Raw genomic sequence first — 144,179 nt, 5'->3', positions numbered from 1 at the left:
TTACCACTAAAATCTGTTTTGCTGTTCAAGGAGATAGGAGTTCACAGTCATTTACAAACCATAGGCTTTTTTTACATGTACCACTGGCAGTGATTTGGTTTTGCAATATTTTTTATTTGCTTTGCACCTTAGCAACAAATCCCAAATGGGAAAACGTTTGGTAAAACTGAAAGGAGCGTCAATTTAGTCTCGTAATAAGCACTATCAAGGTGATTTTAAGCACCATACTCATACATGCACATGCTTATCTCAAGCTGAGTGTAGACAAATCAATCTAAATACTACCTAAATCACCACTAAAAATACTGCTACTTGACATTTAGAGTATGTTACTTTCATGCCAAGTCTGCTTTAGCACAAGGAGAATGTGTATTTGGTTTCTCCCCCAGATTTCCGGCTTCACTTTTGACTAACAGACCAATAAATAGTCTGGTACATCTGCGCAAATTCCAAATAAGTGAGGCTTTCAGCTAATTTTAGCAATATTTTGTGACTTTTTTAGGTCTGGTGTCTCAATGGTTGCACAGTTGCATTTTTTCTGAACTAAAAGATATCACTATGGGATTTCCACAGTTAACAGCTTACATTAAAACAAGATTATATTACAAGACTCCTGAAATACTGTTTATAAATATGAAAAAGATGCAGTAAGTTTGAATTAAATTGCATACATTTTCAACTCAGAAAATTGTTGGACACTGGTAGAAAATATTCACTCACAAGGCAGAAGGGACAGAAAAGGAACACATACATGTAAGGAAAGGTCTTAAAATATGGGTTATCCCAACTGGATCTTCATCAAGTCAGGGAAAATATGCACTGAAAAGAAGGTCAGACGCCAACTAGGGAGAAACAGGATGACAAACGGAACAACAAAGTCATCCCTTATGTAACAGGTTTGCGGACAAATTTTCTCGAAACGCGACATCCAAGTGTACTTCTGTCATGAACTAGCTGTGTGGAGGCAGATGAGGACCCAAACGCAAAACTCACAGAGACAGGAACTGAACTCAAAATCACTGCTTTATTGCAGGCCTTACAACGAAACAGAACTAAACTGGTAATGCTAACAGAAGACCGAGGGAACACAGAAAGACACACAGGTTCGGGGAGGAGACATTGACGACACGACACCGAACTGAGGGAGACATGCACATAAATACACAGAGGGTTAACGAGAGAAGTGGGAGCACACAGGAAACACAGCTGACACAGATAATCATAACAAGACACGGCAGGAGTAACACAACACTGACGGGAGACTGTCAAAGTAAAACAGGAAGTACACAGAGGTGCAGACAGGAGGAGAGAGAGAGACAGGAGAGCACAGGCATAGCGGGCTGGGGAAACATGGAATAAAACACAAGGAGGGGAGATGAGGGCTCACAGATACACAGAGGGACACACAGGGGGTAAAAGTCACAAGGGGAAATCAAATAAGAAACAACTTAACAGAGCAACCCAGGAACCATGGCCTAAATAAAGAACAAAATACATGAAAACTAAGAATGCTGGGCCAACATGGCCCAGGATCATGACAACTTCTGACCCTGCTACACCCTCAGACAAAAAACTAGTTCATCCCAAGGACAAAACTTCCAAACACAAGCTAAGCAGCAAAGTTTATGCTGAGCAATACAGCGAGGAGTGCTCTATCCTCTACACCTGAGGAACCAAACAGCCACTCCATAAATGCATGGCACAACATAAAAGAGCCACCTTGATAGAACAAAACTCAGCGATACATCTGCACCTAAAGGATAAAGTTTAAACTTTCAAGGATGACAGTGTTCACATTTTGGAACGAGCATTAAGAGAGCTCTTCTAAGTCAACTGTGAATGACCATCATTGAACAGAGGTGGTGGCATGCAACAACAACATGAGATCCCTTCCCAGGCTTCTCAACTCCCACTCACATCTTCCATGAGGTGACCTCAATAGGTCACATGATAGGGTATAGCAAGGTCTCATTCATTTGAAACCTCTGTTTTGTTTTGTTTTTCACTACTTGGCTCATTTGATGGTTCACATGATTAATAGCGGGTCAGCAACCACTTCCTAAAGGACAACCCCCACTAGGGTTTAAATACCTGGAACTGTCCACCTGCCCAGTCACCTTCTTTTCAAGCTCTAAAGACTTTCATGACTGGATGACTGAGGCCACGTCCACACGTACACAGGTATTTTTGAAAACGGAGATTTTCTGTTTTCATTTTTTTTTTTAAAATCCTGTCCACACTTAAACGCCAAAAACGAAGGAAAAGGCTGCTAGGAACATGCTAAAGCAACAGGTGGCGATATATATTCCTAACCGTGTAGAAATGTTGGCCAATCAGAAGTCTAGAAGCCTGGGTGGGAAAGACTAAACAAAGATGGCCCATAAAAGCATAACTGAGTCCTATGTGTGGAGGAACAGTAACTGTGTGTGTATGTGTAAGCATTTAAACACTGCAGAGAGTAAAATTAACAGTAACAATATTTTGTCTAAGTCCGCCATTGTAGAAATTGTGACGTCAAAAAAGGCGCACACCTTTGACGCTGCATTTTCTCCTTTTCCTGGTCCACATGTAAACGCAAAAACTGAGTTTTTGAAAATCTCCACCCTGGCAGGAGTTTTTAAAAATTTCCGCTTTCAGTGACCGAAAATGTTGTTTACGTGCGGACGAAAGGTGCGAATGCATAGGAAAATCTTTGTTTTCGAAAATACCCGTGTACGTGTGGATGTAGCCTGAGAACCTACCTACAAAGATACTCGGACTTCCTTGCACCTCTACTTCTGAAACTAAAGATATGTGCTTGTCATCAAGGATGTGGGTGGTACTGTACCTCCCATTTATATCAGCTGTGAACATCAGAGTGAATTCAAACAGCATCACTTCACTCAGGGAAACACCAGGCTTCAAACGAAAAGAAACAAACTCAGCTATAAGGCGCGGTTTGCCCTGTGCATGTCCATCACATTCTGACAGGTATTTCAAACTGTCTCTTCCTCTTTGTGAAAGCTTATTCAGGATTTCTTCCTTTGTGTAATAAACAATTTAGCAGGATATAATAGATGCATCTGCAACTGACACAAAGGATTTGGTCTCTTTGAAGCATGGTTAGTTGGCTCATCGTGCTTTGAAGACTCATATCAAAGCGCTAATCGGCATGCTTTACAGTTGATAAATGCTGTTAATTGCCTTTGAAAATTCTAATGCTCATGTTTATTGAGGAATTTATGAATGAATGAAAATTAAAAAGTGACTTTTACATTCAAGTGTAGATGTCATTTCCTCTGCTTCTCTAGAAATTGTGTAAAGATAATCTAATCAGCGTTTTTGTTGTCTGAGCGATAAAGCAGTCCTCATTAGCTGCAGTGCAACACCCACCACCTGAATCAGTGGATGACACCAAGTCATGGAATGCTTACTCCCAAAGGGTTATGTAGCTGCATCACAACTAAATTGCTTGCAGTAACTATCACATTAACTTCCAAATTATTTAAACACTAACATTTAAAAATGATTCATCGTACAGAGATTTAAACAATCTTAACATTTTGACGGATTATTTAATACGTTTTCTGATAGCTTTATTATCCATCTTTCTAAAAATGATGTCTTATTATAATCACAACTTATCAATTCTAGTGTAGGTACCACAGAAAACTATGATAAACTATGTATAAATTGAAATTTACTTGATTAGTTGCATTTACATTATATCTAATGATTCGATATTTAAATATATATATTTCAGTTGCATTTCCTGCAAAATTATTGCTTTATGTTTATTTTTTACACCAACACTTTTGCACCAGTCAAACACAGATTCTACATGTTTTAGCCTGACGCCATCCCTACAGGGCTGCAGATCAGTGGCCCTGAAGTGAACACTTTGGGTCACAATCATACTTTCAGTTCAACTCCAAAGAGCAACGCTTACCTGATGACTTTGTGTTAGGCTTAGATTTAAAGCTGTTTGATAAGCAGTTTGCAGAACTAATAAGAGCGGAACAGCTTTGTTAACAGTAGTCTTGGGAGGGGCAACATTCAGCTCGTATTTCATCAGGCCTCTGATTGCAGGGATTAATTAACTCTGCAGTTGCTGCATGTGTCTCGGAAGAGTGTTTCCATTCTGATGTGGGAATTCTTGATGCAGATTTACTGTAGTCTAATTGGTTTTGGCAAGATTACATAGATTTTTTTTTTTAACTTACGTAGAAAGACGAAACATGCTGAAGTAGGACACACTCCATGAAATTGCCCCATATGATTTGTGAACCTGCCATTCATGTTACATTTCACTAAAGAAAGTAAATAAACAATGCTTTAACCCACAACGCTTAGCAATGTAGCAAGGAGATAATAATTGCCTGCTGCACATCAGTCACACCCCCCGCATTCCCTATAAATTTTATATTTACAACCAAAAAGAATATAAGAACCAAAATACATCCACAAGCATTAGTGTAGCCCATCATAAAATGCTATACAAATAAACACATTATTATGTTTCAGTAAGACATCATAGTGAGACTCTACTGCTGTTTTGCTCCTTTTCTGTGTTCTTTATTGCAACATGGGAGATTTCTCTTCTGCCAAATGTGAAATAAAATGAATGTAAATAAACTGAGTTGATAACATTAAAATAACACTAGTTATCTTTGGCTTTGGACTGGTCTTGGGTAATGTAGCTCAGGAGGTAGAGTAGGTCTTCTACTAGTTCGATGGTTAGTGAATTGTTCCCTGGCTGCTCCAGTCTGCATGCATAAGCATCCTGGGCAAGATACTGAACTCCAAATTGCTCTGTGCATGTGAATGAGTTAATAAGCCATGTTGTGTAGAGTGCTCAAGTAGAGAAGAACTGGCAACCTGTCCTGAACTACTGAGATAGGTAAGTACGAAAGGTGTTTGCTTGCTTCATGTTTTGCTTTTTAATTGCATCACCTATAACTGCAAAGAGGTTTAGGGAATAGTGCAGGCGCATTGATGGATGTATGCTAGCTTGCACTAGCGCAAGGTTTATATGCAATAATGTTTCCAAGAAATACAGGCTTGTTATGTGGTTGTAAATATCCTCAATATCCTATCCTTGTGTTGTGAACAAAACATCAATGTTTTATGTTTTAGCAGGAGGTGCCATACAGTTACATTTACACTGTTATGGTCTTCTTTTGGGTTTTGTTGGGGGGTGTTCTTCTTTTCTTCTTATTGTTTTAATGCAGCAGTGCTGTTTGTTTGTGACAATCTGCATACATTTTTTTCAATTTATTTATTTTTGACTGAGTATTATTTCTAAAATTCCGATTAATGAACCCACAGATCATTTCTGTTCAGAGCTGATTGATTTCATCAGGGTACGTATATATATTTCGAACAGATAAAAGTTACCAGTAAGAGAAGTGCTAGTTCCAGTTGATGTAAAGTCATTTTAATAAAAACAGACACTGCTAGCTAAATGAGCCTGTTAGTGTGACCTGCATGTTTTTGACATTCATCATTTGTTAAACTGTGGCTCCATTAGTACCATGCTTACTATGCATATGAAACGGACCAACCCAGCAGAAAGTAAAAGAAAAACACGTTTTTCTGGGTGCAGTGCAGTGTTCTCTGAACAACATTTAATCTGCAGTTGTAATTATAGTCTTTTAAACAGTGTTTTGTTTTCCTACAATGGATAAATAGTTAAAAACTGAACTCTCTCTGGATTCATATTCATCTTTTCAGCAGCACCTGTAGCTACACGCCCACACCAACAGCCTCTTTTGTTTTATGCTTTATTTCTTTTTCTTTTTTTCTTCCATAGTGCTATTTCTGGTTTGAATGCCCACTACAGGAGGTTGTGCTTGCCAACAGAGGATATCGTCACACTTTTTATCTTGACCTCAGGTCCACTTTTGTCATGGTTTTCACACTTTCTCTCTCCTAGCATGAACCTGGGGGTACAGAAATGGTAAAATGTTCAAACCTGCCAAAATATCTAAAGGGATAAGGGGTAAAGAGGTCATGTAGTTTCATGTAACCGCAAAAAAGTTTGGCTGCCCAGTGGAAGGACATATCTGGCAGTATATGTCTGCGCCTTGGCCAGTGTGCAGACAGGACTGAGTGGTCCTCCCTCGGGGCTGCCACTCTCTGCCTGCCAAGAGGATGAGGCACACTGTTGAGGTCTCTCTACACAGCAGCACCCCTGGGACCTGAGTGTATGGGTGTCATGTGAGCAGTGAGCACCCACACCAGGTTTGGTTTACTCTTTTAGATATATTCCAACAGAGGCTTTAATGAGTTTCAGTTTTATCAGGCACAAAGAAATGAATTTTCCTTTCAACAATCTTCCTCCTGCCATTTCAAAGAAACCAGGAAATAAATCCTTTCAACCAGTTTGAAAGGTTGACAAAACCTGAATGTCTAGCATATATTCCTGCGATATGAGTTTCTGCAGTGTTTACCAAATAAATATTTTTATTACCACATTTTTAATGCCAGTATTATTTCATCTTTGTCAAAAGAATGAGGTTTATATTAATCAAATATACTATGTGTTTGTAAGAGTTTTTCAGTACTTTTCAACACTAATCTTATCAATGTAATTGATTATCTTGATCTGGAGCTCACATAGTAACATTAACCCCAAAAAATAGCTAATTTTAACTTTTGGTTCAAAAGGGCTTCCCTTGTATTAAGAATCATTTACTTTTTAGCAGGTTTGACTAGATTTTGACTAGAGGACAGAGCAGTGTTTGCAATAGGCCTGAATTAAAGAGGACTGGGCTGCCAGGTTCATGAATAACTTATCGTGACAGCAACAGAAAGCGAGAAAAATGCATTTCATGATCTGCACATGTAGTGAGAAAAACCCAAACTGCAACCTGTTGCACTTTTATTAAAGAGCAAAGTCATTCAAATCTACTACAAAATTGCTCTATAAGAATAGATCTGAAAAATAAAGCCAGTCAGTCCCTGGAGCCCCATCCTGTCTTCACCTAGGGCCCAATTAGAGGAGTTGTAGTGACAGTGAAGTGAAGCATTACTGGCCTGAGCCAGCCAGAGAGATCTGGACTCTTGTTTATCTCTTATTTCAATTGTAGAAACCACATTAGAATTCTTCTTGGCATGCTATTAATAAGTGCCAAAACAACGTAAGCCGCATGGCCAATATATGTTCAATTAGGATTACCCAGAGACACAATTCATTGAGAGTGTGGAGTTCAAGTCTTTGTGGAGCTTGTCAAACTGCACAAACTTCCATCCAGCTTTAAAGGGTTCGGATTTGCAATTAACTAAAGCAACAGCGAGGAGAACAATGCACCTACCCAGCCACCCCCGCCCCAAAGCCTTTCCATTATTTTAACAAGCACAACAACATATTGTATGCTAATAGATTTCGTCCCAGTCCTCTAGAGCTCACCCTGCCTGTTGTCAGTCTTGTTGATTAACAGGAACACAATTAGAATTTCAGGCTCCTGTTTAGCATTAGTATTCTTGATATACAGCTTAGTGCAGCTACACGGTGCTCTAAGGTGTCACCCACATCCTTTACCTGGCTATTTCATCCTCTGGAGGTGTATTTATTTGACCTCAGATGAGTATCATTCTTAACCCCTTTATTGTGTTAATTTGAGTGATTGCATCTCAAACAAAGCCCTAGCCCTTCCAAGCACATGTTAATTCTAATATACAATACTGTACGTGGAAAAATTGAAGAAGATGCTACTGTAATATGACTTTTACTGAGCAGGCTAATTCAAGGCACAGTTTTAGTACAAAAACAAACTGTTATAACATCCTTAAAAAAAGGTCTGGGGGAAAAAAGTATTACTAACATTTTTAAACATAAAAAACACATCATGCGGTCTTGTAAAACAAAGTTAATTAGAGCTCCATGCATCCATTCATTTTCTTTCACTTATCCATTTCAAGGTATCAGCAGGTGGGTGCCCATTGCAGATGTCATAAAGCAAGTGTTAGGGTACACCCTGGACAGGTCACCAGTCTAATACAGAAAGACAGACAGTCATCATGTTCACGTGAAAACCAAATTTGAATCATCAGTTAACCTAAGAACGCAGCTCAATGGATTGTGGGACACCCACACAAGCACAAGGGCAACATGCAAACTCCACACTGAAAGACAGCCAGTGGATTCAAACCCAGCACAGTGCTTATCTATCAAAAAGAAAAAAGAATGAGGAAAAAATTAGATAAACTCTTTTCTGATAAGTTAAAAATTTGATATTTAGAAACTGTCCTACAGTTCACTGGAAAAAACTGTCAGCCATGGCAGTCTGCTGTAGTTCTTGTGGTCTAATTTGTGGTGGAATTCATGAACTTTTCTAAAGGATTCCCCCTTGTTAAGGCACTACAAGCCATTTTCATCCATCCCCACACACATTAATGCAGTGCTTTATTCTGTGCACTTTAAGCACTCTCACATCCACACCAATGCCTTAACTTAATCTAACATGTATCTCTTTTTACTAGAGGAAACTGAAGCACTCAGATAAAGCCAAGGAGGGAGAGAGCTTACCACTGCATAATCCTGCTGACCATTATGATACTGCTATAAGCCTCAAATTTAATAAGTGTTTACTAAACTATGACAATCCCCTGTCACACACACCTCAAAACTGGTTGGCAGCAACCAGTTGTCAACCACCAGTTTGGGGGAAAACTAGATGAATGCAAGTGGTTCCTGGCAGTGACTCTGAACTTGATTGTTAACGGCCCATTCATAACCAATGAGACTGAATACGCAGGACTCGGGAGATCAGATTTAGTGAGTTTATTTACAGTGCTAGTGAAAAAGTAGCTATTTATAAAACCGTCATGAAGGGACAAATCCACAGTCTCTATTTACAAAGCCCTTGACAAGAAAGGCCCATTGGTCCATTAATAATAATGGATTGCATTTATATAGCGCTTTTCGAGACCCTCAAAGGGCTTTACAATTCCACTATTCATTCACTCTCACATTCACACACTGGTGGAGGCAAGCTACAGTTGTAACCACAGCTGCCCTGGGGCAGGCTGACAGAAGCGAGGCTGCCATATCGTGCCATCGGCCCCTCTGGCCATCACCAGTAGGCGGAGGGTGAAGTGTCTCGCCCAAGGACACAACGACCGAGACTGTCCAAGCCAGGGCTCGAACTGGCAACCTTCCGATTACAAGACAAACTGTCAACTCTTGAGCCACGATCGCAGCATTAGCGCTGCAAGGGTTTCTCCACAAAAGACAGAAACGGGTAAAATGATTGTGGCAAGTAAAACTGTTGCACTAACATGTTTAGTTCAACACCCAGGCGACAACTGAAGGTTTGCTCCCAGCATAAGTAGTGGCAAACTGATCGGCAAATGACAAACATGTGAGCTTGATTGCTTTAGGTCAGGGGTCTGCAACCTTTAACACCCAAAGAGCCACTTGGACCCAGTTTCCACGCAAAAGAAAACACTGGGAGCCGCAAATACTTTTTGAAATCTAAAATGAAGATAACACTGTATATATTGTTTGTTTTTTTTACCTTTATGCTTTGTGTGAACAACTAAAGTAAGTAAAGTTTATTTATTAAGTGCTTTTCACAGACAGGCAGTCACAAAGTGCTGTACACAAATATTAAAATAAACAATACAATCAATAGACATTATACACAATGTAAAAGATCAAATGTAAATAATGTAAAGAATATAAAATATGTAGATCAACAAAAGGCTTGTTTGAAGAGAATAGTTTTTAACTGCATTTTAAAAGAATCCACAGAGCAACTAAGGTGTATTGCTTATGAAATCCATGAAGTGCTACAGAGAAAATTACATTTTATTCATGTAAATAACACATTTTGAACTCTTAAAGAAATATAAAAAAGGAAAGACACCCAGCTGAACTAAAATGATCCATGTAGCAAACAAAACTGCTGTGAGCCGCCACCCTTATATCGCCTCTGGGCTTTTAGAGCCTTGACCTGACTTTTAAAAAATAATTGAAAAAAAGCACTATGCTGCTAAAAAAAATAGATATTTCAAAATTCTGCTTAAATATGTATTTTACCTGGTTAATGTGTGTGGCGGGGCGTGGTCTGCAGCACCGCTGCAGGGGAGGCGGACGCACCTGAGCGGCACCCGCAATCACGCCTCGCTGCCTTAAAGTCTGTGCTTACTCTGCTGTTGAAAAGCTACAGCCGGCTGTATGCGTACAGCAACCGTGTGTGAAAAGCGATCAATAAAGAGATGCTGAAAAGCATGTTCATGCAAACATCGTCGGGTCTGCCATGATATGTTTACAATAAGACTTATGGTCCCAAACCTCTGCGCACAGCGTCTGCAAATCGGGGCTTTCATCTTTACGCAGGACTGTAAGCTGCCATCTGTGAGGCATGAGCGGTGTTTGTTTTTAACATAGTTCATGGTGGAGAATAGCTGCCGACATAATGTGGATCCGAAGATCCATAATTGGCCTACCTGGGGTTGAAAGTCTCGATAAATGCATGGCGTTTCGGCAGGTATACCAGCTTCCGCGAGTGTGACGCTTATTTTGAGCAATGCAAAAATAATAAGATATAATTTTATTTTTATATTTTAAAATCACAATAATCTTCCAATTTAGAACTACAAGTTAAAAAAAGAACTAAACACAAATAAAATACACTTCAGCTAAATACTTATAATTTATTTTCCCAAACCACCCGGAGCCGCAAAATAAAGACTAAAGAGCCGCTCCGGAGCCGCGGGTTGCCGTCCCCTGCTTTAGGTGTACTGGAGAGGAGGGTGGGAATCTCAGAAGAATCCCACCCCTTCAAGGCAACACACACACAAAAACACACACAAACATCCACACACTCATATTCAGAGAGAGGAGAAAAAGCAGCCAAAGATCCACAGGAGACTGGAAGACCATGAAGTGTCAGTAATCACCAGTCACTAGAGAAAAGTGTATTCTGTGACCAGCTGAACAGTGTTTGCTGGAGGATGCTTGCTGTCAATCAGCAACATCCAGTAACCACAAATTTTTGATGCTGCACTGAAAACCCACTTGCTTTGGTCATTAATATTTAGTCTTAGTCACCCAGCAAATACTCACCAAGTGGTAATGCAACTGTATGCTCAGCCTTAACTGGAAACAGTTGGCCTTCAATGTAAAAGTTGCAACTTTTGAAATGTTGGTTGCAACCCTAAGGAACAACTTTGCCTTTCCTTAGGGCTTCCTTGAACATTCTTAATTTCCAATTTGCATTGCATTTTGTCAGATTTCACTACGATAAATAAAGTAAATCACAGGCAACCATCACATTCTGCTAGCAACCAACCAACTGTAGCCTTTGTGATCAGTTTTAACTAGGAACAGCCCATAACCTCCAACAACTATTCACCAGCAAATCTGGGAATACAGTTTCTCTTTTTTTTTTACCTTTGTTGTTATACAGATATTTCATTACAATACTACGTGGCATATTTATGTAGTGTTTGTGTCTGATGAAAATAAGAAAAAACACACAGACAGACAGACAGACAGATAGATAGATAGATAGATAGATAGATAGATAGAAGCTGTGCTACCATGTGTGAGACGTTCCTCTGTAGCTCCTCACATCAATATTTATGTCAGCCTTGAAACCTTCAATACCAGTAAGATTCTAATCAAGAACTCTTTGAAGTTGTTAACAGAATAAAAATTCCTCTACAGAGGATTCACTGTTTTCTCCTCCATTTTATATCACTGAAATTGTTTTTTGTTTGTTTTTTGCTTTTTTACTAATGCTGTTCCAGATCAGAATTTACTGTATGAACGTGTAGCATGATTGTTCAAATAAAAGCTTGTTGCAAATGAGACATTAGCTGTTGTTAGTCATATTAGTTGTAATTCAGTAGATCCTGCTTCTATCCCCACTCCTCCACAGACATCCCACACAGTTATCAGGCTCTATGAATAATATATTCAGAGCACTCTACCAGTATGATAATATGTTCAAGGGACCTGCCAGTTAATGATACACTTGTGATTCTGTGTATGAAAGGTTTACAGACACTGAAAAGTACACCATCTGGTAGTCTGAAATTTTACTTTTCGGTTCTTGAATCCTGAGTCCATGAATCCAGCTACATGTTTTGCTTAAGAACAACAAGACACATGTAATGTATGTTGTACATGTTTAACATTGATGTGTTTACTAACACCAAGGTTAGTTACAGTAGATACCATTTTATACACATTTTAGAATAGCAATTAACTCTTCCTCCACACCCATGGAACAGAAGGACAATTATGGTTGCATATTGTGCAGCTGTTTGTTTGCCTATAGGGCACTATTCTCAAGAAATACACAGTCAAATTATCACCTAGATAATGTGTTTGGTTTATGGAGCTTAGTATGTGATTTTATTTCATTTTCCGCTGGTGATGTTACTATGCTTGAAGCCTAAGAAAACTGAACCAGTGACCAAAATATTGACGTATCATCACCATTTGAGCTGTTATGGCATTAAGTGGTCAATATTTTATAATAAGGCATCAGATAACTATGTGTGGACAAGAGATTCAGTTGAATCTCAAAGAGAAAAATCAATCAACAATGCAGAGTAGTTTAAGTATTTTGTTCTGTTGTTATTTATTTATTTATTTATGTATTGGATTAATTCTTAACATAGTCACCAAATTTGACAAGCAAGAACAGATAGCTGCTCTGATGAACTACTTGTAAACTACCTGCACTGACTTGTGACATCACCAGCTTGATATCACAAGTTCAGTGTCCAGTGAAAAGTGTCACTTCATGTACATGTTTAATACTTGCCTAGACACAACCACTATGGTGTGCATCATTTTTAGTTTGGCTAAACAAAATGGCAAACTATTTATGGATGTTACATTTTGTGATCTGTCACGAAATACATACGTGAAAGGGAAGTAATAACAAAAGCAAACATTAGCAGATGTCTAAATACAAAATCCACTTGACAGGAATCCAAAGAAGTCTCAGCTATAGAAAAATACATGGATAGCAAACAGTCTGAAAATGTACAAAGAAGAAGACAGCATGATACATATACAAGACACGTTTTAACCAACATGTCATAGATGTAAGTAAGAAAGTAAAGTTTATTCATTAAGCACTTTTGGTGGACAGGCAGTCACAAAGCGCTGTACACGGAGGTTAAAATAAACACAACGTTAAAGAGGGAGACACAGGTGAGCAAGACACAGGTGAAAACAGTCAAGCCACAGCAGCAAATCACATTAAAAGAACTCACACGTGAGAGCATCAGGAAATCAGTTAGAAGGCAAAAACAGGAAGTAAATATGAAAGGCAACACACAAAGAAAAGCAAGAACCAAAGTAAAGCTGGACGAAAACCAGGTTTTCTGCAACTAATTTTGAGTTTGACAGTCTTGTCCCGCTCCACCTGAACCAGCTGACAGATGCTTTGATTAATTTTGTCATTCTTGAAGTCGCTGTCAAACCTCAGAGCAGAGTGAATTAATCTGTTTTCTTCTTACAAACACTGAAATCCCAGTTAGACATTCGTTTGGTGTGTTTTGTACTTAACGTGATTGTTTTATATTGAATCAGTAGTTAGTGCAAGGTTAGAAACAGCAATTACATCAGATTTATTATAAGCGAAGAATAAACTCTATTAACTCTGTGACTCTGGGCAGTAGGGAAGCTGTCAGGCTGCCTGCCAGTTTCCTTGAACTGGACACATTTATGTTACTGTAGCAATAAATGTTTAAATCACGCTTTAGACACATAATGCACTCATCTGTGATATCTCATTTACTGTGTTGCAATCAGTAGCAGTGGTGGAAAAATGTTTGTCACAGTTGGAATCTTGGAGATGTTGTGAATCAAAGTAAAAATGACTTTAAGATTGTAAGATCTGGGTTAAATGTGCTTTAAAGTGTTTTTTAAGATACCTCCTGCAGACAGTCTGACTGTGTTCTGAACATCTCTGGTTAAATTTTGTTTCAGATTCAGGCAACAGAAATAAGCATGTCAAACCTTTTCCAAGGTTTAGAACCTAAAATTTAAAGTAGCTCATTTTTCACTGAAAATCACCTAAATCAGCCTCAGTGGGTCTAAGAAGAACCAGACCAACCCAAAGGTAGTTTATCGTGGCTCCATAAGCAAACCATATCTGACATAACTGAGGGAGGATTCAGGGTCACCTGATCCAGCCCGAACTATAAGCTTTATCAAAAATCAAAGTTTTAAGTCATATCTTAAAAGTAGAGAAGGTATGTGTCTTCTAAATCCAAACTGGGAGCTGGTTTCACAGAGGAGGGAAAACTGAAGGCGCAACCTCCAATTCTACTTATACTATTGGGCTGATGCAGTTCTATGAGGTTAAGATGGGGCCTGAATTTTCAAGATGTCACGTGTCAGGAGAATGATTTTAAATTTAAACTGTGAATTTAACAGTTAATAAAAGAAGCCAATATGGGGGAATTTATTATATAATGTTATACAATAAGATTATGCAGTAACTCTGTGTAATGGCTGTAATAGATTATAAAGTGAGAAAAATATAAGAATAGTTTTTCTATGAATCTTATCAAACTTTAATGGCAGAAATAATACAATCTTCTAAAAAAGATTTTTACAGCTCGTAAGTGTTTTATGTCTTTACTGAATTTTTTCAAAAACTGGTGCAAAAATTGTGTTGGTTTTTCATTTTATGTAATAAAAAACAGACTTGAGAGCAGATCTGCCCAGAGTTTATTGATGTCTGAGTTACTGCATCTCTGGTCCATCAGTGAACTGTGGCCGATCTGTTTCTCCACATTTTTATTTTAAGTCACCTAAATTTTGGTCCTGTCAGGTTACACCTGAATAATTTGATTTAAAACTTAAGATTCCAAAAAGTATGTGTGGATAAATTATAACCACACATGACAACAGAGTGGTCCAAGGTAATTAAAATCAATATTTTCTCTCATCCTGTTTTTTTTTTTTCTTTAAGATAAACCCACACTGACACACATACATATCGTTCAGTCCACTGGATTAAAATGGAAAGTCTGCTTTTTATTTAGCCATTGCTATGGTGAATTGTGCTATCAAAGCTTTATTGGTGATTGCGCGTATTGATGCGTATGTTTAACTCATGGTGAACATACTCAGAGTTGATTGGACTTATTTTTAAAGCCACAGTTTATTGAAGATGCTTCCAGGAACAGGGCCTTGTTCTTTTCAATGTGGCAGAAAATGTTTCTGCTCTTTCCCGGTGAAAGAACAGCAGCAATACATATATAATTTTATCATTATAAAACGTGGCCAGATTTAGTATTAATGTGATTGCCTTAATTGGAACTGGATACTTTTAATCTTACATTTTGGTTTTAAATTATATTAAATTATAGCACTTCACCTTTTCTTTCGGTTGCATTAAAAGAAACAAGATGCCAATGAAACCAAAAAATATGAGCTTTACATCAAAATGACGTCCAAACTGACAATTCATGGAAAGTGCAAGGCTGGCATTTTGGTTTGTTGAGCTTAAATGCATTGGTGTTGACATTTTGGTAAATTCTTGCTCCTTTCAGACTTACATTGATGTCAGTGAAACTATATATTTCAAACGGATCTCTTTGATTTACCATCAGTTTTCTCTCTGCCTGAGATTTCAACCTTGTAAATTTTAATCTTTTGATTTACCAAGCCAAGAACCACTTTGTCTTAAAGCTCAAAGTTGCTGCTTCTATCTTTAATGAGCCAAGTTCATCCCAATTATGTAAACATCAGAAGACACTCACAAAGCAGTGAGCTTTATGCAGATTAAAGGAAATGAGATGATCTTGACAGACTTGTATTCCAATGTTTATCCGATTACATTTTAAAGGGTCCTAATACTCTGAAGCCTTTTTTTTGGTGGGTTTTTTGTTCCTTGTTTTTTATGTCTCGCAATGCCAGCATCTTCGTTTTTATCCTGATAAAGTTAGTGTTCATTAAACAACAGTTTGATATTATGCACTCCTGAGAGACATATTTTCACAGTCTTATAAGCTGCTTTTTTTTTTCCTGTTTAAGCAACTCCACTTTCTATGTCATGTGAAACTTTAAAAAGCAGCTAGGTTGAACTTTTTTACTTTTGCTAGATGGCACAGAAAATCTAGTGATTTAAAACTAATTAGTGCATTTTAATTAATGTACAACACTGGTTAATTGTTGTCCACAAAGTAACACATCCACCCTACACTCAATGGCAGCATCTCTCTCTTCCTCTGTGACAGGAAGTCTGGCATATAACCATACAACCACCCATACAACCACACACGGCACAGAGTGGAAGAGAGAAGGCTTTTGTCTCACAACCGTTGCTAACACTTGCCAGATTCAACAAACTAATGTGTGTACGCAATATAATCCACTACACAATTCACGCCAAAGTAAAAATACAATTATTGAAGAATTTGATTAAGAATTAAGGATTTGATTTGGATGTTTGTAAATAAAATGAATTAAATAAAATGAACATTTTCACTTTTCGACTGATGTTTTTGCTTTGGTGTAACTGAGGACAACAATTAGAAACAAGTAACATCCTTAGTGTGTGTGTGTGTGTGCGTGTGTGTGCATGTGTGTGTGTGTGTTCATTATCATTATTATTCAACTTCATTAATGTGTTAATTAGATTGACTGGCTGCCTGGGTGGCTTTCACCAATTCCCCATTTTCCCCACGAGTTTCTGCTTCCTCACTGCAAATAGTTAACCTCATTCACTTTAACCTTGTTCCCTTAAGGGCCACCATGGGGAGTCAAACTAATGAAGCCATTTTATTTATAGAACCTGCTTGTTTTTAGTGCCAGTGTTTCGAAAAAGTATTGTAAGAAAACCCGATAAAGTCTTTTTATAATTTGTCATACCCCTCATTTCAAATCTGCATTGATGTATTACACTGCTGTGCTATGGTCTAATTTGCAGTGCCATATTCAGGTAAAAAATGTGAATGTCAGTAGGACAAAGACAAAATATAACATAAAATCTATTTACACAGAATAAGTCACATTAATGACTGATTACCTAATTACATTATGCAGAACTAACCAGCATCCCTCAAGTGCTGTCATTTTTTTTGCCTTTTACTGTGGACCGCTGTAAGACATATTACTAACTATGTTTTCTTTTCTTTTTTCTTTTTTTTGAGTAACTACTTTTGTACTTTCAAGCATTTTCTGTGACAAAATACATTGTTTAGATTTTTACAAAGCACTCTTTTTCCCCTCCTCTGGTCTCCACAGGAATTTCTCTCCGCAAGTAATCTTTTCTGGACATCTTAACATCCGTACATTCAATTCAATCAATACTTTCCATTTGGACAATGAATAGATTTACGTAATTGAACCTCTGGGGTCTGCCAGTATACCATTCAGTCAAGTAAATGGTTCAACAGCTCACTGATAGCACTAATTTTGTTCCACTGAGCTGAAAACAGTGAAAACTGCAATATAATGACTAGAATAGTGTTCAGAGAATATACAGACATACAGTGTAGCACTCACAGATGTTACACTGTGTACACACAGTAAGCACTAAAGCCAGCTGAAGGAATCCTCTGATGTCGCATTATCCTTTGATAAGCCTCTCAAAGACTCTGTAACATCTCTGACAAATCATGTGCAATTTCAGGAAGAAGATGGCATTTTTTGAGGGGGGGGGGGGGGGGGGGGTGGTTCTGTCATTTTAGCAAACAACATGAACTCTGGTAGTTCTACCTGCATAACAGATACTTGTATGATACAAACTTAATTCAGTATTGCATTTTTCTCACAAAAGAAACAGACGTCACAGTTTCCTTTGCACCTGCAGCTGATGCTTTCCTTCCAATAGCTCTGCACTGCTTGCCTAAATGCAGCAATTAGATGAAGTCATTTACGCCCTAGGGCTCTTTAGCAGGCAAGACTTCTCTTATCTGAATACATTTGTATTTCTGAATTGCATGTTAAAGTGTCATAAAAAGTGAGGAAATGTATTTGTGTGTATTTAAGCACGTTTCTGTCTGTAAAAGACATCTTAGGCTATCTGATGTTTTGTCATCATCACAGATTAATCCACAATTACAAAAATCTTGAGGAAAAAGTGACATAGGTGTGTTGTTACTTATTCTCAGAGGGATGGAACAGACTCCAATTCTGAAATGATATTTTCAAGCAAGCGTCTAACTTTGATGTTGCAGTTTTACAGAACTGCCACACTCAGTCTGAATAGTTTGCGGTGCATGAATCCCATCAAAAATTACAGAAACATGACAGGAAGCAGCCTCAAGAGATTACTGTAGATTTTCAGTCCAGTCGAGAATGCCTGAAATACATTTTTCTACTCACAGAGCGTGGAGTTGTTCAGCTTTCATGTAAACTAAAAGGAATTTCGAAATTAAGCATTTCTTTAGAGAAGCAAAGGTAAAATGTAAATTAACAGTTAAATGTCACACAACAGGTGGTTCCTTTTTCATCCAGCTCCACCTGCGTTTGTCATTGATTCAGTGCAAAACAATGATGTTGAATAATTATGACATTTTAGCAAAACGTCCACAGGACTGTGAAAGCACTACCCCACCCACAGTAACACTAAACAAAACAACAGAACATATATTCATTTCACTACCTAATATAAGACACATTTCTTCTTATACTTCTTTAAGACTTTAGGCTTTATCCCTGCCCTTTAGGTTTTTTTTCCAGTTCTGTAAAGTGCAGCAAACTCAGGAATTACTGATCTGCTCCCAGTAACAGGATGAACACTATATCAAAACAATAATTTGCAATACTTGTGATGCTTACATCCTTGCTTGACCGTTTGAATCTCCGATCTGATTAAAAGGCGACGAGCCTTTCTTAACACATTTGCACAACCTACTTTTATTCATGCAGATGTCATGCCTGTCTTCAGAGGTGCATATGAGATGTGCTTGATTTCAACTAACTGCTCCATGTCACATGTACTGAAAGCATGAAGCCAGCAATTATTACCTTTTAGAGACTGTACATTGGAAGATATTCCTTCATAGTTGTGATCCATCTCACTAACTACCCCCCATTTTCAAAGTCAGGGTGGTTTCATCACCAATCATCACCATATTCCCACACTAAGCTGCAATGTAACAATAAGGTGATATTCACTTAATATTTAAAGCAATTCAACCCAGTACAAATACGTTTATGTGTTACTATAATACACAAATCTCTAATTGTGTGCCTCGAGGTCCTACTACACCAACAGGAGTAAAGAAACCAAAATTAGCACCTGAAGGTTCTCATCCAAATCGAATATTATCGACAACAGCATCTAATTTATGCAGGTTATATTATGCTATCATCATGTTGCCTAGCAACCACCTATGAATGGGTGTTTTAGGGTTTATGAACCTACAATACCTTTATAAAAACTACCTATCATTTTAATTCCCAGGCAATAACATGCAATTTGTGTCTTCAAAACTTGAATGCATCCATGCATGATATTTTATGATGTCATCATGATATTTAGCAACCACCTAATAATGGGCTAAAATCACAGATCAAAGTTTTCAGATCATCTATCAGTTTTGAAAAAAACGTAAAAAGGCTCAAGAACAAACCCCAACATAGAAAAGAACTACGATTCATTTGAATCCTAACAAAGTAAAATTAAATGCCCTTTATTTGTGATGGTAAGCATAACTGTAAAAGAAATACGTTCAATAAGAAGTTCAATAAGGAGAGATCATTTGAAAGGACAGGACCCCACAGAGTCTAGATGCTGGTGGTGGTGAAGATGATTGAGGCCTTGGTGGAACACTGAGTGATTTGGGTCAGGTGCAAATGGGGAGGAGGTGACTGATGGGCTCAAAGATTGTCTCATAGAAAGTGTGTGAGAACATGATTTGACTAAAGAAATAGTGTTTGAGATTGACAGTGTGGGAAAGTTGTAGTGATGAACAAACTAGCAGCCTGACACCCAGAAAAGCAGGCAGATGAGTGATTTAGATCTTCCTTATTAAACAATATGTAATACATCTATTTTTTGCCGCTTAACGGAGAAAATAGATAGGGTCATGGGGTGGGCTGGAGCCTATCTCATCTGTCACAGGACAAGAGACAGGTCAGTTGAACAGTAGAGGTGGGAATCACCATACATCCCACGATACGATATTATCACAATACTTAACGCACGATACGATATTATTGCAATTTTTAAAATATTTTGCGATATTCAGATTCTGTACATAAAGGTAAACTTTATCAATATTCATTTTATCTAATAACAAAGTCTCACACTCAGTCTTTCTCTCATTTCAGTTAGTTTTATTGTTGACAAACTGAACGGTTTGTATTACAGTCTAGTCCAACTTAACTGAATGCAACCATCTGGTACAATTATAGCTATTCTGAACTATGCAATTTATCAAAACTATGCAGCCCCTTCAGCAACTGAAGAATTTGAAAGTAAATTAAAACAAAATATAATTTTACATTAAATAAAAAAGTTTTAAACTTAATTAAAATAAAACATGTCTTAAATTAAAATGAGTAAACTGTCATGTTTATTGCTGCCAAAAAAAAAGTTAAACACATTTGGACAGTGAAGGAATGTCAGGATTCTTGTTCAGAAAAAGGATCAACATGCTCTGAAGTCAGAGCACAAAAACCTTTTTTGTAACAAAATATCGATTTCTGCTGTCCCTGTATCGATACATTGGGGGAAAAAATATTGATATATTGTTTGATATTATAATATCAAACAATATATCAATATTTTTTTTCCCCACCCCTATTGAAAAGGTTGTCAATCTGTCACAGGGCTAGCACAGAGAGACAGACAACTATTCACACTCACATTCAGACTTATTCAGGATTGCCAATTAACCTATCTCCATGCTTGTCTTTGGATTATGGGAGGAAACCAGAGTACAGGGAGAGATCCCACGCAGACACGGGGAGAACATCCAGCCAGATGGTGTTTCTTCATGCTGTGAAGACATGGCTAATCACCACTGTGCCACCCTGTTTTTTGTTAGTACATTTTTAAAGCTCTTCTGACAGCATATATTGACCAAGCAACTTTAACCAATTTGTTTTCTAAATGGAAGTTGAGTGGAAAATAGCACAGAAAGTCAAAATATATTCTCCTAATATTCAATCAAACTAGAAGCATTACAATTGCATTCATGAAGCCAAATGAACGGTGGTGCAGTGGTTAGCACTGTTGTCTCACTGAAAGAAGGTGCAGTTTCACTCCACCATCTGGCCAGGTGTGTGTCTGTGTGAAGTTTGCATGTTCTCACTGTGTTTGCGTGGGATCTTCCTGGGGTACTCTGGCTTCCTCCCACTGTCGGTGGGACCAATTAGTTAGTTGGTGATTCTAAATTTTCCATAGGTGTGAATGGTTGTCTGTCTGTGACCATAATAAGAATAAGCGGAAGAGAATGGAAGGATGGAAGAAAAATTAATAAACAGTTTTATCGTTCATGAATTGCCATTAATCTACAGTATATGGAACCTGCTACTTCTATTTCCTAGAACTTATTTTAATTTATGTATTTATTTAGCTCATAGAGCAAAGTTTGAACCCCAGGTAAGGTATTAAATCAAAACAATTTTACCAGCTTTAGTGTAGCAGAGAATTTGGCTCCCCTGTTAATGGCCCTAATTAAGGAGCCGTAATTAATAATACAACGTCTTAAAAAAAACAACAGAAGTGGTGGATGTTACTGAAGCTTTAGTGCCATTACAATGTAACTGCGTTATTAAGTGTTTTTAAAGAAACTTGAATACTATCAGTCAGTTATGAAAAAGTTCTACATAAATATTCTTTACAGAATACTGTTTGTTGTTGATAATAAATGATATAACGTCTATTTCCCAACTGTGATTCTCCAATAAATATGAAAAGGGAAGTTTTAAACCTTTTTGTTAAACAGCAAATGTTTTATTAAAAGGACCTTTTTTATATTTTTCATTTTAGAATATGAAATAGTATGTGTCTGATATGGTTGGATAATACACTGGGGAATGTTTCGCACCCTAACAAGCATGAATTACTGGGCCAGTAGCGTAAATTAATAAAAGGAATGTTTATCTTCCACAGGACATGTGTTGCTTAAATTTAACCACATAATCTTTCTCAAATTTGATACAAAATGCACACAAAACTGCTGCAGGTCACACAGTTTCAGTTAGCTCATTAATTTCGTGGTAATTATGAAAACAAATCCTTCGGGCTGTGTTCTCTGTATTCTCCAACTGTAAAAAAGAAAAAAAATATTATTTAGTCGTACACTTTTTATTTCTTAAATTCGCTATATTTCATCACATTGTACATATTTACATTTTTAAAAAAAACACTTGTGAGAAACCACAAGACAGACTATTCTAACAGTGAAACAAGAAAAAATCAAACTAATCAACTGTTGTGTGTCAGATGACTGTTATCATTGTTTTTGCATTTCAAATTTTATGGATGAAAGCATTCAATTCTAAAACATCTCAGGGAAATCCAGCCATAACCAACTTTAAGATGAGAGGAAAATAATCTTTACACATTAGTCTAAATTCTGAGTCTCTCTCTGGGTTATTTTCACCGCAGAAGAATGCTGATTTAATGTGAAGGGGTGTATATTCATTTCAGGGCACAGCAACAAAGCAACAAATGGAACAATTTTCTGGCATCGCTGACTCCGCTGTGAGATGCCAATGATGAAAGCATAAAGATGGCTTCATTCAACAGAACTTCACAAAATTGCATTAACATACTGAACATTCAACCGCCCTCTACCCACTTTGTTAGGTGTATGCCACTAATGCAAGGTTAGTTCCGTTTTTTTCTTTTAATTCTTCATGGCATACATTCAGTGAGGTGTCGAAAACACGCCTCACATATTTTGGTCCTTGCTGACATGATAGCGTCATGCAGTTGTTGCAGATTTATCAGCTGCATATCGATGATGTGAATCTCCCATTGCAACACATCCCAAAGGTATAAGATCTGGTGACCGTGGAGGACATTTGAGTACAGTGAACTTTTGTCATGTTAAAGAAAGCGGCTTTTTGTCCTGCTGGAAGCAGCAAAAAGAAAAATGATCATAAAATGATGGATATGGTCAGCAACAATACTGGGGTCACTTGATACTTAGGGGCTGAAGAGTTCTAAGAATATATCCCTACAACATTATACTCCCTCTACAAGCATGAATGGTTGGTAAAAGGCAGGATGAACGCATGCTTTCATGTTTTTTATACCAAATTCTGACCCCACCTTGCAAATGTCACAATAGAAATCAAGACCCATTAAACCCGACAACATTTTTGCTGCTTAATTTTGTTGAGCTTCTGCAAATTGTAGCCTCAGTTTCCTGTTTTCCCCTTAATTTATTTATTTTTTGGTCTTCAGCTGCTGTGCTGTACATATTTTAGTGATATCACCTCAATGAATGGCCTCAGTCTGGTCATTCTCCTCTCACCTCTGGTATTAGCGAGGCATTTTTGCCTGCAGAACTGCCACTCGCTGGATATTTTCTCTTTTTCAGACCATTCCCTGTAAACCCTAGAACCCTACACCCTAGCTCCTTAAATAGTGAGACAAGACCAACTGGCAACATGTCTACAGCGGGTTCCTGCCTTGTAATTGGCTGATGAGATATTCCTATATATACAAGCAACTGAACAGGTTCACCTAGTAAAGTAACTGTTGAGTGTACATTTGAACATTTTGTTTTATATTTTAAGATCTTCTTTTCCTCCACTGCTCTCCTTTATTTATTTATTGCTGTTACTTAACAAAACAGTTTTTTTATGCCTTTTAACTATATTTCAAACATCTATTGATTTTATCATTAGGCTACACCACACTACATGCAGTAGTTGCCGGTTCGAGCCCCAGCTCGGACAGTCTCGGCCGTTGTGTCCTTGGGCAAGACACTTCACCCGTTGCCTACTGGTGGTGGTCAGAGGGCCCGGTGGCGCCAGTGTCCGGCAGCCTCGCCTCTGTCAGTGCGCCCCAGGGTGGCTGTGGCTACAATGTAGCTTGCCATCACCAGTGTGTGAATGGGTGGATGACTGGATGTAAAGCGCTTTGGGGTCCTTAGGGACTAGTAAAGCGCTATACAAATACAGGCCATTTACCATTTACCATGTGGCCCATCTAGCTGCTAACAGTGAGCCTCGGGAGGGAGCAAATGTCAAATTCCTCACTTTTTGGGGGAATAGCTCTGGAGTTTAAACTTTCATAACAACTGGACACTTCACCTGCCTGAACCCTTTTCCTTCTTTTGTAGGAAATTGTCTTTCACTTAAGTGTTTTTGGTTAATGCCAATATATTCATGTCTTTTATGCCCTCAACATAAAAATAATATCAGTTAACAAAACAGCTAAAACTGGTAACTGTTACATTCCTTGCCACCTGCTGTTTTTGACAACTTTAGGGAGGTTTAGTCAGCTATGATGGCTAAACCTCCTTCCTTATTTGGAAAGAAACCTAAATGTCTGTACTGCTATTTTATTACATGGGAGGATCTGGGGAAATGTATAATACCACGTTTTTTCCTTCCCTGACTCAGTGGCTGGCCTGAGTCAGGGACTCTAGGTCTACATGGTATTACAAGAACACTTTCACATCTCGTATTAGCAGGTTTTTTTCTCATTATTTGTTTATATGACATAAATTAACAGATGTTATGTAAATTAATTGTCATCTGTGTTATTTCTGTACACACTTTACCAGATTTAATTAGTTGCAGGCCTGTATTGTAGCCGTTGTCATTACAGATTAATCTGCTGATTATTGTCTCCATAAATTAATTCAGTCTATACCAGGGGTGGGCAATTCCAGGCCCCGAGGGCTGGTGTCCTGCAGGTTTTAGATCTCACCTTGGGTCAACACACCTGAATCACATGATTAGTTCGTTACCAGGCCTCGGGAGAACTGCAGGAGCTAATTTAGCCATGGTTCAAGGACACATCTAAAACCTGCAGGGACACCGGCCCTCGAGGCCTGGAGTTGCCCACCCCTGGTCTATACCCTATCAGAGGATGGTGAAAAATTATTTTCCAGGGTCTAAGCTGATATACTGCAGGCAATAAGCATTTTTTTTTAATTGTATATCAAATATTCCAATAAAACATTCAGTACACTGGGATGAGAGGGTTGGGGTGTGGTCCCTGTTTAAGTAGACATAAACACTAATGTGTCTCACACAATTTGCTAAGTGCAGTGTTATAACAGTTATCAAAAATATATAGCTATAAATAGCCATTTATTTATTTACCACGTGTGTTTGCAGCTGCCACTAAAAAAAGTAGAGTATGGCGTTGTGTGCTAAGACAATTTTGAGTATGGCGTTGTGTGCTAAGACAATTTTGTTAACATTAAAAGAATGGCAAAAAGAATAAAGAAATTTCATATTCTCCGCTTTTTATTGGAAATGAATTCTGCTAAGATACAGCAGTATGGTGTCGGAGCATGTCAGGCAGCAAAACGGTACAGTGGTTAGAAGGTTCTACAAATGTACTCTGTCTTCTTCCCACAGTCTCACTAAGTATGTTAAATGGTGATTCTAAATTGGCTGTAGGTGTGAATGGTTGTTTGTCTGTTCTATGTTAGTTCTGCAATAAACTGGAGACATGTCCAGTGTGTACATAAAACCATCTGTCCTTTTGTACACTTTCATCTTGGCAACTGTATAATAGGAGGGATTAACCACAGTATATGTGTAAAATGCCACCAAAAGGGATTATGCTGTTTTATTGATTAAACTATTATGTAAGGTTCTGTATATGGATTACGCGTCCCTAGCTTATGTTTGGTCACGTATGTTTTTCGAGGATTATCGAAGTATTTGTGGGCTGACACATAGAAACGGACAGCCTTGTGCCTCGTGTCTGTGGAGTGTTTAGCATTACACAGTATATTGGACATGTAGCATCCCCGGTTGAAAAGATGGTCTCTCAAACTGATGGTTCACAATCCTTTTATTAAACAGCCGTGTATGTGAACACACCGTAAGAGCTACAACATACAGAATAAAAGACTATTAGTAAATCAAACAGTGTGTTACCTTTAACCTTTGACTTATTCATTAATCACAAATTAATTCTCTTTACCTTACATAACAAATAACACTAAAACTTGTAAATTATTGCATATAACAGGGAAATCGTTGCATCGCTGCCTAAACATGACGAGGTACGTTAGCACCCTCTAGTGGGTGAAAACTTAGCCTTTATGCTTAGTAGCGGTCAGCAGCTATATGCTCCGTAAAACAACAAAATACATATCTACAGGACAAACTTTGTTACAAACCTTGTTCCCTCATCAACCAGGTGCTAAGAAACTGCTTTCAACTCAGTGTTGCACCTTAATAGCCGTTCTTTTTCCCATTCCCGTCCATTAACCATAAAGCACACCTTCTCTCTGTGCATTAAAACTCGCGCTTCTGCTATATGGTTTATGCCACTTAATTTACGGCACCTTGTCGCTCCGTGACTTTCAAAATAAAAGCATCCGTTCCAACAATATAATAGTCACTCATAACTTTTACAAAACACTTTACAAAATATTAATGAGGTCATTTACACTCCCACCAAATCATTAAGAGCTTAACTGGGAATTAACTGAAGCGATAATGATTTCCTAATGAAGAAATGACCCGTAATCATTAAACTGTATGATAACACATAGTTCCATTGACAAGAGGGAGCCTTAAACCTTAGAATGTAGTTAAACAGTCTCTAATAGCAAAACCAGTTTCTGCACTAGGCGTTCCACTATAGAACGTTTACTAGAACATTGTCCCTTCTCAGTCTTCCTTTCTCCGAAGCAAATCCTTACTTTTCTTACAAGTCCGTCTTTGTCAGTTACTGTGTCCATTACACGTGCTAATCTCCATTCATTGCGGGGTAGATCGTCCATCTTCTCCATGACAACATCTCCAACTTTCAAGTTTCTCCTTGGAGTGTGCCATTTCTGTCTTGTTGCGATGTTGGATAGATACTCCCTTTTCCAACGTGACCAAAACTGTTCTGATAGGTACTGCACCTGCCGCCACCTTTTACGTGCGTAAATATCCTCTTTGATGAATGTGCCTGGAGGGGGCAGGGATATCTTTGGCTTCATAGTAAGCAGGTGATTTGGCGTCAAGGGCTCTGGGCTGCTTGGGTCACTTAGGTTGTCCACCGTTAGAGGCCTGCTGTTGACAATCGCCATTGCCTCATAAACGAATGTCCTTAACGATGCGTCATCCATTCTGCCAGATGAAAGTGAAACTGTGGAGCGCAGAATGTTTCGAACTGTCCTGATTTGTCTTTCCCATACACCTCCTGTATGGCTTGAATGAGGAGTGTGCATTTTGAAGTCACACTGCTTCTCTGCAAGAAATGTGGTAATGCGGTTGGAGTCCACTTGTTTTAAAGCTTCTTGTAGCTCATTTTTAGCTCCGACAAAGTTGCTTCCTTGATCACATCTAATCTCACTGACTGTTCCTCTTATGGCTATAAAACAGCGGAGCGCATTGATAAAGGTGTCTGTAGTCATTGTCACGGTCTGTGGGGCAGACCGTGGGGATGAGGGGAATGAGGACCCAAGATGCAGGACTTTGTGATGAAGGCAGTGCGTTTATTTACAGTGGTGTAAATAGTTCACAGAATAAACCCATGTTTTCCCCTTGACTTCCGTGTCGTGTCTTCACCCACAAGTTCGTGCTCCGTGCTCTTCGCTCCAGTGTGTCCCCGCACCCCGTGCTCGCTGCTCTTGTCTTCCCTGCTCCTTCCTGGAGAAAAATAACAAAGAAGCAACTTGTCAGGACACTCGACTACCGCGGGCATGTACTCACTGGACTTGGTACTAATGACACTAACGTGGAGTCAAACTCAATAATCCAGCGTCGGTGGAAGCTCCATCACTCTTCTAAATAGCTCCACCGACGAGCCCAGATGAGGAGCAGGTGTGCGGCAAGGACTTCAGGTGTGGCCAGCCCTCAAGTCAGGCCACGCCCCCCAGGGCTGAAGGTGCCTGTAACTTGGCCCCAGAAGACAGGCAACACAGCCACCTGCCTACATACAGATGGGCACAGGGGCAGTGCAGACAACACACCAAATAATAATGATAACGATAATGATAACAACAATAACAGCAATAATCCTAGTCTCCACTGCCCACGGACCCCGAGTCCCCAGAGCCGGGTCCATGACAGTCATGTTGTCCAACATTTCTATGTGCACTGCTCTGCAGCAAAGGCATGTAAAAAGAAGTCCATAACGCTTGTGCTCATCCCGAGCTTGTTTGGTTAGAAAAGGACCAAAACAGTCCATTCCACAGAATGTAAATGGTGGAGATGGCTCTAAGCGCTGCCTTGGGAGATCAGACATCTTTTGTTCCTCTGTGCCTCTTCTGAGTTTGCGACACTTCACACATTGGTGTATAAAATTTGCCACGGCCTTGTTGATGCCTGGAATCCAAAATCCATTCACTCTGACCTCATTGATTGTAAACCCTTTCCCTTGGTGCTGCACCTTACTGTGGAAATGATCTATTATTAGTTGAGTGACATGGTGACCTTTTGGAACTATCACTGGGTGTTTCAGTATGGAGGAGAATGAAGCATCTTTAAGTCTTCCTCCCACCTTAAGGAGTCCATCAGTATCAAGAAAAGTGTCCATTTGAAACAGTTTACTTTGTGTGGAAGTGGTTTCCCGTTCCTTAGCAACCTTATCTCCTCTGCATATTCACTTGCTTGTGTGTCCTTTAGAATAACACATCGTGCATTTTGTCTTTCTTGTACTGTACTGTGGCCTGTTGTTTTGTCTCCCTTGGCACAGCGAATGAGTCGAGCTATGGCTTGGGTGGCTTTGTACCATGAGGAAAACTTTGTTAACTTGTCTGATAAACCTTTTTTCTCTGTTTTGAGCGTGTTCAGTGCCTGTACCTTCTTAACCTCTGGGTCTCCAAGTGGTATGTTCATGTCGATGTCTGCAGGTGGAGGTATTTCCTTTTCCCATAGAAACTGTGGCCCTTTGAACCAGTCGGATATGATGAGCTCTCTTGCACCTGAACCTCTAGAGGCAATGTCTGCAGGATTTTCCTCAGAAGGGACATATCTCCACTGCTGGGGAGAGCTGTTGAGCCTTATCCTCTGAACTCTATTGGAGACAAATGTGTGAAAACGTCTTACATCATTATTAATGTAGCCTAAAACTACCTTAGAGTCCGTCCAGAAATACTCCTCTATCTGTGTCAATCCAAGCTCATCTTTTAACATGTTACTTACAGTAATGGAGACAACAGCAGCGGTCAGTTCGAGTCTTGGTATTGTTGTTACCTTGATGGGAGCAACTCTGGTCTTTGCTGTGACTAAAGCACAATGCACTTTATCATCTTTGTTTACATGTCTTAAGTACGAACACTGACCATAGCCGTATGAACTTGCATCAGAAAAGTGATGCAACTCTGTTTTTACAATCGGGCCAAAGTCTTTAGGGACATAACAGCGTGGTATTACGATTTTCTCCAAGTTCTTCAAGTCACTGTTCCAGTTATCCCACATTGGCCTTAATTCGCTTGGAAGGGGATCATCCCAGCCTGTGCCTTGTTTGCATGTCTCTTGAAGCACTCTTTTGCCTGTTAGTACAAAAGGAGAGATGAATCCTAATGGGTCGTAAAGGGATGCAACCATAGAGAGGATGCCACGCCTTGTAGCAGGTTGAACATTGGGGCGAAAACGAAACCTGAGTGTGTCTGAGCCAATGTGCCAGTGAATGCCTAGTGCTCTTTCAAGTTTAGAGTCATTAAACGCCAGGTCACATGCTTGCTGTGGGGAGGCACGTTCAGATGCTGGAATGCTTTCTAACACAGTTTTGTCATTACTTACAAACTTGTGTAGTCTGAGGCCACCTGACGCACAGAGTGTCTGAGCCTCCTGAGCGAGCTGTATTGCTTCTTTGACACTTGGAGTGCTCGTCACACCATCGTCCACGTAGAAATCCTTCATTATAAATTGAGATGCAAGAGGAAACTGTGTCTCGTTTTCTTTAGCAAGATGCTTTAATCCATAATTTGCACACCCTGGCGAGAACGTAGCACCGAAAATGTGCACCTTCATCCGAAACTCTTGGGGCTCAGTGTTCATTGCGCCATTTTCCCACCATAAAAATCTTAAATAATCTCTGTCTGCTTCATACACGTGAAATTGGTGGAACATTTTTTCAATGTCACATAATAAAGCAACTTGATGCCTTCTAAACCTGATGAGAACACCATTAAGGCTATTCAGCAAATCTGGGCCTGACAGCAAATGATCATTAAGACTGGTACCTCTGTATTTTGCGGAGGCGTCAAACACTACTCTGAGTTGTCTGGTTTTTGGGGTGATATATCCCGTGGTGAGGAATATACCATCTTTCTCCTTCTTTAGCTTCATTCTGCACTTCCTCTGCATCACCCCTTTCCAATATTTCACTCATAAACTTTATATACTGTTCCTTGTACCTTTGGTCTTTTGACAGTTTGGTTTTGAGGCTTTGAAGTCGCACAGTGGCCATTTGCTTATTGTCTGGTAGGAGGGGTCTCTCCTTAAATGGAAGTGGCATTTCATAATGTCCTTCAGTGTTTTTGTAAATGCCTTCCTTTAACATGTTGAGAAAGAGAATGTCATCTTGAGACACTGACTTGTTATCCTTGTCGTTATCCTTAAAGTCAGACTCAAGGACCTTGATTACATCAGCTGGAGTCACTAGGGGAAGCTCTTTAACTGCAACTCTGTGACACACAGTAGACATGCTAGAAGAGTCACCATAAGATGATGTCGGACCTACAATACTCCAGCCCAATGCTGTGCGAACTGCATAGGGTTCGTTCTCACCTCCTAAGATTACCTGCTTTGGAGCTAATGCCTTAGAGCAACTGTAGCCAATTAAGAGGCCGACTTCACATTCTAGCTGTGGAGGAATCTCGTTCCTTATTTCCTTGAGATGATTCCACCGCCTTGCCGTTTCACAGGTAGGAATGTGAGAGCGGTTAACTGGTATACATTCTTTAGTGTAAGCAGGAGGGAGTTCAATCATTTCTGAGGAGTTATAGCCTCTTACCTTGAGACCTGAGATGCGTTCGCTTGGCACAACAACATCCTTACCAAGCAGTGTAGTGAGCTTCAACCTTATTGGGGTAGCCTTAGCTTGGAGGTTATTAGACACATCTTGGTCAATGAACACGGTGTCACTTTGCGTGTCTAGGAGGGCATAAACAAGCCTTTCTGTACCTGGATGTTGCTCTGAAGAAACCCATACTGGTACAATCATGGAGGTGCTCACGCACTGTTCACTGGCTTCTGCAGTCAGAGACAGGGTGGTTGCAGCCTGTTCTGTGCTGATCTGAGTTTGTGGCTGGTTTGAGGCTGATTTATCATTGTTATAGTTGAAGTCATGCAGACAGGTAGGATGTTTTTTCTTACACACTTCACATACAAGTCTGTAATTACAGTTCTTTGCGCTGTGTCCGGGTTTGAGACAACCATAACAGAGTTTTTTTCTCCTTTATATATTTCCTTCGTTCTTCAAGCAATATTCCGTTGAACTGTGGGCAACTGTGAAGTTTATGTCCGTTGTTTTGACAGAACATGCATGGGGCCTTAACATTTGGACCTTTATTTTCAGTCTCAGTTATCGCCTGGGTGTGGAGAACACTAGAAGTGGGCCTTTTGTCCTTTTGGCAGCCCTTACCAGTGTCTGTGGTGAAGTTTGCAGAGTGGAGAGCCTGAACTGATGTAATTGGGTTGCACATGATCTCTGCTTCAGAAGACATGAACTTGGCAAAGTCCTTTAAACCTGGAAACTTCCCACTTTCTTTCATGAACTGAGTGCCTGACGATTCACCTTGCAGCTGCCCAGTTTGGTAACTTTTGAACGAGTTTTTGGTTCTCCTCGCAATCGTTGAGAATGCTTAAGCCTTCAATGTGGGGCATGGCCTCGTGACATGTTTGAATGAAATCAGCAAATGCCCTGAATCCTGTGGAGTCATTTGTTTGGATCTTTGGCCATTTTGCCAGTCTTTCTCTGAAAGCTCTCTGTACCACAAATGGATGTCCATACCTGTGGTTGAGACGCTCCCATGCATCTCTGTATGCTTCACTGTCGTTTCTATAGAAGATGCCATCAAGCGTTTGTCGAGCTGGACCTCCTATGTATTTCTTTAAGTAGTGCAGTTTGTCAGCAGGTGAGATGTTCCTTTTATCAATGAGAGCAGTAAAGGAAGCTTTCCACTCAATGAATTGTATTGGGTCACCTGTGAACGTAGAGGGCTCTGGCACTGGCAGTCTGTTCAATGCAACACTATCCTGTACTGCTTGTGCTAAGTAGAGGACATCTGTTTGTGGAAGTGAGGTAGACACTACATTGTTGTCAGGGACTTTACTGAGATTAGAAACTGTGGGGGCTTTCTGAGCAGTGTTTCTATAGTCAACATCAGAGGCACTGATTTCACTCTTTATCTCAGTGTCATAGGTCCTTAGTCTAGCTCGTGCAGCCTTTAACACCTTTTCAGCCTTCAGTTTCTCTAGCTCACGCCTTTGAGATTCGAGCTCCTTCTTTGCCTTTCTTCTAAAAGCTGAATCTTTTCCTTTTGTTTTTCCTCCTCTAATAACACCTCATACTCTGCTTCTTTGGCTGCTAACTCTGCTGCAGCCTCTGCTCTCTTAACAGCTACTACTGACATTGCAGAGTATGACTTACTGGCAGAAGAGTTTTTACTTGAGTGCGTGCCTGAGGAACTGTAAATGGACTGAGCATAGTCTGGCTCAAGAAGCTCACGGAGACGTATCTTTACCTTGTCCCTATCATAGTCATCTATGCCTGAGAGTCTTTCATGAGCAATCTTGATAATGTCTCTGGTGACTGCTTCACATGCGTCTATGAGTCACCTTGTGCCACTCGAAGGAGTAATGTTTTCTCTAATTTCCATATACAACTTTATGACAGTCTCTTTTTCATTCTCTAAGATGTCCATGAGTGAAGCAATTTGATTGTCTGTTAAGTCTCCTTTTAATTGCTCTCGTGTTTTACGTACTTGTTTTTTCCATTCATCATAAACTTTGAGAAGCCGTTTTTCTTTCTTGTGGGCCTCCTCCTCCTGATATGCTTGCATTTTTTCAGTAGGCCTCCTTCGACGAACAGAGTGTGGAGGCTCCTCTTCCTCATTGGCCTTGGGATCCTCCGCAAACTCTGTCTCTTCTTCAGATGCTTCCATGCTGAGGACGGGGCAATTTAGTTGACCATCAGATCCCAGAAGACCTTGTGTGGAGCTGTGGAACTGGGACCTCGATGCTGAGCGTGGGATGAAGCTCTTCTCAGCTGGGGTCAAGCTCTTACTGTAGCATCCCCGGTTGAAAAGATGGTCTCTCAAACTGATGGTTCACAATCCTTTTATTAAACAGCCGTGTATGTGAACACACCGTAAGAGCTACAACATACAGAATAAAAGACTATTAGTAAATCAAACAGTGTGTTACCTTTAACCTTTTGACTTATTCATTAATCACAAATTAATTCTCTTTACCTTACATAACAAATAACACTAAAACTTGTAAATTATTGCATATAACAGGGAAATCGTTGCATCGCTGCCTAAACATGACGAGGTACGTTAGCACCCTCTAGTGGGTGAAAACTTAGCCTTTATGCTTAGTAGCGGTCAGCAGCTATATGCTCCGTAAAACAACAAAATACATATCTACAGGACAAACTTTGTTACAAACCTTGTTCCCTCATCAACCAGGTGCTAAGAAACTGCTTTCAACTCAGTGTTGCACCTTAATAGCCGTTCTTTTTCCCATTCCCGTCCATTAACCATAAAGCACACCTTCTCTCTGTGCATTAAAACTCGCGCTTCTGCTATATGGTTTACGCCACTTGATTTACGGCACCTTGTCGCTCCGTGACTTTCAAAATAAAAGCATCCGTTCCAACAATATAATAGTCACTCATAACTTTTACAAAACACTTTACAAAATATTAATGAGGTCATTTACAGGACAGTCTTTGGCACACGAAGTCTATGTGCAAGTCAAGTAACTAAAAAGTGGTGTGATACAACAGTCCCTGAGTTCAACATGGAAAAGTGAGTGCACTATTGCAGTACTCAAACATGTTCCTCTATTTTTTGACCAACACATTTTGGAATCTGGCCACAACCCATAGCACACTGGTAATATGATGAAGATTTGCTATATATTATGTTTGCAGCGTCAAAGGTCAATTCTAAGGTTTTATGTTTCAAGACAAAATTTTAAAAGATCCTCTGGGACATTACTGCTCTTAAAATTAAACACAACCTCAGATTAACAACAAAATGTGACATGTTACACTATGCCAATATTTATTTAATAAATAAAAATACATCAAAATGTAGATGCAATGTGTGGAAAAACAAGAGGGTGAGTAGCACTAGGTACTGCTAATGAAATAAATTTAATTAGCTGGTGATCAAGTTTTGGCAGTTTGCTGAGATGGAGCATTCATGTGTGTGTTAGCACAATGCCGAAGAGGAAAAGCATCAGCAATGATCTTAAAGAGGCTATTGTTGCTACCCGTCAATCTGAAAAGCGCTGTAAGGCCATGTCCAAACAATTTGAAGCCCATCTTTCTACCGTGAGAAAGATTATTCACAAGTCTAAAACATTCTATTTTCCCAAGAGTGGAATCCCCAGCAAATTCACCCCAAGATCAGACTGTGCAATGCAAAGAATCTAAGCGCTACATTTCAAACTCTACAGGTCTCAGTTAGCATGATAAATATTAAAGTTCATGACAGTACAATTAGAAAAAGACTGAACAAATATAGCTTATTTGGAAGGGGTGCAAGGAGAAAACCTCTTCTCTCTAAACATAATATGGCAGCATGACTTAGGTTTGCAAAATTGCATCTGAACAAACCACGAGACTTTTTGAATAATGTCCTTTGAACGGATGAAATTGTTTTGCACCCACAGATAAAAAACTGATCATTGTCAGACAGAAAACGATTACTTTAAGTTATTGCTGCTAAAGGTGGTTCCACAAGCTATTGAAGCATGGGGTGTCCTTAGTTTTTCCACACAGTGCTTCTGCATGTTGGCTTAGTTTTTGTTAAAGAAATCATGACCTGGTATAATACGTCATGTGGTGTTGTTCTTCTGAAGATGAGTTGAAATCATTTTAAAACCCTTTAAGGACCAGATCATCTTTTTTAATAATGTCCTGATATGTAAAACCTTCTATTTCACATGATTATGGCTTGGAGCCATTGATATACAAGATGAATCTATAAATGAAGGAATGTTTTCTAGGAATAGTTTTGGTGATTTGCAGTGCAAAAGTGTGTGAGAGGTATTCTATTCTATTTTGCATTTATTTTGCATCATTTAGAATTGTAAAGCAGATTAGACTGTAATGATTAGACATTATTCACCAAAATAAATAGTATGAAAGCTATCAAAACAGTCGATATTGTTATAAAGAAAGTGCCACCTTGGTCACACTCTGTAATTGAAAGGGGCGCCTCAGAAAGTACATACGTCCCCGAAGAAGGAGGGGTGACTGGAAACTGGCTGTAAACCGCTGGGCAGTTGACTGTCAGCTGGCTTGGTGTAGTTGTAGCTTTATATGATCCAAATGTGCAAATGGGGTTTTTAGGACAGCATCCTTTTAATCCACTTAAGAATTAATCTGCAGGTTGCTGCAAGACCTAAAATCATAAACAACTTAAGAGCAGCAACCTTTTAAAGTTTTTTATTGAGCAGCAGAGTGCCATGTCAGCTCTAAAAGATGATGTAGTGTATTAGAAACCTGTTGTAGAGCTCACATGCAGCTCACAGCTTTTGAAGTTTGCACTGTGTTAACTCAAAGAAAGTTTAAGTTTGGTTTTTCCTTTCCCATCTTTTTTGATTTTCACATAGAATATACAGTAACTAAAAAGTATATAGTAACCGTTTAACAATAAAAGTACAGAGGTTTTGTGCAAAAACATATTTGTAAATTTCTTCTTATTGCAAACATAAATCTCTACTACTGCTGGATTTGGTGTAAGACAAAATTCTGAGTCTGCTACAACCAAAGGAGCCAGTAAGTCCACCAGCAGACTCTAGTTTTTATATTCAGAGATAACATGGCCATTACCCTTACTGTAATGACTGTACATGGCAGCTCACTCAAATTTATTTCTGTAATATGAGAATCGCCACCTCCTCAGGTCATAAACCCTCGCAAATATCATATAAAGGAGGAGGAGAGTTACTATTTGGTTAACAGTCATATAATAAGACAATTCCGCTGCAGATGAGTTACAGGTTTCATAACTTCACTGAACAAGCTGGAAAACTGCAATCCCCAGTGGCTGATAATGACGCTATGTGTTTTTGTCTTGCGACACGTCTTGCAACATGAAAGTATACTTCTCAAACACCACAAAATTTGAACCAAAATAATAATGCAGTTGAACAAGATTATTGCCTCCATTAACTGTTATCATCCAGTCATGAGCAGCGTCACAAAGTCTAAGATACTCAAGATTTGATGGAGCAGATCTGGCAAGCAGTGTGTTCAAACAGTGGTTCATTTACACGTGTGATAATACTAAATAATATAAGTTCAATGGCCATGTTTTGGTCTCTATTAACTCATCAGAGAAATATGCGGCTCTTTAGGAGGTAATTGCTCTGTTTTGTTTACCAGCTAGTTGCAAACTTTGTCTTTCTGACATTTCTTGCTGGACAGGTAGCGAAAGTTGATTTCTGAAGTGTTTTTGTTCAAAACAACTGTTTACTGGTTCCAAAAGGTCAGGGAATTAGGCACAAAATAAAAATAAATAGTAAAAAGCTTGGAAAATGAATTCAATAAGGTCAGTCAGGGCATAAATAATTGTGAGTAAACCACTAGAAGCATTAATAAACATTTGTGATTAGAGCACTTTTAAGCGTGAAATTGAAATGTTAATGAAAGCAATAATGACACACGCACTGCTTTCAGTTCAACATGCTGGACCTGCAGTCACCTGCTAATGTAACCCACATGTAGATGTTTTAAACAAGTTTCACTTGCTGAGCGTCAGCGCTAAAGATACATAAAAGTGCCTGACTGTTGGCCTGAATTAGTTGTGTGCCGGGGGCTGTGCCCAAAGAACTTCTGCAATCAGTCAGTCAGGAGGGGAAAAGTACGAATACCGTGAATGAAGGAAAAATTGAGTAAAGTCCATGAAATTTAAATGTTTCATGCTACATATGATACAAAAATCTTTCCTTTATTTTTTCATCTATTAAATATTAACATGAATGTAAATATTCAGTTATCAATATGCCCAAAGAACCTGGAATAATGCATATAATTCATAAAAAAACGTACTACCATAAAATATCAGTGAATATTGCTGTTTCATTTTGTTTTTTTGTTTTTGTTTGTCTATTACTTTCACACAAAAATGATTTTCTCAGTAAATACTAATAACCGTCTTCCCTAAAACAGTAGCAGAAATGCCTTCAGGGCAGATTACCACCTTCTCGCAAGGTTTAGAAATACAATTAAAGTTATGAACAAAATTACTCAGCCAAAGTAGATTTGTTTTTGTCTCCTCCAGTTTAAGAACAACCGTCCGATGATAAGTTACTCATCCATTTTCACTGCGATTGCACATCCAGTTCCATGATAGAGAATAAGCTCATTTTAGTTTTGTCATGGATAATGTCACCTGATTTTATGCTGCTGAATCACAACAAAACAGCGATCAAAGTATCCACATAAATCATCACTGACAGGGCATTTAAAAACAAATATGCATTAAAATTTCAGATGCAAACTCATACAGTGCCTTGGCTGTGCGCAGATGTAAGCTTGGCAACAGCACACCCACATCTGGCACCAGATCATCAGTTGCATCTCTGTCTTCTTCTTCTATCAGTATATTGATTAATAGTGACATTTTATTTATTTATTTATTTATTTATTTATTTATTTATTTATTTGTTTGTTTATTTATTTCATGTAAACAATGTAAACAATAAGCAGCAGAATACAAAACCAGATGGACAGCAGTATGGTGCGTGCGTAACTTCCCTGGCAGTCAGTTTGGATCAGTTTTACCTTTCAGCTACATGACTCACAAATGGATGAACACACAGAATCAGGATATCATCGAACACAGAGACAAATTTCCTGCTTCTTGGAAACACGCAAAACATTGGCCAGGAATAATCAGCGAGTATGCTCTGCCATTTCTTTCACAATTCACACTGAATGACCTGGAAACATGCTGGTGTTCTTCTCTCCGACGAATAACAATAATATCTACCTATAGTCCATTTGAGAAGGAGCAGCTATTTCCATGTTTAGTGCTGCAGTTGTTTGTCTGTAACACTGGAAATGAACCGATAAGACAATAGAACTTTTTTGTCATCGAGAGCAAAATGCAACAATCCAGCTCAGTCTCCCCGAGAAATGACTCTATAGTCATAAGATTCAGCAGTGATATTATGTCATTTTCAGCCCTGGTGGCGGCGTATCAGTCGTTCAGTTCACCGCTGTGTTTCAGACTGAAATGTCCCATCAGCTGTTGGAGGGATTACTGTGAAATTTTGTGAAAATAAGGCTCCATCAAGAAAAGAGTGTCTTCTAGCAAAAATGTTGGACCAAGCTAAACTTTTGCTGCAGTGCGATTTCTCATGCTGAGCCTCTAGAGATAAATTTCCTGTCTGAGTACTGTGCTTTTTCTTTAAATTCTTTAGATGCATTAATATATTACTTAAAACAAACATTGTCTATGTTTTTCATTGCCTTATAGGTCACACAAGGCTAGTCAATAATAGGTCAATGACCCCCAACAACCACAGGTTATTTGGGAAAAATCTATGTATGTAATATGCGTATTCCCTGACTGGGTGGCAGGTGGATTCTGAAGATTGTGGTAGTCACTAGGTGAAACTAATCATAAAGAGGTTTAATATATTGCACCAAAACCTCCTTGCGCTTGATTTGGACACTAGCAGGTTGTTGTGGTCACCCATTATTTGCATAGAAGATACCAATTTGTGCAATACACTCTTTGTCAGAATACACATTTTTAACTAGCAACCAGTGGTTCCCATAAACTGGTCTCTAGACCTGTATGACTAATGGGGGATTTATACTTCTGAGTTTAATCTATACATAGGTATGTCACAACCTCAAACTCTACCCTAAACCCCTACCCTGATGTGCAGCTTCCAGGAGGTGATACTACACATCACATCAGCACTGCAATTTGCCTGTTCTGTGCTTTTAATACCTCCTATGCATTTCTGGTTACTTTTTTGTGCCAATTTTTATCAGTGAGAGAGCCTGAACATAAGGGAAAATAAAAATAGCCTCAATAGAAGGACTCGCAGCTGTCAGCTAATACCTGTAAGGAGATTGCTGAAACAGAATGGACGCGAGGGAATGTACAAAGAAGTGGAAAAACTGGGCAAATTTGTTTGCTTACAAAAAAAAAAAAAGAAAGAAAGAAATCACCACAACAAAGAGTGGGAACTCTAAAAAAAAAAAAGGTGCATCATTTTACTTGTGGCTATTGTGGCTGGCACCACATTAAAAACGTGGAGCAAAAAAGATAAAACACCAAGCAAAAGCATGAGTGCTGGTAATGACATCAGCCACTTACAAAGCTTAGATCTTAGGCTCTACAAATATTTACTACAGAAGTCTAAATCAGCCACAAGGCTTTACTAGTGACCTTAAACAACATGTGTCTCCCATTTACATGGGTGTTTTCCATCTGCTTTGTCTTGGTACATACTTTATCTTACTTCAGTCATAACCAAATGGTTCTGTCTTGTTCTTAATCACAAACTTGGAGTTGTAATGAGCACTTTTTTCCCTAATCAGCGTACAACTGATTGCCACCCCTCTTACAGCAGCTGAAATGCCCTCCATATGAAACAAAACTCTTTCATATGGAGGGCACTGTACTGTAATGGCTTTTTGAAACAACAATGTTAAAACAATCTGTTGTTGTTTGTCGTTTCGTTCCAGTGATCCGTGACTCATGCTGGCAGCTGGCGCAGGTGTGTATGTATATGTGCGTGTGGGCCTTGTGCGGTGAGCACAGTGATACAGTTCATGTGTGTAAATGTACTCAAGAAATGGGGAGAAAAAGTTGAATTGAAGATGAACATTGTGTTTTCACGTTTTCTATTTTATGTCTTTATTTATGCAGGGAATGTGAAGAAGAATTGCCTAAAAACGCTCCAGGGCATTAAATAGTGCCACTCTCCAGGCAGCGTGTTGCACAAAATGAATACAGCAGTGTAATATGTGCAGTCATATGCATCTATCAAAAACGTTAGAAATGGCAAATAACTTAGCATTTTACTTGAAAACAGTGCATCACATAGACTATTGCAAGGTGTAATGAATTCATCCGTCATAAGACACAACGACAACCACACGCACAAAAGCAAAAATGTCGGCACATCAAAACTTTCGGTTAAAACACTAGCAGGTAAGTTGACTTGCCCTTTAACCTGGTGTGAAGAGGACTTTTCTGGTTACTGTGAAGAAGGGACCAAAATAATGAATTTACTGAATCGATGAAGGCCTTGATAGTTTAAAGTAAATTTGCCAGAGAATGCTTGGATGAGCATGATGTCATAAAGTTTCATTTGGAGTGAAAAGCTGTTCAAAGTAGTCACCCTATGTTTTGGAGTCCTGCTGGCACAGGTTCACTCATGCTGTGTGGTTTCTGTCATCTCCTGAAGCTTTTGTGGTTTAATTGCCATTCTGTCATAGTTAATGACGATTTCCTCATTCGCTGGCCTGGTTCGTTGCGGGTCTGATTGCTTCTTCCTTAGCAATTCAGAGATGTCTTCGGTTAGACAAATTACAGTTTTCTTGAGGTAAATTCTTACTTACATTGTTTTGGTGCTCTTTTGTGCTCTTGATTTCGTGACATTTTGTCCTGGTTTAACTTACTATTGCAATGAGTTTGTTTCAAAATACTTTGGAAATATGCAGCTCTTCTGACATTTGTGTTTCCTATAACAATATTCACAATGCTTCTATTGTTCTAAAAAAAAAAAGTTTATGACATAATATTTTAGATTTCAGATTTCATACAATGAGAGGACACTCAGGCCATAAATGTATGCTTTACAGAACTGAAGGCTGGTTTTGACCTGCTGGACCTTACTATGATTCTGGCAGTTTCAGAAATCATCTTGGTTTATAAAGAACAGGAAGTCCACTTCTCATCTAATGAGCATTTCCATATAGAATACCTTATGTTGTTTCATCATGTCTCTTATAGTCTCTGCTGAGACGATATAATTACCACTGCAGAAGATGTTTGCCTGCTGTTGCAGTTTCACGGGGTGCATTTTCAACACCAAAGTGGTCCCCCAGGGTCTTGTCAGTTCATGTGATTGTCATTTGCTTATGGTGATCCTGACACAACAGAGGGAGCAGGCTGAGGGGAGATGGATGCACCATTTATTAGAAGTTGCAAAAATGCATAACTTTTGGCTACTTTCTCCATCGCAAGTTGTGATTTTCAAAAGTCCAGAGATGAAAATGTTCAGGTGTTAAAACTATAAAGAACATAGTTAAAGCAAGTCTGGAGCTCAAGCTGATTGAGCTGCCAATTTTGTCTGTTGCTATTAGCTGTGTTTTCCTGAATTAAATGTGAAGCAACTGTGGCATTATTGACTGAGAAGTCCCATTTCAACACTCAGCAGTGGAAGAATTGTGTTATCACCATGACTGCAAGCTACATAAACTTTCACTCTCCAGTAATAATGCTTTAGATTAATCAGGCAAATCGTGTTGTTGTGTGTGTTTCATCAACACACAGCAAGCCAATACTTGGTCCTTTCCAGGAATAAACAGCCACACAGTTTTTTCTTCTTTTCACATCGTGAATGAGGAATTGAATTGGGCTTTAGTGGAGTTCTCAACAATGTACCATAAATTGAGGCTGTGGGCTCCAGAGCATTCTAGCTTCCTCATTCCAGCAGTAATTGGTCACAAGTGATGAAAATCAGAGCTAAAATGTTCCTAAAACAGACAATCAGTCAACAAAAAAACCTGAAAATTCACAAATATGTGAAACTAAAAGGTTTAACTGTCCTTGCTCTGTGGAAATATAAATTATATAAAAGATTATCTATTATGAATTAATGTTTTAAATACATCCTTATGATACTTAATTTTAAATGTTATAAATCTTATAATAACTTTTTTTTTAACATCTGAAATCATCTCTAGCCATAACTGGATTATCAACAGGCCTAACAAACACAGGCCTAGGAGCCCAAAGAGTGAGAAGTTTGGGGGGCAATCTGCAAAACCATCGACTTTCATACTGATTTATCCTCTTCGTTCTTGGGGCCTTTAATTTAGCCAGCTGATATTCAGGCCAAGACTTCCTGTTACACATTGCTCTTACGCAGGAAGTATGGCAGGCATTTCAACTGCCTGTGGCCCATGTTCTTTGGCACGACATCCTCCCATGCCACTAGATGTGAAATTAAAACTAGTGATGTGTGATACCACTGATTTCCTTTCCGATCCAATACCAAGTAATATTCAGGGTGGCATCGACAATACTGATCCGATACCGATACTTTGTACAAAAACGTATTTTATTTATTGTATCTCAAATTATAGCGTCATAATGATTACAGGACATCAGATTACTTGTTCTTATCACTTAATAATGCAGAGTTCATCATATAGTAGTTGTGCGCTATTTGAACACCTTGCCTGCCTGCAGCACTAAAGGACTGCATGAGAGACGTCTGTCTCGCCCTAGCAGCACCTGTCCCTGTCCTCCTCTTCAGTTCGCCTCAACATACGCTTGTCATATTCTGTGATATGATTTACTCTGAGGCGTATGACAAGGTTAGTGATGTTGTTCTGAACATGCAGAAAATCAAGCCAAAAAGAAAAACCACTGGTATTAAAAGTCATATTTTTAAAGACGACTAGCATTTTACTGTAATGTTGTTTGGATCTGCTGGGTCAGTAACCAGAAAGCCTGTCAAAAGGCAATATTAATAGTTATTATACCCTTCCATTATATGAACAATCAATATTATGGATGTTTTTCTACAACTTGCTGCTATGATTAACTCACTATATTAGGACTCATGGGCTTGTTTCACTTCCAACCGCAATCAGTGTCTTTTCTCTTTGTTAATGGTCACATGATCCTGAATCGTATTTTAGCGGCAGAAACATTTACTGCTTTGCTGACATGCTGAATCTGGATTATGTGATAAATTTCTCATGCCTGCTTTAAAAATGGAAAAACACCATTGTCGAGTATTTCTTTTTAGTCAGTCAATGGACAATTTATTGCAAAAGGAAGAATTAATGCAGAGCTATTTTAGTCATCTCTCTTCATTAAAAAGAAAGTTCACTACAATTCAGTTTTGAAACATGCTATTCCCTTGACTTTCAGAGTGACCTAACTTCATAATGATCCAGTTCTTATGAGTGAGTTTGGATTACTCTTCTGTCTTACAGCTCAAGCAGCAGAGCCACGAATCTCATGAGGACTGTTAAGCTGCTGCATTGGTAGTGATTGTCAGTTAATGACTGTATCCTGAGAGGCTGATATGAAGCCTAGTGGTCAGAAACATTTTGTCATTTTCATACAACTACAATATTTAAAAAAAAACAAACAAACTATAATTTCCATGCATATATTGCTGCATCTAAAAGCATGCAAAGATTTAAAGATTAATTAGTACACACAGTTATTATAAGACTTATTTACCAGCAGAGCAAATGCATTAGACTTTTCAGCAATATTACAAGCTTAAATATCAGTGCTGAGGTCTCCAGCAGTGTGCCATCAAGTCTTTTGCAGCAAACTGACAATAAACCTGCACTGATCATTTATCCAACCAGACAGACACAGGGGCTTTCTCAGCAGAGGTTAAAATTTTGCTTCATTAGTCATTCTTTTTTTTTCATTAATTCACATTCAAATTGCATCTCCTGTTGAGAAAAACATCCAATTGTTCAACATCAACAAAATGCACCAATTTCTTTTTTTTTTTTCTTTTTGTATGACATAGTCGATTTAACACGAACATGTTTTAAAAGAAAAGCAACCAAAGATACTGCCCTGGTTTTCAACTAAGCTGCTGCATTTTGTGTGGATTTGACTCAAACAACAGTGTCCAACGATACTGGTGGTGTTAGTATCTGAATATATTTTACTGCCTGATTCGTAAGCTCTGAGTTGCTGGTGTGCTGTAATGGATGAAAATTGATGCTTCATCCGGGATGCATCCAGAAGAAAGACTAGCATGCTAGAATTGTATTGAGTCTTCTACCATGGTTCCCTCAGGTAAGGCCAGGAAGGGGTCGCCATCGATCATGTTTGCAGACTACATCTTTAGTGAAAGTAGAGAACATGTGGAAGATAGTCTGGAGTGGTGGGTGTGTGCACTGGAAACAATACACAGAATACACCGATCAGGTATAACATTTTGACCGACAAAAAGGAGTAAATAACATTGATTATCTTTTCATCATGGCACCTGTTAGAGGACAGTATAGAAAATTTTGCCCTCAAAGATTTTGTGCTACAAGCGAAAAATGGGACTGCATAGCCTCAGACCAGTCAGGGTGCCCACGCTGACCTCTGTCCAGTGCCAAAAGCACCAACAATTGACGCATCTGAAAGTGGCCTGTCTGATGAGTCATATTTTCTTTTAGTCACATGGATAGCAAGGTACGTGTGTGTCACTTACCTTAGGGACACCTCGCATAAGAATGCACTATGGGAAGAAGGTAAGCCAGTGGAAACAGTGTGATGCTTTGGACAATGTCCTGGTAGCAAACCAATTTCAAAATGTCAAGATGGAGATGGCAAACAACTTGAGGTTTTATAATGACTAATAACTTATAAGCTGAGTAATTAACAGGTGATGCAATGGTGATTAGGTTTGTCATTTAGACTGTCTCGATTTGAAATAAACACCATGAGACTTTGGACACCCATGTTGCACACAGGAAAAATTTGCCTTCTATTGTATGATTAAAGTTGTGAAAGAGTGCAACTCTGGCCACTGTGATTTCTCTCCATTATTATCTCCAACCAGAAAGTGACGGTGGCAAATAGTTGGTTTTCATATTTCATCTGGCAAAAAAGCAACAGCCTGTATTGATGCTAAAAGGGTAAAACAGTGCTGAGAAAATAAACTGTGGGTAATAACACAAAAGTTTCATTTATTTATTTATTTTTAGGTATTTTCTGATTAATAATAAGTCTAAAAAATACACTTAAAAGAGATTGTGGTGCATTCTTTTTATTGCAGCTTGCTGTGGAAACTTTCCAGTCAGCAATGCAATGAGGTTGATCGACTGACAAACTCATTTTGCCATCTCTAGAGCTTTGACAATTGGATGGGAAAATATTTTCATCCAGCAGCAACGGTGTTTTCTTCAACTTATACAGGCTGTGTTTAATATTCAAAGATACGGCTGAGCACCTCATCCGAAAAAATATAAACTGATTATGAATATAATGCAGATATTCTGATGCAGCACATGTAATGGCCACAGTATCACAGCAGGCCACTGATATGAATAATTAATCAGATCCCTCTCTTAAAAAGCAGTACATAAACTAAAACTCAAGAAAAGGCGGTGAGAGCAGAGCTCTACGCCGACTGCACAAACCAGCCAAATAAAAGAACAGGAAATTGTATCAGAGAGAGTTTGTTGTTCATCATGCTTTTAGTCCAACTCAGAACATTTTCTGCAAGAGATAGGATACCTTCATCCAACCAAGGTTATTTATGAGATGGAAATCTACTTTGAAGGAAGTCCTGGCCAAACTGCAGCACAATTACATTATATAAAGCTAAGGAATCAGCACAATCATAAAGAATAATCACAACAAAAGCAACAAAATAACAAAAAACTATATATTAAGTCTCCATTTACATAAGTCTCCATTTACAAATTGCTAAGACAGACAGACAGACAGATAGAGATAGACATGTATGTATATATGTGTGTGTGTGTACACACACGTAAATGTGTGCTGGGTTTTGGCAAATGGCAGTATTTAAGTAATTTCCCCTACAGATCAATAAAGTATTCTGATTCTGATAAATATGGAGAGAGGGAGGGAGAGAGAGAGATTGGATACTATAAATGAATCACAATTGATAACACAAAAGGTTCTTGCATGTTTTGCTGCTGTGCGTCTGGGAGCCTCTATTTATTTGGGAGGCAAAAGGATGGCAAAAAAGAGACAAGGACAAAGTGACCTGTGTAGTTATTATGTTGATGAGAGATCATATCATTTTGGCTGCTTTGACAATGGTGATTTTTCACTATTAGGTTCCATTAGTTTTAGTTTAAGACTTTATCAAGGAAATTACCCAGCATAATTTTCCATCACAGCACGAGATATTGTAGTTTTGGCAGTTACACAGCCTCCCCAACAAGAGTTGTTAAAGATTTATGCTGTGGAAGTGCAAGAAAAGTCACATTAAAGGTGAAACACCTTTTATATTTCTGAGATAGAGGCTTGAGGTCAAATTTAATAATAAGCTTGGTAATAAATATGACAAAAAGACATCTATATTCATTTAAGAACAAAACTCACATTTGTTTCGAATAGAAATATTTCTTTCAACATACAGGAAGGGCTACTTAATGCTATTTTCCTAAATCTATAGCACTATTGTGAGGAAACAGAGGAGAGAGGACTCAAAAGCAAGATGCTGGCAACAGACTGCAAAAGTAAGATGAAATCATTTTATTCAGACTAAGAAGGTTGACAAACAAATCCAAAAAATAGGTATCACCAAAAAAAGGAAAAAACAGGAGGAATCTTAGGTAGCAGAAAACTGAGGAGCTCAACAGAAACTTTGACAATGCACAACACGAAGACTTCTACTACTTATACACAAAGGGCTGCTTAAACAACAGGAGACATGTGGGGAATGACAACAGCTGAACACAATTAACACAGGTGAGAACAATCAGGGAGTCAGGGGAGATAGAGACAGGAAGCAAAGCCAACAGAGGGCATGAAAGAAAACTAACCTTCAAAGTAAAATAGGAAGCGTCCCAAAAGACACATTTTAGATAATAAGACAAAAGTGAGAACAGATGAAGGGAACACTGGAGGAACAGATGGGGAAAAGTAACAAAGTCATGAAAAAAGTACAGAACGCAAAACCAAAGCTCATCACTGGAACAACCATGAGCTAAAAAGCCTTATAAACTAAAAAGCCTTATAAACTAAAAAGCCGATTTGCCAGAAGAGAAGGCAAAGGAATGTTTTGTGGGGTTTTTGTTCATGAAGACATTGGTTAAGAGTCCCAGATATTTAACCCTTAGTGGGGTTTTCCCCACAAAGGATCTGTGAAGGTGAAATGTCTTCACATGTGTGACTGGGTGAATAAAACAAGCAGAAGGTCATTTGATTGCTCATGTTATGCTAAGTGATTAAGATGCAGACATATTATAACTCAATATGTCTCTTAATGTTAACACGATTAACATGATTACCTTTTAAGAGTCATAAATATGTAGTTATAATAACTCTGTTGTGGTGATGGAGGGCAGGCGATGTATCTTGCCTTGTTTTCTCCAGAGTTCAGAATTATACCTTACAAACCTCCAATTCAGACAAATTAACATCATCTATCTTGTGCTGTACTAGTTCTTGGCAAACAACAGAGATATAGAAAAAAAAAAATACAAGCACAAAATTTGATTGAGTCACCCAATCAAATTTTGCTTTGAAAATGGGAAATAGGAGTTTATTGAAATATGTGCAAACGTGAATGGAAATAAAGTAATATAAGGCAAGAATGCAGTATGTACAATTCTGATGAGGTTTGAAGATCCTAAGAAAGACTGGAGATCCACTGCTCAAGACCATTAAGGAAAAAAAGGAACACCTGGCTCCTTGGAAGCAAAACATAAAGACATTAGGAGTGATCTGAGACTTTTACACAGTAAATATCTTTAAAACTGTGAAGTTCGTAATGATAACATCTGATACATATTGCTTTAACTGTGTAGGAAGATTGAATAAATGACTCAGACTCCAGGTGTGCAATAAAGTATAACACAGGCAATGATGCATAAGGTTGTGCCCCAAAAATCCATACTGCATAATGACACTGAATCCCTACCACAGAAATAACAAAATAAAGAATATTCAAAAGAGACATCATGCCTACTAAATACAGTAGATTCGAGTGCAGTCGATACAGAATATTCTCCCACACAAAGCGGATGGAAGAGCTCCAACTGAAGAAGACATAAAACACTGTGGGTGGTGGTGAAACACCTCAAAAAGAAGTCGTGCAAAAACAAAAACAAAAAAGTAACTGAAGTTTTGTAGACAGTATTTTGATGTTTAATTCTCAGTTGCTTTGCAAAGTTGGCGTTTGAGTCACGTTCAACATAGTTTGACAGTAAAAATGCTGAGGAGCACTAATATTTTGTTAAAGTGTGCATAATCAGTCTCTACAATAACAGTCTCTACACTGTGAGGGAGCATAAAGTACAGGGAATAGAATTAGTATGAACTTGAAACTAAGCATCAGTCTTCTTAAACTCATGTGCACAGACGGTAAAAAAAAAAAAAAGTCACTCAGCTGCCCTTTCCCCATACTCTTCTTTTCCAGTTTAATCTTATTCCATTCCAACTCAACTCAGCAACCTAAGCCAAACCTAGTAAAACTACTATGATGCCCCCAGGAAAAGAGGCGCACAGCAACAAGCCCAAAACACCAGAGGGATGTTTTTCTTTCCTTTTCCTGAACTCTTGCTCTTCCTTTCCTCTTTCATTTCCCCCAACCAAAGGACATAGCAAGAGAGGTTCATTCATTTACCAGCGAGCTGAGGAAAATGGATGATAGAGCAATTCTGAAACAAAATCAGAACAATAAAATGGGAAACAAAAGGATTGCTCATCCCGCAGGGGTAGGCGAGTCTTGTCACAATTGGAGAAGTTTTCGAAACGTCTCCTGCTGAGCCTCTCCTGCACCTGAAAAGAAATGAAAAGAGGAGGACGGCAGCAAAAGATTATTTTCATGAAATAAAGCCCATACAGCAAAAGATGAAGCCACCATATGGCGAAGCAGTGGGAATAGGTTGTAACTGTGCTGAAGGACGGGGACAGATATGGAGAGTTAATGGGACTCAGCTGCTGCTCGTTGCCTCATCAGGCCACCCCTCACCTCTCTCCGCCTCCTGACCAACAACCTGACGCGACCTTGGTTGCCACATGCATCCATCTTTTAGGGAACTTATTTCTTTGGTAGTTTTCATACCGATTGAATCAATGTAGTATTCTTGAATATTAGTTTTTTCAAACATGTCAAATGGAGAAATAAGCTAACGTGAGCCATCTTTCCCTTGTTGTTTCTCAAAGCACTCATATGGAGATGAGGGTTTCATTAGCAGCCTCCTATACAGTTCACTTCAAAGCCTTTTTTGCAAGTTCCTGTGGCATTAAGGCAAAACAAGAAACATCCCACAACATCTACTGTAAACACATAAAATTCCCTCTTAATTCCCAGCTGATTATTTTCTCTGGAGACAAACACTGGATTAAAATCTGTGGGATACTGCAGAAAAGCATATGCACCAAATAGTTAAAAAGAAAAGAAAAGTGAGTCAAACATAAATAATGGCCTGGATTTTAGCTTCTGTATCCGTGTATCACTGATGCAATGTTTATTCTCATAGCTTATTGTATCTCAACACTGATACTGATGCACTGTCCTGGAATTGGATAGTGCTTCAAGTTAACACAAGATCATTGCAAATTATATGAATATTTAAATTCACAGCTTGAATCAACCAAATGCAGTATCTATAACAACTATAATTCAGTCTTCTTGCATAACAATGAGGACATGTTTTTCCTCTACATTCATCAACCTCCTGCTGCTCTCCTCTCTGAGAGAATGTTAGATGCCTTGCCAAAAGTTATCTTCCTTCTCCTGCTGATAGAATGACAACTCCCCCAATAGGTGAAGTTTTGCACCTTCCAGAAATGAGACAAGTCGACCATAACAACCAGTAGAGCACTGCTGGAGCCGGCAGACACCTCATCGGACCTGTTTTTCATCCTGCTTGAGAAAAACAAAACCCAACACAGCGCCTCTGGTTGTACAACCAGCTCTCAGTACAGCGCTGACATGAACCCAAGGGGCGCTCACTGTACAACCACGTGAAGTCCTGCCTTCAGCATCTCTAGAAAAATTAATGAGCATGCCCACTCCAGAAGATCCCCTTGCTTCATCTCTCACTTACTAAGTAATCCAGTGGGCTTATAGTCATTACCTGAGTTGCTAAATGGATGAACTTTACTTCAAAGGCTCAGATTTGATAAACATTCTTCATTTATATAACTACCGCTAAGCAGACTTACATAAGCTTTAACACAATGGGAATATTGCCCGATCTACTGAAACATTTTTCAGCATTAAATGAAACAATATTCACCAGCTGCGAGAAAATGTGTATCTGCAAGCAACAAAGCGTGGTGTAATAAATCTGTTCAAAGCAGCTCCTCTTATATTTCATAAGCTGGAATTAAAATAAATTAAGTGCCTCTGTCTGGTCACAGTTACATGAAGTAAGATGTCATACAATTTGCCATTGCACCATCTGTCTTTAACCCAGTCTTCAATCCCAGTTGTATTTTCTCATTTGTCTGCTCACCAGCAAGCAGACTGGCTACAAGATCCCCAGAAGATAGATCCGCACCTGTCCCATGGTAAGTTAATTAAATGGAAAAGAAAACAACATTTAAACTTGGATTTCATAATTCTGTTGTTTATGGATAGTAGCTACTTACAATCTTAATTCCAAAAAGCTGTTATGCTGTCTGAAACATAGATTAAATGTGTTAATCATACGTTAAAATATGTTAATAAAATATGAATAAGGTAACTAGCAACACAAGGGTGGAAAAGTAAGTGGCACTAAAAAGAAACAGCTCGAAGAACATTTTGCAACTAATTAGGTTAACTGGCAATTGGTTGGTAACATGACTGGGTATAAAAATAGAATCATAGAGAGGCAGAGGTTCACCGATCAGCACAAAAAACTGCGTCTATAACTTGGAAAACAATTTCAGAACACAAAACAAGACTTTGAATATCTCATCATATATAGTAAACAATATCATAAAAAGATTCTGAGAATCTGGAGAAATCTCTGAGTGCAAGGGACAAGGCCAAAAATAAATATTAGATGCCTTCAGGTGGGACTACATTAAAGACAGGCATGGGCTGAGGAACATTTTAGGGAAAAAATATAAGTGCCACATTCCTCTGACAAAACAGAAGAGGGACCATCTAGACTGTTATCGGTGCTGCATCTCTGTTGGTATAGGGGTGCATTAGTGCCTATTGGCAACCCCCGCATGTTGAAAGGCACTATCAGTATGTACTGGTCTTAGGGTAACGGATGCTTTCATCCAGATGAGATTTTTTTCATCAAAGGCCTTGGGTATTTCACCAAGACAATGCTAAAATGCATACTGCATATATTACAACAGTGTAGCTTCATAGTAGAAGAGTCCAGGTTCTAAACTGGCCTGCCTGTAGTCCAGACCTTTCACCAGCTGGAAGCATTTGATACAGCATGAAATGAAAAATACAACAAAGAAGATCTAGGACTCTTTAGCTGCTAGAGTCCTATATGAGATAAGAATGAGACAACATTCTCCTCCCAAAAGTCCAGAAACAGATCTTTTCAGTTCTCAGGCATTTGTGGAGTGTTGTTAAAAGAAAAGAGGATGGTACTCTGTGGTAAAGATGGCACTGACCCAACTTTTTAAAGACATGTTCTTGCCATCAAATTCAAAATTAACTTTTTGTTCTTTAAATGGTTCATTTTTTCAGTGTAAGCATTTGAATTTCATATGTTCAATGCTCAGTGCTCTATGTTCAATCAGATTTTGTTTACATTTTCACAGCAGCTTTTCTTTCTTTTGTTGCATATTCTAAAACAATGTTGATTCAGCATAAGGATTCTGCAGCAAAAATTATTTGTTTCTAAAATAGTTAAAATAAAGTATATTTGTGTAGCCTGTGTTCCAATAATCAGTGGTCCAACAACACTCAGAGTAGTGGACTGAGGATTTTATGACTATGTCCCCACATCAGATCTGGCCACAGATATTTCCTGTGACATTTCTTCCAATTGAAAAGAAAAAAAAAAAACTAAAGTTGATATTTCTGTATAAATAATTACCTAAACCTACCTGAGTTTAGCACATGCAATGAAATTAAAATAAAAGAACTCAACTGAACCAAAGAAAATATTGCACTTAGCCATATATTTGTTTAAGACATTAACTGTTTTTACAGAGGGGAGAAGGAAAATAAATATGTGGATCCTGAGGATATGCAATAAAACTGCAAGAGAAATAAGAATCTGGTGGTCTCAGTCAGTAGAATAACAATCAGGCATGAGTGTGTGCACTGGTTTTATTCAAAGAACCAGGATCTATGAAAGTCTGATCCTCACGATACATATTTGAAGTGAATTATTATCATGAACAAAAGAAGATTTATGAGTTCTTGAGGGGAAACAAAACGCAATGTGCTGATCATGACTCAAATTCACAGTCAGACACACTGTGTGCAAATGATTGAAATTCAAAAACAGTATTAACCTCTACAGAACCAACAAAGATTGCTCCAAGAGCAAGACATGTGATAGCCCTGAAAGTCAAAAAGGTAATTTCTAATAAATCCTATCTAACACTGGCCACTGTCCATGCTCACAAGTCCACCATCAGGAGAACACTGAACAACAATGGCGTCCTTGGCATGGCTGCAAGGAGAAATCGAGCACTCCTCAAAAAGAACACTGCTGCCTATCTACAAATTGCTAATCACGAGGACAAGCCAGAAGGCTGCTGAAACAATGTTTGTGGGTGGATGAAGCCAAAATTAAAGTTTTATTTTTAAAATGAAAAGCACTGTGTTTGGATAAAGGAAAACATTGCATACCAGTGGTATTACTGTGTCCCAGCAATGAAACATGGTGGTGTGAGTATCATGGTTTCAGTGGTATTTTTGCATCTTATAACAGAACTAAGCTTAATTTTAAGTGAAAATGGATTATGCAGCATGACAAAGAGCACACATTGTACCAAATACTTGCCAAAGAAGAATGAAGCCGTTTTGGATTTTTCTCCAACATTGGTCTGGAAATCCACCAACATTCCCAATATCATAATAAATTTACTCCTGAAAAAATCATATTCACTTGACTACATTTCAAGGATCCGGGCAGAATGCTGATTTAAAACTGATTTAAGACTAGGATCATTCAGGAAAAGACATTTGTTCAATATTAAATAAATCACAATTACTATTTAAAAGAGCAATGATTGATATTGTTTTTCAGTTAAATGAATATTAACACTGCCAAGAGATGTGAGATATTTCTTGGGTTTGAGTATACCAGAGATCTTCTACAGTGGGATTTGGAAATCAGGGAAGAAAGAGAGGATTTACAGTCTAATGCAACATTCTGAGTCATATTTCAACTATGTGACCTTTAGTCAACAGATATTCCAGCGATGTACCTGATCGAACTAGTCTGGTCTTTGATGTTTGTTATTTTGACTTTTCATGCCAGAGTTAAAAGTCCTATATTTCTTTTATAATTTAATATGTGTTAAATATATATTTTATATGTTATTTTTAGAACCATTATTAACCTCCTATTTTAGAAAAACTGAAAGGTTTTAAATGATACAAAGCGATTAGACATGGAGGAGGGCTTCACAAAGAAAAATCAAATCATATGTACTCTTTAGCTGATTCATGGGGAACTTGGTGTTAAGATCTAACCATTTCAAATGCTTGAAGTGTTTGCAAAGACTGATAAGTCGTGTTCAGTCTTCAAAAGATAGCTGACGGTAATAATGAAGCATTATTATTCCAGAGCTCCAGTGGGTTTAAATCTAAACGTCAAAGGGCGTATTTTTTTAAGAGCAGCCATTTTTTTTTACATAATGTTTCATTAGCTCAGACCTCTCAGAGTAAATGTTGCAGTTATCAGTTTACAGAGTGCTGCCTATAAAAAGCAGTAAGTGCAACAGTAGTGCAGACATTATGTTAGAGGGAGATATGGACATTATGTAATATTCAAAGCATAAACACAATTGGCATATTGTAGTAATAATGTTGATCAAGCACAGACAAACAACCAAGACAGAATAGCAAGGCACTTTGATAACTAGTAGGGGGGAAAAAATTAAACGCATAAAAGGTGTAATCATATAAGGAGCCAAATGAAGACATGAAAGCTGAAAGTGGGAATCTTAACAAGGAAGCTGACAACAGAACAGACACAGACTAATGGAGAAAAGGTAATCAGACACAACAAAGGTGGAAAAAAGTTGGGAAGTAAAAACAAAGAAGCCAAATGGGGGACTAATCTTCGAAGTAAAACAAGAAGTAAACTGAAAGGGAGACCAAGGGTGCAGTCAGATGATTAAATTTGCAGAGGGACACTACTGACCGAGTGAAGTGACCTGGAAAAATTTCTCTGACAGTCATAATTGTTTGATTTCTCTAAATAATAAGGAAGGATCCCTCATTGGAACAGATTAAAGGTTAACTACAAACAATACAGTGCTGTGAAGAAATCTGCTTCTTATCAAGGAATGATCTTGCATTATAGAAGCTCTCTAAATCAATATTATGAGCTACATTAACTGATCAAAGTGGTTTTACGTTTTGCTATAGTTCAGTTGGCATTAGTCATGTCCATTCCTGTATTTTCAGTCTCTAGGATTATCATAAAGTGAACTTTGCTGTGCTTGAGAGCCACCATCTACCGGAACCAAATTCCCTGTATGTGTCTGCACATATACTTGGCCAATAAACACGATTCTGATTCTGATTGGGTCATCTTGGATAGGTGATGGAGGGGAGCAGGGAATTTTATTTTGTGCATAGAAATCTTCAACAAAAAGGTGGAAAGGGGTTACCCTGGATCAGTCTCCAGCACAAAATATTTCATTTCAAAAATGAATACATTTCATTTTTTTAGGCAATACTTTACTTTTTCTGCAATTTGCAATTTCATTTTTTGTAAGTTCATCGGACATTCTAGTTTCAAAAGGACAGACATTCATCATCACATTGTTAAGAAGTCTAGTGCAAGTGCAGTCAGATTGTCCACATACTTCACATTTCCTAAGCTCTTATAAATTCTGTTCCCCACCTTTTCATGACATTTTCCACTGAGGTCAAGGAAAAGTGATTAGGAGAAGGATTTAGGAGGTCAGTTTTCTGGACTATATGTCTGTACTCCATCATTAAATTCACCTACAAAACCAGCAAGACAAAGACAGTGGGAACATAAAAATGGCAAACACCCTCAAATACACAAGGAAAGAGGAAGAAAAAAGATAAGAACTGAAAACACAAACAACAGCTCATTAATAGGACCGTGACAACAATATTTGATCACCATCTTCTCCTTCTCTGCACTCTTTTATCACACATTAGTTTACTAACCCAGTGTGACAAATCACCGGAAACCATCCGCACTTGCAAAAATCTTAACACAAAGTTAGTTCAAAGTTTTTATCTCTCGGTTTCCCTTTTCCGCTCTGCCCCGTAAATGTCAGTAGATATGGGGTTACAAATGTACACCGTGCTTTGTTTATCCTCTGTCTCTTTAACCCTCGCACCACATCCAACCTTCACCCCGTTTGCAATAATGTTCCTGACATTTTTCTGCAGGACTGCTGCAGCCCCCGATGAGCAAAGATCAAGATTGTCCACTGATATGCGTCCTTTTGTATAACAATGCCAGGGAAACAGACACAAAACACCTGTAAGTTTTTGTGTTTTGTTTTGTTTTTTTACGGTTGTCTGAGAGGCAATGAAGCACTATAAAAATGATGTCTGAAGAGAATATTTTCCCTCCCACGTATTCTTAGAAACACGCTTGTTTACCAGAAAATTTCCATTATATTAAATGGCTTGCCATCATGAACTAAAAGAGTTTCCAGTAAAAAAAAAAGAGTTGCGGTCTTCATACAGCCCTAAGATTTCAGATTCTTTTTTTCCCCCCTGTGAAGATGGTATGAAATTATCATCATAATAGTATTCATTACTTTACGTCAGTGAATGCCTGCTTGGCTCAGTCTGCTAACATTCAGGGACAGGCACTGGGAATGATGAATGTTGTCAGACGAGCAATTCATTTTGGCAACTCAGGTCAGCCAAGGGAATGAAAGGCACGATGGTTAGAAAAGATATTTCCATTTCTTTAATTTCCTGCCAATTTGAGAGTTCCACTGTGTTAATATTAGAGGCAATGTTTGTTTTTATTAGTGGGACAGAGCAAAATTCAAAAAGGAGGTCTTTTTTCCAGAAAGATTCAGAGTTTTTTTAAACCGTTTTTCCCAAAAAAAATCTGTTTGGTAAGAGATCAACTCTCCTTTCAAATCATTTGAGGGCTTTTCTAATTGGCGGTCCTCTGGTGGCATTCTTTTGCCACCAGAGTAAATAATGTCAGATTACACAGGAAGAGGCTTTAAATGTATTTATTATTCATGTGAACACATTTTTATTTATAATGTAAGAAAGGTAAGAAATTTCAAATTAATTCCTGATTAGGATGACACTGAATAGCTGTTAATTATATTCTTCTGCCTTTTCAACAAAATCTCAGCAACTTGTCAGTAGTACTTTTACTTCTTGTCTTATAGTCAAGGTAAAAAGCATAAATTATAAGGTTTACATATCAAGACATAATAAAATAAATATCTGGTCTTTAGTAGGTCTTAAATACAACCTGAGATTAAAAATAAAACATGTATTATACAGATTCATTATTTAATAAAAACTAAACCAAAACACAGAAGAAGTATGTAAAAAACTTAGTAGACCCTTATTGCTTCCGTGGGAATTAATAGGGTTAGTAGCAGCCAGGTGGTAATTATTAAAAGAAGTTGATTAATTGATCATGAGCAAGTGTCTGTAAATCAGACATTTTGCCAGTTTGCAGGTCTGGACTATTCAGGTGTGTATTATTACAATACCAAGGAGGAAATACATCAGCAGTGATCTGAAAGAAGCGCTTGTTGCATCCTGTCAATCTGGGAAGGGTTATAAGGCCATTTCCAAACAATTTGAAGCCTATTGCTTCTACAGTGAGAAAGATTATTCACAGGTGCAAAACATTCCAGACAGATGCTAATCTTTCCAGGAGTGGACACCCCAGCAAATTCACCCCAAGGTCAGAGCATGCAATTCTTAAAGAAATTGCAAAAAAAACCTTGAGCTACATCTAAGACTCTACAAGCCTCAGATAGCATGCTAAATGTTAGAGTCCATGACAGTACAATTAGGAAGACTTGGCAAGTGTTTCTTGTTTGCCAGGAGAAACCCACTTCTATCTAAAAAGCACATGGCAACATGACAAAGGTTTGCAAAGTTGCATCTAAACAAACCACAAGACTACTTGAACAATGTCCTTTGGACAGATGAGACCAACATGAAGATATATGGACCTAATGCACAGCATCACATTTAGATAAAAACCAAACACAAACACAAACACAAAGTATAGGCAAAAAAAAAAAAATACTTTGTGCCACCTGTCAAGCACAGTGGTCAAGGGATGAGGATTTAGGCTTGTTTTGCAGCCATATGAACTAGGCACATTGTACTGACCATGAACTCCTCTGTATACTAAAGTAAACAGGATAATAATCCCAATCACACCAGAAATCTACAATAGATGCTGCTAAAGGACGTTGAAATGTAATTTTTCACACATTCTGCATTTTGGCTTTGTTTTTGTTAAATAATATGTCGTGTTTTGGAGTTCATCTGAGATTAAATGCTCCAGATTTTGAGACCTGCTAAGGATAGAATACTTTTTATGAACAGTAAAGTTCATATAATCCTATGCAGCAATAACAAACCAAAGCAGTTAAAACTGGTGTTACGTGGCAGATTGCAAAGGTAATTACCACATCTCAGCAGACAGATCTGAATATCAAAATTTGTGGCTTTCTGTTTTCCTCTCTTCATTTACTATTATTTACAACGATACCTGCAGCTGTCCAGGGAAGAATGAATTAGCCTGTGAATGAATCATCATTTATCCTGAGCCGAAACACTCGAGTCCAATGGAATTTACATAAATCCCACAGTAATTCTGAAATAATTTAAATCTAAATAGCAAAGGGTTGAATAATCAACAAGTAATGAGAAGTAAAATTGGTCATCTGTTCACATCTTGCACGATCAGCTTCGTCAACAGGCATGGCTGCTCCCGTTCATTCTAAGCAATCATCTTTAGGGGTCAGTCTCCCTTCTATGCAGTTAATTTTACCAAGAGGCATGAATGTTTCAGTTCACACTGTATTACTCATCACTCCTGAGACAGAAGGGCCAGATAGCAGCCATATTAATTTATTCATGTGAGCAATCTCTTTCTTTGGTGCATAAATGCAAATTTGAGCTTGATTAGGATTTTAATTTTCTTTTTATGGCAGGATCAGACTTGGAAAAAAAACAATTTAGGACTAAACTGATTTCAAAACAAGAACAGCTTGTGAGTCATTTATTATATTGTATTTTCATAAGGAATAAAATATTTTCAATTACCGTTTGTGACATAGATATATTCAGATATACATTCAGCATTAAACACATTTGGGGGGAAAAGGTAAACATGAAATTTAACAAAATATTCATATTCAGTAAAATTACATTCAGACCTGAGCCAAGACATTCTTTTTGTGTGTGTTTACATTGAAGTAGTTTTGTTTCTGCATCAGTTCTTCTTTCTTTCTGAAAGTCTTTAAGGCCTTTTAGTTTTCTTTCTTTGGACATTGGCCGGTTTCTTCACTCATTCTCAGTCCTGTCTTTGCACCTCACCAGGTTTCTTTTGTCTCGTTTTGTTTGTTTGTTAAGCCAAAGCACTGACCTATAAATCATTTAAGCACCAAAGAAACCAAACTCAGTGGATGAACCAGTGTTGTGCATACACATAACAGTAAGCAAATAATCCATTTGAAAATGTATCTTTGGGTACCAACAACCTGTCAACAAAACATAATTGGTTCCCATTTCTTGCCAAAGATAAAACAGTTTGAAAAAAATACTATTTTCTGACCAACAAGGTGATTCCCAAAAAACTATTAGCTAAAAATGTCACATCTTGTCAGGGTGTGTGTTATGTTCTTTAAAGAAAAATTGTAAACTGGACAAGTAGAGGACAAAAGAAGTGTCAGACCTAAAAAGCAAACTACAGCAGATTGCACTTGGTCCTTCAGTTGATCCATCTACTGTTCACTGAATCTTCATCGCAAATGGTCTCGGTGGAAGGGTGACTGATGTGAATTCCTTCTTAAGAAAGGAAAATAGGGAGAAAAGACTGAGGTATGCCAAAGTAGAAAAGAACTTGACCAGACACACCAGGAAAAATAAAATAAAATAAAAAAATCAAGAAAAAATAACTTATTGCCCCATTTGAGATTTTTCTAGCAAAACATTAGGAAATATGAGGTGGCTCAACATTTTTGCACAAATTTAGAATCTAAAAAGCAACATACACATCCTCTAAATTTTTATGCATCTTTGACCTCATTACTCAACTATTGTAAATTACTAACTTCCAAACATTTCTACCCAAAACCATAAGAGAGCCTCTTTAGGCTGAACTGGATTTGCTTTTACTGCAGTACTAAGGATTACTATTACCTTTAAAAGCAAATTTAAAGAACTTTATTTTTATGGTAGACTTGTTACAAATCCACCCACAAATTAATCAGAATTCAAAAGAAAAATACTTCTTTTACTTGAGATCAAGCTATCGTCTGGCTTGACCTATAACTTTTTACTAAAGAGCCAAATGTTTGCCAACACAGATGTTAATCTTTTGTACTGATTTATTTAACCATGAAAGACATACAAGCTGTAGAAGTATTCAGCAAATTGCATCTCTGTTTATAAAATGAATGGAGATTTTTCCTTTTAGAACCAGGGGTGCCTGAAATAACTCCTTCTCCTTTGAACCTCTGCGCATGGTTGCATTTCATTGTTATTCACTCATTTGTACATGACAGAGCCCTTTTGGCCAAAGGGTAAAGCAACATCCCAAGTACTTGTCCAGCTGGAGACCTTTGTGGCAAGTCATTCCCAATCTATTTCTGTCACTGGACTAAAGGCAAAAAAGGCCCTCCAAAAATGATAGTTGCTTGTACATACATGAAAACGAATGCACTAAGACGGGAAGAGGAGATAAAGATATCGTATATGCATCTGGCTCTGGTGAATGGCGCTTCAAGTCAGGACAAGACTGTGACACTATACGACTACAAAATGTGCTTTTATTTCATGACCAGTTGTACTAAAAAATAAAAACAAATGAAAGTGTTCACCTCAGTGATTTAAAGGAGATCTGTGAAAATATGAAGGAAAGAAAAACTCAAATGACTGTGCTTATCACATTTTCACAGGAAATGGACATGTTTTCACTGTCAGAACCCAATAACACTTGAGTAGCATCCCACTTCCAGTTAGTCATACTGTGTTTGACTTATGTATTAGTTTTCCCTCTCTGTGAGCTCTCAGTGAGAGAATTATTACATATTTCTACATGGCTGGCAGTGCAAATTATTAGCATAAGCACCACTGGTAGATGACTTTCTGTAACAAAGCAAATACCAGTCTGAGTGTGTAGAACAAACACTTGGGGCAAACAATAACTTCAGAGAAGCACTGCATTGGGCTCTTGAGGAATATCAAACTGATTCTTGCATAGGTTTACATATTACTGATTCACTGCTGCTGTGTTAAGTTTGCAGGGCTTAAAAGCCAGCATCACAGTGTTTAATGTGTTTGCTTCTGTGCCTGGAGCAGTCAGCCTTACTGATGCCTCAACAGTGCCATCTTTTGATGACAGCCACTAAGAAAGCCCCTTCGTCATGATCAGACTGAACGGAGCACACACTCCATAATTAAACATCACTTTATTGGCCTTCTGTACATTCTAGCAAGGAAATATCGTTCAGCTGAGTCTTTTCTGCTGGAATCTGGCTTTAAAGTCCGAACACTACTGAACACACTTGAGAGCGTTTCCTGCAGTTTCTGAGCAAGGATCCCGTCCCAGTATTTACAAAGAAGAGAACCCTGGGGCTGTAAAATTTTCTCAGCCAAGTCTATCAAAGACAAACACATTGTGATGAGTCTCTCGTGGTCCATCTCTCTGAAACCGCTGGCATTGGGTGCCATGTCGCTCAGGATGACATGAGCCTTGCCGTGGGGAAGAAGCTCCAACAGCTTGGCATGTGTGGCAGGGTCTGTGACATCGCAATTGGACAGGAAGTGAGCACCATCCAGAGGCGGTATGTTCAGCAAATCAATGCCAACAACCATACCACGAGGCAACTCTGGATCTAAGGTAATAGGAAAGATAGTGACTTTCATTTACAAGCTTATTTTTTCTGTTATTTAAGGCTGAGCTACAAGAAAGACAAGTCTGGATATAAAAGCCAGTCTATTTCCTTGCACGATCAACTAGAGAAGCAAGACAACTCATTTGATAATTATAATAACACATAATTATATCAAATTATAATAGCACGTGTTCTATATTATCATTAATACACGTTTCTTTTGTGAATTTTCTGCTTTTATTAATGCATCTGCCATAGGCTTCAATAACTTTCAGCTTGGTAATACATCACAGTCTATCACATCTGCTTCTGTTTTTTGCAGAACACGGATTTTTGTTTGTGTGGTAAATGTAGTGCAGACTCTTCCCATCAATCTGCATCACTAGGAATAAATATGATGGATATTAAGACCAGCTTCGGTTTCTGAATGCTAATATTCAAACCACACTGCAGATATTTAAAAACAAAATCAATCAATATGACATTTTATGATGCCTATATAATCTTATTAGGAAAATTAGGCATGAGCCACAATACTTTACGCTTGGAAAACTACAGAAGCACTACGCAATAGGGAAAAATCGGACAAAATATTGTAAGGTTGGGCTCAAAGTCGTCCCTGACATACAGTCTTAGCAAAAGCACAAACTCTAGGTTAAACGTCGTAACAATCATATCATGGCGCCCCTCCCACAAACCTGTGTGATTAGACACCTGTCCTCTCACCTGTCACAGCTGAATTGACCCTCTGGACTGCCACCTGGCTCCAGGCTCCAGGAGCAGCTCCGCAGTCCACCACAGTATATCCAGGCTGTAAGAGCCTGAACTTGTCATCTATCTCTAGAAGCTTGAACGCGCTCCTGCATCGAAAGTTTTGGACCTGGGAAGCTTTGACATACGGGTCTTTATGCTGCCGTCGGAGCCAGCGCTGCTCCGCTGGCGTCTTACCCTTCAGTTTCTTCATCAAACACAACGAGGAGTGCAGATATCTCCTCTGCAAGGAAAACATCCACATTGTTATTACAGTGCGCAGTCACGTGTACCTCACGCTGAACTGCGCTTGCGTCGAAATACACGAGCCCCCCCCCCTCCTCATTGGTTAAGGGCAAAATCGTTAGGTGCGTGCCTATATACGTCCCCTTACTGCAAAACATGTACACAACAAGTGTTCCTACCTGGGACAGATTGAAGCTAATGTGCCTAACTTATTTTTCCATTTGTTTTAAGTTTATACAATACTGAGAAATCCTATGTCACATTTATTTATTTATTTTTTACTGTGTACAAAATCTTTTAATGTGTGAGAAGACAGGCAGGCTATATTAAGCCAGTTCAGCATCCAGACTCTTATTACAGTGCTGTAATATGTGCAGAAGGTGTGACACTGGTCACACTGACAAGGCCTTTCCTAATGGAATTGATTGCAGCATATGTAAAGCACAAATGTTTTCCAAAATGCTTTGGAGAGTTTGATTGGCGAATAACACATTGGCTCACCAAGGTCACCAATTCGATTCCACTCTCTTTGGGGGTTCTGTCAGGAAGAGCATCTGATGTAAAACTTTACCAAATCAAAACATATGGAGCTACCAGCTGAGGCAAGTACCATGCCATCCAAGTACAGGAGACGAAGTGGCATTTCTTCATTTCCCCTGCAGTGATTTCACATTATGGAATGTTGTATGCTGTTAAATGTAGATTCATTTAAGGGCCGGGAGATCACATCTGTTAGTAATGATCTTTACATGCAGATAGTTCTCCAGATTCTCTATAGTCCAGCCAATCTCTCCATTTTCCTTTGTTTATTCAGTTGTTTATCCGGTTGGGTTTCTCTATAAACTTGTAATAATAATATTGGCCACAAAGATGATTTGTTGCAATTTTAGATTGGAAAATGTTCTTCAGTTTTTGAATGGTAAACTCGACCTTAAATTTTACAGATTTCAGATGGAATCTTTTTTGTAAGGCATGACTAAAGTGCATTTAAGTATTATTGCTTTTCTTATTATTACTAATAGTCTACATAGTAATGAAAGCAAGTAAAGAAGCTTTTATGGCCTGGATGACTGAGAACCATCAGAGACATAACAAAGCTTTTAGAAGTAGTTTTTGTTATATTAACAAAATAAAAATAATCAATCAATAAAAATTATATTTTCAGTAGAATTCTTCAACATAAATAGCATGATAATAACATTAGCTCTGATGTTACTGATAACCTCCATTTGTTGTTGGGTTATCTTGAGATAACACGTGCTGTAACTGCAGCGTTAACCAGCTGCAGTTTCTAGTCGAACACATTTCATGGTAACCACGGTTAAGAAAGCGATGGACCCGGTGAGCTGAGTTTACGTCAATCGTACTTATCCACGCTCTTACGTATCAGCACATCACGTAACAACCGATCTGCAACTGCACGCGGGAGTTGTAGAACTCAAAGTATACTGTTTTTATAAACAGTGTTTTTTTCTTTTTTCTTCGGCCACCGCTGAGGAAAATTTTATTTTTTCAATACGCTAGCACCGTTTTACTTAGCAGGTAACCATGGTAGCACACAGCGGTGTGTGCAGCTGATTACGCTTACTGTGCAGCACAGTGGAGATGCATTGCGTTAGTGTAACATCAGATTTCTTTACCTCCACACTCAGGCGAGATGTTGAGCTCCAAGCTGCTGACCCTTGTGCTCGTTGTCCAGCCGGGCAGAGTGCTACTGGGCATGAAGAAGAGGGGCTTTGGTGCTGGAAAGTGGAACGGGTTTGGGGGCAAAGTTCAGCCTGGAGAAACCATTGAGGAGGCTGCTAGGAGGCAAGTTTAGTTGAGCTCGACATTTTTTATATTAAAAAAAATTATTATAATAAAAATAGACTCACGATTTAAACGATTTTGAAATGAAGTGGTCTTAAGTGTGACGAAACTAATTGGGAAGACCCCAAAAGCTGCAACAACGGGAAACTGAGGGTACGATTCTCATGACGACCAAAATTGGACAATAGAAGATTGGAAAAATGTCAACTGGTCTGAGTCTCAATTTTGACTGTGACACTCAGATCATGGGGTCAGAATTTGTTGTAAACTACAGGCATGCATGGATCCATTCTGCCTTGTATCAGCGGGCAGTATTGGTTTAATGTGTGGGGGATATTTTTTTGGCACACTTGGGGCACCTTAGTACCAGCTGAACATCATCTAAATGCTAGCTGAATATTGTTGATGACCATGTCCATCCATTTATGCACCACAGTGAGCCCGTGTTCTAATGGCTCCTTCCAGCAGGATAATATACTTCATCCCAAAGCTTAAATCATCTCAAACTATTTTCTTGAATCCCCACCACACCACGTTTGGATGTGCAATTATGTTTTTCTGTTTGTTTGTTTGTTTGTTTTTGTAGTTCTTTTTTTTGGGGGGGGGGTCTTTTAGGGTTTTACAGGTGTAAGTTTTTACAGCCCTTGTGGTTTTATCTAAAGTAGCTCTAAGTCTAGTTTAATCAGTTTCACAGTCCATATTATCACATCAATATCCACTTTGATACCTGCCAGGGTATCAATACACTTACAGCTTTAACAAGAACCATTAAAAACATATGACAAAACATAACACTGGGTTTGGGATTTTCAGAGGAAACTCTGTATTTGTATGCAACAGCAAAGTACCAATGTTGTGCAAGGGTTAAGAAAATGACTGAAAAAGAGGGAGTTTGTGGGGGGAAACACATTAATGTGAAGTCTGGACAATCTGTGATCAATCATCTGCAGGAAATTTGCTTCAAAGCAAAGGAAGGAAACCCCCAAAAAGCTATCGGGCGAGTTCTCAAGCTGTTTTCCCTTAAACACGTAGTGAGACCAGCTTTGTGTTTAGGATATTTGGAATGCTAATAAATGCGATGGGTAGCAAGACTGAGTTAGAAACACTTAGTTCTTCATGTAATGGTCAGGTAAGGGCAATGCTGAAAATCATCTTAACCCACTTCTCAATCCTAGCTTCACTCCTTCCATTTAATAAGTCCTGGTCAGTGAATAGGCAAACATTTATTTTGCATTTCTTCCACAGCAATTTCAGCTTTCACATTTCCCAAATTAACTTGTTTAAGTTGCTTTTTGAACTTGGATTGGCTCTCAAAACCTTTAACAGACTCTAGTGTCCAACTCTGCATATCATTCTGTGCAGTGAAGGTGAGACAACAAAGATAATTAACACCAATCAAAACATTTCTTTTAGTGAAGGGAACTTAAGGTTGTGTTTGGCTTGAGTACTGGGGACTAAAAAGCCAAAATGAGGGCCCTTAGATAACGTGCTGTGACTGAGAATATTGCTAGACAAAAGAGCTTCTTTTAAAAAGTGTGATTGATTAAATAAAAAGAAAAAGAGGAAAACTGCAGTTTTTAATTAATAGTCCTAATCATAGAAATTAGTGTCTGTTAATATGTTGAGTGTAATGTATAATATTCTGTGAAAGGAACGTTAAAATTCACTTGCTGCTGGCATCTACCAGCAGCTTTTAAGGTGGAGTGCTTTTTTGGATGCTGCTAATGCATCATTTTTGCAGTTGTTGATTTTTTTTATGATTGGGATGAATCCCCAGAAAATAAAACAAAAAGAGCTACTGCATCGTTCCAGAAAATCTGAATTTTTTTTCAGTCTTTTAAAAGTCGTGATCCCTGCCCCTAACAGTTCTTATCTTTCTTTAGCTCTTGTGATGAGTAAGATATGTATCAAGTGTACCTTTACCAAGATTTAACATTCTGTAAATGAATGATGACACACACGGCTGCAGCTTTACAACCACCAGCCGAGCACGTCACCAAAACAGGAACTGACAGGACCCAGTACAGACTCTTTATGCCGGCGAGGCGTGATTGCGGATGCCGCTCAGGTGCGTCCGCCTCCACTGCAGCGGCACCGCAGACCACGCCCTGCCACACCTTCATAGAAAGCGACAAAGCTCTTATATTAATTTCTTCTCTGACGACACATTTTTATTAGAAAGCAGCCCCGGAGCTTTTAGGCCATGTCACATATTAGTTTGTTAACGGTTAGTTACTTTTTAAATAAAGATGGGAGAGAATAAAAGTACTACAAATTTGACATTCAGTTAACCTGAACATGCTATTTTGGCATATTTTACTACCCTCTGCAGTTTGCAACAACACTTTGACCCCGATCTCAAAGTTTACCCCACAAGCTCTTATCCAGACCTTTTACTCTCATACTAATTTTTTTTAATAATCTTAAAATGTTTTGTGTAGCGGGTAAAGCAAATGCCACAAATAGATTGTGTCCTAGAATCACCGACATCATTACTTTGCCATTTTTAGTTGCTTTTAGTGCCGTGTGACGTCTACGGTGAGCTTCTTTTTAAGACCCACGTAATTAAACATTTATTTGATGTTTTTTCCTTTCAGAGAGCTGGAAGAAGAAAGTGGTCTCACGGTGGATGCACTCGACAAGATCGGAAATATCAAATTTGAATTTGTGGGAGAAACGCAGCTACTTGATGTCCATGTTTTCAGAGCCGACACATATAATGGAGAACCGACAGAATCCGATGGTATCACGTCCGCTGCACCGCACTGAAAAATGAAGAAATCCAGTGGTATCATAGTTTGAAAGTGGTTGAAATGAGAGGAAGCAGAGAGCTTGGGGTGGTGAATTTTAGTTCACTGTTGCCTATACGTTTCAGATAATGGTGCCCTATGAGAGGAGATGCAAAGACTGTTTGTTGCACAGTGCCTAACAGTGTGGCACGAAAATATTTTATATTTCAATATATTTATAATAAATGAGTCCTAATAACTTGATATAAAACATTTTTTTGTAACTTACTGTTAAAGTGATGTTTGACCCAAACTTATATCAACAGTTAGTTTTTCACATCTGTCACATTTCTTATTGAAAATAATATTTTAAAGGTTTTATAAAATCAAATTTGTTGAATATGCAAATCCATCCACTTTGGTGAGCCCTTAATAATAAGTGAGCAGCTGAAAGAAGCTTTTTAAATGGAGTTGAGTAGAAATGTTAAGTATCAAGGAAAACTATAATATATCTAATAATTGTGCAGTACTGGAGCAGATGTTCATAGTTGAGTTCTGTGAAGTCTGTGAAAAGCATTTGACCTCCTCTTGACATCTTCAGGGGGGTTTGTCTTGCAGGCTCTACTAGTTTTATATTTTTCCAGCAAAATTTAAAGTGAAACAAGCAGTCTGAGCAAAGCAATTGAAGCCAAATTCTTCTAATAACTAGAGTCAGACATTAGGTTTTTATGAAATGTTGGCCCACTCTTCTATGCCAATCTGTCATAGTGCAGCTACACTGGGGGGTTTCATGGCTTTTGAGTTCCATGCAAGATTTATGATAGCAAGAGTAGGGATAGGCGTGATGTGCAAGCACTTTGTGGTTTTTGAGGGTGTGCTAAGGAGGACCGAGTAATTCATATCAAAGGTAAGGTACAATAACTTACAGCAGACACAAGGTTGGAGTGTGTGTTCAAAGTAGAAGGTTACAATAAAGGTTTGATTTTAGTGATGTTTCTTATTAGAAAGAAATGAGTGCATGAGGTTAGAGAGTTGAGGCTCCAAATTCAAATGCTGGTCAAAATAACTGCCAAACTCCTCACAGATTATTTGATATTGCAGGGCTAATGACCAATCTCCTTAAAGAAGCTGTCAGGCCTGAACACATGGGCCTCAGTTTTGAGATGCTTAAAGACACTCAGTCGGTAATGATAGTGAAAACTGGTTGATAGGTGTAATAGGAAAGTATAGCTACATATTATCAGATGAGCAGCAGTAAGAAATATGAGATCTCTAAAACATGAAATATGTAACGAAAGCAGAAATGGTACAAGGGTGGAGCTTTGAGAGATGTCACATGGGAAAAGAGAAGATAAAGACAAAGTTATTATATTTGAAGTCTCTGTCAAATAACTATTATTAAAACCATTTAAGAGCAGTGCCAGAAATACCAGATCAATAATATGTTAATTGGTTTGGTCTGATGACTGGTATACTTTTTTTTTTTAAGTATAATGTCCCTCAACCAGCTGAAAAAGCTGGTAAGCAGTAGTTTTGTGAGTTATTTTAGAAATTAGTAGAAGTCTGGAAACGGGTTTGCAATTGTCTAAACCAGTCGTATCCTGTGTTAGATTTTGTTTGACTATTTGACTGTTTTGTATGAGATACACAGAAGTAGGAGCGTGTATAGTATATTTGTGAAGGGGAAAGAAAAATCTATAATTGTGCTCTCAGTGGTAAAGATTGTAAATAAACAAAGAAGAGTTGATGCCCTTAGCAGGAAGAACTTGCAAGGATGTCTTTCCAGGCAATTTAGCCAAGGTCAGCAAGGTGAAGTCTGGAGGCGCTCAGCAAACCTCAGCTCCTCGAGCGTTCAGGCATTAGCAGTGAACCAAAGAGTCTGGAGGGTAAAAGAAGTCAAACAGTCAGGAGGTGAAGTGATAAGTAGAGGGAAAAAAGCTTAACTGAAATGTGGTGAAGTTAAGGGAAATTGTGTAATGTGGTTTTAACACTGATTTAACAAGACAGAAATTAAAAAGTTGAAAAATACTAATAACCAATCGGGGGATTAATTAAGTATGAGGTTTGTTTAGTCAAGAACAGTCTAGTCAAGCCATTAAATTAAAGAAAAAATAAAGATCCAACCATTTCTAGCATCTTTTTAAGGTTAAGAAAGAATGAATGAATGAATATGGTGGAGTTTTTTCTCTCTAATCTTAGACTAGAAAAATTCTAAAAAGAGTAATTTTAGTGACAATAATTATTTCAGCATACTTATAAGCGTTTTAAGGCACATCAAATAACATTAAGTGTTTGATTTTAACAGCTTATCATATAAAAGTTTTGTTTTGTAAAAAACAGATAAGATAAGGCAGGAAATGAGTGCAAGTGTTATCTGCACTGCCGTAATACAGATGTCTGGATTGAAGTCCTAAAAGCAACTTGAATTGATTTAATAATAATTCTCTCCATTCTCTGGACAGTAACTAAGAAATGACAGTGAAAAGGCAGATGATATCTGAAGGCAGATGATAAAATGCTATTTCATTCTCCGGAGGTCTAATTATTTTTTCTTTTGTTTTCTAGAAATGAGGCCTCAGTGGTTCGAAAGTGACAAAATTCCTTTCAGTCAGATGTGGGCCGATGATATACTGTGGTTCCCTCTGATGCTGCAGAAGAAGAAATTTGTTGGATACTTCAAGTTTCAGGGTCACGATGTGATTCTCAGCCACACGCTGGAAGAAGTGGAGGAGCTCTGAAGGGAAATAATCGAGCTGTTACTGGTGGCATTTACATCAGGGACCAATATAAAACCTGTGAGAAATACCAGGAATAATCCAACGGTTGTTTTGTGTCATTATGCGGAGGAAACGAAGATATCCTGTGGAGGGTTTACATGTTACGCAGCTGTAACACAATTAGAAACCTTTTTATTTCTTTACAGGGTTTTTTCCCCAAGCAGCACTACACTGAAAGAAAACATCCATATTCTCATTTTATTTTTAGAGTATCTGATTCAACACAATTCAGGAAGCACCTCTTTAGTGGAATATTTACAGTATATACAGTTCTGAATTCATTAGGTTTCATATTCTGTACAGCACGTTTCCAAAATTAAGGCGATTACTAAATAATTGTTTCATACTGTGTGGGAGTTTCTTCATAAAATACATGTTTAAACCAGTTCATTTGCAATTTGAAACATAGCTTCTTTAACATGAACCCCAAATTGCACCTTTGTTACATATGTTTGAGTAAAGTATATTCTCTGTTATATGACAGTATGTGTGTACAAAAAAACAAACATGTACATAATTTTAGAAAAGTACAAAGTCGGACAGTGAATGAGAAGAAAATCCAGCAAAATTCAGACATTTTTGTCCTGATAATAATACATCTGTTGGCTGATGTGCGCAAAAATCTTCTTAAAAAAAATTAAAGTGATGATTGTTAAATTGGGGCGATGCAGGAGTCCTGCATTTATATACAGCAAAGGAGTGTATTTAGGCAGCTTTGTCTTTGGTAGTAAATCAATAGCTTATAGTGTTATTATCGACATATTATGTCACTAGTGCCAGACATTATCCTTTCATAGATCTCACCTCTGCCCTTCATATTATCCTACAGTTTAAGGTCAGATGTTTGAAATAGCTTATAAAATAAAAACTGGGACGCTTGCAAATACTTCAGGCAGCGAAAACTCTTGTTGTAAAAAAACAAAAAGCAGGAAAAGTATGCTGATACACATCCCTACGAACTAACATTTATAAAATAAAATAATATACTGGTTCAATGTTATTAAGCAAGAACATTAAGGTTTTTAATAGTCCCATCCTTTAATAAAGTCAGCCTTTCTGTCCTTTACTACTTATTTCATCTTTAAATTATTTCAAAATTATTTCAAAATTTAAATATCACATACAGGTGCTTTAACTAAAGCAGAAATTAATGCACCAGGCTTGTATCTGTTGTAAAATAACACTTCATAGGATTTTCCTGACATGTTCAAATAACTATAAAAAGTTAATGGTGAACTGGACTTACGAGCCAGCTGTTCCATGCAGGTGATATGGCCAATGATCAGACAAAACAAAACTGAATGAAAAAGCTGTTCCCCCCGCCCCCCTTTAGCATTATTTTGTAGTTTGCAATTTTCAGTGGCTGTGTTTTTCCTTTTTCATCTCATGTACATTTAGGTTTCAGATGGAGTGTTTCAATCCATTGTTACCGCTGAAGAGACACCCAAGCTTTCGCTGCAAATCACTCCACACCTCCCCCATCTAAAAAGAAAGGGAAAACAATAGTGTATTTTACTGCACAGAACATATTGCTCAATAGTTTCCAGCTTTAAAAAAAAAAAAAAAAAAAAAAAAAAAGAAGCATTCAAGTATTTGAACCACAGAAACTGAAAACCAGCGATCAGAAGGAAGTACATAACCATTACTGCTTTGCTTGGTTTCAAATCCCAGATGAAAAAGTTCGGTCTGTTCAGCTGTACCATCCATCAGTTTCAGTAGCCAATTTAAAACTTATTTGACCTTCCTGGAGTGGTGTCGCCATAAAGGCGGATCTGTAGAAAAGTTCTTTTCAAAAGACTGTCTCACCTCTCGGTGTCCTTGGACCTGGGAGTTAACAAAAGATCCGAGAATGTGCGAGGTAATCGGAAGGTAAGTGAAGATAAGCTGCGTTTCTTGGTGAAGGCAGAATAGGGAGAAGTAGTTACGCAGCTCCATGGTCTGGATGGCATTTTCTTGCTGTTATTAGAATAAACATACAGGAAGATGTCTTTACCGTTTATTAAAGGATGGAAATGATTAGAAATAAAACACTTTATACGGAGTAAGCATTGTCTAATTTCATATGTACAAGTGTTGGGACTAAATAATGAGAAAAAAAAAAAAAAAAACATGATGAAGCTCTACTCTCATTGCCAAAACAAGAAGCACACAAATTATTCAATTACATTTAAAAGAGTCTATAGGATTTAAAATTTTCAATTTTTTGTTGTCACGTCAACACTGTAATTACCTTTCATCATTCATTTATGCTGTACATAATAATACATACATATCTCACATATTAGTCAACTAATAATCTCTGTTTTTAGAGAGCATTATATGCATTGACGGGACACTTCATGTATATTTTGCCTGCATAACCATCTCTAGGGTTTACAGAGAATGGCTTGAAAATGCTTTGCTAATGACAGACTGAATGAATGGCCAGACTGCTTCGATCAGATAGGAAAGCAACAGACAAATAAAAGTAGCAAAAGAGCGTCTTTGAATGCACAAGACATCTAACCTTGAAGCAGAAGGGCTACAACAGTCAAAGACCACACTAGATACCATTTCTGTCAACTAAGAACAAGAAGCCAAGTCTACAAATTCGCACAGATTCACCAAAACTGGACAACTGGAAACGGATGAGTCTTGATGTCTGCTGTGAGATTCAGATTGTAAGGTCAGAATTTGGTGTAAACATCACGAAGGCATGGATCCACCCTGTTTTGTTCAAGCTGGTGATAGTGATGTAGAAACACGGGGATATTTTCTTTGCATACTTCAGGTGCTTTAGTACCAATTAAGTGTTTAAGCAGTCTATTGAGGAGTATGCCTGTCCCTTTATGACCACATTGTACCCATCTTCTGATGGCCATTTTCAGCAGGTTAACATGACAATGTGTTCACTGTACTCGAATGGCCTTCATAGTCAATACATCTCGATCTAACAGAGCACCATTGGGATGTAGTGGAATAGGATAATGTGCAGCTGACAAATTTCTCTCATCCCCAACGTTTTAATTTTTTTTTTTTTTAAATGGCTCACAAGACTATAGCTCCATTCATATGCAAACCCACACAATTATACAGTCAGTGTGTGTGTTTTCAGGGCACATGTTACTATTATATGAACTTCAATCATTGTAGAATTTTACTTTTAAAGCAATAAAGAAGTTCACACTCTAAAGGCTCACAAAAGAGAAGATGAAATGATCACCTGAACAATTCGCGACTCCAGCTGCTCCACAGATGCCTGCTCTTTGTGCTGCACAGTGGCACTCATCATCTGCCTCTTCATCACACTGTACTTGTGCAATGCTTTCTGGTGCTCGTGGAGGACGCCCTTCTCATGCCGCTCACAGAGATCCTTGACAAACAAAGTACTTCTTTATTTGACTCCAAATTGTAGGGAAACACGCTGTGCTGCACATAACAACCAGGGGTAATGGAAGAACTTTATGCATGTTGTTTTTTTGGTTAATAGATTTGATAGACGCTGTGGAAAATGATTTTCTTATTAACCCACCAGCTGCTTTGCAAAATCAAAAATATTCCACCCACGAATAAAAACAGCAATTTCAATGGAATGAGGTCAAAACAGTCCATTGCATAATATTCTGACTTTGATTACTAAATGCACTTCAATTTAAATTTACAAATATTTATTGTGCTTCTATCAGAAAACAGCAGGCAGAACAAAAGTAACTGCCACACAAAAGGTTGAGGATCCCCTGGAGGTGGAGTGAAAGGCGAGAACCAAAAGTGAAACTCACTCACCCTGTACGACTGCAGCAAATCCAGGAAAAGATTCAATTTTTCCACAACATCATCTTCTTCTCGCCGGCCCTGAGGACATTAACAAAACAACATTTATTACCCAGTGCCAGTTTTGGACAAACAAGGCAGAGCAGGTGGTGAAGATGAAAGACTGAAAGGGCTGTACCTGCTGAGCAGCTTTGTCAGACAGCACAGCGAACTCCACAGAAAGGCTCTTCAGCGACTGGCGCAGGGTCCCCCAGGTGCTTTGTGATGAGGCCAAGGAGGGAAGAGGCGAGGCATCTGAGCCCAGTGTACTGCAGAAAATACAATATTACAGAGGGAGAAAGTAATATTGTGGTGTGCTCGCTGCCAAACTCATTTCAAGTTAACAACCAGGGACAGAATCACAGATAACACTGAGGATTTGAACCTTATTACCAAAAACTCCAATACCTGCGGATACTACAGAAAGATTAAGTTTATACCCGTAATAATAAAATACCTGAGCTCTTTGCCAAACATGAGGAGATCAGATGCATTGTCCTTAGAGCGCTCCACCATTTTCTCAGCTCTGTCCCGCAGCCTCTGGAAGCTGTTGTGGATATTTCTAATCATCTCTCTGCTTGTCGAAAACTGAGCCTGAATGTCAGCTGGGAGATATTCCTGTAACGCAAGCGAGGCAAAGCTCTTTTGTGCCGTCTGAATCCTTAAAAGCAGGCGATTCTTTATGAGAAAAGTACAACTGGAGTCATCAACCATGTGCAAACCTTTGCCTGAGTTGCGATTCTGTTAATCATGAACTCGTCACCCGTTTTCTTACAAGTGTCACGCAGCTTAGACTGAACATCCTGTGTGGGAAGAGGAGGGTGAGGAGGTCAGAGTTTGGGGGCACAGATTAGCTAAAACAGGATGCATTGCACCGTCAGTCATCATGATCACAATGCTTACTGTGCAACAGCCAGCACAAAAGAAACAGGGAGTAAGTTAAAGAAACGACATACAGAGCCACTGAAAGTGAAGAAGGTCTTGACCAGCTCATCCTCTGAGAAGAAGGGATGTCGAGCCACCAAGTTAAGAAATCTGCCGAGACCACGTCTCCTCCCCTCAATGAACTCCCGCTCGGAGAGAGAGGTCAGGACTGTGGACAGACGCAGCAGAGAGCAAACACGATGAGCAGTTTGACCAGGAGTGTTAGCACTGACAGAGAGGGGTGTGTGGGGTATAAAAGGGGGCAAACTTTAGCTTAAACTTGAAGTCCATGTCAATTTACTCAAAAACCATAAATGGAGAACTCTTCCGATGCTATGCATCAAAAAGCACCAATGGTGGGAAGGCTGATTTGCATATGATGATGCATTTTTTAAAAATATTCTACAGTTGATTCAGACTTAAGTGAGTCGGTGTCTAACCAAGCGTGTTTGTGAGGATTCATCAGTGCATAAGAATCTACATAAAGAGGAAACAGCTGGATTTTTACACATCACTAGTTTATTTGATTTTTTTTTTTTTAATTAATCAGACACATGATGTAACGGCTGTTTGAAACCTCCTGTATTAATATTTAAACTTTTATTCTTTACCTGCCAAAATGCTTGGCTACGTGTTTGTCAACCATTCTGTCGAGAGTATATCACCCAAATAAAAAGTAACAGACATGTTCAGCTAATAAAAATAAACTGTAAAATGATTCAATGCAGCAACAAAGACCCTGACATACCTCCTTTTAACATCCTTTTAGGTGGCAAAGCTGGCACGACTCTGTAGGCAAATCTCTGAAGCAAAACCTCGTGGAAGACATCAAAGTCGCTATAACGCCGGTAAACTGATATCTTATAACGCTGAATAAAACAAAAAGACAAGAAAATTTAAGAGAAAGAGTAATAGTGTAGTAGTTCACATAGTGTTCTAGACCATTGTAACACATATTTAACGTATCTGGTTTTACCTGGCTGGTGACCTGGTACTCCACATGTTTGAGGAACAGGCCTTTCTTCTCAGGAATGAGCTCCACCTGGACCGTGTCTTTCCCCAGAAGCCCGTCCAGCGTCTGCGACAATGTCAGCACGTCGTCCTGAGCCGGCTGCATCCTCAGCGTGCTCAGGTCCCTCGGCTCCCCGAGCTGAGGTTTCGGTAACTCTGACAACCACACAGCAACAGCCAAGATCCAATATTTGTTTTCCGTGATTGAATCAATGAATCTAGAGAAAAGTGAATTTCCCAAGTGCGAGGAATGCCGATGTTAAAACCAAGACTACGTGTTTCCCTCTGTTTGTCTCCTGCTAGCCCAGTATTGTGTGTAGCATTCATGTGATCTGCTTTTCATTTCTTCTAGGACATTCCAGGAAGATCGTGAATTGAATGTAATGTACTCCCAAAAATGCATAAGACTCATTCTGGAGCTGACAAGGAAGTGGTATGCAGCAAGCTGCCACACTGGCCACACCTGAAATAACAGAGAGGGCCTTAAATAATCACAGAAGGTCGGGGATGGATCTAACTCAAGCCAGCATAATGGCTACCTCAATGAAAACCATAAAAACCTCTCCCCCTGTCATCTTCCCTCTGTGGGGCTAGTGAAAGAATGCAACACTTAAATATAGCAAAGTCTTTCCTACCAAAATAAAATAAAACTAAATGAAGCCACATGAGGAAAGTGAAATGAAAATGTTATGCAGTTGGTACTTTTCAATTTAGAGCTGTCATTAAAAAAAAAAAAAACTTCTATTTAAAAGTGACACCTTACATCTACATGGTCAATAAAAAGAGTGACGTTTGTATCTTTGCAAATGATTTATTCTGACAGCAGAGGAAATGCTGGCGTTGCCGTTTTACACACTGAAGACTTTCCAAACCACTCATTAAGTAAAACATTTACTACACTGCTGTCACTGTCCCCTACCTAGTATGCAGTTCTCCAAGAGTTTGGGACTCGGTTGCTTGCCCTGCTGAGCGAGAGCAATCAAAGCGAGCGCTTTATAGAGTGATAATTTGCTCAGGAATCCATCGGTGGAGTCAACATGCTCAGCAATCTGAAGAGAACAAAGACAATATGGCCTCAGGGTCACAGTTTTACAGTCTGACAACCAAATTCAAATGTGGTTTGCATTCCTTTTGCGAAAAGTGCGCAGTATACACAAAAGCAATGATATGCAATGAGGTCAGGGAACGGGAAACGGGAAACCTGCAGACATTGTGACTTCAGAGGAATTTTATATTGTGGATGTGTTGTACATCTCAGCATTAATGCAAACAAAAACCACGGGATACACCGCTATATATTCAATGCCTACAAGCCAACAATACTTCCTGCTGATAAGATATTCATCCCACTATCATTTGTCTCAATCACTCATCCAACTCAGGGTGACAGGGGCACTGGAGCCTATCTCACAGTGGCGACCTGATAAATTATTGTGTCTTTATCTACTCTGTCTGCATTTGCTAACACTAACTCACAAAGCATCCCTTATCAAAATTAAAGTGAACAGTTGAGCAAAAATGTGGCATAGCAGCCCATTTAATTTATTAAATTGTCTCTTTGACTAAAGGCTTCAATTCACCAGTCTGTAATCCTTTTCTATGCCAGCCTCATGTCACTATAAAACTGTGAGTGCATGTGTCACATTGTTAATATGCAAAAAAAATAGGGATGAGTCAATGAGATATTCCTCTATTATTTCGGTTCAGTGTGGGCTGTATAGTCCATTACAGTAGGCTGCTTTGGGCCAGTGCCGGTTAATAAGTAAAAGTTACAGTTTTAAATAACACTGCAGTCTCTACCTGTCGCAGCATGAATGCTTTAAATGTGGACCCCGCACCTGGTTTAAGACCACCTTGGAGAGATCGGTCCTTTGGAGCAGCCGTTGAAAAACCTCAACCTGCACTCTCTCATCTGTCCTACAGCGGATGGCCTCATGCACTTCCCTGTAATAGGCAGGAACTGAGCCTAAAAGAGGAACAACACCTACATAGCATCACAACTGCCAAAATATGAGAAATATGCCATCATTATAATGAAGTGGTAACCAGTGCAGGGGTCACGAGAAACTAATTTTATGAAACTACAGGATTTATTTCCTATCTCGTGGTTTTATATTACCCCTCATAGAAATTACAGGCTACTGTGTTGCCTTGAATTTTTTAAGCCATCAAAATAAACAGACAAAAAAACAAACAAACAAGAAAAAAAACATCGGAATGTATTATATTAACAACTTCAGTTTTAGAGCAGTGCGGACTAGATAAGATTAATACAGCTCAGATAAGATCACTATGCGGTTTTTAGGTATTTCAGTGGACAAGGGAAAGTTTTCCAAATGGAAGTAAAACAGCTCCCAAACTAACTAAGTAGCACTGTTCACCGCTTACATAACCTTTACCGGGAAAAAAAATCACCAAGACTGTAGCTTTACTGGTATCAAGAAAGCATCAACAGGTGAAATAAAACGCGCACATGACGGCTTTTCAAAAGAAGATTGATTCCGATCGTAATGTTGCCTACTCAGAAATTCTCATAGCGATTTTAGCTCGCAGGAATATTCACACTTTAAACTTTTCCGACATCGCAACGTCGAGAAAAATAAATAAATCCAATGTGGAAATCATTTGGCGATACTGTCATAAAAAGGACTTTAAGAAGTTTTGGCACTCTACCTTCACTGATCTCTCCTGCCATGGTTCAGCCTGTCATGTGAGCACGGGAGCACCTCCATGTGATTTCCTGAAGAAAAGAAAAAAAAACATGCAATTTATCTTAAAGTTGTAGCGATCGCTGGCGCAAGTCCGAGCCCAGAGATGAATAATCCACATGAATTAAGAGCAGTAATTCGCTTACAGCCACAGTTAATCACCAATTGTGCCTTTAAACTGCATTAATCCGAACCAAGAAACGGATTTGGGGTGTGAAGAAGCGATTTATGAAGCTCCCAACTCTGTGAGACAGAAGTTTATCAGACTTATCAAACTCGCAATGGGGGGGAAATGTCTCGAAGGGGGGTATTTATTTCATGGTTTCACTTGGGAGGTTTAATTTTAGTTTATTCTCTGTTCCTCGTTCTTTAAATTTGTCTGCATGAGCAATGGTGCCTTCATCTGCTCCTTGTATATTTTAACTTGAGGGATAACAAGATGCACAGGCAGAGTTTAATTGACGTGATCGTTGTTGCTGTACACATAACCGTACTGTTTTTAGCTGTGTTATCTTTACGTGTTGTTGTTGTTGTTGTTTTGTCGTAGATATCAACAATAAAGCAGAAAGAGAATAGAAACATGAAACAAAATAAACAGAAAACACTCTCAGATTATCAATACACATTATTTACAGGAATAATGTGCAAAATGCTTGAACCACACTTATTTCATTATATTTTGTTAGAAATATGGAAATACAAATTGTAACCGTGTTTGCAGAATACTAATAAGCTTGAAAGTCAGTGTTTTTGGCACGACTACCTTCATTATTTAATACAGCCTGAAGTCTCTTATGGTTAGACTTTAATTTTTTATTGTAAAAGCATTTTTCAAGAATACTTCTCTAGGCTTCTTAAAGGATATTCAAAGCTCTTCTCTGGATGTTGGCTGCCTGTTGTTTCTTTCTTTGTCAGTAATGTTGGATCCAAGCTCTGGGGAGGCTAATCCATGACTAATAGTGCCCAACTGTGGGTTTGGGAGTCTTTTTTCTGTCCAAGTATGCTTTTACTCCCGTGGCATCATGTTTGGGTTCATCTTCATCATGACAAATGAAGCTGTTACCAGTCAGATGATTTTTTTAGATAGCACCACATGCAATCTGGTGGGTGTTGTTCTGATTTCATAATTCCATCAAGGTTCTGGTGTAGTTTTGTGTAATTTGGCATTTTCCCTCTGTTCTCCTTCCTTAATATTTTTTAGAAGTTTATTGCATTACTTTTATAAGACTTTTAATTTTTCTTCCCGCTGTTCAAAAAAATAATAATTAACTATCTTAAACCCCTTAGCGGAGACAATTTTCTTAGCTGTGACTCAATAGACAGCTAGTCATACTTTTTCCGACATTACCTGAACCTCCCAATAGCCCTACGCTGCTGCTCCTCTGAGTGGCGCTGTTGGGTCATGTTTTATTTTTTAAAACATATCGACGGTGTTGGGCTACTTTTTGCGGGCCGGGGCTGGGTTGGCTGCCAGCTGGGTGAATGTCGTGAACAGTCGCCGAGTTGGGTTGGCTCCAGCCTCCCGCACGAACGATAAGTGGTTGGAGATCTCGCTCGGTAGTTTGAGTCGTTGCGGTGGGATAAGACTGCGAGAGATGAAATGAGGAACTACCAAATGAGCAAGGCAGGATGCAACAAACCGCAGAGGAGAATGCCAAGTGAAACAAAAGAGACTGGTTCTTCTGATTCCTCCTCGACTCTCAGCGGACTCAACTAACTAGCAGCTAAACCGGCTAACGTTAGCAGACTTAACGCTGGCTAACCTACTTTACGGGTATAAGTAGCTCTTAAAAAACGAAAATTTTCTGTGATTTTAAATGGACTTCTGTGCTTGAGATTACAGCTAACATTAGAGCAAAGTCCCAACTGTCACACAACGCCAGAGATAGTTAAGTTGACAGAAAGTAACTAGCATGACTGAGGTTTACATCGAGTAGTTAAGGTTAGCTGAGTGCTAGCTGCATCAATGTTTGTGAAGTTAGCGAGCTGTTGTTTTGTCCGGGCTCGTATTAATATGTAATGAAAGCATTTGGGATTTTATACGTAGGTAAAAAATAAATGAATGCAATGTTTATGATTGTCAGAGTGAAGAAAACACTTAAACATTACTGCATGTGTTTTTGTCATCCATCCCGGCTACAGATTGACTGTATGAGGTGGATTCCCCTCCGTGTTTACACTTTGAAGCATCCCCTCTCTCCAGCCCGCTGTCCGTGGATCTCATTGACATTTGCTCCCCATGGCAGCGGTGGTTAGCTACACTCCACCATGGTGGGTGAACCTGCTGCACAGACTTCCACATTTCAACTTAAGGTTCGAGCAAACGAGCAGTGACTTCAGACCAGAAGACTGGACGTATCAACAGGTAAAATAATCCCCTGCAAGTTCCTAGACTCGCACTTGGGGCTGTGATATTATCAAGTGCTTGTTTCGGTATCAGTTTGATAAAATCCCAAACCTCCATTTCTCAATTGTAGCATGTTTGGGCAGGCTGGGCTACAGTCTGTCGTTTTTTCTTTCCTGTAAGGTTGTCATTTAATATTATTAGTTGTATTGGTGGCAGCTGATCGTTCTCTCCACCTTTTGATCCCTGACACCATCTGTGTGTGTAGCTTTCCAGACACTAACCAGCTGGCAATGTATAGTGTAATCCAGGCCACATAAGCTGACCTAAGCAACCACTTCCTTATATCTTATTTTCCCTGTAATCTTATCATGGTCAGTATTTGTTACACCACATGGGGGGCATTAAGACTCTGGAGTACCCAAAGAAAAAAATATATTTATTCCAACAGACTCACATTGGGGAGGTTAAACTGAGAGTAGGGGTTAAGGAGGATTCTGCACAGTCTAAGGAGTAGTTTAGACTCTGGGGGGAAGGGAAAGCAGGGCGTTTGTTCATATGATTAATATTAAATAGAATCTTCTAAATTTAGGTCACATAAAGTGAGAGTTTTGGAGAGTCTCTGTAACTTGTTATGTTCATTATAGGTACCCAGCTCTAGGTGGTTATTCCCTTCTTCAGACCCATTAGTTCTATTGTCCTTTAATCAATAAATACATTTGAATTGCCATGAACAATGCATTGCTTTCTTTTTGAATTTATGTTCAACAAAGATGGTGTTTATCATCTGTGAAAGCCATGTTGTTAGATCCAGGTGACACTTTGCAGTCCTTAATTGTGTGGAAACTGGTACAGCTAGTCTGATAAGTAATTGTTTTTATTTAGGTTTTAATAAAGAGAGATCTGCAAAAAGGTTTGATAATAATTATAATTATGACGACAGACTTAAATTCCTCTTTTGATGTATGTTCTTTATGCTGTTGGTGTTAGAAAGTGCGTCATTACCAAATCCTCAGTACTTTTGTGGTTTTTAATAAAGCTCTGGGTCAGTGATTACTAAGAGCAGGCAGACTAATGTAGAGGAGCATTTTGAAAACAAGTGTAAAAATCTACAGACATGAGTTAACTTTAAGAGATGCATCAAGATCTAACCCCGTTTCCCTTTTACCAAGGAAGGGTGATTCAGGTCAAAATCGAGAAGTGAATCACGATTCCTCCGAAACGAGGAAGGCGTGTTCCAGACATGCGTCTGCAATTCACGGTCATGGTCCAGATCTTATACAGTTAAAAGGATGTTTACACTTTCACTTCTGATTATTTCCCTGTTCGAACTAACATGTTACCTGCTATCAAATTCCTTTAGTTAAACACTGATTTTAATGGTGCGATTAGATTTTTGTTTGGAGCAAGTGAGCATTTTAAGGAGTATAAAGTTCACAGCTTTTCACAGCAGCTATCCTGGTAGGAGTTGATGGATATAACAAAAGAATAATAGCTCTCAAAAACCATATTTCACTTCATGCCACAACTTGAGAAAAAAAAGAATTCCTTTGGTCCCAGTTTGCGAAATGTTACACCCCTACTGGATAACAGCTGTTCAGGAAGTTCAGTGTGAACAATATCTCTTTAAAAGCAACAGATCCCTGTTGCTTTTAACAAGACTATTAAAAGGGTAATCCAGCTGTTATCTGCTATATGTTCCTTTTCTCAGTTTTATCATGACAAGTGCTGCACATAAAAGGTGTTATCATTGGGACAGCTTACAAACCATAATTATTGACTTTAATTACAGGCTGCTAATTATTGCCAGTGCAATGCTCCCTCTCAAGCTTCAGGGACATTCTTGACTCATCCAGATGGCTGAGAAATTAATGGAGCTCAGGCTGCATCTAGGTGATTCAACTTTTGAGTATGTCATTCTTACATCTTGCCCAGATGGTAAAGATGTGATGCACCAAAATTAATCCTCATTATGATCACAGTCTTTCCTCCTGGTTGAAGTATGCAGAGCAGCATGGATGAGGCATGGCATTATTTGTGTATATCACTGGGAACACAAATGATGCTGGCTGTGTTCACTCGCTGCTTTGCACAGGTCACTAGGGCGTGTCATTCACTGCGGTGCTTTGTTGGGAAAACCGAACGAGTAGAACAACACTGGGTTTTTCACAAAAACAAAAGTGGATGGAAATCTGCCCCAGCAATGAATTCTCAGGAGCATGCAGTGAACACATAGGCCCTCTGTCTGACCTACATACGAAGAGCTACAGTTAGTGGGGAGAGGTCTGACTATCACATTGTACATCATTATACATTCTTGTGGTTTTTGCTGCTCTTTGCAGTTGTGTCTTGAGATCAAGTTCTCAGTTAAGTCTTTCAGTTTGCAAATCAGTCAACAGATTATTTTGTCTTCATGTTTCTGTTTAACATTGAAGCACACACCACTGTTTAGAATGGGTGTAATACAGCACTCAGATAAGATAGCAACATACTTGAAGTTGTGTGCATTTCCATTGTGGGACACTTTAAAAGCATTTTATCCAAGTTGTTGTTGTTGTTGTTGAGAAAAACCAGTAACAGCTATGAAGGTTTCCATAACTCCATTCTTCTTTCTACCAGTCAATCCTGTTACTGGGAGGTGTGGCGCTTGCTTGTCTGGCTCTGGACCTCCTCTTCCTGCTCTTCTATTCCATTTGGCTGTGCTGCCGGCGGAAAAAAAACGAGGACCAGCCCAACGCCGACTGTTGCTGCACAGCTTGGTGTGTCATTATTGCAACGCTTGTCTGTAGGTGAGTATTAACATGGGACTGCAGTGGTGATAAACAGTGTTGGTGATAACATATTACTCTAGAACAATACAGACAGCCTAAACACTGGCAATGGTTCAGTCCATGATGTCAGATCCCCAAACACAGAAGTTGGCAAAGGATGCATCTATTGAAATGACTCCAAAAAAATCCAGAAATATTTTGGTTTACTGATTATAACATAATGAAATGGATGTTTGATCATTTTGGTGTTTATGAATTCCCTTCTTTGTTTCTAAAGCTTGGAAAACATGGCAAGTGTGACTGTTTATTCAGCGCTTGTAACTCATGGTGCTACTCTTGTTCTTCTTGTTTTGTAATAGTGTTTTGTAAACCAATTTTGGTTGAGCAAATTGTTATACGGAGTTATGAGGAGCCCAATGATAAAATGAAATAATTCAATCAATTATAGCTTTTTCAGATAACACATGGTTTATGATTTTATTTTGTTTTAGAGTATGATTAACAGTATGAAGTGTTATAGAAGTTTGCTTGGAGCAAATCATAATGGAGGTACTGCAGTCGGCATTAAGATTTGTCTTTTTGTTGTTTTGTTTTTGTTTTGTTTTTTTGTACTGGTTGCTTTGCATTTGCATTGCAAGCGATAAAGCCTTTGAAGCATTGGTAAAGGGAAGTAAACCAATCTAAAGCCATTATTAGCTGAATATGCAAATAATCAGCTGCGGTCAGCTGCTACAGATTCAGAGTGGGTTGAGCCGTGCTGAAACAAGCAGTCCTTTGTGACATAGTTCATAGGGATGAATTCAATAAATATCTAAATTTGTGCAGTTTTATAGTTTATTGGTTCTCTGTGGTATTATCATATTAAGTTTGCAAAATTGGATGAAAGTGCTTACGATGTTGGAAAATAACCACATCAAAATAAAGCCCAGACTTTGTAGCTGATGGTTATTAATTAGTGGAAATGTCAGGGTCTGGCTGCATAGGTAACTCTCTAATGTATTTACAACCTAATCTAATGTCAATCAGCAGTATCCTTTCCTCAAGTTGATAGTCCCATCAATTGCTCGTCACAGAGTTGATGAAAGTCTAATTACTGGCCTGCCTACTTTGCAGTACTAACAGCTGTTTTTCGCTTTTGTTGCTACAAGTCACCTAGTTTCATTCAGTGGTTTCTGTATTGTTGGTAATATCGTCCTGAACCATCTAAGGCAGTACATCACTCACACCCACACTGAAAGCCTCCACATACCATTGTATACAGAATAATTTAAAAACTGTTGCATTCCTGTGTATGTTGGATTGTTGCCACCACAACTGTGCTGATGGGAATAAACAGTGTAACAGGAATTTGTGAAGAGGAGGATGTACAGTATATGAGCATTATGTACTTTTAGGTTTTTACATTATTTATTTTAAGTGCATAGTGTAAGAATTGTACCATCTGGACACAGTTTTTGTCCTTGGAAGCTGAATTTGTTTCCTGTTTTCCTCCTCCTGTTGATGGGCCGCAAGAGAGCCATCACATTTGATTCAGAGTAGCACATAGAGCTTGGGGACCTGATGAGTACAAGAACTGCATTACAATCACCGTATCTGTGTGCGCGCTTGTACCCACGCATAAATGCTGAGCAGGGGGGGAAAAAAAGTTGGAGAGATCTGGCATTTCTATTTTGCTTTGCTTTTGTTCTTTGACAGTGGGTACACGCTCAGCATCACAGTGTCATTGCACAAGAAACTGCATCACTTAAAAATAAAGGGATTATCTTCTCACTTTTTCTTCTTTTTATGAATAGTATAGAGTTTCCACAGGGTCACATCTCATCAGGGAGTTTAGTTTGTTTTGTACTGTGAAGCTGCTCCTATTTACCTTTATCACACTGCAGAGTGTGAGAGGAAGAGATTAGCAGCACTCCAGGAAAAGGGAAAACCTTCTGATCTACTGAGTGCTGTTGGCTGAACACTTTTAACCCACAATGGTTCATTCATAATCATTTCATCTGATACAATCTGTTTATAGGATGAATGTCACACATAGCACATGTCCACAGCTGCAATGCAGGAACTGATGTCAGAGCTAAATCTTTATTATTGTGCAGAATTGGAGTTGATATTTTATCACTGAAATATTAGAATATACCAAACAGTTTTATTGTAAATATAGTTAATTCTGTATGTTTTCAATGATATTAGGATTTTAATAAATGTGAAACTGTTTTTGCCATCGATGTGCCTTCGGAAACTGTTGCTCATGCATTAGAGAGAGCTGTTTTTCTGCAGCTTGAGGCCTGCCTGTGCTAATGGGAGCAGACCTCCTGCCTCAGTACAGCCTTTGTCAGTCATAGGGGCTTGGGGCATAGCTGGTCCATTCCTCTGTGTTTCCATGGTTCTGTATGGAGTCTTTCTGCAGAAGCTCAAAGGAGCCTGTTGACTGGGGTCTGAACCGACAGGGTTAATGTAGAGTTCACACGCCTCTCTCCCTGGCTAGCTGTCCCCCTGGCTTGCTCTCTTCTCTGTCTCCTCTCTGTGTCTTTTTTAGCTAATCCCTCCTCCTCACCACCCTGTCTCCCCTCCCTTCCTTTTGTCTCCCTTCAGCGCTGGTATTGCCGTCGGTTTCTATGGGAACGGCGAGACTTGTGATGGAGTGAATCGAGTGACGTATTCTCTCCGCCATGCTAACCGCACGATCACTGGAGTGCAGAAGTTGGTAAGACACAAATTATACCAAGAGGTTTAATAATTAATCGCTTCGCTGCCACAAGCAACCCCAGTTTCATTAGAGCTGTGTAGCGAGCCCCGCTTTTCTTGTCTGAACTCTTATCGTGGCCTTGTTTGGCCCTGTTTTGGCTCTAGGTCTATGACAGTACTTCCTCACTGAACCAGACAGTTGATGACAATCTGCAACAGCTTGAGGGGCAGTATGCACAGCATGCAGACTACCTGTCCATCATCCAAAAGCTGCAGGGCCAGCTGGATGAGCTGGTCAGACAGATGGTGGAGATTCCCTTCTGGGAAAACTCCAACATCTCCCTGGATGAGTTTGCTGGCAAGATTGAGCTTTTTGACTGGTACAGGTAAGACTGGGACAGTGGAGCCTAAGCACCACTTTTTGCAGTGGTATAACAGCAGACTAATTATCTCATGCTACATCTATTTTATTAAAATGACGTAGAAAAAAATTGAACTGTTTTACTGGTGCTTATTACAGCATTTATATTTCATTGAAACTTAGTTAGTTTTTTCCTAGTTAGACAGTGCTGCTGTGTTGGATGTATTTCTGTATTAAAATGTCTTGAGTGATTCAAGATAGCAGGAAGCAAGCAAGCAGGAATTTCTTTAACTTATTCAGCGAATAATTAGGTAGCTGACGTGCTTAAAAATTGCAAGCCTGGACTATATTTTTCTGCTAGAAAATTAAAGCAGTGTTTAATTTTCTCATGCATAAAATATATCTTTGTTTATCACATGGTCAGAAAAACCAGCTGAATGTACTGATTTCTGTCAAATAAGGTTACAGAGGCTCATTGCCTTTACTATATGTGGATCGGTTGTGCTGATATCTGCAGCACCCCTAAAGGACAACTGTGAGTGAGAGAGGAAAAATACCCTGGAATTGTGGTGTCAGTTAAATATACCAATTATATCCTTGAAGAATAGGTTCACAGTCTGTTAACAATAAACCCTTTCCCATAATACTTGCTCTTACATGCATTCAAAAGATGTGTTTTAGTAGTTACAGGGAAGAAAAGGAATGCTACCACCTAGCTACAAGCATATATTTTTGTTTAAATTGTGCTCTTTAAGTATCTTATCTTATCCAAGTTGCAGGGACAGCAGCCTAAAAAGGCTTATTAGCCTTGCTCTTCCCAGCCACATCTTTCAGCTTAAACAGGTGGACACGGTTTCCAATCTTGGGTCTTGCCTGGGGCTTAATCAAATGCCCAAACCACTTCATTTGTGGAGGAGTAGTGGCTCTACTCTGAGTCACACCCAAATGACCAAGCTACTCGCCTTATCTCTAAGGGAGAGCCAAGCCACCCTTTTGTATATGCAAGTAGAAGCCATGTCATCAGTCAGCCAATCCACAGGCACTGCTGCAGACCTCTAATCAGTATTGCAGAAAACATTGTGAAAAGCTGTTGTGGACAGCCCCATAATATCCAGAGTTTTAAGAAATGCAGGGCAAACCTCATTCACCTAGCCACCCAGAAGATGTTTAACTACAGTGACCTCCTCTCCTGTGAGAGATGAGTCACCCCCGGACTCTGCTTCTACTATGGAAGGCATGTCAGCGGTATTAAGGAGATCCTCCCCAATCCCCATTGCATTTAGAGCAATGGGGCAATTTAGAGTAGAGCACCACTTCCTCCTATGAGTTGTTCCATGGTCTCATTGAACTCCTTGGACGTGAGCTATTGCTTCAGCTACTGCCAGAGCTGCACTTTGCTTGAGCTACCAATATCTCTCAGCTGTCTCTGGAGTCAAACAGGATAACCAAGTCCAACAGGACTCTTCCAACAGCTCCCTTCAACTCTGATGTCTGTGCCAGCACCACAGCTCAGCTCCTTTCTACACCCAAGTGTCCAAGTTATACGGCTGCATCTGATCATTTGATGATTAAACTGTGAAACACTTAAAAACACTTATGCTTGTAGATGGTGTTCATTGTGCACTAACTGTAGTTGGCACAGAAGTCTAAAAACAGAACACCACACAAGTTCACAGTGGGCAGACCGTTCAAATCCAACCAGGTCGCACTGTCATTTCCCATGTTAGCATTAAAGTTCCCCAGTATCGATGACTCACTCTTTCACCTGAACATGCAGGGAGGTACTGAACGAGGAGATTACAAATATACCCACTCCTGCCCACCGCCACTCACCTAGACAAGTCCTGAGTGGACCTGATGGAAGTTCACCCCTCACTCCAGGAAACTGGTTTCGTAGCCTGAGCTGTCCATTAAGCTCGGGATATCTAATGCAATTATCCCACTCACCACCTCAGACTCCTTCTCCACCAGAAATGTGACATTCAGTGGTACCAAAAGCCAGTTTTTGAAAGCCAGAGGTGAAACCGTTAGGGCTTCTGCACCTGACTACCATCAAGTCCTTAAGGCTTCGAACCCACAGGCGAGTTGACCCCTATAGCTACTTTGGGCTGCTCTGCCCAGCCACCAGATGCATGGTGAACTGGTCCCTTGATATTTATTGATTCATTTATTTTGTGGGTCATCAGAGGGCTTTTCTAATTCGCTCTTCATCTGGCCCCTAACCCTCCTTTGACATCCTTTTCAGTAAATGAGTATAAATATTCGCTGGTAACTTTAATTCACCAGGGTTGCCCTCTGGGTTACTTATGACATGTCACTTACAAGTTGCCCCAAGACAAGTATGACTTAACCTCAGTTATTTTCAGGTTCTCGTTTCTTTATTTTTTTAGGTTTCATGTTCAAGTGTAACAAACCTTTCAGGAGGCATACCTATAATACACAGGATAAGCTGAAATCATTGTGACTGATGTTAAGAGAACTGCTTGTTTACTGAGAGATGGTTAGCTGTGCTGCTTTGACCATTTGTTGTTAATGACATGTGTCTTCACAGGTGGCTGGGCTACATAACCCTGCTTCTGTTCGATGTCCTCATCTGCCTTCTGGTGCTGTTTGGCCTCATTCGCAACTCCAAAGGAACACTCATAGCGTGAGTCTCACAAGATTCAAGGGCAAACTCTTGTGACCTGGAAAATGATTTAGCTGAGTGGCGGTTACCATACATGAAACCACTTCTTCATTACTGTTCAGTTCATACAAAAAAAGTTTGTTTGAAATTTCAGCCCTTTTAAAACTAATTTCACGGGAGCATCACATCAGGATCAGATCAGTATTTTTAATAACTACTGTTGACACAATGGACATTTTTGGCCTGACAGGTTTGCGTTTATTTTGTTATGTACTATCTTTGCACATAATAACACAGACTCTCAGTATCAGTTCTTGATATTGGATATCCTGTGTTCTTTTTGGATCACTCAATATTGTTCAATATTGATGTTTAGCTGCATCTGATTTTAGTTGCTTATGTAATCTATCCATGTATGTATGTTGATGATTTCCTTTGCTTTCCTCTTCTATCCTTCTGCCTTTACAGCTGATGCTATTCTTTAAGATTGATCTGCACATCTTTGTGTGTTGAATAAATTGTCAAATTTTCTATCTTAAATATCTTTCTTTGTGCAGTGGATTAAGTTGTTTTTGCACATGAGAGCTGCTGCTGGTTAAATATACTTCTCACTTCCTTTCTCTCCCCAGGGTGTGCCTATTTGGTGTAGTGGCTCTGGTAATCAGCTGGGTCTCCCTGGGGCTGGAGTTTGCTGTCTCTGCTGTAAGTTTCTGCATCAGTGCATGATCCTGTTGGGAAAACAGTTTTTGTGGGCAGCCTGTGGCTGCAGAGCAGAGTTTTATTTCATTTAACTAGTCGAGTTCATGAGTCAAGATATAAGGAGTAATACACTAAATAGTCATGAAAATAGCAGTGCCTATGAGAAGGACTATGCTACACAAGACCTGTTTATTTCTACTGAAACTGCTAATGTTTGATATGTATTTGTTAATGGGGTTTGTGCAACAATTTACAGGTGATTTATTTTTCTAGGTACTTATTACAGAAATCCTTAAGACTAATGATATTGATTAAGATGTGTGATTAGAAGCAAAATAACTGGTTATTATGCACTATCGGGGTAATATTGCAATTTGTGCTCCCAGAAGCAGAAAGTGGTAAAACTGGCTGCTTCACTCAGGTTAAAAAAATAAATCCATATATTTTGTTTATATTGTTTTGTATTACATAATTTAAAGAGGCATTTTAAATGAATTTTCCAGGAGGTTGAAAAATGTTGATGAACATTAATCTTTATTTATGCAAATTAAATATCCCCGTGGAGGATTTCCTCCCCTGCAGATGAATCAAGCTGTTCACACCTAAATGTGCTTATTTTTATTTATTTATTTAATTAATTTAGTTTGATTGCTCTCAGCAGAGATTGAGGGAGTCAGCGACATGAGGTGTTTATTTTTTGGTTTGTTTATTGTTTTGTTTTTTGTTTTTTAAAGCTGCAATCAGTTCATCAAAGATGATGATTCATTTGCAATCATGCCTGTGATGGCGTTTGACTGCATTTGAATGCAAATGTCACCAACTGAGTCCTCTTCATTTATAAGTCTAATTTGTGTTGTTTTTCTAGACCACCAGTGACTTTTGTGCATCTCCTGATACGTATGTCACTGAAGTGACAAGGCAGTATCAAGTCATCAATAAAGGTATGAGCTCCTCTTATAAAGATCATTATGTGGTAAAGATTCAGTAAGTTCTTCAAAATAACTGCATTTTGAAAGGGCAGAGAACAGGATCTGAATGCTTTGTTGTGCTGCACTGAGGTCTCATTGTTCTGAAGGGTCATTCTTGCTCTTCTCCATAGACCATAGCATGTTCCAAGTACTACTACCACATCTGCATTGGGGGCAGAAGGACAATGGGCTGCTTTTTAAAAACCACTACAGACAGCTCTCAAACTGTCTGATTTTAGTATTTGCCCCATCTGTCTCATGATGGGACACATGTAAGAGGGAAAATAGTGCCTTGGATTTGCATGAGGAAGATAAGAACCGAGGAGCACAGTATCCGGGGCGCAGTATATTTCCTGCATCCTCCTTCAGTCCTTGGAAGGGGGGAAAAAGATAATGTGTCTCTGAAATAAGACCCTTAATCACACGTTATAAGCGCCACCAAGGATTTTGGTGCTCCTATTTCTGCTTAAAATCCCTTATTTGACATCAGCTTAACAAAATATATCTTCTTCTAATCTCTTAAACATGGAGATTGCCATGCTTTGGGCAGAAACCAGGACATTAGCTTTAAATGCTCCGTTGTATGGTTAATCTGAACAATGAGCACTGGCTCACTGTATGCACTGAACTGTATAATGCTGCAGCTTTAACGCTTTATTTTACCCTAGGGCTAATTTATGCAGTGTGGGGGTTTTCAGTTTTGCTTTTTTTTTCTCTTAAACACATGCTAACTATTTAGCAGAAAAAAGGAACTCACTTATTATTACTGTGATGAGACAGTAAGTATATTGCTATTACAGTATTAACACAAAGTGGGGGGAAAAACTGCTGTAAGTCCAGACTCGGTTCTTGTGTTTGTCTATTTCTCCCTTACAGCTTTTGCCTTCATGAAATTGGACTAGACAAATCTCTGGATAGCACAAAGTGTTATTACAGCACTGTATTTATTGCTTTTCTCCCCTCAGTGGTTGTGGTAGCATCATTTCAACAACACTCAATGTTATTTTTCATGCGTGTGCTTTCTCGTTGTGTGGTTGTTAGGCATTTTATCAGAGAGAAATTTAGGCTGCATTTTGTTCTGCTGCAGTCGTTTTTTCTATATTATTATGATGGTTTGTTTTCAATACAAATGGTGGCAACAGTGACAAAGATGAGCTGCAACTCTGAGCTGGCTTGAACTCCAGAATCTCCATAAGTGCTCAAAACAGCTGCATTTGTGCGTTTGATCCCTCTGTGTTTGGAGGAAGTTGGTTCCTTGTGAACATTTGCTTATTTAGTCTATATGACATCTGGTTTTCAACACAACCTTGTGTTTGGGAATACTCACAGTGCAACTCATTCATTTGTTCTGACTGCTAAAAATCTAACCTAGTGCAGTGACTGGATGCCAAAGCTATCTTGATGGCATGGCTCACTGGCTCTAATCATAATATTGAACAATACGTGTTTGTTGTCCTTTCTTTTGAGGGTTCCTCACCAAGTTATGAGCAAAACGAATTCTTCTTCTTCACGGGGAAATGGCATAATACTATAAAAATTGTATAAACCCACTTCCTGTCCGTTATATTTATTTGATCATGAAAGCCATAACTGAGTCATCATTTAACTATGTTCTGATACCAAGTGACACAAAAACTGATCCCAACCCCATAATGAGGCATCCGTAGTTCATCCACAGACTTCAGGAAATCTGCTCCTCCTGATATAAATGTGTGGGTGTAGTTGTGAGAGCTGGACCAACAGAAGCTTGCTGATATGTACTTTTAAATGCCGGAAATTCGCTTCTCATGCTCAGCTGTGTGGGAAAAGGCTCCTGACACAGCAGTGAGTTTGGACGTCACTAACACCATGTGTCAGGTTGGTGGTGTTCTTACTGCCTCTATCCGTGGACGTTTCTGTATTCCACCGCTTCTGAGTCACGCTCTCACGCAAAAGCATTTCTCATCTACTCCTTCTCAGTTCTGTGATTTTTAACCTAACTGAAGTGGCCGGTAATAGCAAGCGAAAGTCTGAAAAATTAATTAGTCTTCTTTGGCTCATCGTGTACTGCAAGCAGGTTGCAAGTATGGTCATGTTGTAATTTAACAATGACTCTAGAGGTGTTGTTTTCCTGAAGCTGTTTGCAGTAAAGCCTTAATCCTAAGTCTCTCTTTGGCTGTGTAGTGCTGATTGTTCAAGTGTTGCTGCGTTAGGAGAAAAACACATTTTCATTTAACCTCAAAGCTCATGATTAACTTGTTCATAGTTACAGTAGCCATCAGTGTCTTACAAGGCAGCATTCAATGACTCAAAACTAGACAGTAACATAGTATATTTTGGCCTTGAATCTTAAGGCCTGAACCAGTGACTCTGTGAAGACGAAGCACAATGATGCAAGAATGAGAAATATAGAAAAAAGCCATAGCTGTCTTGTGCTGCAGTAGTTATAATCAGTACTTTTTGACAGTATATCATGTTTTGAAAGCGGTAACTTGTACTGATAACCATGCAGAGAATCTGATGCCCACCTTTACACAGCATTTTAGTGAGATTGAGCCCTATCTTTATTTTTATTTATTTTTTAGTATTTAACATTGTAGGATCTTTAGGCTTGGTAATGCCTTGAGGCTGTTGTTGCAAATTGAAATTGCATAAATAAAATTTGATTGTTGAACTCTCGGGTTCACAATAAACATTCAGAAACCTGCTGCATTGCCTGGCTAGTACTAAAAGGCCGACACACAAAGTTAGCAGCTGAATACCTCTGTGTACTTAATGTTCCTGGACTCCGACTTGTACTAGTAGTAAGTTGACTTTTTATGTTAGTAATTTTTTGTTGTTGTTGTTGTATGTTTCACAGTGAAAAAGTAGATTCTCAAACATGGCTATGTTTTTAAGACCGAAGGTCAAATTTGCACAAATAAGCTCACGAGTCAAAAGCTCAGGCTTCATGCTGCTCTAATTGTGCTGTTTCTAGCACTTGTCTGTTTTTGGCTTGACGTCAAAGGGGAGGGATATCCTTAACATGGTCATTGCAAGCAGTCGGCACAAGTTGTGAGCACAGAAGTTTTACAGATCTGCAGTGCAAGAAAGCTAAACACAAAAAATCTTTAAAGGGGCAGGAGCTTTAATAACTACTTTCACACAATGGATGAACTGAGATAACGCACCAAGGCCCAGTATTGCATAAATGCACATTTGTTTTTGAACTGTAAATCATGCAGAGCTATATTACTAGACTACAAGAATAATATATGGTCCTTGACATTAGCTTACTAGTTCCCCTTTAAGGTCAGCTTATTGTGGTGTGCAAGACATTTGGACCATGTTACAAAATCTGACAGTGATATAGCATTTTTTTAGCTGCTAGTGGTATCTTTTAATTTAAATAGATTTGTAGCTGATTAATCCTCTATTTGATGGTAGGGTTTTTTAAGCATCTTAATTTGTCTCAACCTATGAAAGCAAGGATTTCCTTTCATAGGTTATGTGCAGGTTGTTTGTAAATATATTTTGCTCTCATTGTTAGTGCATTTTGAGTTAAGTGGAATGTGTTGTCATGTATATCTGTTTTTATAAAAAAGTGTTTATCAAACAGTGAAGCTAACGGTGCCTGTAATTAATTACGTTGCAAGCTAGATATTCTGTGTATAAAAGACAAAGAAGAATAATGAATATAACAGTAATGCAATTAGGATAAAAAGAATAACATGAATAATATTAATAATTAATAAATAAGCAACATACATGTCTGTTTTCATACATGAGCAAACTGAACAAGTGCACAGGAAAGATTCCTGGTTCAAACGCATATCCCTGGAACAGTTGCGTCAGGAAGGGCATCTGGCCTTAAGGGAGCAGCTGAAAAAGCTGCCACATTTGCCATATGATAAGCTGACAAATGTTGTTAACCTCTTTGCAGTTGAATAGAACAAACATCCTGAGGAAGCTTAAAAGTTCACACATTTGGCAGTTAAAACCGCTTTCAAGTTATGTCGTCATAAAGACTAGCCGCAGCCCTACATGTAACTTCTTGTGGCTCTGCCAACATGTTCATGTGTGTTCTGTTTTTTCTTGCAGAAACCCTTCAGTACTACCTTAGTTGCAGTTTGGAGCAGAGCAATCCCTTCCAGCAGGTTTGTTACATGTGTTATTAGATCCATCTTTGTGCATGTTAAAACAAACCATTTCAGGCTCATAATGCTAAAATCTCAACAGACATATTTTCTGCATGATGTATGACCTTGTTATTAGGAGGAATGCAAGTAGGCACCATGGGCCACTCCCACTGCCTCAAAGCAATTTTTTTCCCATGCAGTAGTACAATACATTTCATTATGCCAGCAGGAAAGCTGATGCAGAGCAGCACTTCCTGTACGTCCATGGCGATAGTGTGGGGCTACTTCAAAGGGTGTTGGGCATGAGAGATGTTGTACAGCAGTTACAGTTACTGTGAAACTGCGGTTTTCTTTAATGGAGTCCCTACATTTAATTTCTCAAGCTCCATGAATAAATTAGAAGTTTTGAGTGCAGCTAAAGCTAGGCATCTATTGTTAGTCCTTGTGTATAGAGAACGAAGCACTATGTATACATTATATAAGCCTTGAAGCTCTATAAACTCAGCGTGATTTCACAAGACATCAGCTTGTCTGCAAAAGGAGACAGCCACTGAAAGCCTCTGGCACTGATTTAAAAAAATGGAAATACTTTTGAAATATGCTGGACTGCTACAATATTCAGTCTTTTTTTTTTCTTTTCAGAGGCTTTCCGGGAGCCACAAAGCATTAGTGGAAATGCAGGATGATGTGTTTGAACTGCTTCGATCTGCCACCAGAGAGTATATACAAACCAAGGTATGTTTCCTACACCAATAAATTACCCTTTACTTGTAGTCCCACATTACATGGTATCTCTAACGGTTTGTGATGACACAACATACAAGTGAATGGGACATGTGCGGCCTGCAGAGAAGTGAAGTGCACCTGTCCACATAAAGGCCTGCTGACAGCCCACCTGGGACCTGCATTATGTGCATTAGGCTTTCACTGGCCCTTGTCAATACAACACTATGCTATTGTCCAGGGATGGTCCTTACTCTGTGTTGACAGAGGCCTAAAGGAGAGCTGACATAGGGAACAGAGGGAGGCATATTTCCCTTCACATACCCACACAGTGAAATTTGCTGAGGTGACGGAAACACTTGTTTTTTTTATCTGGCAATCAGACATTTTCTGCCAGATCTAAAAAAAAAAAAAAAAAAAGAACTAGAGGGAAAAAGGGAACTGTCCATTAAAATGTATCATACATTATAATCTGCTTTTTCAGCTCTGGCTCCTTTGTACTGCTGTTTAGTGAAGCGAGACAAATCCCTCATAAATGTGCATTGAATAATCACGTTATCTCATTCTCCATTGTCAAGTGTTTAAACTATTAACAGACAGGATGAGGAAAGTTACTGTGTACTGTGTTTTCAGGTAAACAATGAGAATTGCTCTGATTTTTACTTTGTTCTACTTTTTTTTTTTCTTTTTTTGTGGTTTCAAGCCATTGAGCCATTTTTCAACAGTGCACATTTTGAGTTTCCCATCGCTAATTTACAGGGACGCTTGGAAGAGATCCAGAGGATACTGAACACCACAGAGATCAGCCTACATCAGCTCACTGCATTGGTGGACTGTCGCAGCCTGCACATGGTGAGTAGAAGAGTTACAAACTGAGACACTGTTAACTGTGGGGTTGCTCGTTGTCTGATTGAAAAAGGGCCATCAGACATGATTTGTACTGACATCCTTGTAGTGCAGCTTAAAGCAGCCCGTCTTTTATGCCTGTGCAGTTGACTACACCTGCCATCATAAATAATGTTTCCTTTCCTGTATGCAAGTTCTTGTCCAACTGATGCTGGCTGTGTACCATTTATGAAGCTGGCTGAATGACAAGTACTTGGCTATGTCTGTGCTTTGGAAGATTGTCCCCCAGTGGCTTCCAAATTCCAAGTGCACATGTGCAAGTGAAGCACTTTTCTTGGTGCTATCTGCTCTTCTTCTCTCTCAAAGAGTTCCTTGGCTAGCAACACGATTATTTTATGTAAAGAGAGAGACTTTAGCAGAATACAAATATTTTTTTTCCTGCAGTGCATCTAGTCAAAAATTTTCAGTCATGATGAAAAGATGAAAACCTACTCTGCTCCCCTCTAGTTTGCCAACTGTGATCTCATTTGTTTGACCTAGATTAAACAAGAAGTCAAAGCAGATGCATGTTAAAGACCCCTTTTTAACTTCTTCCCTTCTATTTTGCCTTTTTTCTGTTATGTTTATCAAAAAATAAATAAACAAAACTGTTTGAACCTGTTTAAATCTTCCAAAAACTAAAATGAACACCTGTGCTTGTTACAGGACTACGTCCAGGCCATGACGGGACTTTGTTATGATGGACTTGAGGGTCTCATCTACCTCGTGCTCTTCTCCTTCGTCACTGCTCTCATGTTCAGCTCCATTGTGTGCAGTGTGCCACACACCTGGAGAGGCAAGCGGTACGACTTTCATTGACCTCATACAGTTTGCACAGTCCTCCTCAGAAAGACCTTGTAAAGTGGTGCAAAAGCTTTTAAGCTAGGTTTATATTGAGGACTTTATATACAGTGAGAAATAATTCAAGAGGAAAAGCCCATTAATTAATCATGAATTTGTTGCATGTTTTTGTAGCCACTTGTTTTTACATTACCAAGGAATTACATGGGCAGAGAAACATGATTGTTTTTCCGTAAGACTTACGTTTGTCTGTGCTTGAAAGACTGGTTTTTGTTCACTGCTGGTACAGGTCCAGGAGGCTCTAGCTGCATCCTCAAATAGATTACTTCCTGTTAAACCCGCATCAAATGTGCTATCTCACTACGTGTCTGTTTTTGGTTTTTTGCAGGGGTGGGGTGAAATCATTCTGATTTCTCTCTTATTAACAGCAGATATGGTTTGCTAACAGGAATGTGGTTTCTCAGCTCAGCTGCTCCATATAATTAACTTACCATTGGGGGGCATGTTCATCAGTTTGATCTCAGCTAGAGCTTCCTGTTATAAAGCAAGGGATTACATGCTACCAGTCTGTTTTTCTCAGTTTCCCTGCCAAGCTTGTTTTATTTTATTGCTGTAATAATGCGGCTAATTACTTAACAGCTTGAAATGGCAGGTCATTATCAAGATGTGCTTTTAGTATCAAAGTTTAGCATTTCCTGTGCATTAGTGTTGTCAGTAAGTTATTAGCACAGTTTTCCTGACCATGTAGAATCAAGTGATTGTATTGTGAAGTGCTCTGAATGAGATTCCATGATGTCATGGATTAAAAATGCATGAAATCAGCCTGTGGGAACACTAGAGGGAGACAGGCTCCATGTTGCCAGCGTTATTGTTGCTCTGTTTTGACAGGCCATGTTTAATCAATTAATGTTATCTCATACACTACTGAGCTTCCATGTTTGAAAAGAAGCAAATAGAATCCCATTGTTCTTGCAGAAGTAATTTTTTTTCTTGGTCTGTTAAAAATCACATGCAAAAGTAGGGCTCTTTGAAGGAGCAGGACCAATTAATTGAGTCATCTTCTTTGCTTCAAAAAGCAGAGACCTTATCTTATTGTCTCCTCCCGAAGCAGAGATGAAATTGAATCAGAATGTGACTCAGACTAATGAAAAACGTGACCACGTGGCGTCTTTATGTTCTTTTGTTATCGGTGAGATGGGACACGGGGTCCCCCTGGTGGTGGTTTTATATTGTTGTGTGGTGTTTTGCAGGAGCGAGGAGGACAGTGAGGATGAGTCTCTGAGCCATGGAGGGAGGCAGAACCATGATAATTTGTACCGGGTTCACATGCCGAGCCTGTACAGCTGTGGTAGCAGCTATGGTAGCGAGACCTCCATCCCTGCCGCAGCCCACACCGTCAGCAACGCACCCGTCACAGAGTACATGTAAGACATTACTGGTGAAATTTAAAGGGAAAACCACATTAAAGGCAAGAGGGGTGGATGATATATTTTTACAAGACAGCCCAGATTATGCACAGTGAGGCTGACATTAGATTCCTTGTGTATTCAGGAGCAAATTTATCTGTCCCCAGACAGAGCTCTACTCCTATAGCAAGCCATGTTATGTGCAGCAGATGCAGCTGGTGTTTTCCAGCTGTGATGCCTGTGAAAATCAAAGCCGTCTGCCTCCTGAATAATGCACACATTTTGGGAAACTTGAGGAGGGAATGCTGATTTTATATCGCTATAATTTACTTGTAGATTTTCATGCTCATAGTGTATGGTTTCAAATCTACAAATCTGTTTGTGAGTACTGACACTGTAGTTGTGTGGTCACTGAGTTTGATCCAATCGTGTTTTTCCCCTTCAGGGCTCAGAATGCCAACTTCCCTAATTCTCGCTGTGAAAACACACCACTGATAGGACGAGAGTCTCCTCCACCTTCGGTAAGTGTTGTTTTTCCTGTCAAAGCACCTCATAAAAATATTCAGTCTGCACCTTTACACCAGAGGAAAAACTGAAGAGCTAAAATAGAAACTGTTAACTTTATTTTAAGAGACATGTTGAATGAAGCTAACTAGACAGGTGGTGTCTATATACTGCCGTGTGACTTTGATGCTTCCTTGGAGTTTAATTAATTAAGGGTAAGCGGACATAAAAAGGTGGAAGGAGAGACAGAGAACTTCAGAGCATCTGTCTCCACTGCACAAGATGCACTGACTGTTTGATGGATGTTTATCTTTGCTTAACGGCATTGGCACCATCCAACTTTCGGGAGATTGTTCGCTTTCTCTGCTTAACTCGCTTTCCTTTCTCGTTATCACCCCCTGCCTCTGCCCTTAGGTTGTTTACACACATTTTCCTTTTAATGTATTTGAACAGAGAACCCATTCAAATTTCTTGTTATAAGAAAAAGTACCCATATCTTTAGTATTACTATGTAAAAGCTCTAATCACTTCTTTGTTTTGTGAATGGTTGAAGAAGCTGTGGTTTCCGTGTTAGTCGTGGAAAACCCCAGTAAATTCACCAGAACCCGCCAGATTTAGTTCTTGACTTCCTTAAAAGATTTTTGGAAACTTTATGCTGTGAAAATTGCCGTGCCAAAAAACAAAAGCTCATTTGTTAGTATAAGCCTTATAGAGATGAGTCTCTGGGAACTGTTTTGTTTTTGTTTTGATTTGGGTTTTTTTTTTTTTGAGGATCCACCCTTCTGAGTCTTAATCAGTCTCTCCCAGCTTTAGCAGTGCCGTGCTGTACTTGATCTTGTTAAAAGAAGGGGCGACAGAACTCTTGCTTTCTCCTTCTTGAAGCTCCAGCTTTCTCCCACAATTTAAAAATACAAAAGGTGACTTAATAGGGAACTTTAAATTTCCCACAGATGTGGATGTGTGCATGAATGTTTCTCTGCCTCTCTGAAGTTTCAAACCTGTCCAGGGTATAGTTTCTTCACAACCCTTACAAAAAAAAAGCTACCATAGCTAATGACAGTGCCATGCTGTCACCAGTGTTTTCTGTGTGTCACTTGAACAGTTACAGAGAGGAGAAGAATCCTGCATACTGTCCATAGTGCGTCGCTTTTATTGGTGATCAGAAGTTCATTGAGTAAACATAATGTAAACAAATGGCATAACACAACGCTATAAATCCCTGTGCATGTGTTTTGATGCCGAAGAGTTATTAAAATGGTGTTGGTTTGTATCACGAGGCAACCTCGTCTTTCCCTTCTGCGTATACCTGGCCTGAACATCACCAGATTTCCTGCTCTCCCCGGTGTCTGTGTGTCTGTCTGGACCTCGACACTGCTTTGTGTATCTTCTCTATATACTCTCTTCTTGTCGTTTTTGTTTTTGCTTCTGCGGATCCATACAGTTGTATTTGACTGCTGCGGACAGTAACAGCGGTCACTGCTGGCAGTTAAAGCCTTCGGAGAGTTCAAGATCGTTTTGGTAACCTCATCTGCTATGCTAACAGGTACTAAACATGCCCGCTTCCTCCCCCTGCTGGCCTGTTCCTCCCCTGTACCACTTCCCAAACTCCCAGCTCCCAGCTCTACTCACCCTTTATTTAGGACCCACCAGATCTAATGGACCCCTCACCCTCACTCCCCCTCTCTCCCGACTCTTGCTGAATGTCCTACCTGGTGTCTCACCTGATGTTTGTTTCCTGTGGCCCCAGGCTGCATGTCCATTTACCCCCTGCAACTCTGATATATTGGGAGGAAGCTGTAACTCTGCCTTAAGGCACACCATCTATGAGTCAATAACAGTCAACATTAAATTAAAAGTCCATTAAACCATTTCAGTGATAATGTGGATGTGCTTTGTCTTGATTCTTGGCTTTGAGGGTGATCTCATGGGAGTTACAAGTAGACATTTTAGTATTTTAGGATTGTTTACTGGCGTGTAAAGCAGGGACATATCACTTAAAGGTACTGACTTTGGTATGACCTTTAGTGTCTTTCTATTTTCTAACATTTTCCTCACTGACACTACATTTGATGATAAAAACAAATTCATCCATCATTTCTTTACATTCTCAAACACCACCATTATCATTACAGTGGTTACTGAGTATATAAAAGAATAGTTAACACCTGTGCTTGTTAGTCTCTGTAAGTATTTATGACAATGTGGATGAGAAAGTAATGAAGGTGTTCTGAACTGAACCCAGCATTGCCTGAGTTCTAGCATTGAGAAGAAATGCATCGTGGGGAAAAAATATGAAAATACTGATATATTTTTTTTTAAAATGTATTTATTTTTATTTTGTTTCTGGACTTGAAACATTGAGACAAGCTAGTAAGAAAAATGCAGGGTGCTGACAATGTTTACAGACAGTTCAGCCTTAATAACTTTCCCCAGCCTAGAAGATTTTAAACTGTTCAGTAAAACTGGAAAGTTTAAATTACATTTCATAACTTATTTTTAGAATTATAATCATTTTTGCAAACAAATAAAACAAAAAAAACAATGAAGTTGTAAACTTAACCTAAATTATTATCGCCATGGTGATTGACACTGTTCCCTAACAGCAAGAATGTCCTGGGTTTGAATCCCACCATCTGACTTGTGCGTGCGTGCGTGCGTGTGTGTGTGTGTGTGTGAGTTCTCTCCTCTGGCCTCCTCCCAAAGTCCAGCCCCTGAATTGGATAAGTGGAAGAGAATGGATGGACAGATAATTACAGCCATAGATTGCGTATAAAACCTGGAGATAGATTTAAAGTCTTAAAACTGAGCCCAGTGCACAAGTGTTTAAACCATGCATTCTTTCTAATAGCCAGAAGGGGGCAGTTACTTTACCCGAAAAAAGTCTGGAGCCGAGAGCAAATGTCGGAGTCCAGTAGTATAGAAGTCCTTGTGACTCATATCCTGATGAGTTAATTATCTCAGACACTTTTTAAGTTTTATGTTGTGTAAATTATAATCACCAAACATTGCATGTTTCAGGGCGTGGCTACCTATTAATTAATAAATCACTGCTGCATGGGGGTGTAAGGTGTGGTATCTGTCAGTTACACAGTCAAATCTGTCCATTTTATCACATCTAGTTTAAAAATAACAGGGAAAATGCTCAGCTAAGCTTTATAGCAGGACTTAAATAACTGATGGGTAACTGCACAGCGGCTTTGTCCCTCTTTAGCATACAGCCTACGGTTACAGCCCTTCTAATGTTGAATATTTTACTTAAACATGCATGGTAGGTGTTGATGTTTCAGCCCATATTGTTGGAAATACTTGGCTTTCATATCAGCAGGCTGTCTGGACGGCTCTGAGGGTTGATCTCAAAATCTGACAAAGTGCCAACCAAGTGTTTCGACGGGAGTGTGAAATGCAGCCTTTGTGTTTGCATCACCTGTATTCAAAGAACGCATGGCTCCTAAATCTATATGAATGTTTGGCCCTGCAAGCGAGCACGAAGTCTGGCAGGATAAGAGTGTCAAAATTATCCTAAATTGCGTCCAGCTCTTTCTAGTCTGATGTCTGTGTACTCTGTAGCTGTTGTACATGTATGTATTTTGTATGTCTGTTTGTTTTTCTGCTGCTGCTTACCTTTTCTTTTTATTTATTTCTTTTTTTGTAAGGGTAAAAATCTGCCTTTTGAATCCTACACAGAATGTGGTTTCAAGTATTTTTGAGGAGTGGTACTAACTGGTAAAAAGTGAAACCATGATGTGAATTTTCTTTTTCCTTTTTCTTTCTTTTTTTTTCTTCACAGTACACCTCCAGCATGCGGGCAAAGTACCTCGCCAACAGTCGACCAGATCCCAACAACACTCCAGCGCATTAGACCCCGACAGGCTCATCTGGTCTGCAGCGCTGATGCCACTGAAGTCACTCAGAAAGCCCCTCCATCATCTTTTTTTTTTTTCCCCCCATAGATAATTTTTCTCTCAGTCTCTTGCTTCTTGCTGCCTGACTTGACTTAATATATGAAACCAAATGTGCTTTCGCTGGCTGGTTGAAGCAGAGCTTTGAGACATCCATCAAATCTCATCTCATGAGCTATGAGTGCAGGAACTTGTCTACATCTCCTCGGCTTACGTTTACTACTGCACGAATCATCATTGGTGCTGGGAAATTAACTCTGACATGATGGTGCCAGGGCTGACTTTGAATCTTTCTTTTCTTTTTTTTGTCTTTATGAATGCACCATGACACGTACCAGTCACATCTAACAAGCATTGCTGTGTCAAGGACTCTGGAAATGCTCATAGACTAACATTGATTACTACTGGTTGTTTTGATTTGTAAAGTACTGTACCATACTCAGAGAGGAATACATTGCACATTCATACAAACTCTTTTTTAGTTCATGTTTTTTTGTCTCCTCTAAAGCATAACATACAGGAAAAAAGAAAACTTTTTTTTCTTAGTTCCTCAGCACTGCTTCTGCTTACTGGCTTAAAAGTACAACGTATTGTTATTTTTAATGTGTACACATGACACATGCACCACACACTTGGATTTCTCTGGCATTGGCATGCTGTTGCATTTTTGTCTTAAACCTGATTTCTGGAAACCGCTTTCCTGCAGTATTGCACGTCTTATAGTCCTTTGAAAGAGAACTTTATTTTCTTCTTCTTCTCGAGACCCTGTTATTTCCTGTGGAGTGTGCGTGTTTTATTTTTTGTTTGTTTTCAGACTGTGTTGAGCCCCTGTTACACAGCCAGGACTGTGTGAAGCTGTGATTGTGGCTCCTAATTTGGATTGGACAAAGATGAACTGTGTTGTAGGGAAGCAGCAGCACTTAGTGAGATGATTAATTTTTCTTTTATATACTACTGGAAGCAGTAAAAAAGCAGACACTTTTAACTATCTATATATATATATATAGAGAGAGAGAGAGAGATGGTGAAGCAGGGGAGTGTGTGAGATTTCTTCTTATATTCCTTTTTATTTTCTTTCCCCTTACACACTTCAGGATAGTATGCATTAACCATGCTCCTGTTAAATAAAATCATGTGCTCCCTGAGCAAAACTGGGACTTGTCCACACACATCTATATCCGATGATACCCTTTCCTGCAAAATGAAACCGCTTCCTCCTCCCAGTGACTAACCCTCTTAATCGAAATGTGTGTATATAAAAAGAAAATATGCATATCTCAACAGAAATTTCAGGAGAAGCTTCATGCATAGGCAGTGCAGTGTTTCTCAAATGTGTTTTAGCATTTATAATCAAAAACTGTTACGGGTGAGTGGATGCTGTGAAGGGATTGCAACAACTGTGCTCTCTGTACAATCTGAAAATTCTTTGCTACGTTTCCTGTTGAAGCATGACAAACTTTGCGACGTGCAGTGAGATGTTTGTACTTCTGCTTCCTCAGCTCGCTTCTTAGATGTGCTTCGTGATCAGTACAAGAGGTGATGTTGAGACTGTGCCAACAAGTTAAGCACAACCCTTACTGTTTTGTTTTGTTTTTTTTTAAATCTCTTTACTTAAAGTCTGTTGAGAAAATGAGCCCGACTGGTTTGAACCACCTATATTCTGTTAAATGTTATTACACTGATGCAGTTTTTCTCCTTTAGATAGTCATACTCTTTGTTGTTTTGTAATGCAATGCTATTATACTGGTTATAAACTATTACAAAATGAAGAAAAAATTGTGAAATTGGCATTTTAATTTCTACATTTTTAAACAACTTTTTTTCTATTGGGTTTGCTAGTTTATTGTTTTTAGTTTAGATTTGTAGAAGCACCGTGTGTTACTTCATTAATGTGAAAATGGTAAATAGACTTAAATTTTTCATTAAAATTTTTGTGGACGAAAAAAAATCACTGTAGATGTAACTTTTTTTGTAAACACTGTGGTCGTCTTGAGCTTGAATGCTGTGTTTCAAAATTAAAGAAACCTTAAATGTAGTGCAATAGGTCATCGCACTTCTTTGTGCTGTTGAGACAGAAAATCCCTCCTGACATCCAGTAGATAGCAGCAAAACCTCACTGTAGTTCTTAGAGACAACTGTTCAACTGCTCAAATATTTAATCAGCCAGTTACATGGCAGCGACTCAATGCATTTAGGCACAAACCAAGCTTCAGAATGGGGAAGAACGGTGACTTAACAGACTGTTGCATGGTCTGATAATCTTATAGATTAACCTACAAGATTTTCTCACGCAACCATCTCTAACGTTTACAGAGAATAGTTTGAAACTGAGAAATTATCCAGTGAACAGCAGTTCACCAAATTCCTTCTTGATGCCAGAGATCAGAGAAGCAAAGTCAGACTACTTAAAGCTGATCGGAGGCAACAGTAACTTATTACAACTAAGGTTGAGAGTGCAACTGAGTTATGCACTCTCTGAACACTCAACATATGTAACCTTGAAGCAGAAGATTACAGCAGCAGAGGATCACACCAGGTAGGAAACTGAGCCTACAATTTGCACAAGCTCACCAAACTTGATCAATAAAAGACTGGAAAATATTGCTGGTCTGATGAGTCTTATTTCTTCTGTGACATTTGGATGGCAGGGTCAAAAATTGGAGTAAACAACAAAGTATGGATCCATCCAGCCTTGTATTAACAGTTCTGGCTGGTGGTGGCGTGATGATTTGGGTGATACTTCTTTGTGTACTTTGGGCTCCTTAAGAGAAGGAACTGCTTGAGAACTGCTTAACCTGAGTATTGTTGCTGGTCGTGACTATGCTATCACGATAGTGCACCCATCTTCCAGTCGGATATCACGCCATACCTCAAGCTCAAAATCTCTTGGCGGTCCCTTGTACAAGACTAAAGACTAGGAAGGACAGAGCCTTTCGGTGTGTGCCACTAAGGCTATGGGACCACTCCAGCTCCATTTAGCTGACTCTGCAGAGTCTCCTGCTACTTTTGTTATGTTATGTTTTAATTCTTGAACAGTGATTTGTGACTCATGTCTGTGAAAAGCACTATAAAAGTAAACTTTTACATACTTACAAAGTTCAAATCATTGCAAATGGATTTCTTGAAAATGACAATAAGTTTGATGGACTAACAGTCACCAGATCCTGATCCAATAGAGCACCTTTAGAATATGGTGGAATAGAGGTTTGAAATTATGGATGTGGAGCCAACCAATCCACAGCGACTGTGTGATGTCATCATGTCAATATGGCCTAAAGTGTTCGAGGAATGTTTCCAGCACCTTGCTGAGTCTATACCGTGATGAATGAAGTTAGTTTTGAAGGAAGAAGCAAAGCGTACCTAATAAAGTGGCTGGTGAGAGCATACATCTAAATTGATGCTGTTTAGAAATTATGTTTTTTGTTCACTTTGGTCTGTTGTTTATGGGGGGTTTTTTTTTGGGGGGGGGGGGGGTTGGTAATTCTCTTTAAGCATCAAGTGCTGTCCGACGTCACTACATTTAATGTAAACATACAGCACAAACAAAACAGGATATAAGTTGTGACGCTTGACTATTTTAAACAGCTAAGTTTCTCAGAAAATGTTAAGGCGATACTTTCATTTTCAGCCCCCACAGGCTGCTGTTTTCAGAGACAGAGCTCTAAAATTACAGTACGCTGCTGGTGAACATCGTGCAGCGTTTAGCAGCTGAAATGGCGGGAATCCTTTACAGTCATTGATGCAAAAATGACTGAAAATGTTGAAAATGTTTCACGCTCTTTAAAATTTGCTGATAAATCAGTTGTTTTAAGAGCTTTTTGGACCCTGAGGGGACATTTGTGAAATTCAGAAAATTCATTTAAAAATGTGCTCCGCAAACTTCAAGTCTTCCAATCGACTGAAGTCAGCATTGAAGAGGAAGTGTCCTACTTAAAGAAATCTTTGGCAGACAAAGTAAAACTCGTGCAAACATGGATTCACTTCTGTTTGCACCATTTTGTTATGAGCTGTTGCATCTGTGGATGCCAAAAAAAAGTCTTCATAGCAGTGACTGGATACTGACCTGATGCTAACTGTCTCCTGCATGTACCGCATGTAGTATAGATAAAACTATAGAATTTAAATTTACCAAGCCAATTATCAAAACTGGTAATAGTATTTACATACAAATGAGCTGAACTGAACTGAATTAAAGGGGGAAAAACCCCAACAATCCCTTATGAGGGAGCACTTGGTGACAGTGGTGAGGAAAAACTCCCTTTGAAAAGGAAACCTCCAGCAAAACCAGGCCCAGGGAGGGGCATCTGCCTCTGGATTGTTTTTTGGTGGGTAACGCTGGCCTCATTTTCTTCTTTGTCTTGCAGATTCTCCTGGAGTGTCTCATTTTGGGTCTGAGAATGATCTGGTTTGGAAATGTTGGACTCTTGTTTTTCTCTTGTCTCTTGCAGAGACTGCAAAGGCTGCCACAGTACAATCTTCTCTTCTTCGGTTTGCTGGAGTTTGTTTTTGATGTTTGTGTTCTCCTGGTTCTCTGAGATGTCCAGGTAGAAAGTTTTAGTCTTTTCCAGTTCTTGTTTTAAGTTTTGTGCCTTCAAATAATTTTTTTCATTAAGGGTCTCAATAGTGCAGAGTTTGACTCTGAGCTCTGCGATCTCTCAGCGGACTTCCTCTTCCTGTTCTCTGCGCTTTGCAATTTTCTCTTCAAGATTTTTGAAGAGCTGATCGCAGAGTCGATTTCATCCTGCTGTTTCTTACATCGGATCTCCAAATCAGCTTCTCTTCTGCATTTTCTCTACTCCACTTTAGCTGCAGGCAAATCCAGTCATTCTGGGATTTGTTCTTGGTACCTTTGTGGTTTGCAGCTACCAATTCGTTGTGATTTGTTTGCTGCCCGTGCAGATAAACCTTCAGTTAGAATCTCAGCACAGGAATCTCATCTCTTATATTACACGGAGGTCTGCCATCATTGGGTAGAAAGTGAGCATTGGGCCAATGTTTGTGTTTCGTTGCATACTTTTCACGTTCCTCATCTTTATTCTAAAAGCTCACTGTAAGTCTGAAAGGGAAGGTTTACTAGATAGTAGTGAGACATCCTATGAAGTACAGTTGGGAGATAGTAGCACTGATAAAAAGACAAGAGGTCAAGCTGAAGATCCCAGAATGAACAAGAAGATGATGGTAATTCACATCTTTCTGGTTTGCATTATAAATTTAAATTTCCAGAGTTATTTCAGTTACTGTAGTGGAATACATATGAGCAGGTTTGCCTCCTCCGAGGAATTTACAAATATTATATTAAAAGGAATTGGCAGGAAAAATTTGTATTACCATTTAATAAAAGGCTGAGAGGGGTTTCCAGTTGCCTCATAAGTTACGGTGTAGATTTCCCTCAGAGCATAATTCAAGCATAAAAGCATCTGTTTCCTCAGCTAAAACGGGGGCGGCATGTCCAGCTAATGTTTAAAAATTACATGTGCCAACATTTCGAATGAAATGTAGAGGAGAAAATTTGAAGGTATTCACATTTACTCTCTCGGTGGTTTTGGGGTCATTGTTGCCTTCCTTTTGCAGAAGAGAGTCTGATTTATTTTTTTTGTCTCAGGTTTATTTTTGTCGCTATACAGTAACATACGACAGTGTGGTTGTAGTTCAATGTGAGCTGAGGAGAATAGGCAGCCTTGTGTTTGTGACATCTCTGGGCAGACAGCAGGCGAGAGGTCAGTGTCAGCACCAGGCCACTAGTCTGGTTTTGTCAACTTCCTTCATGCCGCCAACCAGCTGCTGTTACCCCTTTTGATACTGCAACTGATCATTCAAGAACAGACAAACAGACTTTTGTATTTTAAAAATACCCCTTTTTTATCTTAAAACTAACTACTTTATTTTAATTCTTTAACTACGTGTCACTTTTGTCTATCAAAAATGTCTCTTCTTAATTTAGCCTACTGAAAGACAGTTGTAATATTCAGATTCACTTTTTCCCCGAATGATAAATGCCAAGATTACATCATCTCCCGGGCTCCTGCTGTTTTTTGTGCGGGCTGAGCAGTAAACAAACAAAGCACGATGGAGGCAGGGAGGTTTTCACAGCCCGTCTAACACAGAGACGCAATTGAAATTTCACACAGCCTCACTGTCGAGGAAATTGAATTACACTGCTTGTTGCTGGACTGGAGGAATGCATTACTAATGCTTTGAGGTGACGAGCTGAATGGAGAAGGGGAAGGAGGCGGGAGCAGTTGGGGAGGGTGAGACTGCACCCTCTGACCCCCCCAAAACCCTCAGACAGACACTTCCTGAGTCTGCTTGGGCTCTCTTCCAGATGGTCGGACCATGGCTTTCCTTCTTCTCTGCCTTCTCAGTGCCAAGCAGCTGCATGACTGACGGCCAGGAGACACACAAGAGTTGAACCTCACATGGCAATTAAGACCTCCATTTAAAAGTGCACCAGTGTAATCAGCCTAAACCTCAGGGCTGATATTGCCCCTCTGAAATCTTTCTGGCGCATCCTAATTCAGCTCTTATATCAAACAGCAGGCATTGAAAAAAAAATAAGAGGATAAGCAATTTTAGCAAAACAAAAAAACAAAAAACAAAAAAAAACAGAACTTTATTTGAATTTATTTTTTCTTGACTTTCTGGAAGCGTCGAGTTTCCATTTGGCAAGTGAAGTTGATGATAGTTACACACAAAATACCTCTATCAGGGTCAAGTTGGGCTCCGTCTGTCGGCTTTAAACGTTGACCACCATTCACTCTCTTACATACACCATAAAAAAGAAGGTCCACCCTCTTTCAATTCAAAGGTTTTATGCATTAAGACATAAATTTTTAAAAATGCAATGGTACAAAGTTTCTTAAGTTTATTGAGGCTTGCAGGCATTAATTTATGCACAGATTTCTTAAAACCCTGCTAGCATTGTGGTACATCGAGGTCTGGCCATTGCAACACTCTGGTATACATTTGCTGTTGTGCTTGGGATCATTGTCCTGTTGCATGAGCCCGTTTGAGCCAAGCTTACCTTGAATACTTTGGTATACCAAAAAGTTCATGATCAACTCAGGTGCCCCGCTCCCGTGGCTGCAATCATCACTGCTACATCTCATTGTCTGACAGTATGATTTGTTTGTGCTGTGTTTGGTGTTCTGTAAATGTGGTGCTGTGCATTATGGACAAACATCTCCACTTTGTTCTCGTTCCTCCAAACGCCGTGATTCCAGAAACCTCGTTGTTTAATTAGAAGCTACAAGTCAAGTTTCTAATCATATTGTCATTAACTTTAATATCTAACATGATATCTGATGCCTGTAGGGGTTTTGGGTTTGGGGTTTTTTTGCAGATTCTCTGTGCATTGCACTCTGACCCTCAGGAGAAATTTGTGGGACATCCAATCCTGGTAAGATCAGCAAATGTCTTGAATGTATTCCACTTGTGAAAAAACTTTGGATGAAACTGATTAATGTCTTTGTAAACAGTAAGTATGAACTTACTAGGCTTTTTTTTAAAACTCATTTTAAGACCTGCAAAAGAGCAGATGATTCTTTTTATTATTTTTATACATCCTTTTATGCAAGGTTTTGAACTCAGAATAGCCACTTTTATTCAAAGTAATGCAATAAGAGCAGTGAGAGTGAAGCAGGAATAAAAAACATATGTGTGCTGACCAGAGATGGGCAATAACGCGTTACTGTAATCCGATTACTTTTTTCAAGTAACGACTAAAGTAAGGGATTACTATTGCAAAAACGGTAATTAGATTCCCGTAGGAACGCTGCGTTACTGCGTTATTAAAACCGTGATTTTTTTGCGAGAATGTCACATGACAGTGACGTAAGCAAGTGCGACGTTCGTGACAACAGCTGTGTGCAGATCAACAATGGATAAGTGCGGGAGAGAGTATGACCGTGCAGCGTTTAAAGCGTGGAAGTACTGACCTTACTTTGAGTTTGATTCCATAAAAAGTGACAAAAACATTAGCATCCATTGTGCGTGAGAAGAAAACTTCTTTTTACAGTGGAAAAAAACCCCTAAACTTTCAAGCAAGCACCAAGTGCGCTACCACGTAATGGGAAATTCATGGAGAAACTCTGCACCGGGGTAAACCTCCGCCTACCCTACTCCTGCTTTACAGGTGAAAGTAGAGCAACAGGACCGCTAGTCTTTGACTTTATTTATTTTCTGCTGTTTTACTTGCATCTATTTGAAAGACTGAGTGTAAACACAAAAAAACATTTAATTTTATGTGCTGGAATGTGCAGAAAATAGGTTTAAATATTAAACAAATTTCTTCCAGTCAGAGAATGGTGCATATAATTACATTTTTGCTTGATGCATAAAGTTAAAAGATTAAAACTAATAAAGCAAGTTTTAAAAAGAGACGTTTCCATTTGATTACATTTTGTATGATGGATTATGTAGAAAAAGTAGAATTGGGCTGAAAGATCTATCGCTTTATCACCTATTCAGGTTGTAAATCGTGTTTTTAATAAGTAACTAAGTAATTAATTACCTTTGAAAATAAGTAATCAGTAAAGTAACAGGATTACTTTTTGGGGGAAGTAATCAGTAATTAGTTACTGATTACTTTTTTCAAGTAACTTGACCAACACTGGTGCTGACTGACTAATTGAGCAGCAACTGCTTACTAAGTTCAGTAAAATAAAGGTCTCCTCACGTTTGTCACAGCAATACAGTCATGTCACTTTTGTGGGTTGTTTTCTGTGGTTGACTCAAGGAATGAATCTCAAGGAAGCTGACTTTTTGTGATACACACAACGGGTTTAATGATAATCATTGTTGATATGCAGGCTAATTAAAATAAAATAGTAGAATCTTTTCAGAAGGTTTGCGAGATGATTAATGGAAGACTACACACTTTTCTATTACCTGTGATTTTAGTGAAATCACTTTTATTTTACAATTAGATGGCGTCAATTATGCTGCCTTTGTGGTCACAAACCTAAAAGATGATGACCCACTGGTGTTATTTTAAAATGTGTTGTACATCCTAAGATTATCATAGCTTTTGTATTTAAACTACAGCTGTTAGTGGCATAAAATGGAAAAGTTCCATGTAATTATGAATGGTTCTCACACTTTGCCATTTCTCATCTTGTCATCACAGTATAGTTGAGGCAAACTCTACACGTGAGCACCTCCGTGTCCTGTCACTGCTTTGTTGCTCAGCGGGAGTGGAGGAAACCGGGCGCCTGGCTCGTCCCTTTTGTGGCAAAGCTCCGAGGGAGGCTGCTGCGTCCTGAGAGTCAGCGCTCACATCATTCACACCTCACCTCCTCCTTTGTGCACATCACCCCAAGCAGTCAGTGGGAGCACGTACCCAAAGAAAGATTTATGGAGCAGGCCATTTATCCATGTCCTTGCTTTTTTCCCCCCTTTTTTTCTGAGCCCTGCTCACTGAGATGTTTCACGACTTTCTCAAAGTTTCCTTCCTGTTCTTCTGTGTGAAGGATTTGTCGTGATCCAGTGGTTCACCACCAACTCCAAAGAAAAAGCCCACATAAGACATTTAACCACATGATCTCATCTAGCAGCCAGGACATTAAAGTTTTCTTATTACCAAGGTTACGACAAACATTCAAAAACACCATCTAAATGAGGAGAGAGTCACAGTTTTTGCATTCAGACACATCTAAAAGGTCTTTTAGTGGCTTTGGTCAAATATTATGAGCATAATGTAAAACCTTTGGTTGCTTGGTGAGAGTGTTCCACCAGCTGTCCTCCACATAAAAGTCTGGTGCATATCAAACCAAAAATATCCTTAACAGTTGGTTACCAGAGTGTTGCATTGTTATGTGGAGATGAGTTATCAGTGCCTGAGGTCATACACCACCGTTTGCACCCTCATTTGCATTTATGCAAAACCTCTTTAACCTTTCATGCAAATGACCTTCAAACAATAAATTTACATAGCAGTACCAAATAATTAAAAACCCAGCTCGCCCGTGATAGACTCGAGACCTGTCCAGGGCTTACTCTGCCTTTCGCCCTCTGACAGCTGGGTTAGGCTCCAGCCTCCCTGCGGCCCTGAACTGGATAAATTGTTGAGACAATGAATGTGTAGATGGATGGATTAAATCACCATGCAGAAATGTAATGTTAGCCATGTTATTTTAATGCAGAGTTACTGAAATCAGTCTTTTAAGCCATGTATATACACGTTGGGTCACTGTGTAAAATGTAAATTCAAAGACAATGAGTGGTACTAAAAAAGAAACAGGAGGAGGAACATTTTAGAGTAAACTGACAACAGGTCATAACATAACATGGAAATCATTGCATAGGTTTAGGAACACTTACAGAAAGTTTACCGTGCCATCCACAAATGCATGTTTAAGCTAAAGAACAAGCTATGTGTGAACATGGTACAGAAACGCTGCAGTCTTCTCTGGGCCAAAGCTCATTTAAAACAGAATGAGACAAGGTGGGAAACTTTTTTGCGGTCAGACGAATGAAAGTTTCAGATTCATTTGGGAAAACATGGACACCGCATCCTCCGGGCTAAAAAGGAGCGAGACCACCATGCTCGTTAACGGGACTCAGTTCAAAAGCCTGCAATTCTGATTGGATGGGGGTGCGTTAGTGCCTGTGGAATTGAAAGCTTGGACATCTGGAAAGTCAGTGCTAAAAGGTATATACGTATTTAATTTTCCTGATGTTTATGAACTGTTGCTTAAAAAAAAGAAAAAGAGAGAGAGGATGCTAAACAGTGGTAAATCATATTCAAACAAGCTTATGTTTTTCTTGATATGATAATAAAATGTGGTATATGCAAATCCTCACATTCTGTTTTTATTCCCATTTTTCTAAAAATTCCAACATTTTCGGCCGAATGAGTAAAATGAGCATGGCACTTACAAACCATCTATGCTCTGTTGAACATTTCCAAAACATCATTACACTGATGCAGTTTTCTTGTTTGGGGGAGCTGTCATATTCTCGTTGCTATGTGTTACCCAAGGCATATACAAAGTGATGGGTTTTAACCTCGTCATTTTGTATTTTTAATCTTATTAAAGTGAGTCTTTCTAACACTTTTAGCACTTTAAAAATCATCATGTTGAAAAATGTGACCTTTTTCTCCCACAAGCAGCACAGTAACATGGAGAATATACTCAATTTAATTGCTAATTTAATTGACTGTTTTACTTTTCTGTCTAACTTTTATAAACTATTTACAGCATCGCATGCAGTATAATCTAACTGTCTTGATTACTGCATGTCAAACACTTTAGCTGCTTCAATAAAGGATCAGAAACTAAATCCTGCGCAAACAACCAGGGGGCCACAAGCCAGTGTACTCCTAGTGCTGGTCCCAAGCCCAGAATAATGAGGAGGAGGGTTGTATCAGATCTTAGCCAAATCAAATATGAAGAAATGAGCGTTCCATACCGGATCAGTTGATGCCTGAGCTAACAACGACCAGCACTGGTGTTGTGCTGATCAGCAGGCTCCCATTGGAAACTGTTGTATTGTTGGACGGAGTTTGGACCGTGACTTGTATAGGAGAGAGCTGGCTGATATGATGAAAACCGGGAATGTAGATGTATAAATTATACGTACAGGAGACCAGGTGGAAGAGAAGGAAAGGCTAGAAGCATCCAAACTGTTCTACCATGATGGAAGTAGGGGTGTGGACAGGATTAGGAAAGAGGATGTCAGAGGGACACCTCAGATTGAGTGGATTAGACATGGAGGAGGGAGAGTGGACACAGTAGACTAAGGATGCTGAAGATTTAGCTGCTGAGTAAGAGCACCACAGAGGAGGTTTATGGATATAGAGAAGAAGCACATGCAGAGAGTTGGTGTGACGGAAGAGAATAAAACAGAGGCACTATGGTGACCCCTAAAGGAAACAAATGAAAGAAGAAGATGGTAGAAAGCAGTAGAGTAAAGTAGAATATAAAGCCCAGATACTGATGACAAAATTCCAACTAAAACAAAGAAATATAATTACAATTTTGTAAAAATGTCAATGCTTAAATTAAACAAGATTTCTGTTGGGAAACAATCAGGACGATTATTTGACTTTTTTAAACACGAGAGCTGAGATAAATACATTTCTCTACGAGCTGGTTTTCCTCAACATTCCTCAAGCCCTCCACTCGAGTGCTGCTTAGTAAATTCAAGTCGTTCCATTGCCAGGATATGTGATACCTGGATTATGGTAAACTCCCAACTTGGATGGCCTATAGAGCACATGCAGAGCAGGATTAAGTTCTGTGCCAGTTGTTGTGAGATCTCTTCGCGGGCCCTGTCCCGCCGCTCCTAATCCTGCAGACAATGCAGGCTGTTAATTGGAGACTGACTGATATAGCAGAGGAGAGTCACGAAGACAATGTGCGAGTGGCCTGCGTCGCTGTAATCCTCTACACTCTGAGGAATGTCCCTCTGTGGCAAGCATCCATACCTCACCAGATCCCAGCACCCCTTTTCCATACATACACAAGAGGTTTTCCATTCTACTGACAGTTACAATGTTGCTAATGAGTGAAACGCAAGGAGGGGAGCAGCTTTGCAGAGTTGTGAAATTTCACATTTTCCTCTCAAAACGCTGATTGGAGGTGTAAAAAAACACACGGGGGTGTTTGTGTTTTAAACAGACTGTTAACAGGCTAATTCAAGTGTTTCCGTCATTCCAACTAAAGCACTTTTAAGACCTGTGACACTTTTAGATCTGAAAGATACTGACATCTCCTCATCAAAAACCAAATCTAAATACTAACGTGTATTAAACAAACCTTAATTAAATAAACTATCAATGCTGTCGCACAATGACAAAGAGTACAAAGATCCCCAGGCTTTAGCTAACTTTACATTTCTTTTATTCCTATTTTAGATATTTTGTGTCTCTTAGGTCATTTTGAATTTTGTTATATTTCTCTTTGCGGCTTCAGTCTTTCTGGTTGTTTTGCGTCAGCTTGTCCCGATTCTTGCTTTGTCACTGTTGTTATTGTCTCTGTGGTTGTTTTGAAAGTCTTCATGGTCACAGTTTCGATCATTGTGTGGTTCCAATGTGTGTCGTTGTGGTTGGGCTTTTGCCTCTTTGTGTTGATCTGTGTGTTTTGTGTGACTTTTTGTGGGTTGTCTGTAATTTAATGTCTGTTTATTTTTTTCTCCTGTGATGATTTTGCATTGCTTTAATTGTTTAGGCTCTTTGTGGTTGAGTGTTTGACATTTAGCATTTCACCTCATACTGAGGTTCTGAGGGTAAACACTGTGGATGGCCATCTAAATACCAGGTGGACTAGTTCTTTATCATTTTGAACTGAATGAAAAGCTTTCCCAGTAGTCATAAAACACTTAAAACCACTCTCAGCTCAGTCTGTTGGGTCATTACATGGGTGACAGACAAGACTCTCCGTGTTTTTATATTCAGTTTCTTCCCCTCTGTGAAAACATGTGGGTGGGCAGAGAAGCTGCATTTCTCCTAAACCATGACTCAAACTGAGACAAACACAAGTCATGTTGGCTTTTTTATGTTTTGTCAACAGAACGCGACAGACATTTTGGATACTGGATTCTTTATTAGTGAACAAACCCAGAGAAACAGCCCCCCGGTAACATTTCACCACGGTTCACCGACGGGCAGGTGCTCCGCCTGAGGTGCCTGTTTGCAGTTCGTGCAATCGTTCACCTGTCATCGCATCATACATATGCAAAACACTTGAAATCATTCCACCTCTTTCAACCAGTCATTCTAAACTTTCCATCAACATTTCCTACGAGCCTTTCAGTGACATGCAAATGACCTGATTCGGTTTTTACTGGACTAATTATTCAGGTAGTAAGCACACTCTTTTCACGTTTTGCAAAAACAAAAGTATTTATAGCTGTTAAATATTGCAGTTTCGAAGAGTCTGATTGCTGCTACAGTTTGTGTCCAACACACTCTCTTCTTTAACAAAGCTCTGTTCTATCAGTCTCCCTGTGTGAGGGTGAAAACTTGGCCTAAGCTCTGGGTGGAAATTGAAATGCTAATAGCATACACTTAAAGCCTCAGCCTGGCTGTGTTATCCTGCATTTGCTAGCTGGTAACGGATATAATTAGAATAGCAAGGAAGGCAAATATTGGAAAACCACCAAAAGAAAAATATGTAACAGTGATAATTGTTTCAGGGTTGCTCAGAGATCTGAATTACACGTAACCTCCAGGAATTGGTGTTTTCCAATCCTCTCTTGGCAAATTCGTAAAAGCATCCAAACTTCTTTTTTTACTGACTTGTACTTTAATGATTTACAACTGGGAAAACTGTGTAAAACTGCAACCGACTCTGAGTTTTCCTCCAAGGTTAAAAAGATTAAAGACAGATTAGACCGAGATTCTAATGATTTGTTGTTTATATAAAAACCTTTCCCTCTTGCAGGAAAAGATCAAACTGCTGCTGATCCAATTACTGTTTGCACATTCACAGTTTAATAATACGAGAGTTTTGCACTTAAGCCACATTGTCTTTTTCCCATGGGTGCAGTGCCAGGGAACAGATCTTTCTCTTCCTCTTAGCAAGACAAAGAAGCAGAATAAATGTGTACGAATCAAAGTGCCTCTATTGCTCACTTTAGTTGTATGTGTGAAACCCGTGTGCAGATTCATTGGAAATGTTTTGTGAGTTAAAACAGAAGAGAAGCGGGGAAATTTAGGCTGCAGAGGGCTCTTGCTGTGTTTGAACATGAGCTTTAGACACATGAAAGACTCAAGCTTTTCCCACTATACATCCATAGAAGACAAAGCTGTGATTATGGTTTGTGGTGAGGATGTTTGCTGTGAGTGATTTGTCTCCCATGCAAGGCTTTGGTGATGGATCTTCAGTTCAGTGTCTCCCAGAGTTCAGCCGATGTGCTTCGTTTCAAGTCAACTATTTATTTTAGGATAAAAAAAAAGTTTTTAAAAAAGAAAAGTTGTTTTAATTAATATTTCATTCTTCACAGTGCAGAAAATAAAATGTGGCAGATTTCTGCCTTCTTTAAAAAGTTTCCGTGTTAGTAGTAATTTGGGGTTTTTGTTCCTTTGACATGTTAAATCCCTTGTGGGAAGACACTGAATTGCCGTCCGTCATAACAAGTGGTGGAAAATAAAAACTAGATAAAAATAGCAACACTTCAGTGTAAAAAGAGTCCATTACAGACAAAGCTGATAGTGTTGATACATAAAAACATTATTAAATATATTTCACAGGGCAGAAAGTGTGACCCACCAGTAAGTGGCTTATTTTGAGCCCAGCATAAAAAAGTCCACTCCTGTACATTTAATCTATCCACAGGTCATATCACATCTTGTTATAGCAGCACACAAAAACATATCATTTCCCTTAAATGACAACTCTTCTGGTCTACCTGTCATAACAGTGAATCTAACAACCACCTCCACTGATATATAAACATATAAACTGACACAACAATCAAGAATTTGTTGTGTGTGCGGTTTTAAATTTCTTTGGACTCTTTTTTTATATATATTAACCAGGGTGGCTGTAGTACAGAAGGTGGAGTGGCTTGTTAAAAGGTCAGTGGTTTTATATCTGGCACTTCTAGTCTGCGTATCAAAGTATCCTTGGGCAAAATACTGAACCCTACTACCTAATACTGAAAGCACACTGAGTGTTCAAATGGAATAGAAAATCATTCTATGAGTGCTTTAATTATGTGGTTTCTGTTTGGTCTTGTTGTTCTCTTAGATTTGATGATGGTTAGGCTCTGATTCCTGTTTTGATGTTCATCATCATTCCTGTGATAACTGGAATGACTGAGCATTGGTTATTCTTGGATTTATAGAGTTTAGTGTTAGTTTTGTTTTATTTTTGCTGTTATTTGTGATTCATTCAGTGCATGGGACGCTCCTGTGTCTAGTTTGCACATTCTCCTCGTGCCTGTGTAGATTCTCACTTGGTACTCTGGCTTCTTCCCACAGTCTAAGAACATGTGGTTTTAGGTTAGTTGGGGAATCTAAATTGTTTGTAGATGTCAATGGTTGTCTTTATGTATGGCAGCCAGTCTAAGTACCCTTCCTCTTACCCTTCCTCTCGTGTTAGGGTCGTCACCGACCCATTTTAAATTTCAAATGCATAAAACAAATCACAAACATTTGTTTATTGTATCAAGGCTTTTTGACTTTGTCAGGAACCTCTATTTCTACAAAATAAAACAAAAAAAAATATTTTCACTAAATTATAAAATGCCCTAGTTGAAATTATGACATTTGTGTTGTTAGGGTCGGTTTCGACCCAGGTATAATATTATGAGTATAAAGCAATAATTAAAGCCAAAACTGAAATCATAAGTGCACTGTCAGCTAAAACATTGACAGCAAGCTCCTCTCCTAATCATATGAGCTTTAGGGGATTCTTATTTTGCGTGTTTTTTGCAGTATACCTGCACAAAAACAAAACAAAATAAAGACGGGACATGTCAAGACATGTGAGGTGAATTCACTCATTTGAGTGGCCATTTGACTTCCAGAGTGCACATTTACAATTTGCAGCATACAAAAATGAGAAGAAGATTCACAGTGAGCCAAGTTCTGCATCATATTTTTGGTGAAAATGAAGGAGAGGACACAGAGCAGCATAGCGATTCAGATGGGCAGGTTTCTAGGAGGAAGACAATGTGGACTATCATCCAGAAGACACAGACACATCTGGTCACTTTCTGGGCAACGATGTCACTTCACACATTTGATATCATTTTGATTCAGGAGTCCTCAGATTTGACAACAGAGAGACCAGACCGAGGTCTGACAAGCTTGCTCCCATCAGGGATGTCTGGGAGAGATGGGTGCAGCTTCTTCCCCTGATGTTCATCCCAGGGCCAGAGGTGACAGTGGATGAACGTCTTGTCCACTTTTCGAGGAAAATGCCCCTACCGGCAATACATACCCAGTAAGCCAGGGAAATACGGCAGAAAAATCTGGGAAGCCTGTGATGCAAAAACCAACTATGGCTAGAATGTACAGATTTTCACAGTCAAAGCTGTGAGTGGCACCCCTGAGAAGAAACAATGAAAATGTGTGGTCCTCGATATGACCACTGGACTGCAGGATCACAATATCAGCTGTAATATTTTATTTTTTACCAGATATGACCTCGGACAAGAACTTCACAAAGGGAACTTCACAAAGATGTAGCTGTATCATTGGGAAGTGATAAAAAGCCCACAATTACCCACGATTATAACCAAAAGAAAGGAGGAGTGGACTTTTTCTTTTTTTTCAGTTTATATTAAAGGTCTACTGCTAAAAAACAACAATTTTTTTTTTGTCTTTTGTTGATGTAAATATCTATGGGTCGAAATTGACCCGTAACACCATAGATGTCATTTTAGTAATTAATCTTAAAATGAAAAAGATCAATAAAACAGATTTATTTAAGAGATGTGTCCTATACCCCTCAGTAATAGTCAGGTAACACAAAAACCTTTTATTTATTAATATGATTCTCTTGAGGTTAATTTTACAATTTTTTTAATCGAAATCGAGGGGTATAGTGACAAAAAAAAGACCCACAGGCCCAGACCAAAAGTATTAAAACCAACATTTTCATGGATAAGGAAGCCTAACAAGATAACCAAGAGATGAGAAACAAATTGGATGATCACTTATTGTTTTTAGTGTATTTTATAACTGATTTAATTCACGGGTCAAAACCGACCCGTTGAGATGATAACAGAAAGCTAACACAAGAGGAGGGTTACCCTATAACAGCACGAATAAGTGCAGGGAGGGCTGAGAAAACCTGGACCGATCTAAGCATCTCTACACCTGGGCCTCCGGCTGCTTCTTTCATCATAGTAATATTTGTTGAATACTGGATTATGAAAAGCCATCTCTGAATGTAGAGGGGATGTGTATCATGAGCGTAACCACTACAATTCATGCTGAAAGGGTCATTTTCTTTCATTGTAAAGTCATGTGTACTACAGCTATCAAATCCACGCAGAGGAATTAAAAGCCTCAGCTATAAAGTAAAACTGAAATACTCATATAGACCAGTCTTTAGCATAGTCACAGGTCTTTAACCTGCCAGGCTGTTTGTACAAAGTCTGTTTGATATCTAAATGCAGCAACGTGAAAATCATCATCCTGTGTCTTGCAGATTCTACTAAAGCCGCTTCCACACCTAAATCAAACCATTTCCTGTACTGACATGTCATCTGAAACAGGGTGTCTTTTGTTGTCTGCTACTCCCGAGAAAGGACAACTGTGGAAAAAAAACAAAACTTTGAATCTCCCAGTGTTGTCCAGAGTTCACGAGTGACAGTTTTGTTACGAGATTTAATGTGTGATTTAAGTTCAAGTGTCCATAAAGCACCAAGTACTACAAATAGGATTAATGTGAGCATTAAGTGTAACATCTTAAGCTTGCAAGACAGTCAAATAAAAACATTACCAAAAAATGGAAAGTTTCTCAGTGGTTATGCATTTTTATTCAGAGTTTTAGGTCCCACCGTGGGTCCCATGGTAGTTAATACCAGGATCAGCTCATAATCCCTGAGGAGCCAGTTATTGGGAATGAACTGGTCAAACCCTCCAGATACTGGAGAATAAAACACCACAGTCATTTAGCACAGTTTAAAGCAGTCCAAAAAAAAAAAAAAAAATACAGGTCATTAAGTGTATGTAAACCACAAAGGGGGAAATTACATTCTAAGCATAGACAATCCCTACTCATTTAAACAAAGGTACAGTACACAATACTGTAATCAAGATGTATAGCGTAACCCAATATGGGTGAGAAATGACACAGAGGGAACACAAGACACCTCCATGAGGAAACGCTGATGTCGCTTTCACCTCGCAGGCCTCAACAGTAACCAGCTGATGTTATGTGTAAATAAGGAACATTCATATTGACAACAACACAGAGGCTCAACAGTCTTTTGTGCAAACTATTATAGACTGTGGCTCAGTTTACCCATCTGGTTCTCCTTTTCTGTGCTACTGATTCAAACTGCTCTTGCTTTTCTTCTTCGAATGGGAATCATCCAAACTAAAAAGACAGTAATTCAGCTCTGTTGTACCTTTCAGAGGTGAGGAGCAAACATCAGCCCATTTGAAACACAGCTGTGCAATATTTAAAAGAAAAGACTTGTCAAAGCAAAGCAAAGCAAAGGTGACTATAACCCCAAAGCAAAATCTCTACCACTCATTACTTTTCCTTGATTGTAACTAATGCAAGGAGTGTTATTAAATACATCAAAAGGAGCAAATGTTGAGATTTTATGGGGTTATTTTTGTTTTTTGTTAGTTTGGCTACAAATCTGAAGTATATCATTAGAGGACGTAAACTAGGTAAGTTTGTGAAATAAAAACAAAACTATGAGGAAGGTAAAAGTGCTTTGTCCTGATACACATCAGATTGGATCGCCAAAGGATGCGTTTGGGAATCTGCCAACTGCCAGCTCAGGTTCTGGGGAATATAACACTGTTAACTTAAAAGCACAACAACATCTTCATATTAGAGCAAATGTCCGGAGTCATCTGATACAAAAGAAATACACAAAAAAAAGCCAATTAAATGAGAAAAAAAGCCCAAAGCCTACAAACAGACTTGAAGGGCTCTGCATTTTAAAAAGCAAAAAAAAAAAGGTGTTAATGTAAAGCTGGCAAAAGGCTCAAATATAAGACAATACATTCTATGAGAATAGCAGATACATTTACAAGCAACATGTACATCACAAAGCTCAACTGATTGCCTGCAAAGCTTAATGATGAAAGCTACTTCCTGCAGAGCTGAAGTCCTCCGACCGTACCCCATAATACGGGATGAGGCTCTGGCTCCAGAGAGGAAGGAAGAGTCCCGAGGCGGGCCGCACAGCAGCCCAGTAAAACTATTAAAAACCATGCACCACTGCAGCAAGAATACAGCAGCCACATGGTCTAATACCAAACACTGGTCTCCACGAGCCTTTCAGATACCGAGGCAAGACGGAGACGAGGATGAGAAAGGAGCGGTCGCCCTAATAGGGAACCTGGGGAGGACACCACGGGGTGTCTGGGTACAGGAGACAGTGCACAGACTTGAACCTGGAAGACAAGAAAAAGACTTAGATCTATGTTGAAAATGTGCTTAAATTAATACGTCTTATAATTAAGTACAACAGCCCCTCACCTTGATGGATCCTCCTCTACTGGAAACGCTCCTTTCAAATTGATGATATTGCTCTTGTTTTCAAACATCCCATAACTTAGAGTGATCTGAAAAAAAAAAAGAGCAAAAACGTGAACACCACATTCACTCGGATTTGTCCTTTTCTCAAGGATGCAGCATGTCCTATAAGCCTCTCACCTGCTTGTGAATCTCAGATCTGGACACCTGTTGCAGGTTTTCCAGGTGGGAGTGGAACAGGTTGCTGCGGGTCAGGGGGACCCCCAGAACCGACTCGATGATGTAGCCGATGGTGCAGTCGTCCGGAAGACGGATCTTCTCGGCTGTGTTCATGAAGTGACCGCCACTGAAAAATAAGAAGTCACCTGGTCAGTGCCAGTGTACTCTGCTCTGCTGTACGAATCCTTTCTACTGACAGTAAGTCACTTTGAAATTGTAACACGCCTCTGAAACACCTAAAGCCTTGCACCTACTGCCTTATAATGGCAGTTCTAGAGTCTCTGGGTGTTGCAAGCTGGTTATAGATCCAAGTAAAGACAAGCCCAAGGTTGGCATTGTGGTGTGGGTGGGGATTTGGGGCACTACTTCTTGCCTTTATTTTTATTGGGCTTTAGCTTAGAAATTTACTATTCCAAATGTAGTAATCCATTGGATCGACTATTGAGGACGTTTGGGGTTTTTTGTAGTTTATGTGTTCACTACAAGGCAAATGCAATGTTAGTGCAGTATAATTATAAATATCTTACCTGGCCCATGGGCTCATCTTCAGCGCCAGACCCCGACTCACACAGAAACCTGCTCCTCCTGTTGCAAACCAGAAATTCACTGGTTTCTATAAAAGGAGAACGAAAAGGTTATTAATGCTACCATCTGGCGAGTCACCATTGAAATATATACTGCAATATCAACAACAATCTTCAGCATACCATCTTATTGTCGCCCAGCCTCTCTGTGGCCTCTATTGGCCGGTCCAGACTGGGTTTGCCGAGGTACATGTCCTGGGTGTGGGGGTACTGGGACAGGTGCTTCACCAGGGCCTGAACATTCACGTAATTGTCATCATCTACGTGACAGAACCACCTGCAAAACAGAACAGTTATTAGATCAAAGACATTCTCCTCTAATGCGCAAGTGAGCGTTTTCTAAAGCGATGCTTACTTTTTCCCCGACTCGATGAACTTGTCATATTCCACCGCCATCTTGCAAGACAGAGCTTGTCGGCTGTGTGCCGCAGAGCAGTTGGTGTTAATTGCATGACTCCCTGTGGCGGTCATGAAAGAAACGGAGTTATGGCTTAAAACATGAGGCATGGCATCATCAAAGAAGCATCTGTGTATTTCAAAGTCATCTTTCACAGAGACAAGAAGCTCAGAGCAAAATTTTTATGGCTTTTAAAATGGGATTCGGTTTCTCATTGATGGTGCCTTTCTCAAACAAGATGCATCTTTGTTGGCAACTTGAAAGCTCCCTCATAAAACTTACCGATTTTCTTCTTCAGCTCATCATCTTCTCCATCTGTGAAGATGTACGTCTGTAAACAAACAAGGGAAATCACAGATAAGGAGACTTGGCCTTCAGAACCACAAAATTATAGCTACTCTGGCTGATCATGTGAAGTGGCCACACGGTCTTATTCAACAGCGTTTTCAAAGTCTCTCTCCGTCACATCCAGCTGGTGTGATTAGCATCAATCAGCGTTGCTTTTATGCAGTGGAAAACGCATTGAGTTAAACAGCCTCCTGCTCTAATAAAGGCCTTTTGTCCTGCATTTTACTCTCACCATGGCAACTATGCAGCCGCCCCGAAGCATCCCAGACAAACAACAAAGGAGGAGGCAGACTGTCCGCCTCCCACACACACACACCCCCGTTCATGTATCACATCCCGTGGCTGAGCCTCGTCGCTCTGCTGGACCTGCTGCCGAGCTTCAAAATGATTAACACTGATAAAAACAGCAGCATGAAAAAAAAATGTCTGTCTCTTTGTCTTCGCATCTGTGTGACTGACAGATTCAAAAACGTTAGAAGAATTAAACCCACCAGACTGCAGGCACTTGTTAAATGTAGCAATTAGTCATAAGAGGAGTAAAGAACAAAGGGCACCTTACAGGAACACACTTAAAAGAAGCGGGAAGAGATTAGACTTCTCTTTATGACAACTCACACAGAGCAGGTGCGAGCTGCTGAATAGTGGTGATGAAAAGGCGGCCGGCCCCAGGCTTTGTAACCGCCAGTAGTCTGTTTACTCTTCACCTCAGGTGAGGCAGCACCTGCCGAACACCACGTTACCCTATCTACGCCACGTGTCTCTACATGCCAGGTCATGCTCCCTTAACCCTCACTAACAGATAGAGCTCTAATGCCTGCACGTTCACCACCATCGCCCTGCTGCTGAGCAACTGCAATCTGCGATGTGCATCTATAAGCAGGCCGCTGACTTTACTTGAATTAAATGAAACATCGGTTGCTCCAGTTTAGTTTTTGTTTTCCCCCCCAACACAAAGCGAGGCTGCTCAAGCAGTTTGTGGAACAAATTCTGAGCAGATGTTGCTCAACGCTGAAGCCATGAGCCTGTATTTGTTTAGGGAACAGTGGTGGTTTCGCTGGTGAAGGGATCAGAGGCTGGCGCTGTTTGCTTTAAAGCTCGTTCAATAGACAGCCTAATCACTGAGGCAGCTGCCAGAGCTGCCTGGGTACTGACAGAAAGAGGAGGAGGGTGGATGGAGGAGCGGTGGTGGGATTCTCACTGCTGATTAGTAAATCAAAAACCGTGTGTGGCCAATCACCCCCTTTTCACCCCCTGTCGTCTCCCCCACACACACAGCCAGAGCCTCTTGAATAGAACAATGCTGTGAGTTTTCATGCTGGGTTAAGTCTCCACTGGGTAAAGCGTTTGCCAGCATTTGCATACAGCTGCAGGAGTTAACTAAAGAGAAATCTCCCAGTGAAGTTTTTTCCTTAGTCATTGTTCCTTCACTGAAAACCTAAAAGAGCTACTTTCATGGAATACTAATTCAAACAAAAAGAATGCACGAGAGAGAAAAGAGATGGTCCTGTGTGGAGCAGAGATAAGAGGCGAGAGGGCAAGAGGTGAGGAGAAGAGCGGCGCTGCGCTCCTGATCACAGGAAGGTCTGGCATGGCCCTGTCTGAGCTGAACGTGGTGCCTGGCTGGCTGCCTCCAGCTCCACAGGAAGGAAGGGCACTGGGCTCCCTTCTTTTCCATCATCCACCTCCACCCCGATTCCTTCCCCTTTTTGTCCCAGCTTTTCAAAGCATTTCAGCACTTTTTGTGCAGACTAATAATTTGGCAGACATCACACAGGATTAGAATTGTTTCATCGGGGATGCAGTAAAAGATAAGTTGATGGCATAAAACGCATGCATTCGTCAATTTCCAAATCAGAAGTTGCAGATTAACAGCAGGATTTCCTCCTTAATGACATCCACCCACTTTCTGACCGCTTGTATTTTATTTCTTTACACTGAAGCCATTTGAATAACTGAACTGCAGCTCCAAGTGGGGTTTTTTTCCCTAAATGCTACAAGATCTCATTGTTGGACGGCTGGCTAATTATCAGACTCTTAAGAGAGGAATGCATGGCACACCACCGTGAAGATGTCGGTGCCAGCTGTCCAGACACTAGAAATAATTTTGCACACTGAAGAAAAAAAAAAAACGCTCATATGTGCCAGATTTCCAAATGAACTCCGGAAAGAGAGAAAGTAAAGAGGATGGTTAGGAATTAAACTTTAAACGTAAAGTCCCAGCTACTGAGTGGTTTTTTTCCCAAAAGCATTTATTAACAATGTGCATAAAGACCGAAACAAGCTGGATTTACAAAAGTGTTATTTATGCTATGTATGCGCTCAAAGATTAAGAAGGCCACAAGCACTATTGTGTCAACAAACCTATCACAGAGATAATCTACCTTCCCTGTTCTCACAGAAACACCACCAGATCACATACTGAGCAGATGTGAGAAGCAAGCAAGCAAGTGTAAAAGCCTGCAGAAACATACTTGCTTATACAGAAATAATACTTTTTGTCTGATACTCTAACATTGATGCAAACTCCACAGATGTCCATCAGCTGAGCGTGAGAATCAAATCTGATCACAGAGGATGGCCATATGTACATGGTGGGAACTCGGAACATCATATGGCTGGCATTAAGGCCTTCCATTGTGCTGTCTCCCCTGACCACCTGGCACCCCTTCTCCAGGAACTCCTTCATGCATTGTGGTGCTCAGTCTGTCCTTTTTGTCCATGCAGCCACCTACCAGCTGCCTGCCTCTCAGCCCTGCTGATAATTCTGTTTTAAATGGGTTAACTAACATCATCCACTGCAGTAATTGCAAACAATTAGCAGAAGCTGTTCCCATGTAAGCAGCTGTTGCAGATCATGGTTTGATCTACTCCATCTAATCATTACTCCTTTTCACACAGTGATTGTGACAGTCTATTATTAATTGAAACCCTGGCATCAAACAGATCCCCTTCAACTTTATTGCTGCTTGGAATAAAAAGAAAACCTTTATGTGACTGTAGCCGAAACAAATTACAACTTCTGCAAAAGCGCATGTGAGGTGTAGGATAAAATCATTTTGACTAGCTACTGTTTCCTCAGCCTTGTCTTTGTGTACCCTCTAAAGGAGCTTGGTTTTCAAGGACACATTTTCATACTCAGCGTGCTCTTTCCCAGCATAAGCAAGCCTATAGATGCACCCTTTTGTCCCAGGCATCCCCTAAACGAAACCCCCGCGTTCCCATCCCTCCACTAAGCTTGACCCAGACTCAGCTCCCACGTTCCCATGGAGAGAGGGGAGACAAGGGGCTGGGAAAGCTTTTCTTCCCCCTTCAGAAAGAAGCTTTGTTAGCCCTGGAAGGGGGACAGCGTTGGAGTCGGTGGCTGTGAAGCATCCATTGCACCGGGGACATTCACAGGGACACCTCAAAAGAGGGGGGATAATAGGGAGAGGGGAGAGAGGGGGGTTGAGAAAAGGGGAGAAGAGGGAGTTCTGAAACTGCTCCCTCCGTTCTCAGGGACATCACTCAGGGGAAAATAAAAAGTGACAGAGCAGAGGGAATTCAGCATGGTGAACAGTGTGGCCGTTTCAGTATGTCATCTGGTGACAAGGGGAACAATAAAGCACCGTGAACAGCGATGAAACATCATCTTCACCTGCATGCGTACACTGGATTATTGTTACAACTATGCAGCGCGGGCTCAGTAACAATGACATAATCTACAAAGTAAGTCACTGAAATCTTTAACTTTCGGATTGTGCACGCGCAGTGTTTTGATAACGAGCTGAAAATGTTCCATGCTACACTTTTCCCATTTACCTGTTGCACGTTTCTGGAGATCCATGTCTCCAGAAGCAGACTTAGCCGGGACTGGTGGAACTTCTTGGTGGTCTTCACCGCGATGAAGATGTCATCCGCGCTGATGTTCTCAGCTGGAGGGGGGTCCGCGAACGAGCGTGCGGGCTTCTCCACCTCCCTCCGTCCCCGGGTCAGTTTGGTGAAGTAAGCCGAGAATCCTTTCTTATCCCGTGCGCTCTCGGGCGGTGCGCTCTCCCCTTCTCCCGGCGTGGCATCTTGGAGCAGAGCGCGCGTACCGATGTCCCGTTCGCTCGTCACCTCGCTCACCTGCACACGGTGATGCTGCACAGCAACCAGGAGCAGCAGCAGCAGGCAGAGACATGCTGTGCAGGCTACTGAGATTGCGGTCTTCTTTCCATTATTTTTCAACATGATTAAACCTAAATACGACTAAAACCTATGAAGCGCCTAAACGAACTCCCAATGCAAAGTCCATATGGTAATTTTTTTCCTCAATGAAACGCAAAAGGACAAACATCAACTCAGTAGCGCTGCATAGCTGTAGAATACAGGAGCGAACGTTCACGAGGAAAATATATAAGCTTCGACACTTGGCCACGCCTCGTGGGAGGTCCGTGAATCCAGCGTTCAGCCTGTGATGCAGCAACGGGGCGTGCGTGCGTGAGTGCAGCTTGTCCTTTCACAGATCATGAAAGTGAACGTTTGACCCAAGTAAAACAAAAATTGCAGCTGGTCACGAAGAAAGGTGTGTTTCAGAGACTGCACCTGGAGAAAAAGTGCATCATCCCCACAATGCTGTGACTCATCGGCTAATAAAAGGATGCTGTTCACCACACTGAAATCACGCTTATTTTTCCCCTCTTTAAATTTCTTTCTTTTTCAAAGTGAAGCGATTTGAATTCGCCCGAGTGTGAGCCGGGTGTTCACCAGACAAACAGCCTCCATTGTTCTCCGTTGACCTTGAGAGGCCACTAAACAGTTGGCCATTCCTGAACACTTGTTATTCAAATTTTGGCTCTGGCAATGGAGTGCTGGGATGCTGACCAAAAGAGATTCATTTAGACCAACATTCAGCTGGTGGAGCCTCAATAACCTGCAGCAACTGTCAGGTTTAGGCAGTCTGGTCAATCACATGGGCAGTGTTGGTCAAGTTACTTGAAAAAAGTAATCAGTAACTGATTACTGATTACTTCCCCAAAAAGGTAATCCCGTTACTTTACTGATTACTTATTTTCAAAAGTAATTAATTACTTTGTTACTTTGTTACTTTTTAAAAACACGATTTACAACCTGAATAGGTGATAAAGCGATAGATCTTTCAGCCCAATTCTACTTTTTCTGCATAATCCATCATACAAAATGTAATCAAATGGAAACGTCTCTTTTTAAAACTTGTTTTATTAGTTTTAATCTTTTAACTTTATGCATCAAGCAAAAATGTAATTATATGCAACATTCTCTGACTGGAAGACATTTGTTTAACATTTAAACCTATTTTCTGCACATTCCAGCACATAAAATATCTTTTTTGTGTGTTTACACTCACTCTTTCAAATAGATGCAAGTAAAACACAGCAGAAAATAAATAAAGTCAAAGACTAGCGGTCCTGTTGCTCTATTTTCACCTGTAAAGCAGGAGTGGGGTAGGCGAGGTTTGTCCTGGTGCAGGTGAGCCGCAGCGGTCAATTGAAGAATCCGCGAGTTTCTCTGTGAGTTTCCCATTACATGGTAGCGCACTTGGTGCTTGCTTGGAAGTTGGAAGTTGGAAGCTGTAAAAAGAAGTTTTCTTCCCACGCACAACAGACACTAATGTTTTTGTCACTTTTTATGGAATCAAACTCAAAATAAGGTCAGTACTTTCACGCTTTAAACGCTGTACGCTCATACTCTCTCCCGCACTCGATATATTATCCATTGTTAATCTGCACACAGCTGTTGTCACGAACGTCGCACTCGCTTACGTCACTGTCATGAGACATTCTCGCAAAAAAATCACTGTTTTAGTAACGCAGCATGCTTACGGGAAAGTAACGGTAATCTAATTACCGTTTTTGCAGTAGTAATCCCTTACTTTACTCGTCACTTGAAAAAAGTTGCGCATGGGTTTATTATTATCACAGTGTTCTCCTAAGATGATCAACAGTATCCAAATTAGGATTAAAAACTGCACAGACCATAATGATTGCAATACCAGCAAACTAACAGTGTCCCAAAGACTAGGCGTATCAGGGGCATCAGGAAAAGATCAACAGTCACACTTGTCCAAGTCTGAAGTCTGTGTTCCTGTTTGACTCTGTATGTCTTTGCAGCAGTTGCAGTTCAAGAAATGAAATCAGTCTTTTTAAAGAACATGCACAAGAACAGCATATTCTCCGCTGCAGGTGTTTCATTCTGTCTAATTCTGAGACACGCAAGACAGAAGTTACTTCTCCGCTCTGTTGCTCCAGACAAGGCTCTTTGTCCACCTTTTAACAGTGAGCACAGAAAGGCGTCTAAAAGAAAGCATGAGAAACCAGACAGAAGGGGCTGTCTCTGTGGCCTTCATTAATCTTCAGTCAAACGCCTCTTTCTGCTGGGTTTGCATGGATTTCTTCCTAGCAAGGAAACTGTGTTTTGGCTCTTTAGAAACAATGTCAGCTGTTAAAATGGCAAGTAAGAACTCTCTCCAGTCTTAGAAGCCTCTGCTCCCTTTCCCGCCTCCCTCTCGGTTCACTTGATTTCAGCCATTTGAAACGCTTTCAGATGCCTTTCCTCTACCTCCTCTTTGACCTCTCCATCTAACATTACTGCTGAATACCAGCGGTATTAAACCTAGTTTCTTCAGACGATGCCACTTCCTCACCACATTGACCACAAACCCACAAATAAACACACAGTGTGCTTGATTTTTTCCTTTGAAGGCATCAGTCTGTCAGGGGATCTGAGCCCAGATGATAAAATTATAGGGTTGCTATATATAGCTCTTCTATTTCCAAAGGAGGCTGCATGTGAAACACATACAGCAGGTAAAGAAACCCAGGATGAAGTGGGACAGCGTGATCACCCAAGCCCACAAAAAAATCCACAAAAACCTGAAAACACACTCGGCTATAAAACAGCATGGAAGACATTAGCTCAAGGCAAGATTTTCTTTCCATTTGTTTAACATTCCCGAGGATGGCTCCATGAATGCTGCTGCTTTTTGAAGCCTTTGTTTATTAGTGAATATTTCAGTTCCAGTCTTCCATGGTATATGCCATGTTGCTTCAGTACCGAGTCTGTCACTTTCACACAGTGTCAGCAGACCAGGTCAGGAGATTGTTTGAAGTTTTCCTTTTTCATATGCAGTCTACTTTGAATGCAATCTCATTACTGGCAACACTCCATTTAGTTTCAGCAAGAGAGCTGCATGGACAGAGCTTGCAGGAGGGAGCATGGATAAAGCAGAGCTGTGTTTAAACAATAACTCTGGAACATGTTAAGAGACTCAGATTGGAACAGTGCTCAAAATTTTCTCTTCTGACACATGCAGGAGGTAGAACACAGGACAACAATAATAATATGCCAAATTATTGTTACCCTGGCACAACTGGAAATCACTCTATAGGGCTACTTGATATGCAGCTGATTAAAGATCATCCAACAGTGTGAAAAGAACTAATGTCTCCTTTAATGTTCCTTAAAATGGGCTTAATAATCAGATCTCAACATTTAATAAATGTTTCTGTGAGTTTTGCATTTATGAGTAACACATAAATCCTATTAGGATTTATAAGTAGACAAATGTTTGATAGATTGAGTATAAGACTCTGTAATTTTGTTCTAAACTGACTTAAAAATAATTATTTAGCTAATTTACTAAGGTATACATGAGTTATTACAACTGCGTTTCACTTGTCATTCATTTTGGAGGATTTTGTTGCAGTTACTAATATAATTTCTAACTTTATTATAAATGCTAAAAAGGGCAAAATGAAGTATAAACTAGTCAAGTTTGATTACTTTCATTTAACTTGCTGAACTGATCAAATGAATGTAAAGAAGCAAGCATATAACCAGTATGCAGCGCATGTTTCAGATATAGCACACTGTCCAATTTTATAAAAACACTAACCACAACACTAACTGCTCAAAAGTGGGACTGAATCTATAAAAATGTACAAATGGAATAACATCCAAGTGGATCCAAGGAGCCAAGTGGTGGGATCAGTCTTCAGTTCTGTTTATTTTCCCACCGTGGACACACTATCTCTGATGGGATTACAGGTCACACCAGAAGTGAGAGCCAGGGGACCGGCCGTCCGCCTCAGATCTCGGTTTCAGTTTCCCTCCTCATGCTACATTAGCGGAAACTCTCCAAAGACCGCAACTGAGAATGCTTCAGCTGCTTTGAGAGGAGTAAATATGACCCATTTGTCTTGATTTACACACAGAATTCCCAAAAGTCTGAAAGTAGTTCCTTCACGTGAGCACAATAGAAGAACAAAACAGAGTATAATACAAGATAAAGTTCAGATAAAACACGCAAATACTCCCATGGTGCATATTCTTTTCATACTGTATTAGTGTGGAGATATTCAGATAGTTTACTTGATGAAATATTGCATTTTTATGTACATTTTAGATTTGGTTGGTTTCATGAAATATCTATACTGTCCATCCAAACTGTTGCGCTTGTGATACATTTCTCTGTTTTCACAATAGGATGTTTGTCTCTAAATTGTACAAAACCACCTGTTGCCACTGGAAACAAGACACAACAGCGATACTTCACAAAGTTCTCAGTAAACCCAAGAGACCACTAAAAGCTGATGAATTATATAACAGGTGAATTATTTCCATATCACAATGCATACTGTAAGAAGTAAGTTGGTGGATGTATAGCCCAGAAAAGCTCGTGTTTAACAACAACGCAGTGTTATTACATTCTTTTCGATTGCATCAGAGCAACTCATATCCTGTTAATTGTTTGATGCATTCCTTCCTTCTCATTCCATATTGAAAACTGCTGCAAATGGGTTTTGCCTAACCCATCTGTTCAATCGCAAAGTTTTCTATGTTTGCTTGCCATCACGTTGAGTACACTTAACTTTTGATTTTTTGAAGAGGGAATCAGTAGCAATAAAGTTTTTTCTTAGATAAATATAAAGAAAAAAAACCCACAGCAGTCTGAGCCAAGAGAATTTTTTCCTGAAGAGGAGAAAATCATAACTCTGCAGGTCCAATGAAAACAGGAAATTCACTGCTGGTAGCTGATTTTAAAGTTCCACACACACACACCCGTCATATTTGTTCCCTTCACACTCTCCTCTTTGGTACTACAGCTATTTGCATAACTGTTCAGACCTGACAGTCACCCCCTGCTTCTGCCCTACTTCCAGTCTGTCAGCCTAATGCTTCCCAGCACTCTGTCTTTGTGGCAGCTCTTGTTGTTCCGGGAGCATCAAATGATCAACATATTAAACTGGGAGGACTCTTGTCTATTCTGGTCTGGTCTTCTGCCTCGCATCCAAGGCCCCGGACTTAAATGCATTTAGTGGGTTGGCCCCAATTATGGACATCGGCTGGGGGCTGTCATGGTTTCCTACTTGTTGTTTCACCAGTGTTACGGGGGGGCTTTATGTTGTGAAACACCGAGAGTTGGAGAGATATGATCTCTGTGTGTATTGTGGTGGAAGAATAGGGCTGTGGGATCTGATACTGTGGAAATGACAGGGCAGTCTGATGTGTCAGACTCTCACGGGACGGCAGACACAGTGGAGAGAGACTCTGGTGGGAAAGTGCTGAAGTGTTGTGTGGGTGTTATATGTATTGTGTCATTTGTCTTTTCTTGTTTTCTCTTTTTCAGAAGATCAGGGTGACTTGTGGATTTAGGTGCTCACAGCTTGAGTGAAAAGGTTACAGTTTAAAATGTGAACCAACTGGATCAATGTTTAAAAAAAGACAGTTTCCCACAGACCGCAATCGGATGAAGCGTTCTGCTTTGTGATTTGTCATTGTCATTTTTGTCATAGCTGACTGTATAGGGGTGTAGCTCAGTGGTAGAGCAATTGACTGCAGATCAAAAGGTTTCTGGTTCAAAGCCAGATGCCCCCTTCCTCTTAAGTATAAAAGACTCACTGCACAAGACAGTATTTGACAAATAGGTGTTCAGTTGAAAAGGCATTTAAAGACTCACTAGGTGGACAAGTTCATGTTATTGAGGATCTTACAGGGGAAAAAACAGCTGTTTTAAAAGTAGATCTCCCAGAGAAAACTCACCCAAGAATGTGCAGACTGCTTGGGATTCTCTTGCTGTGAGGCAACAGCGCTAACCGCAGAGCCGCTCTAAACCAGTGATGCCAGCTGACAGAGGAGTGGTGCACCAATACATTATTGGCATCTGAATCCAACTTGTATGGAAGACTTTTATGAGTCCCTCTTTCCGGTGGCTTTGTGACCAAATAAAAACTCCCTTTTGATCTTACACTTGCAGAGGCTCCTGTCATTCGATCTGTTAACCAAACCTCTGCTACCTCTTTTTCCAGGCCTTTGGATTTAGTGGAGACCTCCTCCAGGCTAAAAGGAAACTACCACTGAACAGTTGTCATTGGGGAAACCTTAATATCTCTAAGATGTCCTGATCCCCTGAGCTTTTTTCACAATGTTCACCTCTGATACCACAATACCTCACACGGCGCAACGGCAGATCCTCGGTCATCTCTGCATCGTTCTACATCTGTTGCTGTTTATGACTTTTAATGAATGTTTACTCTGCAGCCGAAAGTCTATTAACAGCTAGAAAGAATAAACACCCTGCTTTCAATTTCACAGTCTACAAGGAATCAGTCTTTTACATGTTGTTTTTAAGACTCGTGAGGACTTTCGTTCATGTTTTTGTAATGCAGAGCAGCAAAGTTCAGGCTTTTTGTTTACTGGGAGTGAACTCTACAGGGAGGAGGGTGATATACAGCAACATGAGGGACTGGGTAAATTAAGGAGCCATGACAATGAAAAGCAGATGTGACTGCTGGGCAGTGAAATGACTTCACTGCCATGTGAAAACATTAGACAGTGTAGCAAATACCAGTTAATTGTTGAAGACACTTGCACCAGTAGCTGGTTGAAATCATCTAATTTAAAGCATGTAGGTGACTCTTTTTTTTCTCTGCATATCTCAGCCTCACAAACTTTGTTTTTATGACTGGCTAATACCCTTAAAGTAGTATTTACATAACTTTGGGGGGGAAAGTAGCTTTTTTTACCCCATTAGATAACACTAGTGGAAACTTCAGAAGTTTTTCCTCTGTAAAATGAGTAAATTTGCATAACTTAATATAAACAAATGAATCAGAAGTAAAATGTTGTTCTTTTGATTGCTTTGTTGTTGTCATTTTCTCATTATTTTCTCAGGGTTGTAAGCTCTTTTAGTTTCATGATCTGATAATAGCTATTAATATCAGGGAGCTGGTGTTAACTGATAGCTGGATGGCTCGGTATTAAAGGATGAAGCTTGCAGTAATAAGGCCAAGTACGGTTTGCCACATGGCATGGTTTGAACATGCCACCTGTCAGGAAATCCTGCATGATTATGGATCCCACAAACACACACTTTCCTCCCAGACTGGCCACCGTGGTCAGCGGAGGGAATCTGTTCTGTTTTTGACTGGGATTAATTCCTGGCACCGTCACTGGTTCAGCTCCAGCCGGGAAACAAGAGCAGCTTCCATCCCACAGGGCAGCGGTTTATCTCCTGTTGTGGGTCCAACTGGGCTGATCCTCTCATATTAAATGGATTAGCAGAGGCCTTATTCTACTGTCAGTAGGATTGTTGAATTTGGGCTTTTTTTTTTCCTCCCAAAAAGTTAAAAAAAAAACTGAATTTGAATCATGTATTTATAAAATCTGATCTGTGTGCTTTTCTTTGAGGTATTTCTGCAGACTAGTGTCAGAAACATGATTTTCACCTGATCTCCCTAAGTACCAGTCATGTTTAACCCGCGTTTAGTCGTGTTTAGTCCGTGGGAAACTGCAGCATTAGTGCTGCTTACAAGCCTTTTGATTTCCCGTGGGAGACATCACGACAGAAGCAGGTTACTTTGGCACCCAAATGCTGCATGGCTGCAATCAAACAGATCATATTATGCAAATTTAGGAAAACCTCACATAAAGGCTGATCAACAGATGCTCACCAAACATTGTGCACAATCACAACTTTACATCTCCTTTATGATGCCCACTGCACAATTTTTATCAACCTACTGTCCACTTTCTGGAAGATTGCACTTTAACAACAGATAGCCTGCTGCTAGATCTCTGCCAGTCTTGAAACAGATTCATGAAAGGCGCACCTCCCTGTCTGTAGTCTTTTATATTAATCTCCTTCAGGCAGCCGACTGAATCAGCCTCACGGGTTTCCATACAGGCGCCACTCTGATCACACAGTTTAATAGGAGGCGATGTCTGACCGAGCAGAGATCAAGCTAGCCACAAACAGCCCTGACCCTGGAACACAATGCCTGGAAGTCAAGAACCAGGCTCTGTCAGCCTATTTCAGGCCAACAATGTTAACATGATCTTTACAGTGTTCTTGCTGTAATGAGGAATTTGTGTCACTTGACAAAAAAGGCAGATAGTGGGTGTATTGTTTTTTTTTTTTTTGCTCTTGTCAATGTTATTTAGTTTTGCTTTGTTCCCCATCCACTGAAATATGGTTTTTAAATTAGCATTTCACTTTTTGACCTTCAATGTTCAAAATGATGTATGCACAGCATTTAAGGGTTGGATTATAAGAACTGCCAAAACTGAGAAGCCCAAAGACTCCAGTGGAATGGATTTTCAGCAGAGTAGGGAACATCTTGTGATACTCCATATGCAGCCAAGCTTTAAATATCCACTGTTTTTCAGTGATTTTGACCACTGAAATTGGATCTTTTGTTTTCCTTAAATAGTTAGTCATAAACACTAGACTCTTACAAGCAAAGGGTGGAGAGAAAGAGAGATCAAAAAAAGAAAAGTAGGCAAAAACAGGAAGAAGAAAAAAGGTTTTCAGAAGTTTTAGGAATCTTTACTTGGCCACACTGAGCTAAAGTTTCCTTTGAAGACCTTGAAGGCTGGAGTCTGAAACGATGCTCATCAAAATCTAACATGGTCGAAACTTCCAAATGCATCAGTTCAACTCAAGTGCATCTGCAACCACATAAAAGAAAATTTGACAGTATATAAAAATATGAAATAAAGCTTAGGTTATATCACCCTGATTTCTAGTAGTTTTGGCACTGTGATCTACAACAAACCACCCCCACCGTATGATGGACTGAGATGGGCCTGCTATCATTAAAGTCTTATGTCCATTCATTGAGGCTACACTTACTTATGGGCCCTTTCCCACAACCTCCAGGCACCTTGGGGGAAGTCATCCATGCATAACTGTGTTCCTTATTCAAAGGCTGAATGTAGAAGTTGTCCCAGAGGTTGGCTGCTGCAAGTGCGGCATTAGCAAAGCACATGCTCGCCTTTCAGAGGGAAACAATACTGCCCTTTGTGTTGAGCCACAAGTGTCTATTTTGATTTTGAAGGGGATCTCACAAGTGGATAGACGATGAGGGGACTTACAGGAACAACACACAGGATACGTCAAGGACAGCATGCTACCAGAAAATTAACAAGTCCTCCAGCTATAAAACAAAGTGTGTTTTGCTGCAACATTTAAAAACAGCCACGCTCCACCAGATCTGATATCGGAGGAGATATTATCAGCTGCCTGAGATGGAGAGTAACATTCTCTGCAGCTGCTGTGACAGGTTGAATTTATCTGTATTTTTAACTTGCATAACAGATTCTATTGGGCCAGCTACAGACTTCAAAATAAGAACTTACTGTAATGAATAGAGGAAACTACAGGATTCCTTTACCCTGTAAACAACAGGAGAAAGCATGACAGCCAAAGCATGCTTGCATAGCTGATAATTGTCATGATCATACTTTTTTTTTTCTTTGTAATTGTAGCGATCTTTAAACTTTGGGTGTTGAAGTAAAATTCAATTTTTCAAGTTAAGCAATAAAGTGTTGTCTTCATCTCCATCCCCCTTCTTATGGCCTCTTCACTGGTTTATAAATAGCAATGACCCATCTTTAAATAGGACATTGCTTTGTCTATTGTCTTTCCATGTCTGTGCTGTCCTGATCAGTGATGCTGAAGAAATGCAGTAAACATCCTCTGACCCGGCTAACCCAGGACTCCAATTCATAAACTCCCTGTTATTAAACCTTAGTTACATTACTAAATTCTCTGTGTGGTTAAAAGCAAAAGCAAAACTATTGGCAATATAGCTTCATTTATATGTTTATAGTAGTATTTACGTATAGTATTTGGTATTAAATATTAAAATAATGCATCAAGGACAAGAAGAATCGTTTTAAGGAGCTTACTGTTTACTTCCTGGGACTCCAATCCCTCATACAGGGAATTACACTTCCTCATACACGGATGTGACATTTTGTCTTTTCTTTACCTTCTTAGCTAAATGTACTTTGTTGATTTTGGAAAAACTAAGTTTCAGTTTTAAAATCCACTGTGGTGATGTACAGAGGCAAAACTGCAAAAACTGTGCCATTGACCCAAATCTGAAACTTTCGCAGCTCTAAATAGCACACAGAAAAACATCATCTGGTGAGCATATAATAGGATTTAGTAACTAAAAAGTTGAGCAAATTTCCTTTCAGAAGGTGGTTAGAAACACAAACTGAGCTAGAAAGAAAGTAAGAGCTGATATTTACTTAAATTCAGGGGCATCATTTCCAGGAGGGGTTACAAACTAATGAAAAATGCTCTTCCAGAAGTACTGAGTGACTGAGGTTGGGATTGTTGTAACTTGCAGATAAACAAGCAGACAGCTGTGGACATCATGAGAGGATAATTATTTCTAACTAATTTTTTCAAGTCTACGTGGATTCTGCCCTGAGGACACAGTTTTTCCAATAAAATGGGCAAACTGGCAGGGTATGAAAAGCAGAATGGGCCAACACAACAATGGCACTTGTGGATCAGAAGGAAAAAAGAAAATTATGATGTAAAAAACAAAAAATCCCCACCATGTCCTTTTCCAGTCTTTGTTGATGGAAGTGCTCAGATGAAATAAGTTTGTTGTGTATGAACCGTGTGAAATAAAATAGCATCAGACAAAATACACAATCAAATAAAACCAGCATTTGTTTAAATATATGCTTTAGTGGAGCTTTTCTTTTCAATTGTCTGGAAGTAGCCTCAAATTTTAATAAAGCATGGATTGTAACTTAATTTTTGCCAAGTCTTGCTTCAAGAAAAACTTCCATTTTGAACCAGTGCTTCATCTGGTAAAATAGTTTTCTTTAAGTTTGTTGAGATGGTGAAGAGGATAAAAAAAATACCTGCTGAATGCAGTAAATAAAACATGCCTAGACGTGCCTTCTCTTTTTAACATGATTAGGCTCAGCAGACTGTTTAAGAGTAGTCCTTTAAAGGAAGTTTAGGGGTTTGGGGCTTGGGGTGTACTGGAGTGGTGGCTCCCTATTCTTCTCAATACCCTGCTTTGCATTTTCATTGGTGTGAAGGCCATCTATCAGGATCTCCTATAGGCCTTTTCAGAGCCAAATAAAAGGATCACTGTGGACAGACCTGTCTGTGGGTTGCCCAGACATTGGAGACAACAGATGTGTTAAATGTAGCCCTCTCCCCACAAAAAGCCCAGAGAGCTGGGGCTGCATACTATCTAATGGAGAGGCAGCTTTATGTTAATTGCTGAATGGAGTCAGTCAAAGCTGCTGTGAGCTTTTGGTGAGCATGTTCAAGGAATCCCACATCATAAAGAAATCCTCACTTCCCTCCACTTTCAGGAAGAAAGCACTACAAAGAAAAGGCCATAAAATAGTTGCCGGGGTCTGTAACTGAACGGCAGCATTAGATCCTATATAAACCCACCATGTAACTTTATCTGGGTGTAAAACTACGCCTGGACCTTGGATCAATGTGGCTTTAAACCAGGGGGTGCTGCACTAAGCCACAGGTAATCAATATGTCAATTCTTTTTGTGATATTGTTTACTTTTGTTGTGGTTATGAGAGTGTTTTACAGTAAACGCTGTTTTGTAATAAAGTAATTACACATAAAAGAGGTAGAAATGATTGTTCAATGCTGTTTTCAGCTGCTCCCATATTTCCCAAGGGGTTGCCACAGCAGATGGATCCACATATTTGATTTGGAAATATATTTTTGAAAAATGCTTTAAACTGCTCTAAAGTCTTGGAACTTCTCCAACTATTTAAGTAGAGGGTTAACGCCTAATTTCTTCACTGCGATTTGAATTTTATAAAGGAATAAGTGTTATTGAGGGGGAGGAGCTATTATTCGGAATGGGAGCTTTGGAATCCTTTACCAGACTTTTAGCACAAATGCAATTGAATCTGATTAAGGTAGAGATGGAGAATTCCTTGCTAAATCTAAAAAATCTGCATGTCGATGTTTTTCCACCAAAAAGAAAGAGCAAATTTTGAAAAAATCATTATGCATGTTTTGCTAATGCAAATTAAGGCATCACAGCTTTAAAAAGATAATAAAAGTGCAAATGAAAATGCAACAGATGTCTACAAAGTGACTCAGTAAAGTCTTTGCACACAATAAAGTGCAATAATCCATCTTACTTCATTTCATTTTTTATTTATATAGGTCAGGAACTAGTTTAAATAGTAAATTAGAAAAGCTTACAATATCAAGAACGACAAAGGTCTGAGTTCTTAGTGATGGTGGGAAAGAAGAGCTGAAAGCAGCACCATCTGAGACAAAGGGGACCACATAAACTTCCCTGTATGCAAAAATAATCAAATTGTAGTTTTTAACTGTTTATAAAAAATATAAAACTACTCATATCTGTGATTCTGACGCCATTAGGACTTCTTATCACACTTTTTAAAAAATAAATTTTGTGGTTTCACCAGGCTCTCTTATTTTGACTCAGTGCTTTGGTTGGAGATAACAATAGAAAACATGGCTTCTAGTACGATAGCAAGCTGTGAGAGCTTGCTGCTGTTTCCCTGCTGGGCCCACGCTTACCTCCTGTATTCCTGTGGGAATCAGGATAATCCTTGGTATCGCACCCTTTTGTCACAGCATTAGTGTCTCATTTTATTTACCCCACTATATCTTATACATACTTAGCTTCCTTATTCATAGCAACATGCTGTATACCTTATATTAAAGCATATTTTCAATATTGGAAACTTTATTGGTGTTACTAGAATTAAAAGGTTTAAATTCAACTTCTGCATCCTAGGACCCTTTGTGACACTTAAGGAGGAGGAACAAAGGTTCCTGCATCAAACCCTTCGGTCTAAACAATGGCAGCTTGGCGTGGTTAGCCTGAGGCGAAGCCATCTGCCACTGAGAGTGGAGTCTCTTTGTCGGCTATTGTGGAATGTGGAAGCAGATTGATGAGGGCCGGGTGATTCCTTTAGGCCCCGATGAGGCAGCAGGCAGCACAGAAATCCGAACAGACGCCACTGGGAACTCCCTCTCCTTCTGTCTCCACAGCAGTCACATGACGGAGCAGCCAGACACCAAAACCTGGGAACATGAAAAGGGAAAGTGTTTTCAGAGGCTGATGTAATGTGTTAGAAAAATCAGTACAACTTGTGTTCTCAAGGATCCTTCCAGGAAAAAGGCTTTATTTTGATCCGTTGCAGTGATAGCTTGAAGGAAAATGAGAAGAATGAATTTTCTTAACTGTGCTTCTTTCTCCTCTGCTATGTGGTGTGGGGGACCAAAGCTGGAGCCCTGCAGGTCATGTCCTTGCTGGGATGATGACCTCTAACCCTCTCAGCAGGTGTGTGTGGATGGCCTTTATTGAGAAAGGCCTGTCCAGAAGCTCTGCAGCTTTTGGAGTGGGTGGCTCAGTGAGGGGGGGACAGGGCAGATGTTGTATGTGAAATCCCCCAGGGAAAGTGCCGCCATTGAGGGAAAGGGTCAGGGCAAAAGGGCGGATCTCACACAACCAATACAGCAGGCAGCAATGGTTTCCATGGCAGCCTGCTTGCATCACTAAGCTTTCTGTTGTCTGGGACATAAAATGGCAATTTAGGCTCTGGGATCTCTGGCAAAACAAGGCTTTATTTTGTTTCTGGTTGCAGATATTCTGCAAAACTTGGTTCAGAACCACAGGCAAGATCAGGTTTACTTTTGAGTAATTTTGCAGATGCAAGAAATATGAAGTGACAGTAAAACAGGAAAGCAGTACTCCACGAAAACAAGCAGATATAAAAACAAGACACACAATATGGTATATTGTGGGGTTTTTTAAAGCTGTAGCAGCCTGAGAGGATCTTTATTTACTGTTCAAAGCATTCATAATTTTTTAAATAATTTTTAGGGTTCAAAAGTACTGCATGTGACTGTGTGAGTGTGATTTTCTTGCATACTTTTCTGTACACCACACAAACATGAAATCTTTATCTAGAAACAGTCACTATAATAAGAAACCTTAACGTCTGTAGATGGTTTCAGCTGGGAGAACGGCAAAGCCACGGGGTGCTGTAAAAAGGCAGAGATAAAAAAGCAGACCTTGACGTTCTGACAGTTTACTGTGGCTTCACTGTAAGTCATTTCTTTTGAGGTAATGGCTACAGAAGAATCAAGTCTTTGATCAAATCCTGGCTTCATCATCTTATCTCACCAAATGGGCAATAAATCATTCGCTTAACTGAGTGAAAGGCAGCCCAAAGATCCTGCTAAGCTAATTATGTCTTTATTGCAACTTCAAGGGAACTTTTTGTTCTTCAGCTAAAATCGTTGGACAGGATTACATGTCATATTATGATAACATGTTACTCCAAAGCTTGTTAAAGACAATTTATTGCAGAGTTAAACACAATTACAACTTTTATCAATCCTTAACATCAAAGCAACATTGACTATAAATCTCAAAAGTCTTGCAATGCTGAAATAAGGAAACCACAAAGTATACTGCAGCATCAAGAGCTTTGTTCTTCTCAAAGGTCGCTCAAATAAAGAGCCAGCTTGAGTTATAAATGGCTTGAGGAAACAACAGACATTACAAATAATTAAGCGGAAGCATTTTTTGAGATGGCATTGACAGCAGAAACCTTACAGCATTTTTTCCCCTGCTAAACCTTGTATGTAATAAACCATTGGGCTAGAGGGTCCCTGTTTTCATACAAAGGACCTTTTCTGCAACAGTGCTCGTAGGCCAAATGCAAGAGCTATCAGTCCTGTGATGCATGACATTTGTATAACATTACCAGGGTCACGGCGTAGACTGGAGTGGGTCAGGACTCTGGACAAACTGTGGATTTCAGTCGGCATGAAGAAAGCACAGGTCAGAGCACACTTAGATATGCATCTTAAGCCAATGCTTGGCCACAGTGACTGAAAAAGGGCCATCGCTCTATAAAGCTACTGTTGAAGAACAAAAGGAACAGTCTCAGAGGATAAAAGAGATATTATACAATATCAGCAGATGCATCAAATGGTTCAAAAGTCAATTATTCTGTTCAGAAAACATGAAATAAATTCATTACAAGCCTTTTTAACTCAATAATGCCATAAAACATGGCAATGGGTATACAGTGGGGCAAAAACGTATTTAGTCAGCCACCGATTGTGCAAGTTCCCCCACTTAAAATGATGACAGAGGTCAGTAATTTGCACCAGAGGTACACTTCAACTGTGAGAGACAGAATGTGAAAAAAAAATCCATGAATTCACATGGTAGGATTTGTAAAGAATTTATTCGTAAATCAGGGTGGAAAATAAGTATTTGGTCAATAACAAAAATACAACTCAATACTTTGTAACATAACCTTTGTTGGCAATAACA

At 39.4% G+C, this 144,179-nt stretch overlaps 5 protein-coding genes across 8 annotated transcripts; 2 read left to right on the top strand and 3 right to left on the bottom strand.

Annotated features, from left to right (window-relative positions):
- Positions 1-60,738: 60,738 nt before the first annotated feature.
- mrm2 (mitochondrial rRNA methyltransferase 2) lies at positions 60,739-64,118 on the bottom strand. Of its 2 annotated transcripts, XM_085156998.1 has the most exons (3): positions 64,017-64,118; positions 62,107-62,374; positions 60,739-61,380 (listed from the first exon to the last, which is right to left on the bottom strand). In XM_085156998.1, exons 2-3 carry the CDS (start codon positions 62,342-62,344, stop codon positions 60,950-60,952), a joined length of 669 nt encoding a protein of 222 aa, XP_085013124.1. In that variant the 5' UTR covers positions 62,345-62,374; positions 64,017-64,118; the 3' UTR covers positions 60,739-60,949. The 2 variants fall into 2 exon arrangements, with proteins under 2 accessions (XP_085013124.1, XP_085013122.1); XM_085156996.1 differs by lacking the exon at positions 64,017-64,118 and having other exon boundaries at positions 62,107-62,395.
- On the top strand, positions 64,034-69,734 carry nudt1 (nudix (nucleoside diphosphate linked moiety X)-type motif 1). Of its 2 annotated transcripts, none has more exons than XM_085156999.1 (3): positions 64,034-64,185; positions 66,783-66,928; positions 69,480-69,734. In XM_085156999.1, the coding sequence occupies exons 1-3, from the start codon at positions 64,034-64,036 to the stop codon at positions 69,650-69,652; spliced, it is 471 nt and encodes a 156-aa protein (XP_085013125.1). In that variant the 3' UTR covers positions 69,653-69,734. The 2 variants fall into 2 exon arrangements, with proteins under 2 accessions (XP_085013125.1, XP_085013126.1); XM_085157000.1 differs by having other exon boundaries at positions 64,034-64,189; positions 66,787-66,928.
- A 227-nt stretch (positions 69,735-69,961) lies between these two features.
- Positions 69,962-78,492, bottom strand: snx8a (sorting nexin 8a). The gene is made up of 14 exons (XM_085156995.1): positions 78,270-78,492; positions 78,089-78,155; positions 77,254-77,381; positions 76,335-76,464; positions 75,381-75,571; positions 75,153-75,273; positions 74,437-74,573; positions 74,203-74,283; positions 73,938-74,098; positions 73,620-73,749; positions 73,454-73,522; positions 72,894-73,043; positions 71,498-71,647; positions 69,962-71,173 (listed from the first exon to the last, which is right to left on the bottom strand). The coding sequence occupies exons 2-14, from the start codon at positions 78,108-78,110 to the stop codon at positions 71,093-71,095; spliced, it is 1,551 nt and encodes a 516-aa protein (XP_085013121.1). The 5' UTR covers positions 78,111-78,155; positions 78,270-78,492; the 3' UTR covers positions 69,962-71,092.
- Positions 78,493-79,547: 1,055 nt separating this feature from the next.
- ttyh3a (tweety family member 3a) lies at positions 79,548-103,355 on the top strand. 2 transcript variants are annotated; one of them, XM_085156993.1, is made up of 16 exons: positions 79,548-79,897; positions 80,266-80,488; positions 83,087-83,256; positions 85,831-85,942; positions 86,089-86,309; positions 88,836-88,931; positions 89,540-89,612; positions 90,475-90,550; positions 94,637-94,692; positions 95,317-95,409; positions 96,157-96,249; positions 96,949-97,085; positions 98,334-98,507; positions 98,935-99,010; positions 100,435-100,536; positions 102,781-103,355. In XM_085156993.1, the coding sequence occupies exons 2-15, from the start codon at positions 80,363-80,365 to the stop codon at positions 100,513-100,515; spliced, it is 1,584 nt and encodes a 527-aa protein (XP_085013119.1). In that variant the 5' UTR covers positions 79,548-79,897; positions 80,266-80,362; the 3' UTR covers positions 100,516-100,536; positions 102,781-103,355. The 2 variants fall into 2 exon arrangements, with proteins under 2 accessions (XP_085013119.1, XP_085013120.1); XM_085156994.1 differs by lacking the exon at positions 100,435-100,536.
- A 17,944-nt stretch (positions 103,356-121,299) lies between these two features.
- lfng (LFNG O-fucosylpeptide 3-beta-N-acetylglucosaminyltransferase) lies at positions 121,300-128,913 on the bottom strand. Its single transcript, XM_085156411.1, has 8 exons — positions 128,356-128,913; positions 124,492-124,540; positions 124,168-124,270; positions 123,936-124,089; positions 123,756-123,841; positions 123,190-123,355; positions 123,013-123,098; positions 121,300-122,927 (listed from the first exon to the last, which is right to left on the bottom strand). Exons 1-8 carry the CDS (start codon positions 128,764-128,766, stop codon positions 122,861-122,863), a joined length of 1,122 nt encoding a protein of 373 aa, XP_085012537.1. The 5' UTR covers positions 128,767-128,913; the 3' UTR covers positions 121,300-122,860.
- Between the last annotated feature and the right edge of the window lie 15,266 nt (positions 128,914-144,179).

The sequence above is a fragment of the Neolamprologus multifasciatus genome, chromosome 4 (assembly GCF_963576455.1).
Source record: "Neolamprologus multifasciatus chromosome 4, fNeoMul1.2, whole genome shotgun sequence".
NCBI lineage: Eukaryota > Metazoa > Chordata > Actinopteri > Cichliformes > Cichlidae > Neolamprologus > Neolamprologus multifasciatus.
This window is presented reverse-complemented; position numbering and strand designations above follow the sequence as displayed.

Coding starts and splice junctions, on each gene's coding strand:
- snx8a (XM_085156995.1), bottom strand. CDS start 78,110: ATGGCAGGAGAGATCAGTGAAG. Junction 71,648..72,893: donor TGGAGTCGCGAATTGTTCAG/GTGATCATTTCA, acceptor TTCTAATAACAG/CAAGAAAATGCCATCCAGAC. Junction 71,174..71,497: donor AGGTCCAAGGACACCGAGAG/GTGAGACAGTCT, acceptor CTTTCTTTTTAG/ATGGGGGAGGTGTGGAGTGA.
- nudt1 (XM_085156999.1), top strand. CDS start 64,034: ATGTTGAGCTCCAAGCTGCTGACCCTTGTGCTCGTTGTCCAGCCGGGC. Junction 64,186..66,782: donor ATTGAGGAGGCTGCTAGGAG/GCAAGTTTAGTT, acceptor TTTTCCTTTCAG/AGAGCTGGAAGAAGAAAGTG. Junction 66,929..69,479: donor AGAACCGACAGAATCCGATG/GTATCACGTCCG, acceptor TTTGTTTTCTAG/AAATGAGGCCTCAGTGGTTC.
- ttyh3a (XM_085156993.1), top strand. CDS start 80,363: ATGGCAGCGGTGGTTAGCTACACTCCACCATGGTGGGTGAACCTGCTG. Junction 89,613..90,474: donor TGGAGTTTGCTGTCTCTGCT/GTAAGTTTCTGC, acceptor TTGTTTTTCTAG/ACCACCAGTGACTTTTGTGC. Junction 90,551..94,636: donor GTATCAAGTCATCAATAAAG/GTATGAGCTCCT, acceptor TTTTTCTTGCAG/AAACCCTTCAGTACTACCTT.
- lfng (XM_085156411.1), bottom strand. CDS start 128,766: ATGTTGAAAAATAATGGAAAGAAGACCGCAATCTCAGTAGCCTGCACA. Junction 123,842..123,935: donor GGCTGGGCGACAATAAGATG/GTATGCTGAAGA, acceptor CTCCTTTTATAG/AAACCAGTGAATTTCTGGTT. Junction 122,928..123,012: donor GTAGAGGAGGATCCATCAAG/GTGAGGGGCTGT, acceptor CTTGTCTTCCAG/GTTCAAGTCTGTGCACTGTC.
- mrm2 (XM_085156996.1), bottom strand. CDS start 62,395: ATGTGGATGTTTTCCTTGCAGAGGAGATATCTGCACTCCTCGTTGTGT. Junction 61,381..62,106: donor GGTCAATTCAGCTGTGACAG/GTGAGAGGACAG, acceptor CTATTACCTTAG/ATCCAGAGTTGCCTCGTGGT.